This window comes from Pinus tabuliformis, chromosome 7, assembly GCF_031772625.1.
Source record: "Pinus tabuliformis cultivar Carrire ecotype Pingquan chromosome 7, CPIR1, whole genome shotgun sequence".
In the NCBI taxonomy this organism is placed as follows: domain Eukaryota; kingdom Viridiplantae; phylum Streptophyta; class Pinopsida; order Pinales; family Pinaceae; genus Pinus; species Pinus tabuliformis.
The window spans coordinates 725,586,481-725,730,659 of record NC_142293.1 but is presented as its reverse complement, the minus strand read 5'-3'; positions in this window follow the sequence as shown (position 1 = coordinate 725,730,659).

Below are 144,179 nucleotides of genomic sequence, written 5' to 3'. Positions count from 1 at the left end.
AAATGGCTCAGCCATGGTTTGTATTGTAAGCTTTTGGGTAGGTTTTTGAAAGGAAGAGAAGAAGGTAAGGAATAAAGGATGGATTGAATCTCTTTTGTAATAATAATTGAATCTTAATTGAATTTTGCTTCATCTCTAAATTCTTTGTAAATATTATGACTCTGTTTTGAATTTAATTTTTATTGAGTTAGATTAGCCTTTCTCTAGGAGTGGCAAGGGCCGACCACAGGTAGAAACAAGTCCTTTAGATTATCTAGATCATATGATTTATATTCAAAGTGTGAATTTCATCGAGAAATTTGTTGTGTGAAATCTAGCATCATTCAGTACTTAAAACTTTGTCTTCTAGATTTGAAATTAAAAATTCTAGAATTCATTCAATTATAGGACTTCTTGTTTTTTTTTGGTACGATTATCTTGTAGTGTCATATCTATATAAGAATACTCGGAAACAACTAAACACAATATTGGTTGTGTTAATTATTATTTGAACTTGTAGTGTTGCTCTGAGCCATTGGCATAATAAAAACATGATTTAATTGGGAATTGAAGTCCTGATCCTTTTTGGATGTGTTGATATCATTGGTATGGAATATTAATTTATGGATCAACTTCTTCTGAACGTTTGAAAAATTGAAATTCCTATCGATTTATTGCATGCATCTTGAGACTAGGCTTGGATCAATTATATAATTTTGCATTCTGTACTTATACAGAGTCATTCTGTACTTAAACAGAGTGATCCCGTACTTAAACAAGTCTTGTAATATCATGTTTATAAATGAACAACAATGACATGATGACATATTGATGATTGTAGTTTAGTTTTGAGATCCCATAGAGTCGAAGTGTGGTTGAATTTAGAGTTGTAGGTTAATGCTTTCCATAAAATATATTTTCCAAGTTTGATTGAATTTCGATTTCTTAAGTTGTAATTTAATTTCCTAAGTTTGATCAAGGTTCGATTTCTTGAGCTTTATTTGAGATTACATTTCTTGAGTCATTCTATACTTAAACAAAGTGATCCCTTACTTAAACAATACTTGTAATATCATGTTTATAAATGAACAATGATGACATGATGACATATTGATGATTGTAGTTCAGTTTTGAGATCCCATAGGGTCGAAGTGTGGTTGAATTTAGAGTTGTAGGTTAATGCTTTCCATAAAATATATTTTCCGAGTTTGATTGAATTTTGATTTATTAAGTTGTAATTTAATTTCCTAAGTTTGATCAAGGTTTGATTTCTTGAGCTTTATTTGAGATTAGATTTCTTGAGTTTGATTATTATATTGTTAGATTTCTTGAGTTTGATTTTGAAAGAGTTCATTTAAGATTCAATTTTCGATAGTGTTATTTTGAGGTTCTTAAACTAAATGTTGTTGATGCATTTGAGGTTAAAAGTAGTAGATCTTTGTGTGATCCCGGGAATTAGATTAGTCGCAGTATTGTTTGAATTGTTTATTTCCTTAGTTTAATTCTTTGGATTATAATTAGTTTTGTTTGAATTGAAATTAGCATAAGCTTGACGCCTTTCGGAGTTAGTCTCGATTGATTTAAGATTCTTGCATTTAGATTAAATAGATCTTAGTGTTTGATTTAAGATTTCCATTACTTGGATTAAGATTGAAATTGTTCGAATGCTAATTTGTATTGCTTGGTTTATGATTAATTAGAGTTAGTTTCGTTTGCAGATTAATTAGAATTTCTTATTCATATTGTTTGAGCATGATTTTCTTAATTGATTAGTTTCAATTAGAAATAGCAATTTTTTACTTAAACAATAAATTGATTTCATTTCTAGTTTAGATTAGATGCTTTGATCCTCCATTACCTATGCTTGTGCCTTGAAGCTTACGAGTCCCGGCTTGATAATTTAATGTTGGAATTATAACACCTAGAATTTTCCCAATAGAAATAGAGGTAGTGGGAGAGATAAAATGGGTGGTAGTTATGGGGGAAGGGAGAGAAGGAGAGAGAGGGATGGAGAAAAATATAGAACTGGTGGTGGGGAGGAGGGATAGATATAGGGGATAATTAAGTTAGAGAGAGGGAGAGATAAGGATGGAGATTTAAAGGAAGAGGGAGGGGGAGAGAGATAGATATAGACAATGATAAAGAGTGGGGAGGGGCGAGAGGATGAGAGAGGGGAGATAGAAATGTTGTTGGAATGGGGAGATAGAGGGAGAGAGATAGAAAAAGAGAGAGGTGGAGAGGGAACATTAGAGAAATAAAGCTAGAGAGAGAGAGAGAGAGAGAGAGAGAGAGAGATATGGATAAGGTACAGGTAAATATGGAGATAGAGGGGGGATGAGATAGAGAGACATATAAGAAGATAAGGAGGGATAAAGAGAGAGAACTAGAAGGGGCATAGAGAGGTGTATCTAATCGCTGACTCACGTAGTTTGAGATGGGGTCCCTCTTTCATTGTAAGTGTGAAAATTAATCCGATAATAAAAGGTTATATAAATTACCTTCCATTTTTTGGAAACATGGAAATCAAGAGAATTATATGTTACAAGTCATGTAGGGAAACTAAATTTGTTACGAGAATCTAGAATAGATAGCCATTACAATATCTTTTTAACAATGTGAATCCTCACAACAAAATTCCATCCTAATTAGATCTTAAAAGGTAGGTTGTATATATATATATTATATATATATATATATATATATATATTATATATATATATTATATATATATATCACATTTGGAAAGAGAAAATATTCACTTTTATTCAAAATTTGTGCAATTGCAAATGACTGGTTGTGAAATCATTATGGTTGATAAAAGAAAATTTTAGTCTCATTAAATCCCTACAATAAAAAAAGGAGGTATAAGGATACTTCATTCAAATCAACCACACTTGAACGATATTATTAATCATTCAATCATGGTGGATATCGACACCATAAATAGTATTATTACAGGGAGAAATTAGTGAGGGGGTAGGCATCATATTGTGTCATGACTAGACCACTTTGTTGGGCAGCAGAGGCCTCACGTAACGGTTTTGGGGCGTAAAGCCCGTAATTTAGGGTAATAATGTGGTAAACATTCTGTGAAGTGCGCGGAGTGCAAAATGTAATGGGTTGAGTCAAAGGGTTGTCCACCTAAAAATCTTGTAAAATAATAGAAAGTGAGTCGGCCTACCCATGGTCTGCGAACCATGGGAATGTATAAATAGAGTGAGGCTCTAAGGGTAGAAGGTAGCTTTTTGGTAGATATGATGCGTTATGGGTTTGGAAAGGCAATAGTAGCTCTGAGCCTGCAAGTCCAAGGTTGGGTTTGTAATAGGAGATAGAGGCTCCGTAGCTGTGTGCGCAGAGGCTTGGTAGAGTCTGCAGCTATGTGCACGGACTACTACAGCTCTGTGCGCAGGGTAGGAAGTGGAATGTACTGAATCGGAGACATTGATAAAGATAAGTGGCTTTGAAAGATTTTAGATCTGTTATTATTTTGGTTTATGCATTATTTATGATCTATTCCTTTATGTTTATGCTTTGGGTTTATGCAAATCTATACCTTGTATGAATGCGTGTATTAGTTATCTCGATTAAAAGTTTGCTTAAAGACCTTAAGAAGTAGATCTGAACTATAATAATTCCACAAATAATACAACGTAAGAACCAGATCTACTCGGAGGTAGAAAGGCACTAGGTCGTAGAATGATTCACGAACAATTTGAATCCTCATCCAGACATCCCTAGGGTGTGGAAACCTAGTTCCAACACCCTCTCCTGCTACCTCGGGTGAGACTTCAGCCTGCACTCTGTGGACTATTGCCGAAAGGGCCAGTAGCGCGGGATTTGTTTGGCTAATAACTCTTCCAAACTTGGGTCAGGCCCTAATAAGCCAACAAATGGTTTCGTTGGCAGGACCGGGATCTACCTAAGGGATGTCTGGTGGTGGAATAGAAGGACCCTACGAGGAAAGGGATTGAAGATTTATTAGATCAGAAGACTGTATGAGTTCGTGGTTGACCTGAGTGCACCTTTGCCAAATCAGAAGATAACATGGCAAGCGCGATCTAGTTACCTGTGTTCAAAGGAGTAGGAAGTGAAAATCCAGAACAGTTTTGGTTCGTAATAAGGGCAGTGTGGGAAGGGCATGGAGTTACAGATGATAACGTCAAAAAGGCTACTCTGGTAAGCGCGTTGTAGGATCGTGCGCTGACACGGTATATAAAGAAAGATCATTCGAATGCGGGGATAGCAGAGATCCATAACACATTGAACAAGGAATTTAGCCGACCGAAATCAGAGACGTAGTCGATCATCGGATTCAAGGAGATCGCGATGCTGCTAGGTGAAACCCCGTGGGACCTGGATCAGAGATTGAAAAGTATGATCTGGGAGGCATAATGACACTAACAGATGCGTAGCAATGTGCATGGTTTGTGGCATCTTTGACACCACATCTCAGGATGGCGCTGTTGTAGCAGAATATTTCGACCCAGGCTGAAGCGTTAGAGACAACGATGAGGTTGCATGAGACTCCAATATAGGATCCTGGGTTGGGATTTCAGCAGATCCACGCACAAATCCAAAACCTATGCCTAGAGATGCAGAGTTTGAAATAGGAAAAGGCGCCCAGGCCAGAAGCACGTGAAGAGGTATGGTGCATAAAGTGTAAAGGCCAGGGCCACGATAAGGATCATTGTCTAATGTTCACGAACTATTTGATAAGGGGGGACCAATGGCATTGCGACCAGAGGCACAGGTAGGGCCAAGCACAATGCCCTCGCTTTGGTGCACGATCTGCTAGGTGGGAGGAAAGCACACCATGGACAACTGTCACCTACTGCCAAAATTTACTTAGACACCCCAACAGCTATTTTGCAAGTTTCGTAGATTGATGGGCCATGATGAACGAGACTGCCATAGTTATGAATTATTGATGGATCAAACACCCACCTATAGGATGCAGACTGAGGCATGAGGATAGGATCCAATCGCAACGATAGAGCGCGGTGGGTTCCCGGGATGCGGATGAGGATGAGGAGGCATGGTCCCAGGAAGGGGCCGTGGGCAGTTGATCTGTTATAACTGTGGAGGACCAGGGCACTACGTGCGTGATTGTACCAACCCTACCAGAGTTTCGTGCCCATATTGTGAACAGTTCGATCATGAAATGATAGATTGCCCCACGCTGATAGCACAAATACGTGAGAAAAGGGCAGCACAACCTACACCGACACAAAATGTCCAAATGATGAGGTCCAAGCCACGCGAGGAAGACACCCACATGAATATGATGCTTAGAAGTGGCATGGCCACAGGAGAGGATAAGGGGAAATTGACCAAGGAAGACATTGGGGTTCGCAAGGAGACATGTCTGGAAGCTAGGAAGAGCTTCACGGAGGTCTCTACTCCAGGTAGTAGGGATCAACCTAAACCAGAAATAGGTCCCTCGATGCTAACTACCTTTTTAGAGACATGCATGAAGTTGTTGCGTGACAATAAGGTAGTTAAAGGATTGCAAGAGCTGATAACTAGATGCGCAGGGTCAGGTGAACCTCACGTAATCAGGAAACTGGGAAAGCAGGCTTTATGCACTGGTAGAGAAATGTGATTAACGGCACAGATTGGCGATTATGAGATGGATCAGATCATTCTAGATTTAGGGTCGGATGCAAATGTACTACCTAAACAGACATGGGAATGCATGGGTAGGCCCACATTATAGTGGTCTTTGATTTAGTTGTGGATGGCGAACCAACAAAAGATCTTGCCTATGGGGAGACTACAAGGAATCATAGTAGATATAGCAGGCGCAAGCACACAAACAAAATTTGAGGTAATAGAAGTCGTGGATGATAGTAGCCCTTATCCTGCATTATTAGGAGTAGGGGCCACGGATATGAATGCAGTCATCAATTTAAAGGATAGGGAGATGATATTTGAAAAGAAGTCCCTATGCGTAGTCATTCCGCTGGACCCGACTGAAGGAGCGCGCTACATGGAACCCATACGCAAAGATTAGAGTGATAAAGACCTAGATCATATCTACAAGATAACCGCGCGAGATCAGGATTGGGTAAATCCAACCGCAGAAGGAAGGATGTTGTGGGAACGTGTACAACCCTGCAATTCGGACACAGATGAAGAAGATGAATGGTGACATAATCGGTTGAATGGAGTACCCTCGCTAAACTACAACATGATGACTAGGTCACTGTATTGTGTAAAAGCCCAGGATCGAGAGCTACCGATGTATGAAGTGCTTATAGAGGTAGACGTATTCCTGACCAAGTTTGAGGACGTGGTACTAGAGCACCAATGGTTCGACGCATTAAGATGGGCATTGCGCGCGACAACTGCATGGTGGTGGGGAACACATTAAGGAACCTATGAAAACTGGTGTGGCTATAGGAGAATGATGCAGATAAGGTTTGTGAAGTCGGAACTAAGAATGACCGAGAAATATGATGGACATGATGACCCACGCATGCACCTCGCAAGATGGACCATAGCCTATGGAGAAGAGCCCCAGCTGGAGTGGGTACACTTATTTTATCATACCCTGGATGTCATCCCAAGGAACTGGTATACTGAGATAGAGCTTTGACATGGTACAGGCGAGTGGGATATCTTGCGCGAAGGGTTTTTATTAACATTCTTGTTTGAAGATTAGTGGATGGATACTGTTGACACTGTGTTGTAAGCTGTGAAGGCCACCATTTTCATAATACCACTAGAACCAGGAGAAATAGCATAGCCAGAATGGTTGCATCAGTTCAGCCAGGCCCTAGAATGTTACAACGTGCAGGTAGAAGATGATGAAGATGACCTCAGAAACATCAATATTCCAAAAATAGAGGGGAGTTGCGAGGTTCGCAGACCAGCGATCGAGGACCCTGACATCACCATGCCACTGAAAACAAAACAAGTGAACATTGGTATGGAGGAGGAGTCGAAGTATGCAATTCTTGGGGACTATTGGGATGATACCATGGTGGAGAAAGTCGTTGAGTTACTCCGGGAATATCAATATTTATTCCAGACAAAAATCATGAAATTAAAAGGGATCCTCAGTGATCTAGGAATGATGAAGATAATTCTAAAGCTAGACATGAAGCCAGTCAAGCAGAGGCCATATCAGTTGAATCCAAAATATAAATAAAAGGTCCGCGAAGAGTTGGACAAAATTCTTGCAGCAGGAATAATTGAACGAGTGGAGGAATCCGATTGGGTAAGTCCTATGGTTGTATAGGAGAAAAAACAGAAGGGAGAAATTCGCATCAGTGTGGACCTCCAAAAGCTCAACAATGCATGTGTTAACGATCCGTTCCCAATGCCCTTTACTGATGAAGTACTGGAAAATGTTGGTGGACAGGAAGCCTACTCTTTCACAGATGGTTTCTCGGGGTACCACCAGATCAAGATTGCACCGAAGGATAGGAGTAAAACAACTTTCGCAACCAAATGGAGCTATTTTCAGTACACGGTGATGCCCTTTTGATTAAAGAATGCGTCAATGATATTCTCACGTGTTGTGGTAGCTGCATTTAAGGAATTTATACATAGGTTTTTGGAGGTATATCTCAATGATTGGACTATCTTTGGGCTAGTCAAGAAACATATCACGAGCTTACAGTTAATGTTGGATACTTGTCGACGGAACCAGATTGCGCTAAATCTAAAGAAGTGTACTTTCCTCATCCCCTTTGGGAACTTGCTTGGCCATGTGGTTTGCAGGCAAGGCCTGATGGTAGACCAAACAAAGATTGCTATCATACTCAATCTACAAGTGCCGTGAAGTGTCAAATAATTGCGAACCATGCTGGGACACACTGGTTGCTATCGGAAGTTCATAAAGAGCTACACGCAGATCACGGCCTGATGGAATAGTTATTGAAAAAGGATGCTACTTATTGTTGGAATGAGGAATGTAACAAAAGTTTGGAAACTCTCAAGGAAAGGATGGCATCAACTCCTATACTGGTCTTTCCAAAATGGGACGTTGAATTTCACGTGCATGTTGATGCATCATGTATCACGTTGGGCGTGGTTACTCACATAGGAAGGAACGAAAGGAATTGATCACCCGATCGTGTTCGCAAGTAGAAAATTGTCCAAAGCTGAAAAGAAACTGAGCATGAGGGGTTTGAAATGGTATACGTGCTCCAGAAATACCACCACTATTTACTCGAGGCACACTTTAAGATGTACATTTATCATTCCGTGCTAAAATACCTAGTGAATAAACTTGTGTTGGGGGGGCGCATTTGTAGATGGTTGTTATTATTCCAGGAATATGATTTTGAAGTCATCGTAAATCCAGGACGTCTAAACGTAGGCCTAGATCACTTGTCCTAAATTAAGAATGGTGAAGAGCCCACGAACCTAGAGGAATGATTGCCGAATGCACAGCTCTATGCAGTACGCATCACAGATGGCCACTTTGAGGATATAATCCACTTCTTGGTCATAGGAACTGCGCCACCGGGTTATTCTGTTCAGCAGAAGAAAGAACTGGTGATACGTGCAACAGACTTTACTGTTATTACAGGGCACCTCTACAAAATGGGCAACGATGAAATATTACATAGATATGTACTAGAATTTGAGCGAGGATAGATCCTTACTGAGGCACATGGGGGAGTAGCAAGAGGACATTATGCAGGATGCGCCATAGCACAAAAGATTCTTTGTGCTAGATTATAGTGGCCAACTCTAAATCAAGACTCAAAAGTGTACTATCGAGCCTTCGATGTATGTCAACAGACTGGAAACCATCACGAAGGGATGAAATGATTCTCAAGCCACAGATGACTCTGCAACCGTTTGAAAAATGGGCAATCGACTTTGTGGGACCTATTGCACGTCAAGGAAAGACGGGTGCATGCTATATCATCACCACGACAGAATACTTGACCTGATGGGTAGAAGCACAACCGTTAAGGACTGCATGACTGCTATAGATGCACAATTTTTATTCGAGAATGTGTTAACATAGTTTGGATGTCCAAAAATTCTAATGAGCGACTGCGGAACGCACTTCTTGAATGAAACTATCAGCGCGCTCACGATATATCATCAACAAAGTACGTTGTACCATCCACAAGAAAATGGGACTATTGAAGCTTTTAACAAGATCTTGGAGACGACGTTGACAAAGGTATGTAATGTGCAGTGAGATGATTGAGATTTGCGCATACCTGCTGTGTTATGGGCATACCGAACAACGTACAAGAAGTTGATGGGACAAACACCTTTCCGGTTAGTCTATGGCAAGGAAGCTATGATGCCAATGAAATACATTGTACCTATTTTGCGAATTGCAACAAAGACAGGCATGGTAGACTGCAGAGCATTAGAGGAGAGGATCGCGCAACTAGAAGAACTTGAGGAGGAACGGTTTCTGGCAGGGTTCCATCAGCAGGTATAGAAGCAGCGGGAGAAAGCTTGGCATGACCGCCATATCAATATGCACACGTTCAAAGAGAATTATTTAGTGTTACTATACGATAGCAAGTTTGAAAAATTCCTTGGAAAGCTCCGAATGCATTGGTTGGAACCCTATGTAGTCAAAGAAGTCACAGATGGAGGCGCGGTCTAGCTTTCCAAGATGAATGGAGAACCCTCCTCGGGCAGATTAAATGGCAGTCGCCTAAAGCTCTACATGGGTGGGCTGACCACCTGACTAACCACCTAACGTATAGTCTCACTACTCCAAACAGTTGAAAGAGAGTGCGGGACGATAAAGCAGTCTATGAGGAAGTTGCGTGCTAACAAGGGTGTGCGTAGAATCAGTATGGCACAAGGGTGACGGTTGCACAGAAGGGTATATGATGTTGCGTGGATACACTGGGAAGTGACAGCTGCTATCATTGTTCATGACAAGATGTCTAAGCTAAGGCGAAAAGGAGAGGGCGACGGGCAATTAAGATACAAAGTACGAGCTAGATCTGGAACGATCCACCACCGACGAAACATTCTAACACTAGAAAAGGAGGCAACAACTGAATTTGAATTTCGAATTGCTTATAAATTACAAGGGGGCACCCACCGAACGATCTATAGTTTTGAGCAGAGTAAGCTATTTTGCCTATCCACCGGTATGGAACTATTGATCATTGACGCTAAGGGAGTAAGCCCGGGGGTCGTCAGATGGCCACTGAAGATGTAGGACCTTCTGGGTAGTATGGTTTTGACGGTAGGGGATGTACCAACAATTCGTAGACATGAAGCAAAAATGGTTCGAATGTCGTTGCGTAGCCCATGGGCTAGCCAACAACCCATAAAAGATAAGGGGAAGACTGTAAATATGGAGACAAAGGATGGAATTGTAATTAATAGTTCCTCTCTAATGTACCTTGAAGATTGGGATTTCGTGAACAACAACATCTTTCTTACAAAAATGCAACACAAGAAGTAGCATACAATGCATATGATAGACCAGAAATTGGAGATTTGCTTCTATCGCACGAAGCGTTCCCGTATGTGGCACCCCAGCTTGAGCTAAAATCCTATGAGGGGGTGCTCTCTATTAACCGATTAGAGCAGAATGAGAATCATCGGTTGCACAAAGTATTAGAGGCAATGGAGCAGGAACTTGAAGAAGAGTTGCAGGAGATAAAGAAGGAACAATAGAACATAATGCGTCACTCACAGGGATGGTGGACCGTGAAGCCATGGTAGTGCGTATTGCTGCACCGACGAGTGACTCAGGACGAGTCATGATGATTGTGTTGGGGGCCTGTTGGGTAGTAGAGGCCCTGCGTAACGATTTTGGGGTGTAAAGTCCGTAATTTAGGGTAATGATGTGGTAAAAGTTCCACGAAGTGCACGGAGTGTGAAATGTAATGGGTCGAGTCAAAGGGTTGTTTGCCTGAAAATATTGTAAAATAATAGAAAGTGAGTTGCCCTACCCATGGTTTGCGGAACATGGGAATGTATAAATAGAGCGAGGCTCTAAGGGTAGAAGGTAGACTTTTGGTAGATCTGATGTGTTATGGGTTTGGAAAGGCAATAGTAGCTCTGAGTCTGCAAGTTCGAGGTTGGGGTTGTAATAGGAGATAGAGGCTCCGCAGTTGTGTGCGCGGAGGCCTGGTAGAGTCTGCAGCTGTGTGCGTGGACCCCTACAGCTGTGTGCGCAGGGTAGGAAGTGGAATGTACTGAATTGGAGATATTAATAAAGATAAGTGGTTCTGAAAGATTGCAAATCTGTTATTATTCTGGTTTATGCATCATTTATGATCTATTCGTTTATGTTTATGTTATGGGTTTATGTAAATCTATACCTTGTATGAATGCACACACTAGTTATCTCAGTTAAATGTTTGCTTAAAGACCATAAGAAGTAGATCTGAACTATAATAATTCCACAAATAATACAACTAAGAACCGGATCTACGCAGAGGCAGAAAGGCGCGAGGCCACAAAACAATTTACGAATAGTTTGAATCCTCATCCAGACATCCCTAGGGTGTGGAAACCTGGTTCCAGCACCCTCCCCTACTACCTAAGGTGAGACTTCAATATGCGCTCCATGGACTACTGCTGAAAGGGCTAGTAGCACAAGATTTTTTTGGCTAATAACTCTTTCGAACCTGGGTCGGGCCCCAATAAGCCAACACACTTCTTGGTTTCATAGGAATTGCCAATAAAGGATAATTTATGGAATCATTTATTCTTACAAGAGGAGGATTCTTTCATTGGGCTATATTTCTATATCTTCACATCAAATCTAGCCCTAAGAATAAACCATTCAAATTTAAGAGCTTCTAGTTCTTTGAACTAACATTTCTGAGAAAAAAATAAAAGAATGGTGGAAAGAAGTAGACAACACAAAGGGACCAGCTATGTATATATTCTAGAAAAATATCAAGTATATCAAAGCTAGGATAAAGAAGTGGAATAAAGAAGAGTTTGGTAATATATTTCAAGCCAAGCATGATTTAGAGGAGAACATCAGCCAACTACAAAAATGAATTGTTTTTGAAGGGAAATTAGAAGAATTGGTAGTAGAGGAAGTAGATATTTTGATGTTCCTTAAGGAATGTAAAAAATAGGAGATTTTTTTTTGGAGAGAAAATATCCAAAATTTGGTGGCTCAAAGAACTAGAAAGAAACACAAAGTTGTTCCAAAATTAAATTATCCTTCATAGAAATAGAAACCAAATTTACTCTATAGAAAGTGAGGAAGGCCTCAAGCTCTTATACCGCCAATAAATGGAATTCAAATTAGTCATACATTATTACATACTAATCACTAATACATTCCCACAAAAATCAAAGACCATTATGATAATCACCATATCGATAGATATAAATATTTTCATTCTCCGTCAACACTCCAAATCCTGTACATGGGACTAATGCATCGTTGTGTGATAGTGGGCAATGAATGATGAAGCAATGATAATCACCTTTTTTCTTCAACTAAGGGGTTATGCTACATTAAGCATATAAAATTCATAGGTTTTGCGAAGTTCAATTTGATAGCGGATAAGATGACTTAGCATTTTTCCAGTTATTGATGTTTGAAGATAATTTCTTTCAACCCTAGTTGTGTATATTCATCCTCCAAAATCTATGAGAAGCCTAATAACGATATCCTTATAGGGGAGAGAGAGACATATAAAAAGAGTATAGTATCCTTTTGTGGGTGAAATATCTTAGTAATACCCATTTCCATTTATATGGTGAGTATGATCTATTGAAAATGGTTGTTATTGATGTCAGAGGCTGTCCAAATGAAAGAGAAATTTACATAGTCAAATAACATATTTTGATACCTTTCTAATAATATATGACATGACTTCTGGAAACAATTTTTTTGGATTTTTGATGCCCCATTTGTAAAACCTATACTTTTGTAACACCATCCTCCCACATCTACCCAAGGAATTGGCCATCTAGGGTAAACATGCGATGAGAGGCCACTATGATATGATTTGGCCACCTAAGCTACATTAAGGAAGCGGAACTAATAGAAACACAACATAAAAACATACAGCATCAACTTCAGGACCTTCAAGAACCAATCCAACACTTCATAGAACTTGCCCTTGGGTCCCGCTGAAATTTTGGACAACTTAAGCCTCAGTCACTCTCATGTTATAGGCATGATAGCATCTAGAAACCCAGAGTCATTCTCACAGGCTTGCTTGCCAATGTCCAGAGACCTAATTTTCTAGTGTTATGCTAATGTCCCCAGGATTTGAGCCACTTTTTAGGCCCAAATCCCAGGTCACTACCCATAACATCATGATACCTTCATAACAGTAAACGAAATAGGAAATGACAATACCAAAGAAATTACTTGAATGAGACCTTGAGTGGACCCTTACTAGCCATGACAGGCATTTCGTCAAACATATCACGAATATATAAACTCTAGGTGTAAATCATAGATCTGCACATAGGGGTCTCATACTTATTTGAGATTCACCATGAAACATTGATGCATCAACACATTAAATACCATTCCATCCATTCGGCCATAGATACATTGTTCATCCATTTACAATTAAAAATATGGTGAAATCCATACATATCTTATGTCATAAAACACATACGTAACTAGAATAATAGAAACATAAATACTCATGAAAGTACAACCATATCGATCACATATAATTCGTCAAAATACTCATAGAAATACAAGGAGAAATAACCTTTCATTAATGATGAAAAATCTAAACTCGAGATGGTATTTCCACATTCCACGTGACCATAGAATGCCTGAGCCAAATCTCTCTTCATCCATTCACCTCTATGCCATATTCCAAGCATGAATGTGGGATCTCACAAAACACATCAATCAAAACTCATCGAGGGCTCCAGAGGCCATCAACCTCAACACATCAAAGATTGATTCCACCTCACGGCCGGGCATCACAAAAGCATTATCAGATCGGTCTTTGTCCAACCAAGGCTCCAAGACTAATAACTCAAACCACCAAGGGATCTAGAGCATTTGTCCAACCAAGATTATGAGATTAGTAACTCAAAACAATCTATTCCAGGGCTCAAGAGAATTTGTCCAACCAAGGCTATAGGACTAGTAACTCAACCCAAGCTAAGGAAACATGAGAACCATCCAAAAACACAACAATGAAAATAAACCCATAATCACCATGGCTATCCAGGAAATAGAAAGGCTAGGAAATCCACTATCAATCCCGACCATATGCCATGCCAATGAAATATCATGACCAAGAATCCACATGCATATGTCATGCATACGAAAACTAGTGGAGGAAATCATATATGCAATGCAGTACCTAAAAGAAAATCTGATGTAGTTGTTGATCACGATGCCTTCTTACACTTTCTTGCTCTTCCTTTTCCTTCTTGCTCTAAGAATTTAACTATGCCATACCCTCCAAGAGTGCTCCAACAAAAATTTAAGTCTCCAAGAGTATGAGAGAGAGAATAATGAGAGAACTCCAAAACTGAACTAACCAAGTCCTGCCCACTGATCCTTAGAAGACTTTTTATGAATGAGGCCTCTATTTTCTTCATTTTCCATTATTTTCCTTCACTTTCCTTCTCACATGCAACCTGTGACCTTTCACCTTCCTTTTCTCCTAATTTCCATTTTTTCATAAATAAAGTTCCAATTAATGTATCATGCCTTTTGAAAGCCTTGGCCATAATAAACAAAATCAACACCCATTAGGATGTTTCACCCACCATTCAGCTTGGAATACGTGTCCCATCATCGTGGCCATATATATATATATATTTACTTGAAATTTTCACCAGGGATGTTACAGAACCCTCCCCCTCAGGGGAACACTGTCCTCGGTGTTCAATGGCACTTATAACCAACAAGACTGCTAAAAATAAAACATGCTACTCATGGAGATTTATAATGCATCTCATTGCAGTATTTACATCGACCACTGCTGAAACATGACAATCGTACTATTTACTAGAGCTTTATAACATAGCTCATTATGATATTTACAATAATAACCATATATACACATACACATTTGCTTCAACCAACAAATAACCATACTGTCTATGGAGCTTATATATATATATATATATATATATATATATATATATCTATATATATATATATCTATATATATATATATATTATATATATATATATATATATATATATATATATATATATATATATATATATAGATATATATATATATAGATATATATATATTATATTATATATATATATATATATATATATATATATTATATATATCTATATATATGTATGTATATATGTATATATATGTATGTATGTATGGATATATATATATATATATATATATATATATATATATATATATATATTTACTTGAAATTTTCACCAGGGATGTTACAGAACCCTCCCCCTGGGGGAACATCATCCTTGGTGTTCAATGACACTTATAACGAACAAGACTACTGAAAATAAAACATACTACTCATGGAGCTTTATAATGCATCTCGTTGTAGTATTTACAACGGCCACTACTGAAACATGACAATCGTATTGTACTAGAGCTTTATAACATAGCTCATTATGATATTTACAATAATAACCACATATACACATACACATTTGCTTCAACCAACAAATAACCATATTGTCTATGGAGCTTCATGAATCCAACTCGATACAGTATTTACACATATGCACCCTTCCTCAATTAGCAAATAAAAGGATATGATTCTCGTATCGATCAACAAGGGAATCCAGAGGCTCACACCTCCACCCTCAAAGTAATACCAGGATTCACCTCCTTTCGAGGAAGTCTAGAATCCATTGCAAAGTCAAATCTGCATCCAATGTCCAACACTACAATCGAATGCTAGTTTTCCTCTCAGTGAACAGTTACCAACTCATTGTTCTAGGGCACACTCCAAATGTGCATCAGATTCCATATGGTAATGCAAATGGCCAAGACAAATCTATCCCCAACCTTCCCCTCTCTACTATGCAATCCCTCGGTCAATCGGTCACCTCTTCCATGTAGTCACTCACCTTCCAAGTTTCGTTGGCACCCCCATCTTAGGCAGTCCATCCCTTGGCAAGGATTCCTCACATCGGAAGATACAGAAACCAAGGCATATCCCTGCCTCAAACCATCATATCGGCCATATCATGCTCATGGAAATCAATGGACGCTATTTGGTACCAGTGTCCCACAATGGCCTTGCTCCTAAATTTCTTTACCAACATACTGCTGAATTTTCCAATTCCTTTTGTTGATGATGCTAATTATTGCTGTCGATTTCAACCATTCAACTGAGAATGTTCATGCATTCCTGTTCCAAGCACATAATTCCCATTAGATTCAAAATAAATTAAAATAATTTCAAATCATACGTCATCAGTAGCTCATCAATAAGGTACACTTGCAATCCTGTTTACTTCCTGTCACAACAAGTCAAACTAGCATCTTTGATCAAATCATAATGTATAAACATATCACATTAGGTTAGCTCAAAACACAACCATCACAGATCAAAATCACAAATCACATGTACCCATCATAAACCATAATCATAGATCACATGTAATCATCATATACTAGAATCATAAATCACATGCATAATAAAACTGAAATACAATACTGATATTTGTCCTTCATCGATCCTTATTTCTACCTTTGTTCTTTCTGTACACACACCAGATTGATTTCCATACATAACAACACTTAGTGCCTTCTTGTCAACTATATGCACCTACATATAGTGTCCATCACAACCATACCACCCCACATGAAATACAACATGCAATACATGCATTTACACCCAATGTACAACACGACACAATGCATATGCCTGCACCCAGTGTACAACACAACACAACACGTATACATACAAAGTGTACATCAAAATACTTGCATAAGCACAAAACATTTGAAACCACAAACACACACACATACACCTGATTTAAAATACAGCTCATACATCTATACTTGATGTGTAATGCCACAAATACATGTACCTACACCTGGCGTACAACACAAAAAAATACATGTACTACATAGAGCACAATGAATACACATGTCACAACACCATAACTACACAATGTACATACATAGTATCACATGCCATGAACACATCATGTACGACACACACATAATACCACAAGTACACCTATACCATATATACAACATGTACACAGTATGACCTATACATCGCACCACCTACACAACATGTGCATAACATCACGTGTACATGGCACCACCTACACAACATGTACACAATGCCACATTTACACTACGCCACCTATACAATGTGTACACAATACCACATGTACATAGTACCACATGCACGACATGTACACGACACTACATGTACACAATGCCACATGCACGACATGTACACAAAACTACATGCACACAACACCACTTCTACAATATGTACACAACACTACATGCACACAACACCACTTCTACAATCATGCACACAACATTGCATATCCAACATGCACAGAGCACCATATGCACACACGCTGCATATACATCATGCACACAATACAATATGTATACAACACCACATATGCAATATTCACACAACACTATTTGTACCATCATGTACATAACATTGCATAAACAACATGTTCACACACTATATATACACAACATTGCATGCACACAAAATCATAGATGTAACATGTACAACATATACAACATATGCACAACAATAGTACCACACATCCAAACCACACTGTCTCTACCAGGTAACCTTGCTTCTAGTGTCTCTCTGCCATCCATGCTTATCCTAGCATGTCACAGACTAAATAATTTTGATTCTGCTGATGCATTCCTTCGTATAGCCTATCCATAACATAGACATAATATAATCACATAATATCAAATCATAACCACATGATATTGATCTTTTAGATGTATCAGGCTACTTTTCCCACTTGATTCCTCATGAACTAGGAATCTCTTCATGCCATTCACCTACATAAGAAATCATTCCTCCAAACAAAAGATCCTTGACAACCCTATCAGACAATGACATAGATACATAGATACATACATATATAATCATTAGCATAAAACAATTGTCATCCTGTCAGATAATGACATACATACATATATAAACATCAGCGTAATCATGATCATAACATAATTACTAGATAACATAAGGTCTAGGTTAAGATAACTTCCTTATTTGTGCACAACATGCACAACATTGAGAACCACCATTCCCAACTTGGTCAAACCATCCAACACCTCAAGTCCATTTACTTTACCTTTTCTGGTTACCCTTCTCATGTTTGTACTACCACCATCCATTTACCATAATGGACCTAACCAGTCCTACTGACTGTCATAGTCTTACCTTTATTTGTGCTTACTCGTGCACTGAGCTTCATATAAATCTTACATTACCTTTTGGGTACCACACAGCTCTCCCCGAGCTCCATTAACTTTCCTCTTTCTCAACTAATTCCTAAGACTCAAAACTTAAAATTCAAGCACAAGAAACAAATAATAAGAAAACCATGAAAACTAATAACAACATGACTCCATAAACAAAGTGGTATGGCCATACACTATACATAAACAAGGCTGACAATCAACCACAACAAATCATGAAAGACCAATGAACAAGACTGAAAAAAAACACCATGACTCATCCGCCATGTTTCCCAGTGCTTCCAAGGAAAGCTCAACCCAAGCCTTCTTAAATATTTCATGGCAGTCTCTTTGCCATGCAATCTCCTGCATCATACTACCATAAACACATAACTGCCAATGCATAAATAAATATAAAAATACACCAGTTACCTTACCTTGTTGTGCCAAGAATTTTTCTTGCAACTGAACATATCCATGCCATCTCTCAAGGGACTCCAATTCCCTTGACAAATCCACCTATAACTAGAGACAGGCTAATATACATGTCAAGTACATGTTCATGACTATAGCACATATCCAAATAATGATAGACAAAATCAAGGTTGAGAATAATTCTTCTATGCAAGGCACTCATTTGTTTGGAATTAGGGTTCCAAACATAGCCAAAGTAATTCTTGTCTGATTCCTTTTTTTTACCTTATTGCAATCGAGGCTTATTATCTAAAGTAATATCACCCAACTATCAGTTATATAAACACATCAACTATTACCTTGTCACTCTAATACCAAGCATGTTTCCTGCAACTTCTCACACATGTCAACCACATGTTTCAAATATTGAGACAATAATGTCTATCAATTCGAAATAAACCTTTACCAAGACTAGCAATCATGTCATAACCCATAGTCAACTCATAGTCATTAGTCATAATGCTACAACTGTCACCTACTACACTCAAGTACATATCAAATGTCTCAACACATATTTATAAGTACAACCATTCTAATACAAGATGATTTGAACACATACTCATATTATGAAATTCATCAAGCATTCTACCAACTTGCCAACATACCATGTTAAATAAATCAACTAGATGACATAATAGACACCAATCACTCAAACACAAAATAAACGACATAATCAAACAATCAAGAATAAAGTAGATGACATAAGAAAGCTCATACCTTAATGTATCTCAGGGGTGGCAATCTTGTTTGCACAATTACTCTAGTTATCAAGATATTAATTCTCAACATATCAACTCAACCACAAGAATAAGAAATAATTAACTAACATGTTCACACCATAAGCCCGTAAACAAGTATCATTCATACATTATAATCACATCTACACAGTGAGTCTAGATTAGTATGACATACTATCATAACGTATTAACTCATACTTGAATGTCAGAACTCTAACCATTTGCATAGACCAAACCAACTTAGTATGATACATATAACATCAAGGTATAAATTCCATAACCCTAATCATGAAGCTAACTACCATTTAACAACAACAAGTTAACCTATAAGATACTTCATCAATAACATATAATATAATCATCAGGTTATCTAATATAAAACAACAATAGAAGTGCATACAACTACACGGTACTATCATTCTTGACTATCCGACACATGTGCTTATGACTATACTAATCAATTAACATCCATCATGAATGTAACCATAACATCAAAAGACATGTACATAAACCTAATGGATATAACAGTCCTTGACTTACATACCTGCATGCCAAAGATACAATACATGTATCACGAGATTCTACTCTTCCCCAAAGTCTAATGTTGCAACCTCATTATGATGATCTACATCTTTTGCTCTATCTTAGCCAATACATTAGCATCATAACAACATATAGCATCATGATGACCTCAATTTCATACCATGACTTCGCGAGGCATGTTTGACCTACCATTCATGGATAAATATAACCAAGACCATACATGCATAACAATTTTATATAGACATATAACACATGAGTACGAAGCCATATACACATCATTCTAGTTAGGGTCCAGTCATCAATGCATGACCATATCAACTACACAAACCATGACCTCATGCATGAAAATAACAACCACATCATGTGCACTTCAAAACATGTGAACACTGGCATGAATGACAATGAACTATCAACCATACACATGTGAATATATACTCCATGACAACACCTTCAACCTTCACATGGAAACATCACTACAACCATGATCAACACCATGCAAATGAAAAAATCACATGGACTACAAACATAAGGAACACACATATAAATGACACGAATGCATGACCAAAACACAATCCATCAGTATGAGGGGTGAACCATGCTCTTATACCACTTTGATAAACCCTCCTCCTAGGGGTAAACATACGATGAGAGGCCACTATGATAAGATTCGACCTCCCAAGTTACATTAAGGAATTGGATCGACGGAAATACACCATACAAACATTTGAAATCAGCTTCAGGACCCTCAGGAACCAATCCAACTCTTAAGGCAACTTCCCCTTGGGTCCCACTGAGATTTTCAACAACTTAAGACTTAGTCAGTCTCATGTTATAGGCATGACGATGTCTAGAAACACAGGGTCTCTCTCACACGCTTTCCTGCCAGCATCAAGAGAACCAATTTTCCGGTGTTATGCCAACGTCCCTGAGATTTGAGTAACTTTTCAGGCCCAAAGCCTAGGTCACTCCCCATAATTTCATGATACCTTCAGAACAATAAATGAACCAGGAAATGACAGTACTAAAGAAATTACTTGAATGAAACCTTGAATAGACCCCTACTAGCAATGACACACATTTCTTCAAACATATCATGAATATGTGAACTACAGATGTAAATCACATATCTAAGCATAGGGGTATCATACTTATTTGAGATTCACCATGAAGCATTGATGCCTCAACACATTAACTACCATTCCATTGATTAGACCATAGATACATTTTTCATCCATTTACAATTAAAAACATAGTGAAAGGCATACATAGATGTTGTTATAAGAAACATACATGACTAGCATAATAGGAGAATAAATACTCATTAAAGTATAGCCATATAGACCACATATAATCCATCAAAACACTTATTTAAATACAAGGAGAAATAGCCTTTCATTAATGATGCAAAATCCAAACCGGGGATGGGACTTCCTCATTCCGCCCAATCATATAATGACTGAGCCAAATATCTCTTCAACCATTCACTCCCATGCCATATTACAAGAATGAATGTGGGATTTCATAGAAAACATCAATCAAAACTAATCTAGGGCTTCCAGTGTCCATCCACCTCAACCCATCAAACAGTGATTCCACCTCATGGTCAGACATCAAAAAACCATTATCAGATCAATATCTATCCAAGATTTTACTAGGCTCCAGAGCGTTTATCCAACCAAGGCTCTAGGACAAGTAACTCAAACCACAACTTTTACCAAGCTCCAAAGCGTTTTTCCAACCAATGCTATGGGACTAGTAACTCAACCTACGTTGTTCTAGGGCTCCATAGCATTTGTCCAACCAAGGTTACGAGACTAGGAACTCAACCTAAGTTGAGGAAACATGAGAACCATCCAAAAAGACAACAACGAAAATAAATCCACAATCACCATGGATATCCAGGAAATGGAAAGGCTAGGCAATCCACTTTCAATCCCAACCATCCTCCATGCCAATGACAAATCATGACCAAGAATCCACATGCGTATGCCATGCATGTCAAAACTATCGAAGGAAATCATACATGAAATGCGGTACCTGCAAGAAAATTTGATGTAGATATTGATCCTAATGCCTTCTTATGCCTCCTTGTTCTTCCTTTGCCTTCTTGCTCCAAGAATCCAACTATGCCACACCCTCCAAGAGTGCTCCAAGAAAACTCTAAGTCTCCAAGTGTATGGGAGAGCTCTAAAACTAAAATGACCAAGTCATGCCCACTGATCCTTAGAAGCATCTTTATGAATGAGGCTTGTATTTTCTTCATTTTCCATTATTTTCCTTCATTTTAGTCCTCACATGCAACCTGTGACCTTTCACCTTCCTTTTCTCGTAATTTTCATTATTTTCATAAATAAAGTGTTAATTAATGCCTCATGCATTTCCAAAGCCTTATCCATTTCTTTTGCCAATTTTGTTAGCCATAATAAACCAAATCAACACCGATTAGGATGTTCCCCCAACATTCAGCGTTGAATACATGTCCATCACCGTGGCCATATATATACTTTTACATGGAATTTTCACTAGGGTTGTTACAATTTTAATGCATTTTTACTCCAATTACCTAGTTCAAATGGGAGAAAAATATATATGGTTGGAAACATTATTCTAAGATATTTCCAATGGGATGTGGAACTCCCTCTAACTACTCACAATTGAGGAGAAATGTTTAAAAAAAAATAATTATGCATTATTCCACTTGCACAACTCTACCCAACGAGTGAACAAGTTGACCCTACTATATGGGTCAAACAAACTATAAATAGGCATGAGAAGGAGAATTTCTCATTAGAGAAATTGTGAGGTAATAAATGGGCCTCAAAACAAAAATGTACAAATAAAATCAACTTTACAAGAACCAATAGAATTGAAGATGATGATGTCAACCATGGGTCTAGGGATGATTCACCATTTTTGGAGTAAAAAGGTAAAATGATAAAAATATGAAAATAATATGAAAAAAACACTTTTTCAACTTGTATTTTCAACTTGCCTCCCTATGATTTTACTTAAATTTTGAGTGTGAGAACCTGTTGGATGTGGAATTTGATTTTGCATCCAATGAGTACCCATGTTGAATACTTTTGATAGATCCCGCCACACAAAAAATGAGAAATACATGGAAAACATGATTGCAATCACATTTTTTCATGTATTTCTCATTTTTTTTTTAGAAGCATCCATCAGAAGTATTCGACATGGGTACTCCTTGGATGTGAGATTAAATTCCACATCCAATGAGTGCTCCAACTCAAAATTTGAATAAAATCGTAGGGAGATAAGTTGAAAATACAAGTTTAAAAAGTATTCTTTTCTTTTTTTCACTCCAAAATTTGATGAGGTCATCTAATGATATTTTAACATTTCCACTATTATTTTATAATTTTCCTTAGGAGGCCCATTTGAGACGTCATAGGAAGATTGCTTGAGTGTCATATTTCCACTATTATTTGATAATTTTCCTTAGGAGGCCCATTTTAGGCAACAAAATCCAAAGGAAGACCATTCAAGCAATTTTCCGTCTATTTAGTGAGGAAGAGGAGCATATTTAACATTCATACCTCATGAACCATTAAGTTGAAGTGAGGTTGAGTTGGACTTTAGTTTTTAGCATAAGCCTTGGGAAGATTTTATGTTTTGTTTCTATCATGGTTTGAGGTTGGGTTACAATTGTGGTTATATGCCAAGTTGATCAAAGGATGGATTATAGACCTATTTTGGTTGGACGTCAAACTTTTAATGAGACCAAGTTTAAATCCTTGTGGTGGTCGAATTCTAGTCTCAGTTTGGAGCTAGATGCTAGAATGGAAATTCTTCTTTTGAACAAGTTCAAATCTTAAATATTATCTCTTGAACAAAAACAAAGTTCTAAGTTGGTGCTTACTGAGGAATGTTATCCTCATATTCTTGGTAGTTTGGATCCTACAATTTTTGTAAGTTGATTCTTAAAAGGAATTATTGTCCTCACAAGTGATTGTGATAAATTTAAGATTGTTTGGAAAACACTCAAGTATTTCTTCTTCAAATTTGGATCTACACTTTAATCTCTGTGAGCATGCTTAGTGTTGATGATTGATTATGTGACAAGATTTCAATTTTAAGACTAATAAATAGAAAATTTATTTAAAGTAATGAAATATTTATTCATGCTCCCCCCCCCCCCCCCCCAAAAAAAAATAAAATAAGGCAAAGCTTTAAAATTTCCAAATATCACTTGAAATTATAGAAATGAATCTCAAAGAAGATGACGCTACTTATTTTATCAAGTAGATGAAGTGGTTAATTCTCTCAAAGGACTTGGTGAAAATGTTTGAGAAATAAAAATTGTTCAAAAAAATTTGAGGTCTCTACCTTTGTGTTTTGATGCCAAAGTCTCTATCATAGAAAAATTAAAGGATTTGGATAATCTAAAAATGGACAAGCTTCAATGTGGAATTCTCACAGCATATGAAATTAGGATGTGAAACTCATTACATAAGGAAGTAGCATTTAAAACATCTAACAATTCAAGAGAATGCAAGCATGGTCATTGCTCTAGTGATTAATCTGATAAAGAAATAACTTAGCTAGTCAAAAGACAAAAGAAAAGATCCAAATTCAAAGGTAAGTTACCTATCATCCATTTTAATTATGGTAAGATAGTATATTTTGCTACCAAGTGTCCTTTTAGGGAAGATAGTAATGTTTAGGAAGAAAAAAAATGGTTTTCAAAGGAAAATATTTAAAGATGAAAAACCTCTATTTTAAAGATGATAAAGATTTTTTCTTAAGAGGAATGAAATGATTTTAATGATTATATAAGAGAGATATTATTTTTAGCCACAAATAAAGAATAAAAAATTGACAAATCAATGGATTGAAAAGAAAAATTTAAAGAGGAAGGTATTGAAGGAATAGTGGATCTTGAATAAGAACTTATCAATGCATTAGATGAGATTGATAACCTCAAGAAGAAGCATAAAATAATATTGAAGGAAATTATCTTCATCAATACCAAAAAAGATGAATGAAATAGAATGGAATAATTGTTAAATATTCAACTGAAAAAAGGGAAGAAAAATGTGAAAAGTATGACGCAGAAAATGTCTCATTAAGGAATTAGCTAGATAAGCTCAACAAAAACATGAGAAGCTCTCAAACCTTGCATGTTATTCTTAAGAATGAAGGATAACCATATGAAAATACTAGTCTTGGTTATGTGTGTGAGACTTCATATAAAGAATATGCAAACACCAAGTCACCATGTAAATAAGTTGAACAAAAACCCAAAATATCCAATCTTATCAATAAAAAGGACATAAGTCGGGAGGATTCTGGAAACGCTACTACATCAAAAAGCTATGCTAATTCTCTCAAGAAGACCATTCACAATGTAGGTAGTAATTTACAATAAGGGACAAGGACTATAAATATTCTCCAAAGAAGATCAACTCGAGCAGAACTATTCCATTGAGGAAATCATACATAGCCAAGTATCAAAATATTTTTCATGTTTGCTATTTCTTATGCAATAATTTTGGACATCAAGAAAGAGAGTGTATAGTTTATAATCATTATGACATAAGTTCTCACCATACCCACAGGAATAAGCTTTTTGATGATAGAATCAGAGATATTGATGGCTTCAATAATAGAAATCATAATTCATTGCTCCATTATCCAAGTATGGTATAGAGTATTATAGATGCAACAATTTTGGACATATGGCATGAGATTGTCCTACAAAATCAAGAGAATGGTCTTGGATGAGGAAATAGGCATAACTAACAATAGAAAAATACAGACTAGTATTTATGTTTGAGATAATCAATGTCAATGGTATGTTGATAATGGGTCGTTTAGACACATGATCAAATATCAAAATAAATGTATTACTCTATATGAAGAAAAAGGAGGAAGCATATCTTTTGGAGACAATGGATCTTAAATATTATTAGAAGAGGTACCATAAGCCCTAGCAATGGTAAAACTAAATCACAAAATGTTTTGTACATTGAAGTACTAAAAAATAATCTTTTAAGTGTCATCCAGATGTGCAACCAAGGTTATGATCTCATTTTTCATTCTAAAGACTCTGAAATAAGGAATACTAATTCAAGAATATTAGTTGGAACAATGATAAGTAATCTAAGAAATGTTTATATTCTTGATTAAATTTAATGAGAAAAATTCTACAATGGATAGACATACGAGAGTTGGTTATGGAAAAAAAAGCTAGGGCACTTAAGTTTTGATAGTTTGATAAAAATCAACAGAGCACAGGCACTGAGAGATATTCCCAAAATATCAAAACCAATGAGTTCCATCTATGAATCTTGTGAACATGGGAAATGGACAAGAGTGAATTTTAAGTCAAAGGAGTGTTCATCATCAACACAACTAGAGATTGTTCACACAAATCTATGTATGCCAACGAGAACACTAGCCTTGCAAGTTGAAAGTTACATTATCATGTTTATTGATGATTATACTATAATGGTTTAGGTTGCATTTCTTAAAGAAACATCAAAAGCACTAGATACTTTCAAATCAATTAAATCCATAGTCGAAAATGAAAGTGATCTAAGAATCAAATGTTTAAAATTGCCCTTTGAGGAGGTGAATTAACCTAAGATAATGTTAATGAATTCTATAAGAAATATGGAATAAAGAGACAAATTTCAATTACATTAACTCCACAATAGAATGGATTCGTAAAAATAATCATCAGATCAGTGCAATAAACAATAGGATTAATGCTGTTAGAGGCCACATTAACAGATAATTTTTGGAGAGAAGCAATTGGTGAAATAGTTTACATCGTGAAGTGGATACAACTCTAGGTTAACAATAAAAAGATTCCATATGAGCTATGGAAAGGCAAGCCAACTTCAGTTAAGTATTTTAGAATTTTTAGGAGCAAATGTTACATGAAGATAAATGATAATAAATTAGGAAAATTTCATTCTAGAGTAGATGAGGGAATCTCACTTGGATACTCAACAAGAAAAAAATATTACAAATGCTACAATAAAAGAATATGCAAATTCGTTGAATGTATTGTTGTAAAAATAGATGAAGCTTGGCAAGAGAAAGGAGTAGAACAAACAAATGAAAATTTGTAAGATACTATCTACATGGACCAAGAAGAGATTACAATAAACAAAGAAAAATCTCCATTGATGGAAACTTTTAAATTTGTGCATAAACATCACCCAAAGAACCACCTTATTAGAGATGTTGATGTAGGAATACATACCTAGAGAAGAATGACCAATTCACCAACAAAAGACAATTTTTCCTTATTATCCAAAAAAGAGGCAAAAGAATTTTCACATGTTAGTAACGACCAGTATTGGATGAATACTATGGAAGAAGAATTTAATCATATTGAGAAAAATAGAACCTAGGAATTTGTGCCATGACTAAAAGAAAAAAATGTGATTGGGACTAAGTGGGTATTCAAAAACAAAATGAGTGAATATGAACAAATTATTAGTAATAAGGAAATATATGTATGTAGCGGCTATGCACAAATCAAAGGAATTGATTTATAAGGAACATTTTCTCTAGCCACTATATTAAAAGCAATAAGAATGATTTTTTCATTTGCATGTTTGAAAGTCTTCAAATTTTATCAGATGGATGTTAAACCATCCTTTATAAATGGAAGTTCAAAGGAAGAAGTATATATAAAAAAACCATAAGGATTTGACTTGTATAAAAGTAAAGGTTATGTTTTCGAATTGAAGAAAACTTTTAATGGGTTAAAACAAGCTCCAAGAACTCCATATACTAGGTTGGATCACTATCTTCGATAATAAGGTTCGAAAACAGAGATTGTTGACATAATATATACATCAAGATGGAAAAGGATAGCATAATGATTACACTTGTTTATTTGGATGATATTATCTTCAGAAGCAATAATAATGATGTGATTCATGGATTTGCTCAAAAAATGTCAAAGGATTTGAAATGTCAATGAATTTATAATTTTCCTCCTTCCTTAGATTATAAGTTTCTCAAACCAATGAACAAATATTCATTATCCAAACCAAATACCTCAAGGAGATGATCAAGCGATTTGGAATGGAAGAATGGGCACTAGTAAGTACCCATATGATTACTAGATGAAGTTAAGTAACAATGATGAATCTCTTCAATTCAATTAAACTCTTTACAGGTCTATGATTGGGATTCAACTATACTTGACAACATCAAGAGAAGATATTATGTAGGTAGTAGGAATGGTTGCAAAATTTTATTCAACACCAAAGGAAACACATATGCAAGAAATAGAGAGGTGTTGAGGGCCCCGAGGTTGGGTCAACAACAAGGGGGATACCCACCCGGTCCGGAACCTGGTTGGCGGCTCCTTGCCCGTTTGGAGTAGCGGGTCCGACTGGGGGTAACGGGACCAGTTTCCCAATGTGATGGGTGTGTGTGTGTGCGTAGAGTCTGATGATATTAATCTAAGGAAGGGGGGAAGGATTCTTCTAATCTGGTCTTAATTCTAACTGCTAAATTAACTCTATGCTAATGTAATCTAATGAAGAAAGATACATCTAATCTACGCTAACCCAGGGCGTTTTTCTTTTGTTATGCGCTCTAGAAAGATTTCTAACAGTAGCCGGTAATAAAGATCATTCAACTGATATCAGAATATAAATCAATAAAGATAAACTATTCTGCATAAGAAGTTAGGCAGAGTAGTTGTGAACAGTATATCGCATAATCAGTTTTCTATATGTTAAACATAAATAAATGACCCCACCGTACAGAAGTGCCAAATGGTAATACAGACATTCATGCAATAACATACAAAGAACTCAGCCACATATCACTTTAGGAATACTAGCAGAATCTAGCCAAGAGATAAAAGTACCATTTATGACTAAGTTCACTAATAAACTTCAAGTAACAATGATTTATTTCTACTTGTTCTAACATCTGCTAAGAGTACAGAAGTGCAACATCAGTAACAGATATTAAAATGCAAACATACATAAATCTTGATCCATCCATTCATCAAAAACCTCCTCTGAGGGTGCAGAAGTGCATGTTCTGAGGATAAGTTTTTTGACAGATTTCCGGACCCTTCTCCAAAAACCATGAGAATGGTTAAATACTACTAACTAATCAATATTAATTACATGAAATTAGGGAATCGGCCTCAAATGACCGCCCTTTTACTAAAAGCAACTTTATTTCTAAACTTAAAATCTAATTTCTGACCATTTCTGTATATTCTCTTTAGTGCTGTCAACAGTGTAATGCTTTCCTGGGAAGAGTCGGCTAGCCGCCCTTTTGTTTCGCTCGGGAGATAAAAGTGGGAAATAGCAGGAGCTGGCACTTCCTTCCGGTAGACTAGAAGATATTTTCGAAAACCTTTCTCTAGCTGGGTGTATTCGCCGCGTGTATACTTAGCGTGTCCCAGTTTCTTCTCGAACTGATTTTGTTGTTGCCGTTTTCGGTTTCTGGTCGTGCGAATGACTGAGTGGGTTAAGAGTCGTGCTGCATGGGCAACTCCCTGTGTCAAGAATTTCTTCCGTTCTTTGTTCCAGGTTTTCCTGAAGCGTTCTCCTTCTCATGCGCTTCTTTCTCTGCTTCACTAAGTCTTAGCTTCAGGATCTTTTCTGAATATGCTGCTTTTGTGCACCTTTGACTCTGAGTCCCGAATAGTCTAATTTCATCAGTGCCGGTTGGCTGATAGCCTGGAATCCGCGGTTCTGCTGCATGCAGCATCCATTTTGCGAAAGCATTCTCTCTTTGCTGATTGGCGCTTTCCTCTTTCCTTCAGATGTTTCCTGCATATAAACTTATATCAGTTGCGTGTCTTGCAGTCTACGCAAAGGAGAAGTGAAATGAAAAGACTTGACGTGAAAGCATTAATCTCTAATGAATACATAATTCTGACATCCATCATCACTTGACTCTTCGATAAATGTAACGTAATCATTCCTAGATACTTAAGCATGCGGTCATTAAATTCTTTCAAGGCGCGCGCTTAATGCATGGGTCTATCGTGTGGTAAGTCTTTTCAGATCGCAGGTCACAGATTGCTGCCATCGCAGATCGCAGATCGCAAATCGCAAATATCGCAAGTTCTCGTTTAATGGTTACGTCGTATAACGTAATGCTTGCGATTTGCGATATCGCAAATCGGCGATCGCATTGCTCGAAGGTTTTTCTTTTAAGGGGCGCGTGCGAGGTGTGCGATGCGATGAACTTCGCATCGCAATTTCGCAGTATTTGTTTTTTGCGCTCGAGTTATGCTTCGGCCTTTCTTTGCGATGCGATTTGAGCCTTAGGGAGAGAAATACAAAAAAAAACTTTAGAAAAATATATTTTTTGGGATTTTCGTTCAGGGTCCCCTCTTCGCTTGACATTATTGCTAATGTCAGATGAAGAAAGGGGGGTTGTTGGTGACCACAACAATGGCGATTCACTATGAAGAACCAGTTATCTCTGCTTGTTCTATTGCATTTTCACTTCCAAAACAGAAAAAGTTTTCTTATGCCTGAATTTTGTTATGGACAGATAGAGTATTACCTTTTATCCTGTCAATAATGCTTCGTCACAACTTCTTATTTGATTCTGATTGTTTGTTTCCCCTGGGTTATTTTTTGTATTCATACCTAGTTATTACTCAGTCTCCTCAAAGACAAAATAAGGTCTTCTCTGCGTACTGGCTTTGTAAAGTATGCTCATTTGTCGCAGGTAGAGCCTCTGCTGCCCGCAGGCGTCCATAGCCTCGACAGGGTTACCATGTTATCCAGCAATGATCCTTTTTCTTGCTTGAGGTCATTTACAACATTCCAGAGAAAAATCCTTTTGATATTTTTTCTTTCTTTTTTGATTTTTTTTATTCTCTAAAGAACAATGTCTTGGTTTGGTGGCCAAATTATGACACAGTCATTCACTTGATTTATACTTTTTGCTGAACAAGCTGGCTCGTGATGAGACCCCTTGTCTTTTGATTGCACAATCTTGAGTCGTTGCCCTGTTTTGGTAGACAGTAGTGGCAAAGTCAGCAAGTTATAATATCTGTGATCATGATAAGCCGGCTCGTGATGAGACCTCTTATTCTTTGAGATATAGTGTTTTCTTGGATTGTCTCTCTAGATGCTGCGATTTTCCTTAGCAGGGAGGAAGTCATTGTTTTTCCTTAAGAAAGCTCTGGACGACAATAATAGAGTTTTAAGAACAACAGTTTTGCAGAGAATACCTATTTTGCTATCGATGATACCTTTCATAGCATTGGCATAAAACAATTTTTTGCCAAAAGTTACTCTCATCCCAGGTTTTTTGTGAAGTTTGAAACTAACATCATATTCAGGTTAAAGCTAACTCTATTTGTCAATAATAAAAGTCAGATTTTTCGAAAAGTTTTGCTATTTATACAAGTGAAATCAAAATTTGATACAGAAATGGTATGTTTCTTCATGAATACTATTTATGATCATTTACAACCAGCCCTATCTATGAAAAAATGAAAACTAACATGAAAATTTAAAACTATCCTACAAAAACAGAAGGATGACCTTCTATGGGAAATACATTTTGAGGATTTGTCCGTTTACAGGCAGAGAATCTCTTCTGCCTGTCAAGTCCTGCAACACAAAAGTCGACGGGCCTATGACTTCTACGATTTGAAAAGGACCAAGCCATAGCTTCTGGAATTTCGTATGTTTGCCCTTTTCTTCGTGAGCCTTATCCCACTTCAAAACTAGATCACCCATCTGGAAGTTTTTTCTGGTCTTTATGTTTGAGTCAAAAGAGGATTTTATCAACGCTTGGTGGTGAGCATGGGTTTTCTTGGCCTGTTCTCGTCGTTCTTCTAACTTGATTATCTCCATTTGCCTTAGTTGTAAGGGAGAAGTAGGTACTTCATCAATGTGTTGTACTAAGGACAAAGAGGGAATGAGTAAGTGGGTAGGAAGAACTGCTTCTCTCCCGTAAACCAAATTAAAGGGAGAAGTCCCGATAGAGGCTTTCTTGGTAATTCTGTCTGCCCATAAGGCGTTTACCAGCGCTTTGTGCCAATTCTTTTGGTTTTGGTCAACTGTCTTTTTGATAATCCTGATTAGGTTCTTGTTTGTTGATTCAGCCAACCCATTACCTTGCGGATAGTAGTTGGCAGAATACTTCAGTTTGAACCCTCTTTTGAGCGCGAAATCAGTCATGGTATTTCCAGAAAAATATGAAGCATTATCAAATATTAAGGCCGTCGGCAATCCATACCTAGTAATGATAAACTGATCTATGAATTCAACAATGTTTTCAGAATTAGCTGTCTTGAGCGGAACTGCTTCTACCCATTTAGTAAAATAGTCGGTTGCAGTGAGGATATACCTATGCTGTTTAGAAGAGTGAGGAACGATCTCACCTATTATGTCCAGGCCCCATTGGCTGAATGGCTGTTCGATATTAACCGGCTGCAGTGGCATGGATGACTTCTTTTGTTTTCCTGCAGCAGTTTGGCAGACTTGGCATTTTCTCACGTGATTGTACGAGTCTTTGAACAGCGTGGGCCAGTAGTATCCTGCACGTAAGATCTTGTGTGCGGTGGTTTCTCCAGCATAGTGTCCACCTGCTGGTCCATCGTGGAGTTCCTGCAAAACCTTTTCGGCTTCAGTTTTCTCAAGACATCTAAGAAGCACAGAATCATAGTTTCTTTTAAATAAGACATCATTTACGAGCTGGTATTGTTTAGCTTTTAACCTCAGGGCTCTTTTTTATATGATCCAGGTGAAATGGAGCATATCCGTTCTTTAGGAAATAAATGATGTCGGCATAAAATGATTCTGCGTCGTTTAGGCTTACCTCATATGCGTGTACCTCTTCAGGTGACTCTTCGGGGATTTGCGATGCTCCAGCTAACATCTTGCAGAAGCCTTGGCCTCTTACGATGTGTGCCGGCTTGATTTCCAGGTCGTATTCTTGTAAGGCGGTGATCCAATTCGCTCTCTTTTCGCCCACGTCTTTCTGAATCAGGAGGTTTCTTACCGCCGGGAATGGTACTATGACCTTGGTATGGGCCTTTAGCAAGAAGGGTCTGAAATATTTGACTGCTTTAAAGACGGCATATGCCTGTTTTTCTACGTCCGAATATTTCAGCTCAGCACCTTGTAAGTTTGAGCTAAAGAATGCGATTGGGGCTTCTGCCTTTTCTTTGTTTGCCTGGGTCAAGATCGCAGCATAAGAATGCTCTGAGGCAAACGTGTATAAGACAAATGGTTCTAAAAAATTTGGGGTTGCTAGGGATGGGCGTCGATGATGGCTTGTTTGATTAAGTTAAACGCTTCGTGCTCGTCTAGACCCCATTTAAAGTTTGAATTCTTTTTTATCATTTTTTGTAAAGGAGAAATAATACGTGAAAAATCTGGGACAAATCTTTTCACAAAATTGATCTGTCCTAGGAAAGATTGCATGGTCTTTTTGTTATGGGGCATGGATATCTCGGAAATTTCTTTGATTCTGGCAGATTCGATGTGAATGCCCGATTTGGACACTATGAATCCTAGCAATTTTCCTTCACTCAACGCGAAAAAAGACTTCTTCGGGTTAAGCGAGATTCCATACCTTAAACATCTTTGAAAGATTTGCTTCAAATCTCTGAGATGGTCGCTTCGTTTTTTGGAGTACACAGTTATATCATCCAGGTAAATCACCACTGATTTATTGATTAACCCTTTGAACGCAATATCCATAGCTCTTTGAAAAGTAGCACTGGCGTTGATCAGACCGAACGGCATCTTTCGATACGCGTAGGTACCCCATTTAGTTCGGAAGGTGGTTTTTAGCTGATCGTCTGGGTGTACCAGCACTTGATTATATCTGAAAATCCGTCCAGGAAAGACATCAATTCTGAGCCTGCTACGGCCTGTAATATTTGCTCCATAGGTGGAAGGGGAAAATTGTCCTTCTGACAGGCTTTGTTGAGATTCCGGAAGTCAATGCAGATTCTAATATCTCCGTTTTTCTTCCTAACAGGTACCATATTGGACACCCATTTGGAATGTCTGACCGGGAAAATTATTCTGGCTCTCAACAACTTATTCAGCTCAGTTTTTATCTGATTTTCCAGGTTGGGGTGGATTTTTCTGAGCTTTTGTTGGACGGGTTTCTCGTTATCGATCATAGGGATAGTGTGCTGAATGATAGAAGTGTTATAAGTTTTCAGCTCATCGTAGTTCCAGGCAAAGACGTTTTTGTACTGTCGTAGAAGACGGATGTATGCTGATTTTTCTTCAGGAGCTAGGCCTTGGCCTAGATTGACGTTTTGGGGTTTCTCGTCGGTTCCTAAGTTCACTGATTCGTAGTTCAGAGTTGAACTGTAAAGTTTGGCATTAGCTGACCTTTTGAACCGACTTTTTAAGTCATACAAATCTTCTAATTTGACCACTGATTTGGGTATAGCGTTATCAGTGCTACTTTGTTGTATTTGGTGGTCATGACAGTCCTCGTCGATTATCTGGCTTGAGTAGGATCCTTCGGAGGTAAGGAAACTTACGATGTCTGGGTCGTCGTTGAATACTCTCCAGTTGGTGATGTTGTCAGGAATAGACGGTTTAAAAATTAATTCTATCGAAAACCTATCTGGACTAAAGTCTTCGGAGGGAATGAGTCTGGAGGCTACGTTTGCTAGCAGGTCTGCGCTTGCATTGTGAAGTCTTGGGATTGATGAAATATTAAATGCTGTAAAATGCGCAGTGAGATCTTGCACTAAAGATTGGTAGTGCTTTAAATGACTAGACAGGCAATGTATGGTGTTACGTACCTGTTTGACGACGATCTCGGAATCTCCAAAGACTTGAAGATATTTGACGTTGGAGCCGATTGCTTTGTATAGGCCTTGCACCAAGGCTTCGTATTCCGCTGTGTTGTTTGTGCAATCGAACTCCAGTCTGCATGTGAGCATGGTCTTATTTCCGTCTGGGCTAATCAAGACGCATCCTGCTCCCGCTCCCTCGTTGGACTTAGAGCCATCAAAATATAATTTCCAAAATAAAGAAGTATTTACAGGGTTATCTAAGAAACTAACACATTTTGAATCATCAGTCTGGGAAAATTTTTCTACTTGGGACACGACTGAATTTTCTAAATATGGTGATATGTGAGCATTGAAATTTCCAAGGAAAGAGTCTACCGAATAGTTGCCTATGATGCTGCTGTTGTATGCTATGGCTTCGTTCTCTCCCTCTAGGTCCGTCACTATGTACTTTTGGTGCAGTTCTCGTTCAACCTTTATTTGATTTGGCTTCCCGTTGAAGGGTAACCACATGTGCGACCAGTCAGTCGAAAAATATCCGTGGAGCTTCTCGGACCAATCCCTGCTAAGAATTAGACCATAAAATTCAGGGATGTCAGCAACTAGAATATCGATGACCTGGCACACCTTGGGGTTGGACGATAGTCTTATGTTCACTTGATTTAGTTCGCCTATCACTTCGACTTGTGATCGATCAAGTTGAACTATGCGTACTGCGGATTTTTTCGGTTGAACATTAAGTTTGGCACATATTGACTTGGGTAGAATATTGGTTGAAGCACCAGAATCAACCAAGCAGTTATGCACGTTTCTGTTAAAGATCTCATAAGTGAGGAGGAAAGGGGGAGTGTGAGATCTAGACCTCCTCCAATCAAGGCGATGTCATTTGGATCGATTTTATTGATCGCGTTGATTGGGGGTCTTCCTATATTATGAGAAGCTATAGCTGTAGGTAGAGGCGCAGTAGGTACGGCGTGTGTAACTCTTTCATCATGATCTTCTGTTGGTGTTTCAATTTGCTCAGCTCGTACAGGGTGATATTAGCCCTAGTCTTCTTCATGTCGTCTATGATGTTTATACTCCATTTCATCCGACACTATTAGTGTCTTTGATGGAGGCGATTGCTCTGATTGGACTGGGCTAAATGAGGTCGCTTTAGGGGTTGTCTTCTTTGTTGAGGCCTTTTCTTTTGCTGGAGGGCTTGCGCCCTTCTGTTTTGGGGTAGTCTGGGGAGGATCAAGTTGATTTCTGCTTCTTGTACTAACCGGAAGTGCTTCTTGATCTTCCTCTTGTGGGAGGATGAAATCCCACATTCCTTGCAGTTCCACCACTTCTTCATCGTCGGTATGCGTTTCAGCGGTGTTCTCTTCTTCTTCTTCTTCAGATTCGACGTTAGAGACCACGCTAGGTGGCTTCGTCTCCATAGGAGGATTTCTCTTAAAACTCCTAAAAGGCTTTCTTGGGGACGATTCTGCTACTTGTTTCCTGATATCAATCATCTCATTTGACATGGCCTTTAATACCTTTTGTAATCCTTCCATGTCGAAAGGATCCTTCGTTTGCTTCTTCTTTGAAAGATATTTTCTTAGATTTACGCTCTTCGATTGTAGATCTCTTTTCTAGGGCTACTACGCGTCTTTCGACTGCTAATGCCTCAGCCAAATTTTCGACTAAGGTTGTCTTGCTTGCCCTATCCACGAAGATGGCCAAGTTTGAAGGTAAGGCGGTGATGTACCATTCGCATCTTACTTCCTCGCTGGGTTGGGAAGCAGCGGGGATTTTATTGAGGATCTTTTTGAACCGTAAGTTAAAATCTTTAATGGGTTCCCGAGCCTCAGCTTTAAGATTGGACAGATCATTGATCAATGTCGCTGTCGATCTATCATCGCCGAATTTAGTGAGAAATTGATTTTGAAAAATATCCCAGCTGGTGATAGATCCGGAGGGTAACGAGAAGTACCATGACCCGGCCGTACCTTGCATTGTATAGGGGAAGAGTCAGACCACGGCGTCTTCGTTGGTAACTCCGTTGAGATTAACTGAAAGCATGAAATTATTGATATGTTCTTCAGCTAGCATTCCAGTTTCTGGATTGAACTTTGGTAACCATTTCTCAGGATGGGCAGGTATTGGACTCAGGGGTGGAGGCATTAGAACCGCCCCAGGGTTGTTCCATGGAGATTGTGCCATCGCTGAGTTGCTGGTTAGTAAAAGTGTAGAAGATGATCTTTGAGGTTGAGAAGATAGAGATGTTATGATTTTTGACGATTGTGGAGGAAGAATTGCGGAAGATGGATGAGTGATTTGAGGTGGAGATGTGGGTGGTCGACTTCGCGGAGAGGGAGTTGAAATGGATGAGGTGGATGAAAGAGTCTCTCTGTCAGACTCTTGAAATGTTTTCCTTGCTCTTTTCCTAGTGGGGAGGGGGATTTCAGTTGGCTGAATGCCAAACTTTTCACTCTTCAATAGGGTCAGGGGATGAGCAGGGTTGTATTGCGAAGTCAAGCTGCTTTTAGATTTATCAGATTTCTGGTTAAAAATAGAGAATCCCTAGAGTTTACGGATCAAGGTTTGAACTTCAGGGGGATCGACCTTAAATTGTTCTGATGTATCAGGATGTATAGCAGCGGTGGATGTCCGAGCGACTTCCAGTTCCGAGAGTTTAGTCGTATTGGGGAAGTCGGGGAAGTTGGTGAGGGTGATTTGCTCTTAGAATGGTATTTGGATTTTGAGTTATGTGCCATTCATAGCTGTGGCCCTCCTTCTAGCGCCAGAAATGTTGAGGGCCCCGAGGTCAGGTCAACAACAAGGGGGATACCCACCCGGTCCGGAACCTGGTTGGCGGCTCCTTGCCCGTTTGGAGTAGCGGGTCCGATTGTGGGTAACGGGACCAGTTTCCCAATGTGATGGGTGTGTGTGTGTGCGTAGAGTCTGATGATATTAATCTAAGGAAGGGGGGAAGGATTCTTCTAATCTGGTCTTAATTCTAACTGCTAAATTAACTCTATGCTAATGTAATCTAATGAAGAAAGATACATCTAATCTACGCTAACCCGGGGTGTTTTTCTTTTGTTATGCGATCTAGAAAGATTTCTAACAGCAGCCGGTAATAAAGATCATTCAACTGATATCAGAATATAAATCAATAAAGATAAACTATTCTGCATAAGAAGTTAGGCAGAGTGGTTGTGAACAGTATATCGCATAATCAGTTTTCTATATGTTAAACATAAATAAATGACCCCACCGTACAGAAGTGCCAAATGGTAATACAGACATTCATGCAATAACATACAAAGAACTCAGCACATATCACTTTAGGAATACTAGCAGAATCTAGCCAAGAGATAAAAGTACCATTTATGACTAAGTTCACTAATAAACTTCAAGTAACAATGATTTATTTCTACTTGTTCTAACATCTGCTAAGAGTACAGAAGTGCAACATCAGTAACAGATATTAAAATGCAAACATAAATAAATCTCGATCTATCCATTCATCAAAAACCTCCTCTGAGGGTGCAGAAGTGCATGTTCTGAGGATAAGTTTTTTGACAGATTTCCGGACCCTTCTCCAAAAACCATGAGAAGGGTTAAATACTACTAACTAATCAATATTAATTACATGAAATTAGGGAATCGGCCTCAAATGACCGCCCTTTTACTAAAAGCAACTTTATTTCTAAACTTAAAATCTAATTTCTGACCGTTTCTGTATATTCTCTTTAGTGCTGTCAACAGTGTAATGCTTTCCTGGGAAGAGTCGGCTAGCCGCCTTCTTGTTTCGCTTGGGAGATAAAAGTGGAAATAGCAGGAGCTGGCACTTCCTTCCGGCAGACCAGAAGATATTTTCGAAAACCTTTCTCTAGTTGGGTGTATTCGCCGCGTGTATACTTAGCGTGTCCCAGTTTCTTCTCGAACTGATTTTGCTGTTGCCGTTTTTGGTTTCTGGTCGTGCGAATGACTGAGTGGGTTAAGAGTCGTGCTGCATGGGAAACTCCCTGTGTCGAGAATTTCTTCCGTTCTTTGTTCCAGGTTTCCCTGAAGCGTTCTCCTTCTCATGCACTTCTTTCTCTGCTTCACTAAGTCTTAGCTTCAGGATCTTTTCTGAATATGCTGCTTTTGTGCGCCTTTGACTCTGAGTCCCGGATAGTCTAATTTCATCAGTGCCGGTTGGCTGATAGCCTGGAATCCGCGGTTCTGCTGCATGCGGCATCCATTTTGCGAAAGCATTCTCTCTTTGCTGATTGGCGCTTTCCTCTTTCCTTCAGATGTTTCCTGCATATAAACTTATATCAGTTGCGTGTCTTGCAGTCTACGCAAAGGAGAAGTGAAATGAAAAGACTTGACGTGAAAGCATTAATCTCTAATGAATACATAATTCTGACATCCATCATCACTTGACTCTTCGATAAATGTAACGTAATCATTCCTAGATACTTAAGCATGCGGTCATTAAATTCTTTCAAGGCGCGCGCTTAATGCATGGGTCTATCGTGTGGTAAGTCTTTTCAGATCGCAGGTCGCAGATCGTAGATTGCTGCCATCGCAGATCGCAGATCGCAAATCGCAAATATCGCAAGTTCTCGTTTAATGGTTACGTCGTATAACGTAATGCTTGCGATTTGCAATATCGCAAATCGGCGATCGCATTGCTCGAAGGTTTTTCTTTTAAGGGGCGCGTGCGAGGTGTGCGATGCGATGAACTTCGCATCGCAATTTCGCAGTATTTGTTTTTTGCGCTCGAGTTATGCTTCGGCCTTTCTTTGCGATGCGATTTGAGCCTTAGGGAGAGAATACAAAAAAAACTTTAGAAAATATATTTTTTTGGGATTTTCGTTCAGGGTCCCCTCTTCGCTTGACATTATTGCTAATGTCAGATGAAGAAAGGGGGGTTGTTGGTGACCACAACAAGAGGATATTTTGATATCTAAAGGGAACACTCGATTTTGGGCTTTGGTATCCTAAGAGTGTAGATTTAACATTAATGGTGTACACAAATGTTGATTGGGAAGGATGCATTGATGAAGAAAAAAGCACGAGTGGGAGTTTTTTCCTAAGATATTGTCTTGTTTCTTGGCCAAGCATAAAGAAATCATTAGTTTCTCTTTCTACAGTTGAATTCGAATACATAGAAACATCAAACTATTAAACCTAAGTTCTCTAAACGAAACAAACTTTGTAGGACACAAAGTGGAATATGATTAACCATTTTCACTTTTTGTGACAAAACTAGTGCAATAAATATGTCAAGAAATCCTATCATTTAATAAAAAAAAGGAACATTCCAATCAAGTATCATTTCCTCAGAGAACATGTCATGAAGCACAATGTCAATATGGAATATATTGGCAATAAATAGTATATCGTTGACATATTTGCTAAACCTCTACCTAGATAAACCTTTCAATATATTAGGCATAAGTTGGGAGTAATTTCTCCTTTAAATAAATAAAGAAAGAACTAAATCATGTGAAGAAACCATTTGCTATTGATTTCAAAGGGGGAGAAAATGTAGATAGGAGGAGTATTTGACAAGAAGTATGTAGAGAATATAGACAGGGGGAGAAGTTATCAGAAGAAGTAGATATCAAAATATTTCCATCAATAATAAAAGGGGAGATTGCTCAAAATGGTGGTTATTGACATTAAAGGATTTCAAAATGAAAGAGAGGTTTGCATATTCAAATAACATATTTTAAGAAATTTCTAATGATATATGGTGTTCCTTCTGGAATTTGTTTTTTGGATTTTTTATGTCAAAATTGTACACCCTATATTTGGATGCATTTTTACTCTAATTAACTAGCACTGATTAGGGCATAATATCTATGGTTGGAAACCTTATTTTGTGACGTTTTCAATGGTATATTGAAATGCCTCTAATTTCTCACAGTTGAGGAGAAATGACATTTTGAATATTCATTGTACGTTCTACCAGTTGCAGAAGTCTACCTAGTGAGTGGACAAGTCAACCCTACTGTAGGGGTCAAATGCACTATAAATAGGCATGAGAAGGAGCATTTCTAGCCATTGTTAAAGAAATTTTGGCTCTATTTAGTGAATAAGAGGAGCATATATGAGGTCCATAGCTCATGAACCATTATGTTGAGGTGAAGCGAAGTTGGAAGTTATTTTTTGGCATAAGCCTTGGGAAGGTTTTATGGTTTGTTTTTATCCTAGTTTGTGTTGGAAATAGTGTTTTCATTGATGAAAGAAATATCTCATAGATGTCAAATGGTCATCTAAGATAAAATCAATATTATTCATGATGCCTAAGGTAGTAGTAGTACCCACTATGAAGTAGTATGATTACTGAGTCTCTTACATGATATCATGAAGTGAAGTTAAAGGAGATTGAAGTTATTTGTATATTTTATGTACTTATGTTATCCTAATTATATTATAAATAGTGTGGTCATGTGGTTCTCATCAATACCTTTCCAATGGTATATCCTTCCCTAAAAAAAACTTCTAGATGAGAAGTTATTGTTGTTTCAAATTTTAGAATTAATTGTGGGTTCAACACTATAGGGAAAAAACCCACCTTTTTAATATGTTAAAGAGTGCACAAATGCACCCACCATTCTTTAATAAAGTCAACAATGGATCTCAAAAAACTATGCATGAGGTTTAATTAATTGAAAAGTGTGCATTTTTCCTCTAATCAGATGACTCTAGGAGTTGAATGAAAATTTGAATGATGGATGATGATAGGAGTTACACAACTTTTAATGTGTCTTTCTCACCCAAAAGAATGATGCCAAACACTTGCGCAGTTAGCCTCACCATCATGGGCTAGTTATACATTAACATGAGGTGCATCATGCCAAGAAGAGATGATGTTGTTAGTATAGTAAACATGAGACATTAGTTGATCAAGTCATCGCAAATATTGTGGCACCATCAGAGGTCATTGTGTGGTAGTCAATTTTGGAATTATTTGGTTCATGAAAAATTCCAAATGTGGGTGACAAGTGGCACCCTTCATAGGATGCCATGTCGTGTGATGATGTCATGTTAATTTCATCATGCAGATGATTAGGGGCCCCTAAGGACCTGGTCATATGGACCTTGTGTAGATTTTAAGGCTCGAGGATATGGTCTTAGGAAATGATCATATTGTGAATGGAAATGGAACCATAGCCAGGTACTAGATAATATGGTGAATGGACGTTGGCTCATGGTCAGCCATATCATATGGTGAATGGATTTCAACCCATGGTCGGCCAAATCATATGGTGAATTGACATTAGCTTATGGTAAGGACATGAGTCCACAGTCACTCAAATTAGCCTTGGGACCACATGAATTACTTATATTTGTGTGTGTGTGTGTGTGTGTGTGTGTGTGGCCGAGTGTTTGACCAAATAACATCACTTGTGACTCAAATCACAAGCTCTATTATTGTTACAGTTCATTGATATTGGTTTCTAATTGAGCTAGTGAGGGATGAATTATTTTTATTGTTTTGGTTTCTCTGGTTTGCGATGATGGAGTAATATGCAGTTGTTGGATTTACACTAAAGTAGCCCATAGTGGAAATGGTGTATACATGAGTATAATTTTTTCATAATGACATCGGATTAGGTGGATAGGGCATAACACTGCATCCCACATACAATGACTCTGCCCCACATGGACCAATCATAACATTGCATCCCATATACGATGACTCATCCCATAGTGGATACGGCATAACATTGCATCCATACAATGACTCATCCCCACGGAGGACAATGTGTATAAAAATATAAGTACAACAAGAGCCATGAAGGATAATGCATATACCAATATCATCACAACAAGAGCCAATGAGGATGGGCCATCTCGATTGGTGGTATTGTATTTTACAAAGTTTGAAAGGTGAATTGAAATGTGGCCTACAACACCCCCATTGTTGAAATAGAGTTTAAATATATTATGATCTGGGGAGATGGTAAAGCGAGGACCATCATGTAAGATATTTGTACTAGAGTTTTTAAAGTGACTGCCAAGACCTAGGTTTGACCTCGTATGACTATGAGGTCAAAGTTGGTTTTTTTTAAATGTGATACCTTTCATTTTCTCGAATAGTTTGTGGGCTGACAATGTACATTCGATAGCATCGGTGCCATAGTTTAGCCATTTTGTAGAAGAGTGCATAGATAAGGGAAATCTATAGAATGATTAATTTATTATATATTTTTATATGGTTTTTATGAGTTTATGGGGTCATTATTGTTCAAAATTGAATTCCATAAGAAGCTCCATGGTCACAACTTTGAGATGGTTTCATTCAAATGAATGAAAAACATAGTTGACATATTTCTTTTATTTCTAGAGTCTCTATTACATGATTTTGACAGTTCATGAGAAGAATACAATGGATTTTGGATATATTCTAGGAATAAGTTCCAAGGAGTTTGAGTGACCAGATTAATTAGTTGATTGGAGCTGAGTATGGGCACCAATATGACATATAGTAATAGTAGTTGATTTAATTGTTTGTGATAGTGATTGCAATGACTGATTGCATATTGTGATGGTGATTGTAGTGGAAGTGGTCATAGGATTGTGGTAGTGATTGTGGTTGTAGATAGTGACTTTGATTGGAGTGACAATGATTTTAGGTTTTTTATTTTGTAGATTTTAATTTTATCTATAATTCATAGGTTAACAATTATATATGATGACAGTGGATCCATTTTGAAAATAATATGAAATAGATGTCCATAAGGACTTGAAGAAGGAGCTATATTCTTGCATTGATTTTGGAGCCTCAATAAGGTTGGAGCCGAGATCAAGTTAGAGCCTACTCATCATTGAGGTTGGTGCGCTAATCCCATTGGATCGTAGAGTAGGTCAGATCTTACTCATAATTGAGGTTAGTGCCTCAATCAAGTTGTGATCTACAATAAGAAGTTTCTTGCATTCATTAGAGGTTGGGGCCTCAATCAGGTTGTAGCCTAAGAGAAGTGGAACCTCACATAACTTAGAGGTGGTTGCCTCTAGCAGGCCCTAACCTACAAATCTATGTAATGAATTGAAAATAAAGAAAAATAATATGTTAGAATTGATGTGTGTTGTAGTATTGCAGATGTGTTGTTGGTTTGAATTGATATCCACCTAGTTTATTGGGTTGTAGGTAAGTTGGTTATGCATGTGTATGTTTGGTTGCAGGTGGCTTATGCATGAATGATGTATAGATGGTCCTTGGAATGTTTACTAGTTAGGAATATGTTGGAGATGTGATGATCTTCTTGGCCATGCTACTGCATACAGGTGTTGGTGGCTGCTACAAGAGTTAGAGTGTTGATTACTTATCCATGTCTCAGATTAGGTCTCTCATGTTGATGATGTTATACATTGTATTGGAGAGGATCTACAAGTGTTACTGCATGCTTGAGATGGTTGTACATGTGTTGGAGGATGTCTAACATGTTTTGGACCTGCATACTTATGGCAGAGTCGTTGTGGAGTAGTTTGATGGCCCAAGTGTTAGTATGGTTGTTGTTCGACATCTAAGTCAACCTAGTTTGACTTATGATGATAATAGTGACGTGATGAAGTGCTGCATAGGTTTCAGTGACTTATATAGGTCCTACAAAGGTTTGTCAAGCTCTAGAAGAAGTTTGGGCAGGTTCTAATCTGAGGAAATATGCCTTTGACCATCCTCTGCCCTAGTCATATGGATCATGGGTCATGAGAGCATCTGAAATTTTCAAGTCTCTAAGAGATAGGCCTATGTGAGTGAATGGAGATCTCTAGTTGATTTTTTCTAGTGATGTGCATGTGCCTGAGTTTCTTATGAAAATTTCTCTGGATTCCTCACACAACTCAGCTAATTTCTGTATTTTTATGAATCTTATGGCCAACATTTTCTAGAAAAATGTCGATACAAGTCTAGGGTCCTCAGAATCTGATCAAATTTGAAGATATCTAAAGGCTAGTGCAGTAACTAGTATGATTTGGTCATGAAGTCTATCTCAACCAAATTTGAATCATGTGAAAATAATTGTTGAAAGTTCCATAACATATAGAATTTACTAAGTTAAACATCACAAACAAATGATAAATAGAGAAATTTTTGTAGTATATTTGGTTGGTTTTCTTGAGAGTGTGAGAGCATTCCATTGTGAGGGCATTGAGACTGAGTAGATATTGCAGCAAATTATCACATAGTTTTTTCATAGTTATATCAAAGAAATGTATTAAAAAATCAGAGATAAATTTGAAAATAAGATTTAGAATTTGTGTGTTGTTTGTGGAATAAAATTGGAATATTATGGTGTGTTTGAGAGTAGATTTTGTTGTGAGAAGAAGAGAATAATTTCCCTCCTCTAGGTCAGAGTCTTTGATTAAGATTTTATGTGCAGAACGATGGTGTTTTTGGGTTGCTCATGTTGAGAAGATTGAGAACCTAGTCTGAAAATGAATGAAACATGGTTCACATGGAGGAAGTGAAGGCATGAGGGATTCAGAGTAGACAATGATTTGGATAATTGAATAGAAGGAAAAAATTTCTCCATCCAATAAGAGTTGGATAGTCCAATGGGAGTTGGGCGAGGATCATTGATTGTGGTGGCCTTCAACGGATGGTAGTTTGTAGATATATGAGAGAAACATACTTCCTGATTAATAGATGTCAACATACTATGAAGGAAGCCAAGTCTTCTAGCTTATGTTTGTAAGCTAATATATGTAAAATATTGTTTATAATATTAATAGAATAATTGAACGGTGCAACAACAACAAGGTTGTTTTCTCCCAGAAGGGATTCCAACAAAAATACTTGTGTCTTCAAGTGTGCTATTTGTGTTGAAGCTTTCCATGATTATGCTTTGATTTTATAGTTGCTTTCATGTTTTAATAAGATAATATTTTGGATGTATGTTGCAAATTGAAAATCAAGAAAAATGATTTAAATTTGATATAAAGACCATCACTACTTATTCACCCTCCCCTCTTAGTAGTGATCTAGTTTCCAACAATTGGTATCGGAGCAGGTGCTCTTCAATGAAGCTTAACCGCTTAGGGAGTAGATCATGGATCATAGCCAAAAGAAAGAAGAAGATATCTCAAAAGACAAAGAGTTTGAAGAAGGAACAAATTCAATCCATTGCAAATGAAGTAGCAAATTCTGAAATCTTAGCCAAAACATTTGTGTCATGAGGTAATATGTTGAAATTCATTTTTAATTATGATTCTGATGATTCTATTAAGTTACATAGTGAATAGGAGAATGATATTTCTCTTGTTAATCCTAAATATGGATCATTAATGGTTGTAATCAAAGAATTAACTACCGAAGTGGATATATTAAAAACTGCATGTAAAGATCAAAAAATACTTTTGCAGATTTCCGATGAGAAGGACAATGGGCTAAGAGAAGAAATCAATGGATTGAAAATTTAGCAAGAGCAGGCAAAGAATATAGAAGATGGTATGAAGAAGAAATGTAGTGAAAAGTATGAGGAATGTGAGATATTGTTGGGTCCCTATAATACTAGTGATTACCCCATTACTATTGTAGTTATACCCCTTATTAATATTGTTGTGCCCCTATTGCCCCCATATTGTTATTACTGTGCCCCATAGAATCCCTCTATTGTTATTTTTGTGGCTTTATATTATTATTGTTAGGTCGGCTAGATTATATTGTGACTCCTTAGATTCCTATATATAGAAATGAGGTTTTGTCATTTGAATCATCCAAGAATTGTTCATTTATGTAATGTAAAGGAGGTTTCCCCCTCGAAGAGGCTGAATTCTAAGGCGTTGATCTATCTTTTCTATCTTTTCTTGAGCTGGTTTCATAACATTTGGTATCAGAGCTTTGGATTCTAGGGTTTCGCTGCTCCAAACAGGTCATCGTGGAATTTCACTATAACTTTTTTTCTGCGATGTTTCAGAAGTTTAAAAAAAAACCCATTTGAGAAGAAATCGTGCTGAACCTCAGATCCGAATTTTAGAGCCTTTCGCGCTATATTTGTGGAGATATGGTCTGAGGAAGTTGGTCTTTTTGCAGACTCCTGAATTACATTCCAAACAGGTGACCTGGGGAAAATCGTCATAACTTTCTTACTGAGCATTGGATTGAAATTTCGTAAGAAGGTACAGAAAGAGGACAAAATTTAGTTTTCTTGTATATATGTTTTAGAGTCAAAGGTCGAAACAGTGACACGTGGCACTTCATACAAGTTCGCTCTACTGAACTAGTCTATAATCAGGTCACCGCAGGAGATTGTGCATAACTCTTTCTTGGAGAATCCAATTTGGATCAGAATAGTGGAATTGGAAAGAGGACACAGAAGGCTACTACAGATCACAATTTTAGAACTAGATGATTCGAAATTACAGAGATACATCAGATTCAATATCAGGCTTCTACAAAGTGAAAAAAGGTGTGTAGTTTTTTTTTTTAATTTTTGCGTAAGCTTGGTTTTCAAAGGGAATAGTAAAGAATTATTATCAGTAATTGATGCCCCGAGGAAATAAAATGAAAACACCTAGTAAGCAACCTGAAAGCTCTAGCATGACTTATGAAGAAGAGGAAGAAATGCAACATGATATAGCAAAATTACGAGACCAAGTGCAACAAGTGTCACTTGCACAAAAAGGAACAGAATCTAAGATGGATGGTTTAAAGAAAGATGTAGAGGATAAGATGGATGGTTTAAAGAAAGGAGTAGAAGCTAAGATGGATGATTTGAAGATAGATTTGAAGACAAACATGGAAGAATTGAAGAAGTTGTTACAAGAAAGCGTCACTAATGGTGAAAGGGTAGTAAAGGAAACTCATGATGAGAACAAAAGAAATGTTAATCATGATTCCATAGACTCTAATGTTGGATCGAAGACCCACCATATTCCAAAAATCGATATGAGGAAGTTTGGTGGCAAGGATCCCGCAACATGGATATTACAGATGGAGCAATTCTTCGATCTCAATAATGTGTAAAACACACAAAAGGTACGTATGGCAACTTTATATTTGGAACCAAATCAGTTTGTATGGTATCAATGGCTTTTTCTCTCATAAAAATTTATATCACTTGGGCAATTTTTATGGAAGAATTGATAGCACATTATGAGGATACAAAAAGCAACACCTTTTTTAGCCAATTGATAAGTCTCAAACAAAAGGGTTCAATAATGGAGCACATTGAGGAGTTCCAAAAATTGAACATAAGGGTAAAAGATATTCCAGAGGAGCATAGGATTGATGTGTTCATAGGATCTTTAAAGGATAATATCCAACATGATGTTCGCCTTTGGGAACCTAATTCATTAGAGAAGGCATTTAGGTTAGCAAGAAAAATGGAAAGCAAAATTATGGCAACCAAGAAGCATACCACTCACAACTATAAAGACGGAAGTGTTGTTGCCCCTAGTCTTCCACAACCTATAAGGTTGACACCACAAAAATTGGAAGAAAAAAGAGAAAAAGGGCTTTGTTACAATTGTGATAGCAAATACACTAAAGGTCATAAGTGTGCTGAGAAGAAATTATTCTACATAGATTGTGAAGAGGAAGAAGAAAAGGAGCAAGAAAGGTCAAATTTAGAAGAGGATATACTCCAGGAGCAAAGCCTAGATGAAGAACAAATAAATCCGACCATATATTGTAATGCATTGGCGGGAATTACCACTCCTCAAACCATCAAGATAGAAGGACAAATCAAGAAGAAAAGGGTAATAGCGTTGATTGATTCAGGAAGCACCCACAATTTTATTCATTGTAAGGTAGAAAAAGAATTGAATTGCTTCCTATATCCAGCACTAGAGTGTCAAGTGATGATTGCAAATGGAGGAAAAATAAATTGCTCTGGAAAGTTCCATAATATCAAGCTATCCATGGGAGAATATGTATTGACTAGCCCAATGCTTTCCATTACAATGGGAGGTGCTGATGTTGTACTAGGAGTCCAATGGCTACAATCCTTGGGTACAATAGCTTTTAATTTTCAAGAACTTTTCATCAAATTTTCTATGGAAGGAAAGGAAGTTGAATTAAGGGGTATTGCAGGGAAACCAGGAAAGATAATTAGCTCTAATGGTATGACAAAGCTTCTAAAAAAGGAGCAAAGAGGTGTAATTTCACAATTATGTTTGCTAGATTTTTCCACATCGGAATCATCTATTTCTCCAGATCTCCAAAAAGTCCTGGACAATCATTCCAAGGTATTTGAGACTCCCAAAGGTCTCCCATCTATGCGTGATCATGATCATGCTATTCATATGATTCCAGGAAGTGTTCCTCCAAACATTAGGCCATACAGATATCCCTATGTCCAAAAGAGTGAAATTGAACGTATGGTTGCAGAAATGCTAGAGGCTAGTATAATTCAACCGAGTCAAAGTTCTTTCTTTGCTCTAGTAGTATTGGTGCACAAGAAGGATGGATCATGGTGCATGTGTCCGGATTATAGGGAGCTCAACAAGCTCACTATTAAAGATAAGTTCTCCATTCCTGTCATTAATGAATTACTGGATGAATTGCATGGATCAATTTACTTCACCAAGTTGGATCTTCGTTCAGGATATCATCAAATCAGAATGAAGACTGAAGACATTCTGAAAATAGCATTTGGAACTCATGAGGGTCATTATGAATTTTTGGTCATGCCTTTTGGCCTTACCAATGCACCTTCAACATTTCAAGGTTTGATGAATTCAATTTTCAAACCATTCCTTAGAACATTTGTGTTAGTATTTTTTGATGATATACTAATCTATAGCAAGTCTTGGAAGGATCATGTTGAACATGTTGACAGGGTGCTACAACTATTGAAGGAGAAACAATTATATGCAAAAAGATCCAAATGTTTCTTTGGAGTCCAGGAGGTGGAATATCTAGGTCATATTGTATCTCATGAAGGAGTTAAGGTAGACCCTAGCAAAATTAAAGCCATTAAGGAATGGAAAATCCCCACATCCATAAAGCATTTGCGAGGATTTCTCGGGTTGACAGGGTATTATCGCAAGTTTTTTAAGGATTATGGGAGAATAACAGCACCTCTAAAAACATTATTGAAGAAAGATGCATTTTCATGGACTCTAGAAGCAACAAAGGCCTTTGAACATCTTAAAGAGGCAATGTGCCAAGCACCGGTCTTAGCTACACCGGACTTCACAAAAACCTTTATTGTGGAATGTGATGCTTCAGGAAATGGAATTGGTGCTATTCTAATGCAAGATGAAAGACCGATTGCTTTTGAAAGTGGTCCAATCAAGGGAAAGTTTTTAGGCAAAGCTATTTATGAGAAGGAAATGTTGGCAATACTCCATGCACTTAAGAAATGGCGACCCTACCTAATGGGAAGACACTTCAAGGTAAAAACGGATCATGATAGCCTTAAATACTTTTTAGAACAAATATTATCCTCTGAAGAGCAACAAAAGTGGGTCACAAAGATGTTGGGTTATGACTTTGAAATCATCTACAAAAAAGGGTAGCAAAATGTGGTGGCAGATGCACTCTCAAGAAAGGATGAGGATGTGGAAGCATTGTTGTGCGCCATTTCTATTATCCAACCAGATTGGATAAATTAAGCAAGGGAGGAATGGAAGAATGACGAAGAAGTGTGGGCACTTATTCGAAAGTTACAACAAGATTCCAGTACGTCTGATACATTTATCTGGAAAAATGATTCATTATGGTACAAAGATTGCTTATACCTCTGTAAGAATTCCCATCTAAAACAAAAGATTCTTATGGAATTGCACACTTCTCCCTTAGGAGGGCACTCCAGATTTTTAAAAACTTACCACAGGGTTAAGAAGGAATTTTTTTGGGATGGCCTTAAATCAGATATTCAAAAGTTTGTGGCGGAATGTTTGGTTTGCCAACAAAATAAAGTTGAAACAATTAAGACACCGGGTCTATTACAAGCTTTATCCATTCCAAGCCAACGTTGGGAGGAGGTTTCAATGGATTTTATCACAGGTTTACCCAAGTCTGAAGGAAAGAGTGTCATCATGGTGGTAGTTGACAGACTTACCAAGTATGCACACTTTTGTGCATTATCACATCCATTTAAAGCCAGTACAGTTTCTACTGCATTTATGGAAACAATTCAAAATCTACATGTAAACCCAAAGATTATTGTAAGTGACAGAGATCACATTTTCACTGGAAATTTTTGGACAGAATTATTTTCTTGTCTTGGTACTCAGTTAGCTCATAGTTCATATTATCATCCTCAATCTGATGGGCAAACTGAGATAGTAAACAAATGTTTGGAAGGATATCTTCGTTGCTTTGTATCTGATAAACAGACATAATGGGTCAAATGGTTGCCTCTGGCTGAATGGTGGTATAACACTTCCTTCCATACAGCAACAAAAATGACCCCATTTATGGCACTTTATGGGTATCAACCACCATCCATCACATCATATTTAAGAGAAAATTCTAAGGTTCAGGCAGTGGAACATCACATTGAACATCAACAACAAGTCCTCCAACTCTTAAAGGATAACCTCATGTTGGCACATAATAGAATGAAACAACAGGCAGATCAACATCGCAGTGAAAGAAGTTTTGATGTAGGTGATTGGGTATTCCTACGGCTACAACCATATAAGCAAATGTCCCTCAAGTAAGCTAAGAAGGATAATAAATCATCACCAAAGTATTATGGTCCGTACAAGGTGTTGCAAAAGATTGGTACTATGGCATACAAATTGGAGCTTCCTGTAGCTTCTCAATGTAGGAATTTACAGGGTAAGTTCCTAAGAAAGAACACCAAAAGGACACCGCTCACAACCAGATCACAAATCAATACACCAGTATTTTTGACGTGGTTAAAACCCTCAAAGAGGGAAACAGTCCATGGCCTGAGCCAACGCGGCCACTTCAGGCAATTTATTAATCAAAGAATGAAAATTTACATAAGCTTCTCTCATGCACGGATTACCCTACAAATGACCCTCCATGCGCTTTAAATAGAATTCATGGACCAATCGGGTGTCAAGCCACGGATCAAGTGTCGGTAATACCGAGGAGAGAATGAACCATCGGATCACTACATATCGTGACCGTCGGATTGTAAGTTACAAAATGTACAATGGTAAAGAAACACACTTTACCTAACTCTATACCTAACTCTACACTAGACCAAGTTGAACTTAACTATATCCTATGTGTCAGAATATCCTAACATCCCCCCTTAAGAACAACTTGGGATAGGATTGAAGGATTTACAAATATGACACAATAGGAGAAGGAAGGAGGCACTAGAGCCTATCCCCCCTTAGTGACAACTTCCTGAACTCCAACCATAAATCGAAGTTTAGTGAACTTCGCCTTTGTGAAGATGTCTGCAACTTGATCATCTGTTGAACAATATTGCGCTTCAAGAACATGGTCGTGAATGAGCTTTCTGATGAAGTGCATGTGCAGTTCAATGTGTTTGTTGCGCTGATGTTGGACTGGATCTTTGCATAGCTGAATGGCACTTTGATTATCACACCAAAGTGTAGTCGGATGCTGTTGCTCAAAGCCAAACTCTGACAGGATCTGACGAAGCCACAAGGCTTCCTTACTAGCTTCTACGGCACCACGATACTCTGCTTCTGCTGATGAAAGAGAAATGGCACCCTGTTTCTTGCAAGCCCATGTAATAGGTCCTGAACCAAGAGTGAACACATAACCGGAAATAGACTTCCGATCATCAGGGTCACCAGCCCAATCGGAATCAGTGACACCAACCAATAGAGGAGATGCTTTGGCACTGTAATGAATCCCAAACTGAACTGTACCTCGAACATAACGAAGTATTCTTTTAGCTGCTTTCCAATGACTTTCACGGGGGTTTTGCATGAACCGAGCAACAAGGCCAACAACAAAGGAAAGGTCAGGACGAGTATGGGTTAGATACAAAAGTTTTCCTACAAGTTGACGGTATAAGGTAGCATCAACTTCAGGAGAAGTACAAGTGACTGAGAGTTTGACTCCAGACTGAAAGGGAGAAGGGGCTGGCTTACAGTCTTCCATGTGAAAATGATGTAGAATATCACAAGCATACTTGGACTGGGAAAGGGAAATACCCTCCTTGGATTGCAAGACTTGAAGACCGAGAAAATAGTGTAAGTGTCCTAAGTCTGTCATTTCAAATTTCCTTTTGAGGCTAGACTTCACATGGCTTATAAGGTTGGGATCACTACCAGTAAGGATAAGATCATCAACATAAAGAACAAGGATGATAAGAGAGTTGCCCACTTTCTTGGTGTAGACAGTATTGTCAGAATGACACCTCGAAAAGCCAGATTCTAAAAGAAAGCTATCCATTTTGGCATACCAAGCCCGAGGAGCTTGCTTGAGACCATAAAGGGATTTCTTAAGTTGACAAACAAGGTTGGAGTCTGTTTGTATGAAACCAATGGGTTGTTCCATATATATTTCTTCATGCAAGTCCCCATGCAAGAAGGCAGATTTAACATCCATCTGATGGACTTCCCATTTGAAAGAGGCAGCAAGGGAAAGAACAAGGCGGATAGAGTTCATTTTGGCAACAGGGGAGAAGGTTTCAGTGTATTCAGTGCCTTCAACCTGTGAAAAGCCCTTAGCAACAAGACGAGCTTTATGTTTATCAACTTTCCCATCTGGTCCATACTTGGTTCTGTAAACCCATTTGCATCTAACAAGTTTTCGTCCCTTTGGTAAAGGAACAAGATCCCATGTATCATTTGTCAATAATGACTGATATTCTTCATTCATAGCTGCTTCCCAATCTGGATGGCCTAAAGCTTCTGCAAAGGTGTCAGGATCATAATTTACTGGAGCTTGAGCCAGTAAAGAAGAGGCTTTCTCGAACTGAGAACGTGTGCGTCGCTGATCTGTAGGATCACCGGCAAGATCACCTGCTGCATCTCGAGTAGCACGAACCCATTTTGGAAGCTCAGGAGCTGAAGGAGGATCCTGAGATGGTGGGGGAGGATTGTCATCCTCACTTTCATCATTTGAAGAAGAAATGTTTTCAAAGGTAGAAGAGATAGGGAGAGGTGGCACATCCGCCGGACTAGGCTCGCTGGCCGATATATTTTCATCAAATTTTACATCTCTTCTAATGATAACATTTTTGGACTTAAATGGAATAAGTCTATAGCCTTTGACATCTTCAGAATATCCAACAAAAGTACATTTTTCACTCTTAGGTTCTAAAGCTTTATGCTTTTCATCTGGAATATGGGCCCACGCTTCACTTCCAAAAACACGAAAGTGACTTACATCTGGTTTGATTGAGCTCCATGCTTCTTCTGGAGTGATATTCTTTAAAGCCTTAGTAGGAGTGTGATTTATTATGTAATTTGCACAGTTAATTGCTTCTGCCCAAAAACTAAGACCAAGTCCTTTAGATTGTAGCATACAATTAGCCATTTCCTTTAAGGTGCGATTCTTCCTTTCAGCTACACCATTTTGTTGTGGAGTATATGGAACAGTATGTTGCATTTGAATTCCATTCTCAGTGCAATAGTTGATGAATGTGTTTTTTACATATTCTCCGCCATTATCAGATCTTAACTTAAGAATTTGATGTCCAGATTGTTTTTCAACAAAGGCCTTGAAGGCCAAAAAAGTGTTAAATACTTCACTCTTGAGTTTTAAGAAGTATACCCAAGTGCATCTGGAGAAATCATCAATGAAAGTTAAGAAATACTTGCAACCAGAGAATGACACAACTGGAAGTGGACCACATAAATCACTATGCACAAGCTATAAAGGGGCTGAGGCGTGCCAAGAGGCACGTTTTTCAAAACTGTCCTGATGATGTTTTCTGAGTACACATCCGGAACAAACACCATCTCTGCAAGATACCATAGGAAGACCTGTCACCATATTTTCTTTACATAGATGCTGAAGGGAGCGATAGTTTAAGTGACCAAATCGATCATGCCAAAGTTTGCTCACTTCATCGTTATGAGCAACAAATACTGAGGGAAGATTTGATGACCCAAAGTTGTGAAACTTATACAACCTTGTAGAATCATCAGCAATTCCAGTAGCCAAAATCTGTTTAGGATCTTTTAAGTCCTTGATTACAACATCATGAGGTGAAAATTCAACGATTTTACCTTCACCTGAATGAGTTATCTGATATACAGATAGAAGGTTGCAGGATAAGGTTGGAACACATAATACATCATTAAACTGACCATTGTCTAGATGAACAGTTCCAGTCCCTACAACATTAAGAGATCTATCATCACCAACATATATATTTTTGGTGTTACAATCATTTAAAGAAGAAAACATGGCTTTGTTTTTGGCCATGTGATAAGAAGCTCCAGAATCAATGAGCCACTCATGAGAATGAGAAGAAGAAGATACATTTAATGCATAGCCAGACTGAGATGCTTGACAACCACATGCAGAAAGTGCCATTCCTGAAGATGAAGTTGAAGTTGAAGATTGCCCCAAATGGATGTTATGCTTCTTCATTGTTGCTTCCAAGGCTTCCATCTTCTTAAAGAATTTTGATTCTAAGTGCCCATCTCGATTACAAAAATTGCAATGTCTATCAGTCTTCTTCCCTTTGTTTTTATTTGTCTTATCATTTTGTTGAAATGATTTTTCATTTTGGGGCTGAAATTGCTTAGGACCCTTGTTTGGTTTAGGACCATTCTTTTTAGGATTCTTTGAATTTGGTTGCTGCTGGGCGGCTAACGCTTTCTTGGAAGAGTTTCCAAGATTAAGAAGACCAAGGTGTAAGAGTTTTTCTTGTTCTCTTATTAAATAATCACAAAAAGAGTCAAAGGAAGGGGCTTGTAGTCTTTCCTTGAGAAATGAAGGCTTCTCTTGTAGAATGGAAGGTTGAAACAAATACAGAGTAGACTGGTCCCAACTTAGTAAGGATGGAATAAATAAGGTTACTATCTTCTTTCTTAACCTTAACACCTTCCAAAAGATATCTAAGGGTCTTGAACTTAGACAAGAAATCTTCAATGCAAGAAAAATTATTAGGGTCCAATGTAAGCAACTCATTTTCAAGTTGATGGGCTCTAATTTCATTTTTAATCCCAAAAACTTTATTGATTTGTTCCATTGCTTCATGAGGAGTTTCAAGTTCTGCAATATGGAATCTAAGATCTGGAGAAATAGACATCCCTATCAAACCACGTGCTTGATCTTGTCTATTTTCCCATTTAGCAGCCTTGTCTTCATCTTTCGGTTTCTTTTCTTGGCCTGTGGCTATTCGGTAGAGACCTTTACTTCTAAGTAAATCCTCCATGTAGGACAACCATTGGAAGTACTTGGTGCTGTCAAGGGTAACTTGGTATTGACTTTCCATTTCAATAGAAACTGAAGCTGAAGATGCTGAAAGTAAGTGTTCCAATGGATAGATCTCGAAAAATTAGGCTGGTTTAAAAAAAACGGCTCTGGAAAAGGCTTCTGGATGAAGAAGTTATTGCTTTTTAAAAATAGCTTTGAACCAATTGATCTATACAAAAAATTAGAGAGAGAGAGAGAGAGAGAGAGAGAGAGAGAGAGAGAGCTTTGAACCAATTGATCTATACAAAAAATTTGAGAGAGAGAGAGAGAGAGCGGGGGGGGGGGCTTTGGGTTGCGTGCTTGCTTTGAGAAAGCTCTCTTTCCCTACAAAACAAAAAACACAAAACCCAACACGGACATGCAAAGAAAACGAACCTTATGGCTCGAAGTTAGCATTAGCCAAAAAACTAAATATTTTCAAAAATGAACCTTGCGGCTCAAAGTTAGCTTTAGCCGAAAAACTAAATATTTTTCTCAATGTTTCTAATTTTCCAAGATCACAATAAGGTGCAGGGAAAAGAGCATATGCATGAGAAAAATCCTTCCTTTCTGTTTCTGATTTGCCCAGATCGCACAGAGTCGCAGGGCAAAGAGCATACGCAGAAATTAAAGGTATAGATCCGGTTTAAAAAAAGCTAAATAAACCGAAACCGAAATAAGCAGAGAGAAAATAACAGTAAACTGCAAATAAACACTGTATACCTCTAGATCTTAAAAATGACGTAGCTAGGGCTACGAGAAACCTTTTCGTGTGAAACGAAAGGGGTTCCTCACTGGAACAGATGCTCCGAACACAACAGAGCAGTCCTCTCGGCCTGAAAGTAGTCAGAAACAACAGATCTAGGAAACAACAGTCGGATGCAGTTCTACCGGCTTCAGATTTGGATCACCAACGGACGCGGCCCTCAAATAGCTCTGATACCATGTAGGAATTTACAGGGTAAGTTCCTAAGAAAGAACACCAAAAGGACACCGCTCACAACCAGATCACAGATCAATACACCAGTATTTTTGACGTGGTTAAAACCCTCAAAGAGGGAAACAGTCCACGGCCTGAGCCAACGCGACCACTTCAGGCAATTTATTAATCAAAGAATGAAAATTTACATAAGCTTCTCTCATGCACGGATTACCCTACAAATGACCCTCCATGCGCTTTAAATAGAATTCATGGACCAATCAGGTGTCAAGCCACAGATCAAGTGTCGGTAATACCGAGGAGAGAATGAACCATCGGATCACTACATATCGTGACCGTCGGATTGTAAGTTACAAAATGTACAACGGTAAAGAAACACACTTTACCTAACTCTATACCTAACTCTACACTAGACCAAGTTGAACTTAACTATATCCTATGTGTCGGAATATCCTAACACTCAATTGCACCCAGTTTTCCATGTTTCATGTTTAAAGAAGGTTATAGGTGACAAGCTCCCAATTCAAACAATATTGCCAGAACTTGACGAGGAAGGAAAAATTATATTGGAACCGGAAGCAGTCACAGAAAAAAGAACTCAACAGCTACGAAATCGATCAATTTCAGAGTGTCTTATCAAGTGGAAGAACTTATCCGCTGAAGATTCCACATGGGAGGATGAGAATTTTATGCAAAAGTATCCAGAACTACTCAAGCGTTGAGGACAACACTTTTTTGAAGGAGAGGAGCATGTTGGGTCCCTATAATACTAGTGATTACCCCATTACTATTGTAGTTATACCCCTTATTAATATTGTTGTGCCCCTATTGCCCCCATATTGTTATTACTGCGCCCCATAGAATCCCTCTATTTTTATTTTTGTGGCTTTATATTATTATTGTTAGGTCGGCTGGATTATATTGTGACTCCTTAGACTCCTATATATAGAAAGGAGGTTTTGTCATTTGAATCATCCAAGAATTGTTCATTTATGTAATGTAAAGGAGGTTGCCCCCTCGAAGAGGCTGAATTCTAAGGCATTGATCTATCTTTTCTATCTTTTCTTGAGTTGGTTTCATAATAGAGATTGGAAGCAGAAGTGGTTTCACTAAGAATTGATTTGGAGAAGAAAACCACTCAGTTTAAGAGCAACCAAATTTCCTCATATTGGAAATTATATTGCAACATTCATAAAGGAGAATCTACTTTTTTTGCAACCACAAGTATAATCGATGATGGTAGTAGAAAAAGTAGCAAGAAGAAGATCTGTCAACAAAATAAGAAGCCAAAGAAGGAACTCAAGGAAGAAAATTCAAAGGTGATGCCAAGAAAATCACTTAGAAGATCATTCTCACCTTTGGGTGATGTGAGATGCTATGATTTACATAAACTATGACATATTGCAGTAAATTGTAGATCCATGCAGAAAGAGAAGCAGTGGTGTAGAAGGTCCTATCAAGCAAATAATCAAGAAAGACAACCCACTTCTTAGAGATCATCCAAAATTAGGTATAATGTTCATTTTTATGGTTATTTCTACTCATGAAATTATTTTGGTCACAATGTTAGTGAATGCAAGTTGCATGTAATGAGCAGTAAAATGAAGGTCAAGAGATTCAAATGTTTTCCTCCATTTCTCAGTCATATTATATGCTACATGTGTGGTAATCTTGGTCATATGGCCAAGTATCGCAAGACTCCAACACACTTAAGGCCACCAAATCAAAGAATGAAGAATATGAAATGTAGGCCAAATAAGAGGACAATTCAACATCTGCATGCAAGAGAGAATCTACTCAAATTTTGGAGGAACAAGGGGCAACAAGGACCGACAAGAACAAATTGAGGCTTGCATGTCCTCGGCGGGAGCTATGGTGCATCTTGTTTTGCATATAGAATCATTATTGGTGTTGCAATAGCTAGTGAAGTATATGTGAATATATGTGCTTAATGAGAAGTCGTTTTGATGGTTCTTATCTTTTAATGGTGTATTTTTCCTACCAATGATATATTTGTAGAATTTGTTGTGATGAGTGGAGATGGAACATGTTCAGGGGAGCACTTCATATGCTTCCACTATTTCAGTGGTTTTGATGGCATCATGTTTCCTTGGAGGAGTTGATTATGCATTCCATGTTATGTGTTTAGTTGACATGAGGTTGTTGGAGGAGCTTGAATTTTTGGTTGTGTATGATTATAGTGACTCACATAATTCATGTGTTAGAGATTTGAAGCTTATATGGAGAGAATCTAGAAGCTATTAATTATGGATGTTTTACATGTTGCTGTTGTTGCGACATATGGTGTTGTTGATGACTTTTCATGATGGTAGATAATGTTTCTAAGTATGGTTGTTGATGTGATATTGTTGTTTTCATTAGATCATTACATGCTTGTTGTTGATGCTAGTTCTATTTGCATCATAGATATTCATGCTACATATGATGATTATTTTTGTTTCTATGTTCTTTTATAGGGAGATGATATATTGGTCTCATTTTTGTGCCATATGTTGTTGGTTCATGATACTTTTGATACATGCTATTGTTGGGCCACTATACATTGCTTTGTGTTGGTAATTACTGTTGTTGATACCTAATTCCATGGTTGATGATTTAGAGAGGTTTATACATGCCTCTTATGTGATGTATATTGAGATTATCTTGCTTCCATAAAGAGGACATGTGGTTGATCATATGATCCATGTACTTGCATTATGAAACTGTATTACACATGCATTGGTGAGAGGATTTTTATGATAGCTATGTATAAGAGAGTCTCATTCTTGTATGTTTCATGTATAACATTGAGATCCATGATTGGAATATGTGTATAATGAATTATGAGAGTTGGTGCAACTATGTATGGGTTTCTAGTAGTGTCAGTACAATCATGTATTTCATGCATTATTCATGTATACTCTCACACTTATCATGGAGAGAACATATAGTCATGTATGCATGGAGAGAGAGTTATGTGAGTTATGGTTCAAACATATGCATGGGCTTATGTTGTCATTGCACAATAATATATTATAATTTTCAAAGCCATGTAATAGGCCTATGAAGCCCTGTACTTTGTTGCATATCATTTGGTCATAGTCATTGGTCGATGTGGAGTATCCTCTTGCATATGGCAAGGAGGCATTGGTAGCTATATATATTAGTTTACATTTAGTCATGGAGATGTTTGCATTTAGTGGAGTATGGTTGGCGATAATGTTGTGACTTGTCATCAGGTATTTACTACTATCATGTATAGTTCAGAGAGATGTTGCTTCTAGATAGTCATTATGGTTGCTGATATATGAGTTTTTTGTTGCTAGAGAGTACATTATGGAGAGGATGTATTTGATGTTGTTTTTTTTATAGTTTGTTGGGTATATGCTAATGTTGTTATGGAGTTTATCATAGTTGTTGTTGTTATTTGGTCACGTTATGTTGTTGTTGCTATATGTTGGAGATTTGATATGCTATTACTACTATGGCATGGATTATGTTGTTGTTGCTTCAGGGGAGAGAGCATGTGTTTTAGTTATTGTTGTTGTTAGTTATTTTCATATTTCCTTGGGAGTGAGAGAGTTTATTGTTTGGTATTGATAGGAGATGTATATCTCTACTCTAGTGTGTTGTTGATTGGGCGCAACTTGTGTCCAGGGACAATTTAGTGCACATATTTTTCAGTTATGTGGGGTAGTGTTGTTGTTATTCTTATATTTTAGTCTTGCACTCCATTGTTCATCACCTGCATATGATATTGAGTGGAATATATGTTTTTGTTGATGTATCCCATTGCATGGAGAGGAGCATATAGAATTTTTCCTTAGCATATTTAGCCCTTTTCCATTGATGTCAAATTGGGAGAATGGGAGGATATTGATTAACTTTCAGAGGACAGTTTGAGATGATTTTTTGAGCTAGGGTTGCCATCAATGCAAAAGGGGGATATTGTTTGCATTGATGTGTGTTGCAATATTGAATATGTGTTGTGTTTGGCATTGATGTCAACCTAGTTTCTTGGGTTCCATGTGATTTTCTTATGCATGTGTATGTGTGGCTGCAGGTGACTTGTGTATGGATAATGTGTAGATGGTCCTTGTCATGTCTACTAGCTTAGAATGGTTTGAAGATCTAATGATCTTCTTGATCCATCTACTGCATACACGTGTTGGTGGATGTTGCAGAGGTTAGATTTGAGGATCCTCGTTGATTAGGTTTCCATGTCCCAGATTAAGTCTCTCATGTTGATGATGTTATACATTGGGTTTAGAGACGATCTGTAATATGTGTTAGTGAATTCTTGAGAAGGTTGTAGAGGTTTAGGAGGATGTCTGACATGTTCTAGAGTTTCATACTAATGGTAGAGTTGTTGTGGTGTCGTTTGATGGCCTAGGAGTTAGTATGGTTGTTGGTTGGCATCTAAGTCAGCGTAATTTTAATTATGATGATGATAGTGACATGGAAGTGACTTGGTGAAGTGTTGTAGAGGTGTCAGTGACTTCCATAGGTCCTATAGAGGCTTGCTAAGCTCTAGAAGAAATTTGGGAAGGTTATGAGCTGAGGAAAGATGACTTTGACCATCCTCTTCCTAGACGCATGAATGATGGGTCATCAGAGCAACTGAAAGTTCCAAGTCACTCGGGCTTAGGCCTATGCGAGCAACTGAAGAGCTCTAGTTGGGTTTTTCTAGTGTTGTGATTCTGACTGGGATTTTTCATGAAATTTTTTTCGCTTTCCTTGTGCAACTCAACTAATTTTGGTAGTGTTGTGAGGCCTATGGTTAAAATTTTCCAGAAAGATCTCGAGACAAGTTGTGGGATCTCTAGAAGTTGATCAAGGTTGAATATATCAAAATAGTAATGGATTACGTGGTTTTATTTGGTCAAGAAGCCATTCTCAACCAAATCTAAAGCATGTGAAAATAATTGTTGAGTGGCCCATAACTTGTAGCATTTAATAAATTAGTCATCAGAGAAAAATGATAAGTATAGGAAGGTTTTCATTCTATTCAATTGGTTGTCTTGAGAGTGTGAGAGTATTCCATTGTTAGTTCATTGAGAGTAAGTAGAGATTGCAACAACTAATCATATAGTTTTTGTAGAGTTATATCATAGAATTGCATGGAGAAATCAGAGATAAAGATGAGAAGAAGATTCATAATTTGTGTGTTGTTTATGGCATAGAGTTGGTAGCTTATGGTGTGTTTGAGAGTAGAGTTTGTTATGCGAAAAAGAGAATAGTTTCCCTCCTCGAGGTCTGAGTTTCTGATTCAGATTTTATGTGCAGAATGATGGTATTGTTGGGTTGCTCATGTTGAGAAGATTGAGAGGCTAGTATGAAAATGAATGAAACTTGGTTCACATAGAGGAATTGAAGGTGTGGAGGATTCAAAGTAGATAGTGATTTGGTGGATTTAGTAGAAGGAGCATATTTCTCCATCCAATAGGTGCTAGATAGTCCAATGGGAGTTGGGCGAGGATTGTTGATCATGGTGGCCTTCGGCAGATGGTAGTCTCTAGATCCGTGAGAGAATATATTTCCTAACTGATAGATGCCAACATACTATGAAAGAAGTCAAGTTTTCCATCTTATGGTCATAAGCTAATCCATGTAAAATCTTGTTCAACAAATTAATAGAAGGATTGAGCAGCACATCACCAGTAGGGTGGTTTTCTCCCAAAAAGGTTTTCACCACCAGAAATACTTTTGTCTTCATGTGTGCCTACTTGTGTTGATTATTATGCTTTGATTTTATTGTTGCTTTCATGTTTTAATAAGAAAATATTGTGGATGGTTTTTTCAAAGATAATCTGGGAAAAAAATAAATTTGATATAAAGGGAATCATTATTGATTCACCCCCCCCCCATCAATAGTGAACTAGTTTCCAACAATTGGTGTCAAAGCAAGTTCTCTTCAGTGAAGCTTGACTGCTTGGAGAGTAGATTGTGGATCATGGCTAGAAGAAATAAGAGGATGTCTCAAAAGAAAAAGGGTTTGAAGAAGGAAAATATTTAGTCTATTGCAAATGAATAAGCAAATTCTGAAATCTTAGCCAAAACAGTTGCATCATGAGGTAATATGTTCAAATAATTTTTTAATTATGATTCTGATGATTCTATTGCATCACATAGTGAAGAGGAGAATGATGTTTCCCTTGTTGAGATTGAATATGAATCACCAATGGTTGTAATAAAATAATTAGTTGTTGAAGTGGATAGACTAACCACTACATGTAAAGATTAGAAAAGACTTTTGAAGATTTCGGATGAGAAGGAAAATGGGCTAAGAGAAGAAACCAATGGATTTAAAATTCAGATAGAGGAGGAAAAGAAGATAGAATATGATATGAAGAATAAATATAGATAAATGGAGGAGGAATGTGAGAGATTGGAAGCAGAAGTGGTGTCATTAAGAAGTGATTTGGAGAAGAAAACCACTCAGTCTAAGAGCAGCCAAATCTCCTCATCTTGCAAATCAAATTGAAGCATTAATAAAGGAAAAACTATTATTGTTGCAACCACAAGTATAATCAATGATGATAGTATGAAAAAAAGAAAGATGGAGAGCCATCAATAGAACAAGAAACCAAAGAAAAAACTCAAGGAATAAAAACCAAAGGTGATGCCAAGAAAAGAACCTAGAATATCATTTTCACCTTTGGGTGATGTGAGATGCTATAATTGCGAGAAACTAGGACATATTGCAGCAAATTGTAGATCCATGCAGCAACAGAGGTAGTGGTGTAGAACGTTCTATCAAGAAAACAAGCAAGAGATACAATCCACTTCTTGGAGTTCAACCAAAATCAGGTATAATGGTAATTTTTATGGTTATTCCTACTCATGCAATGATTTTGGCCACAAGGCTATTGAATACAGGTTATATGAAATGAGGAGTAAAAGGAAGATCAAGAGATTCAAATATTTTCCTCCATTTATTGGTCATATCAAATGCTACATATGTGATAATCTTGGTCATATGGCCAAGGATTGCAAAACTCCAAGACACTTAAGGCCACCAAATAAAAGAATGAAGAATATGTAAAGTAGGCCAAACAATAGGACAATTGGACATCCACATGCGAGAGAGAAGCTACTCAAAGTTTAGAGGAAGAATGAGAAACAAGGATCAACAAGAAGAAACTGAGGCTTGCATGGCCTTGGGGGGAGTTATAGTGCATCTTGTTTTTCATATAGAATCATTGTTGGTGTTTCCATAGCTAGTGAACTATATGTGAATGTATTTGCTTGTTGAGAAATTGTTTTAATGTATGCAACTAGGGTTTAGATTATTCTTATCGTTTGATGGTGTATTTTTGCTTCTAATTATATATATGTAAAATTTTTTGTGATGAGAAGAGATGACACGTGTTTAGGGGGAGAACTTCATATAATTCGAGTATTTTAGTGGTTTTGATGGCATAATGTTTACTTGGAGGAATTGGTTATGCATTCCATGCTATGTGCTTAGTTGACACGAGGTTGTTGCAGGATCTTGCATTTTGTTTTGCATGGTTATAGCCACTCGCATAATTCATCTGTTAGAGATTTTCAGCTTATATGGAGAGAATCTAGAAGTTGTCCATGATTGATGTTTTTCACTTTTTTGTTGTTGCTACATATGGTGTTGTTGATGACTTTTTCTAAGGGCAGATGATGGTTCTATGTATGGTTGTTGATGTGAAATTGGTGTTGTCATTACACCATTACATGCTTGTTGTTGCTGCTAGTTCCATACACATTATAGATATTCATGCTATATATGATGATTATTTTTGTTGCTATGTTTCTCTATAGAGAGCTATATAATGGGATGATTGGTGTGCCATATGTTGTTGATTCATGATATTCCTGATACATGATTGTTATTGTTGTGCCACTATACATTACTTTGTATTGGTATTACTATTGCTGATATTTGATTCCATGGGTGGTGATTTGGAGAGGATGATACATGTATCTTATGTGATTTATATTGACATTATATTTCTTCCATAAATATGACATGTGGATGATCATATGCTCCATGTCCTTTCATTATTACATTGTATTAGACATGCATTGGTGAGAGGAGTTTTATGATAACTATGTATACAAGAGTTTCATTCTTGTATGTTTCATTCCCAACATTGAGAGCCATGTTTGGAATATGTGTATAATAAGTTATGAGAGTTGTTGAAACTATGTATGGGTTGTTAGTAGTGTTGGTACAAAAATTTATTTAATCTATTATTCATGTATACTCTCACACTTATCATGGAGAGACTATCTAGAGTCATGTATGCATGGAGAGAGAGTCATGTGAGTCATGGTTCAAAATATGTATGGGATTATGTTTTCATTGTACAATCATGTGTTATCATTTTGGAAGTCATGTAATAGGCCTACAAATCCCTCTAATTTGTTGCATATCATTTGGTAATAGTCATTGATTCATGTGGAGTATCATCTTGCATATGGCAAAGGAGGAATTGGTAGCCATATATATTAGTTTACATTCAGTTGTGGAGATGTTTTCATTTAGTGGAGTATGGTTGGTCATATTTGTTGAGTCACGAAATAGGTATGTAGTTACTATTAATCTCATCATCCTTTTCCTTTATTCTTATCTTTTCCATATCTTTATGCACTAATATATTGAGGAATTATGGTAAGAAGTGAAGGAATTATTTGCAGTTATGATTTAGCTAACTTTTACCCTTCTTATGCAGGAAAGCGAAAAAAGGAATGATTGTTGTTCCCTGACGTTGGAATAGCAAAATCCGACAAGCAAAGGAAGAAATGAGTCAGTTGCGGATAAGGCTGAGAGCGAATCAGAGGGATCAATGTGGAATAGGAAAGATGTCTGAAGTTAGAAATCAGTTGTGAATCCCTCAGGATCGGCCCGAGGGATCACATTTACTATTTATCTTTTACCCTTTATGATTATAAAAGGAGATGATTGTATGAAGAAAAGGGGGGATTCTCTATTATTTTCAAATTGTAATTTGAATTACAAACTCTCGTTGTTGAAAGAACACAACTATATTGTAATGCTCTTTAAGTTCGATAATTAATATATAACTAAAAGTTGTTGTTCCCTCGCGTTATCTGAAGTAGTTTAGCAGTGTTCGTTGGTGGCTAAGGGTCTAGACTCTAGTGGATTTAACTACTTTATTTGTGTCATACATTTCCAATTCTTGCAAGTGTGATTGGTTTGATAATTTTCCTGCTTTCTATGATTTTATCTCCTTCGCTATTTATTTCTAGTATTGAAAGTATATCTCTGCTTTATATGATTTAAAACACTATCGTTTGATTCAGTTTCTCTTCATTACAGATTAAGTTACTTAGATAAGTATTCAGATTGATTTAATCAACTGTAAAGAGTTTGATTATTGCTATTGGACTCTCAGATTGATATCATTGCTATTAGGATTATTTAATGAAGATTGAGTTTGATTTAGATTAAAATCAGTTCAGAAGAGATGAGTTATTGCTACTGTACTCTCAACTGATGTTGTTGTTACTTGAATTGCTGTAAGATTTGATTTCGTTAGAGGATTGAGTTTTCTTTAATAATTGCAATTGGAATTTATTAGATGCATCCGTTTACTCTTGTATTGAAAGATATATACTACAATTTAGGAAACATTACCGTCTGAATTAATAGCAGCCACATACTTTGTACACTCTGAAATAAGAGGACTTGCTCGGTTGATGATTAATGTGGGATAATTAGGAGTTTTAAAAGACACCTTTTATCAACCAACATTTTTCTGCCATTGCCATTTACAAAGAGTGACGTATATCTGATACTTGCTGTTGAGGAAGAATTGGGTATTGAAAACGGAAGGTAAGAACCTACGTAATGAGCAAGTAAAGTGCTTGCTCCTCCACCCGCTTTTTAGCACAATTACAGAAAACTGAAGTAGGTATTTGATGCTTTTCTATTGAGAGAGAACTGGGTATTAAAAATGGAAGGTAAGAACCTGCATAAGGAGCAAGTAAAATGCCTTCTCCCTCGCCCACTTTCCAGTAGAATCATTAGAAACTTAGGGTAGAGATAAACATTTGAATTGTTTGCATGAATGACTAAGAAGAAAAGACCTGAAAGCAATCCAATTCCACTACCGAAACCTGAAAAATCTAAGGGACCGGTGACCCTTAGACGATCAGCTTTCATAGACGACATCTTAAAGAAAGCTGAATATCAGCCATTAGTAGGTCCTCGAACTATTTCTTCCAGAAAACCTACTGTCTCCCTTCGAGCCAGAAGCTCACCATCTATAGCCTACGCTAAGCTCCACAGTAAAATAGAAGGAGCTGTGCAGAGTTTTCAAGAAATTGAAAATTCACACCCAATTCCCTCACGAGAAGGGAATGCTTGTAATATTCATGAAGGAGGAGGAGAAACAGGGGAAACAGAGGAACCAAGATCCCCTTACGTAGTAATTGAACAAAGGACACCAAATATCCGAGATTGAGGGAGTGTTGTTAAGATCATTTCTACCCCTTCTAGACATCCTAGGGATAAATCTCTAGCTCCAGAGATCCAGGAAGGGTACTGACATATATTTGATCAAGTGGCCAACAATCCACAAGCACCCCAGAACTCTACATTATAGTATCCCATCATTGAAATAGCTGTCAACACACCCATGAAAGCTATCCCCTTACAAAATATTCCCACCTTTCATGGACTCACATCAGAGGATCTAGATGCATTTCTGTTTGAATTTGATGCATTATGTCAGGGTTAAGATTACACCACTGACCTCGAGAAACTAAAGTTGTTTCCCTCTATGTTAAAAGGAGTAGCCCTGCGTTGGTGTATGGGACTAGGTGAGGGAACCATAAATGATTGGGATCAAATGAAAATCGCTTTCCTTAAAAAATATCAGGACTATTGCATATCAAGGGAACTAAAAGATGAAATATTCCAAATGGTAGCAAGACCTAGTGAAACGTTGGAAGAGTATGTGGAGCGTTTTCAATATAGCCTCCAAAGGTATCCCTACGCAACTCTGCCTTTGCCTAATAATGTGCTAAAAACTACACTGATTAAAGTGATGAAAGAATAATGGATAGAGACATTAAATATTATGGGTAAAGGTGATATATATCAAGAAGAATACCCTAACACTATTAATTTGTGTATTAGGTTCTCAAGAGGCAGTACGAGATTGAAACTTGCAGAACATGATATGACCACCAATGACAGTAAAATCTCTGGTAGAAGCATTACTCATGTAGAAATGGACAACTTGCTAGAGGATCTCAAAACAGATATCTTAGGAACTTTGACGACACAATTAGACATCATGCAAGCCAAGCAGAAGCAGGCTGAAGCAAAACAGAACTTGGTGATATTTTTCCCTTGATGCAGAAAGAAGCATAGTCATAAAGAATGCTCACTGGATATGGTACAGACCTGTTCCATATGCACTAAAGATCATGCTACAAAAAGTTTCCCATCGCTCCCAAGGTTAAAAGTAATATTTAAGGAGGCAGACAAAGAAACAAAACTAGTCTACCTACTAAATCAGCGTCGCCAACGACAAGCACAACAAACAAGTATGCTTACTGACCCATATTCTTTCTTTCAGTGCCCACAATATAATGCTCAACAATACACAGGAGCTATGTGGCAAAATGAACCACCTTTTCCTAATTGGTCACAACAACCATTCTCTATGCCACCTTGGTCCAATCAATCAAATCAAAATAATAGTTGGCCAAATTCCCCTTCCCACCATTTTGGTAGAACAATACATATCCATCCCAATGGCCACCCTCCACTTCATAGAACCAGAACTGGCAGTGAAGCTGGCAAAGACCTACAAACTAGCCAGCAGGAACGATTCCCCTATCTCAACATACATTACCAGCACCTTACACATTGTAGCAGAACCCTCAACTCAATCTACGACCACAACTCCCAACCCAGCCCAACTCAAATTCCAACAATAGAACCATCCAATATGTACAAATTATTGAAGGTCCGGAGCCAGAAACTGAGTTGAGGGAGTGTAATGAAATCAAATTAAGGTTTGGATGGATAATTGAGTTAGAGGGGGATAAAAACTGCAAATAGAAGATCTGTTACCTGTAGAACAAACACCTCAAATGGAGAATATGGTTAAATAGAAAAGCCACAATCAAACTATTACCTCTTCTCCACCATTTCCAGAGAGATTGATTATACCCGCCCAATAGAATATCCTGATTTCGATATTCTAGGAGAATTAAAAAATCTTTGTGTAAAAATACGCCTCCTCCAGGCTATTCAGGACATTCCAATTTATGCAAAAAGTATTAAGGAATTGTGTAGTAAAAAGCCTAAGAGGAAAATAAAAACAACCCCAACTGTCCATGTAGTCAGAACTTTGTGTGATTTATTATCTGGCAGAGAAACACCAGTGAAATATGAGGACCCAGGAAACCTTATAGTCACAGTACAAATAAATGGATGTTCCTTCCCAAATGCATTAGTTGATTTAGGAGAAGCCATTAATATTCTCACAACAACAACCTATCAAAAACTTGGCATTACGGCCTTGGATCAAACTACGACCTTACTGGAACTTGTTGATCAATCAATTGTCAAACTAGAAGGGACATTATAGGATGTAATGGTGTCTGTAGATTCTTGGTAATACCCAGCAGATTTCTTGATAATTAATCCTAGAAACCGGCTAGATGGAAATCCCTAATTCTAGGAAGACCTTGGCTAGCAACTGCAGATTCTTACATAAGCTGTCGAGCAAGCAGTATGACAATAGTAAGGGGAAGTAATGTGAAGAATCTAGCTTTATATCCCCCAGCTTAGCCAAGCCTAATAATAATAAAAATTAGAAAACAACCTGTATCATATTTAATTGAAAACATTTGATCACCGCTAACTGTAGAAGATGGTCTAGAATTTAAGGATCAAACAAAAGATGAAATCATTAACACTTACATTAACCAACCAGATGTTGCATCCAATCTAAAATGTCATATGATCGAAGCAGCCCTGGACAACGAAATTGAAGAAGATCCCTTAAAAGATATTAATGACCAGACAATACCAACAACTACCGTTTATAATAGCAAACCCATTGAAATTGAGCCACGGAAAGTCCTAAACATCAACAAAAACCTGACTGATGACCAGGAGCAGAGGGTTGTTCCACTCCTTAGAAAATTTTAAGAGGCTTTTGGTTGGGATTACTCAGATATGAAAGGGACTAATCCCTAATTATGCATGCACCACATCCATATAGAGAAAGATGCAAGGCCCATTTGATAACCTTAATGGACGTTAAACGCTCACTTTAAATATGTTGTTAAAGATGAACTACAAAAACTGTTAGATGTAAATTTCATCTATCCAATATCTGATAGCAAATGGGTTTCTCCATTAGTTGTGGTGCCTAAAAAAAATGGGAAGTGGCGTATATGTGTCGATTATAGAGAGCTTAATAAAGAAACCCAAAAAGATAATTTTCCCCTCTCGTTCATCGACCAAGTCTTGGACACACTGGTAGGTAAGAAATTCTTCTCTTTCCTAGATGGCTTCAATGGCTACAATCAAATCCAAATTGCCCCTGAAGACCAGGATAAGACTACCTTCACCTGCCATTTACTTACAAGGTCTTACCTTTTGGACTATGCAATGCACCTGCCACATTCTAGAGGGCCATACTCAACATTTTTTCAGACTTGATAAATGAGGGACTCGAGTTGTACATGGATGAATTTACACCCTATGGAGATGACTTCGAGCCGGAATTACAAATGCTAGAGAAAGTTATGCAAGGATGCATTGCTACCAGGCTCTGCTTAAGCCATGAGAAATGCCACATGATGATGACCAAGGGCATCATCCTGGGTCACTACATTTCAGCAGCTGGAATTCAGGTAGATCCAGCAAAAATTTAGATAATTCTCTTAATATCTACCCCCTCCACACAAACTAAGGTACATAGTTTTTTGGGATTTTCTGGATATTATAGAAGATCTATAAAGAATTTCTCCCAAATTCTTGCACCATTATATGAATTAATAGGAAATATTGATTTCATCTGGACTGACAAATGTGACATTGTTTTTGAAGATTTAAAATGGCTAGTAACAATAGCCCCAGTATTACAAGGCCCAAACTGGGATTTGCCATTTCAGATCTCATCCGATGCATCAGATACAGCCATTGGAGCAGTTCTCGACCAGGAAGAGGATAAGAAACCATATGCGATATACTACATCAGCAAAAATTTATCTCTTGCTGAGTTGAATTACACTATGACCGAAAAATAATTTCTAGCTGTAATCTATGTTATTAACAAATTCAGACATTATATAATATGATACCCTGTGGTTTTGTATACTGATCAATCTGCTATTAAATATTTAGCTAATAAACCTATTACGAATGGAAGAGTGACATGATGGTTGATCCTTTTGCAGGAATTCAACATAACAATCAAGGATTGACCAGGAAAGGAAAATCCAGTGGCAAACTTCCTCTCACGTATACCAAAGACAGATGACTCGGCAGCAGTAGAAGACCAGTTCCCTGATGAGCACTTATTTGTTGTAACCGTGAAAACACCGTGGAACATGAATGTTGCAAACTACCTAGCAGTGGGAAAATTACCCAAGAACTTGACACTCAGTGAAAGAAAACAAATAGTACAACGTAGCACTCGGTTCTCCTGGATCGAAGGATACCTCTTTCACACAGGAGCTGATATGCATATTCGATGGTGTGTCAGGGAAGACGAAATCTTTGACATCCTAAAAGCTTGCCATGATGGACCTTGCGATGGAAATTTTACAGATTGCAGGACTGGTCACAAAGTCTTACAGATGGGCTATTATTGGCCCATGATTTTTAAGGACTCCAAGAAGTTTGTCCAGGCATGCGATAGCTCCCAAAGAATGTGCCACCCTGGATAGTCTGATGAAATGCCCCTGCATCCATAGTTAGTCATCAAACCTTTTGAATGTTGGGCATTAGATTTCATTGGCCCAATAAACCCATCATCTAATCAAAAGACATATATACTAGTTGCAACAGAATATGTGACTAAATGGGTGGAGGCAGAAGCATTACCAAGGGCAACGGAGGACTCAGTAATCCATTTTATTTTCCAAATTTTTGTGCGGTATGGCTTGCCTAGAGAAATAATCTCAGATGGGGGGCCACAATTTGTAGGCCATAAGATGGCTGCAACATTTAAAAATCATCATATCATGCACAGAATCACACCTCCATACCACCCGCAGGCAAACGGCTAGGTAGAAAGTACCAATAAAGTAATCGAGGCTATACTAACAAAGATAGTCGCATCACATAGACATGACTGGGCTACCCGATTGCCAGAAGCCTTGTGGGCATATCACACGACATGGAGAAATACCATAGGATACTCCCCATACCAGTTAGTGTTTGGCAAAGAACCTATCTTCCCAATAGAATTTAAAATTCAAACATTGAGGATAACTGAAGAAGTAGGCTTAGATCTGAATGAAGCAAAGATTAATAGACTACATCAAACTAATGTATTGGATGAAATTCGGCTATCAGCTCTTCAACATACTGCATTGATTCAACAACAAAGAGAAAAATGGCATGATGCCCTCATCAAGAAGAAGATATTCCATGAAGGTGATTGGGCACTTCTGTACGATTCTAGGTTCCAGGATTTCCCAGGCAAACTCCAGACCAAATGGTTAGGTCCCTACAAGATAAAGCAACTGCACGATAATGACACCCTTACATTAACGACAATCGATGGGTCTGGTTACTCTTTTAAAGAAAATGGGCATAGAGTGTGCCTCTACCATAAACCACTTACAAGGGAGTCGTTTTGCCAGCACATACGTGAAGATCCCATAATACAAATTCTTGTTGAGGAGGGAAACCCTTCCACAACACTAGTCCAATGAAGAATTTATTCTTTGGAAACATGTACATAAATTTATGTTTCTGTTTTCTTTCTATTTGATTGGATTTTCTTGGATTATAGATTGTACATTAGTTTTTTCTATTTTTCCTTTGTTGTTCCCTACAGGGAACATCAATTTTTGTGTGAGTTTTTCTTTGTTATTCCCTCTAAGGAACATCAATTTTGGCATGCTTTTTTTTCCTGCTGTTCCCTCTAAGGAACAAAAATTTTGGCATGCATTTTTTTCTTCTTGTTGTTCCCTACAAGGAACAACTGCTCTTCTCTCTAAGGAATAGCTGTTGTTCCCTATAAGGAACAGCAATTTCAGCGTGCATTTTTTTCTTATCGTTGTTCCCTACAAGGAATGGCTATTGTTCCCTCTAAGGAACAACTACTGTTCCCTCTAAGGAATAGCAGCTTTGGCGTGCATTTTTTTCTTGTTGTTCCCTATAAGGAATAGTTGTTGTTCCCCACAGGGAACAACAATTTTTGTGTATAGATTGCTTTGTTTTTCCCTACAGGGAACAAGTGTTGTTCCCTATAAGGAACAACAATTTTTACGTGCATTTTCTTTGCTGTTCCCTACAGGGAACAACAATTTTTTTTACTGTGTATTTTCCTTGTTGTTCTCTACAGGGAACATCAATTTCAGTGTGTATATTGCCTTGTTGTTCCCTATAGGGAACAGTACATTCCGCGAGTATTTTTATTTGTTGTTCCCTATAGGGAATGACTATTGTTCCCTATTGGGAACAATAATTTTCATGTGCATTAGCTTTTTCATTCCTTACAGGGAACAATTGTTGTTCCCTATAAGGAACAACACTTTTGTGTATGTATTTTTTTCGCTATTCCTTACAAGGAACAACATCTTCTGTGTGTATTTTTTCTTTGTTGTTCCTTACAGGGAACAACTGTTGTTCCCTCTAAGGAACAGTTGCTATTCCCTCTAATGAACAACACATTTTTGCGTGTCTTTCCTTGTTGTTCCCTATAAGGAACAACACTTTTGTGTGAAGTTTTCTTTTGTTGTTTCCTTCAGGAAATAGCACTTTGTGAGTATCTTTTTGAGAACACCCTTTCTTTCCTTTGCATGACCATCCCTGCTCACTCTTTATGATCCTCTCTATGGCACAAGTGTACAAATACATATGTAAGAATAACAAATATGGAGTTTACTGAAACTGGCTAATATCTTGAATATTATCATCTTTAACAAGATTTCCTTGTATTGATCGAAAAAAGGACACAACCATCTATATCACTTCACTGTCCTCATTTCCACTATAAATCAAATTGATTGATTATCTGTACCATGCTAGTTCTCCCCTAGCCCATATAACTCTCTCTGTTCATTATCATTAATAAGGTTAAGGGCATACTTTTTTTACTCTATTGATATGTTCAAACTTCCTCCGCCATCCCTACTCTTTAGTGCTGAGCCACCCTCTATATATAAATAGTAAGTGTTGTTCAAATATATATATATATATATATATATATATATATATATATATATATAAACATATACATATATTTACTAACAATTGCATGATTTTTTCCATGGATAGAGGATAGGGGGCCTCATCACAAGCCAACCTACCATGATCATCAAGAAGCAATGAAGTGGCATTCGCACTATGGCCACCACACCAGGGATATGATCCAATGGATGCACTAAGAAATAAAGTCCTTGGAACAGGAGGTTTCATTACAAGCCGGATTGCCCACCTTTCGCTACTTCCCAGTGAATGGCAATGTGTTCATCTAGTTACCATGCCAACACATTGGTCTCTACTTTGGATATCATAATGCACTTCCCCAATTATACATAGAGGACCATGGTTCCAAAGGGCTGGAAAGAAACTCTGTCGAGGCTATAGATGCTTGTAGGCAACATAAGCTCTGTTGATGGTATTGAAGTTGTATTTTCTACATCAATAGTTATTATAATGGCCTCTTCTTATGTTTTATCATTACTACAGAGAGATTATATTCCTAACTTACTTTGAACCTTTATGCATGCGATATATTTTAGAAAGAAATTACAATAGTTTTAAGTGGAATAATGACGGTAAAGTATTATTCCTTGTGTCAGTTTTCCTTTTTCCTTTTTGTATCACCTCACCCCATCTTATCACTTATTGATAATTCTTGTTATATGCATTGATTTCATCACTCCGATATCCTTTATGATCCTTTCATTAATATGCATACCTTGCCACTTTCATCACCCCTGTACTTCGCCGCCAGCGTGTTATCCCTTCACTCATTCAGTCGAAGGTGACCTACTATTTCAAAGGGGGGCGAGGAGCTCTAGTGTACTTATGCATGCATTGTAAGCTCTTTATTTGATTTTGTAGGGCAATACAACATTCGATGATCATAGAGCATGTGGTATTATAATAGCCCTCAATAACTATATTAATGTTTATAAAGTATCACCCGATAAAGCTATCACAGCCATTTGTTGTTCCATCACTCATCTCTGTTTGTCACTGCATCTTTCTTTGCTACACTTATCGTTTGTAGAATTCAAGTAGTATGGGAGGAATAATAGTACGCAGAGAGCAGCTAATACTGGCTATTTCTGATGCAGACAGAGAAATTTTAGCTCGAGCTGGGTGGATAGCATACTTTATACGATTTCAGCCGCCCAATGAGGAAATTTCCATTGAATTCCTACAAAATCTACAGAATGGATGATCCATGGTAAGGGGCAGGCAAATCACAGTATCAGACGCTGTGATAGCAGAAGTATCTGGGTTACCAGTTGAAGGACCCATATGTGCTAACAAAGGATTGAATTTGCATGATGCTATCGAGGCCTTTAAGGATGAAGGACAGGAGCTGATCATCAAAGGCAAAGGCATTCGGCCATCATCTCTTAGAGAACCATGGGGAGAACTAGCAAGAATCATCCAGAACTACATCACATGCAATGGGTGCAAAGACGTGGTAAGGTTGCGTCAACTCAAACACTTAGCAGTTCTAAAATGAAAGTGCTCTGTAAATTTACCTACATTATTGAATTTTTTACTGCATGACACGCCCGAGAGGATAAGACGATCCCAACATATAGAAACCGTAGTAAGCCACCAATGTTTGATTAGGCTGATATTTGGCTATAACCTCGCCCAAAAACAATCAATCTGGGAGGAACTAATATTTGCTCTCAAAGGAGGTTTAGCTCTGCCTGCACCTAACCCTGTTCCGAAAAGGAAGAGGACTACCCTTGCAAAGAACATACCTCAAAATCCCAGAAGATCCATAAGGCTGAGGTCAAAATTAGGAGCAGCCGAGAATCCTCAAGGTAGTATCAGTCAACCTATAGAATTATCCATCCTAGGAAGTGAACGACACTTGCAGCTAGAAGGACAAGATAACCTTGAATCGGACCATGAGGAAGAAACAAGGCATTCTAGAGATGAGCCACGAAATGAATCAGTACTTCACTCAACACCAAGCATGAGTCCCCAAGGTGACTTACTGCACGATTTTGAATTGGCCCAGATCCTGGCCAACATGAATGATTACATATAGCCTGAAAGCCCGCTCAATCTTAATTTTGGAGCAATCCAATCTCTTGAGAATTTTGGCGATGACAGAATTCTATCTCCCTCAAAAGATGCAAGCAATGAATCAGAAGCAGATGCAGAGGGCATTCGAGAAGAGGAAAACCAATTTGGTGACACACCTCCAGTAGAAACTAGCTAGGTAGGCCTAAGCATAGAAAACATAGGCCAAGAAGAAGAAGCTGAAATAATTCGGGAAACTAATATCCAATATGGAGACACGGTCCTTTTAGAATAGAGCTAGGATGAGCAACCAAGCTCTTTAGAAGCAGAAACTAATAATGAGACTATCAGCAGAACAATTTCTCTGCCGAAAAAGTACAGAGCCAAATTGAAAAAGCTTAGGAAGGAACAAAAGAGGCTTTGCAAAATGATAAAAATGTTCATAAGAAAGATAAAAGAAATATTAGTGGAAAAGGTTCTAGACAAAACCCTAGAGACAGTAAACGTGGTAGTTCAGACTGAATTGTATGAAGGTAAGGTTACAACGACTTAAACTAAACCCATACCCACTCAACCTGTTATCACTTAGAAGGAACAACATGCAATTCTAGTAGACATTGCTACTCAAACAGATGGTGTACCCGCTTATAACATAGCTACTCAGACGGAGGTGGTACTCTCCTACAACATGGCTACCCAGGCGAAGGTTTGGACCTCCCATAATAAATAAACACATACAATAGGAATCCCTTATCACAGCATAAGTATTCAGAAAAGCATTCAAGCCAAAGATGTCATGACACACAATGACCCCATCATATTAAATCTTCAGGAAGAATTAGCACAGGCTCGGCTCGCATTAGAACGGCTGGAACAAGACACTGTTTCCCAGCAGAGATATCACAAACCCTCAAAGATAACTTCGGGAAATGAATGCAACAGAGAGTGAGACTTTTGACAGATGTCGAAAGGTAGAAGAAAAAATGGAGAAAATCAAGCTCAGCTTAGATAGGGTCATAAGTCAAACAAACACTATCTGCTCACTATATACATATGTCTTCGCATGCAGATCCCTTGCCAATAATTATGCCTTATTCTTGTTATAATGATACTTGCTATTGAAAATTGAAGCAGTGAGCGCTGGAAAACCAGTTGAATTAAAAACACTAGAAGATTTTATAAACTGCTGCAAATAGCATGGTATAAAGGTTCAAAGACTTCTGTGCAAATTTTACTTGCACAATTTTGTATTGGAAAGTGAGGTGGAAAACCACGCTAACCCTTTTGTGGGAGATATTAAATTCCAATCCCTTATCTCGTTTGTAGTCAATCAACTTAAATGGTTCGAAGCTCATAACAAATTCCAATGACAAGAGCATGGATTGGATCTTTGGGTAATAGCTGAACCCAAGCACCCTTTGCAAAAGCTTGCCAACCATAAGAGTCTAATGACAAGGGAAGGGGTGATTAAAATTTTAGGGCCTATTCAGAAAGAGATTGTACAGAAGGGGGTAGAATACTTCCTCTCCATTCAAGAAACTTCTTTGGCTGCATCTAAGCTCAAGTGGACAGTCTCCACTAATAGTGTCCAGGATAGAGAGCCATTTAATTATGGAAATTTTAAAATAGTTGCAGAACCTTTTGTCACTTATAGAAATATCATTTTGAGAGAAGGACCTTATTGATTAGGATGTCGGTTCCGTAGCCCCATCATTTGGTATCCTACTGAAGGTTATCGAGCTATATACGAATTGCCTAAAGGACAAATAGGGCCCATCTTTGAGCTCTTGGCCCAGAATCATGATTGTAGACCACTTTAGAACATTCCTTCTCTAACCTACTCTTTAACTTCTCTGCATACGAATTACTTGCTTTTCATGAGGCCATCAAACAGGGTAAGCAGGGGAGTATGTTGAGTCATGAAATGGGTATGTAGTTACTATTAATTTCGTCATCATTTTCCTTTATTCTTATATTTTCCATATCTTAATGCACTAATATATTAAGGAATTATGTTAAGAAATGAAGGAATTATTTTCAGTTACGATTTAGCTAAGTTTTACCCTTCTTATGTAGGAAAGAGACAAAAGGAACGATTGATGTTCCCTGACATTGGAACAACAAAATCTGATAAGCAAAGGAAGGAACAAGTTGGTTATGGACAAGGCTGAGAGCAAATCAGAGGGATCAACGCGGAATAGGAAAGATGTCTGAAGTTAGAAATCGGTTGCGAATCCCTTAGGATCGGGAGATCCTGAGGGATCACATTTAGTATTTATCTTTTACCCTTTCTGATTATAAAAGTAGATGATTGTAAGAAGAAAAGGGGGGAACCTCTATTATTTTTGAATTGTAATTTGAATTACAGACTCTTGCTATTGAGAGAACACGACTATATTGTAATTCTCTTTAAGTTCGATGATTAATATATAATTAAAAGTTTTTGTTCCCTCGCGTTATCTGAAGTAGTTTAGTAGTGTTCGCTTGCAGCTAAGGGCCCCCACTCTGGTGGATTTAACTGCTTTCTTTATGTCATACATTTCCAATTCTTGTAAGTGTGATTGGTTTGATAATTTTCCTACTTTCTATGATTTTATCTCCTTCGCTATTTATTTCTAGTATTAACAGTATATCTCTGCTTTATATGATTTACAATATCGTCGTTTGATTCAGTTTCTCTTCATTACAGATTAAGTTACTTAGATAAGTATTCAAATTGATTTAATCAACTGTAAAGAGTTTGATTATCACTATTGGAATCTAAGATTGATATCATTGCTATTAGGATTATTTAATAAAGATTGAGTTTGACTTGGATTAAAATCGTTTAAGAAGAGATGAGTTATTGCTACTGTACTCTCAACTGATGTTGTTGTTACTTGAATTGCTGTAAGAATTGATTTTGTTAGATGATTGAGTTTTCTTTAATAATTGCAATTGGAATTTATTAGATGTTTCCGTTTACTCTTGTATTGAAAGACCTATACTACAATTTAGGAAAAATTACTCTCTGAATTAATAGCAGCCACATACTATGTACACTCTTGAAATAAGAGGACTTGCCTGGGTTGATGATTAATGTGGGATAATTAGGAGTTTTAAAAGGCACCTTTTATCAACCAAAAATATTATTGTGACCTATCATCATGTATATGCTGCTACCATGTCCACTTCAGAGAGATGCTACTTCTAGATAGTCATTGTCGTTGTTGATGTCTAATTTTTCTATTTCTAGAGAGTACATTGTGGAGAGGATGCATTTCGTTATGTTATTTTAAAGTTGGTTGGATATATGATGTTGTTACTATGGAATTTATCAGATTTACTACTGCTAGTTGGTCACATTATGCTATTGCTGCTATATGTTAGTGTTTTGATCTGCTATTACTATTATGACATGGATTATGTTCTTATTTCTTCAGGGGAGAGAGGATGTGTTTCAGTTATTGTTGTTGCTAGTTATTTTCATGTAGCCATGTGTGTGAGAGAGTTTATTATTGTTGCTAATACAAGATGTATATTGTTGCACTAGTATGTTGTTGATTGGGAATAGCTTATGTCTAGGGAGAGTTTAGTGCACATATTTTTCAATTATGTGGGGCAGTGTTGTTGTTATTCTTATATTATAGTCTTGCACTAAATTTTTCGTCACCTGCATATGATATGGAGTGGAATATATGTTTTTTTTTTATGGAGCCCATCGCATGGAGTGGAGCATATATCATTTTTCCTTGATACATTTAGCCCTTTGCCATTTTTGTCAAAGGGGGAGAATGTGAGGATGTTAATCAGTTTTTAGAGGACAGTTTTAGATGACTTTTTTAGCTGGGGTTGTCATCAATGCCAAAGGGGGAGATTCTTCATATTGATGTGTGTTGCAATATTACAGATGTGTTGTTGGCTGGCATTGATGTCAACCTGATGCTTGGTGTTAGTGTCAGTGTCTTCACACTGCCATTAGTGACCAAAATCTGCTCTTTTGCATTTCATAGTAGGAGTCCCATACTGATGAGTTTTCATTCCATTAGGTCATGGATTCACTGATGGTAGGGTTTAATTTGATTTTCCCTCAAGATCTATACTTGCTAATCCTCTTTCATATATTTCAGTCATGCCTCATGTTCACTTTGCAATTCATTTCATTAGGTCTTATGGTTTGGTCTCATTAGGATTTAGGATTCCACCATGGTCAAATCCAATAATTACATGCCAATAATGATCAAAAAGGACATGAGGAGGCCAATAATGATTGGCAAAGCCATAATTTATCATTTTAAAATCCTAATGTAGTTCTCACCTCAAAACTTGTTTTGAGGTGAAAACAGAGTATTTTGTTTTTATCTTCATTCCTTATGTAATTTTATATTTCCATATGTAATATTGGCTCCCAGCTGCTCCTAAGAATCTAATGATGTTGCCAAAGCACCTTCCACTGCAAAAATCAAGTCATCATGAGCACCAATTCACCTGCAAAAGAAAAAGAAAAACAAACACTAAAACCCTAAAGTCCTCTCCCATTGAGCTAGGGTTGGCTATGGGAGTAGAGATATCAAAGTAGAGGAGTCATGAGAGATATTAGAAGATATGAGGCCATTTCATATCATAAAACATCAGGTCTCCATCATTTGTCGAGAAGTCATTCCAAGGAACAAGCCATTCACTACACATAAGGGACAGTTTTTCTTCAAACTGTGTTTCTGAGCAAGAAAAGATGAATTTGACAAAAGTGAGAGAAGTTTTTGTCCACAATTGACCCAAGAAGAAAAAAATCTTTCATTTTTCATATAAGCTTCATGGTTTTGGAGAAATTTCGAAAAAATCATTTGCCTCAGGAGGGTTGATGCATCTTTGGAGTGACCTTGCTAAAATCAAGTTTTATCCTAGATGGGATGACCAAATGACTTGCCTCATGAGTCAAATGATAACTAGACACAAAGATATTTCCAATGAGCTATCATGATCTCAATTTGGTGTGCAGGAAGACCTTCAAACATTGATTGAAACATCACTATGCATTTTGGCAGCCTCATTCTGTACATTTTGACCACTCTTGGGAGATTGGACTTTGGACAGGGAAAATGAAGTCCAAATTGAAAAATTAAAGATGTTCTAGAAAGTAAGCTCGACAGTATTTCCAATGAGCTATCCTGCAACCAATTTGACACCGAGAAGGCCTCCAAAAGCTACCTGTCAAAGGTGTTGCGCTCCTGGAACTGGGACTGTGCTTCTAGCTAGGCACTGCGCTTATGGAGAATTTTTGTAGTGTAAAAATACACAGGCGCTATGCTTCTATAGGCAGCACTGTGTTTTGCCTAGTAGAGCCCTGAATCACCTCAAAACGCCAAATTCACCTCACATTGCCAAGTTTACCTCTTTTGCAAGTAAGTACACTAATATCTCTTGTGATATATGGGTTTTATATCAAGTTTTTGTGGTTTTTCATCTCCAAGATCAAAACCTTAGTTTCTAGGGAAAACCCTAGTTTTCCTACAATTTACCTCATTAACTAAAAACCTCATCTCTTCTATTGTTTTCCTATCCTATCCACTTTTTATTTCACCCCAAATCCCTATCACACATACATTTCTCGAAGCTCCCTCATCCATACATTATGCCCACTACTTTCCTCCACACCATTATCCATAACACTATCCATATATAGCCATATTGTTCAAGCCAAAGGAAAACATAGATAGAGACAGTGATTATGAGTATGAAGAAAAGACACTTAGTGACAACTCCATGGAGAGACATAGACAACAGAGGAAGCCTCGTAAAGGAGGAAAAATCATCACAGAGGAGCCCATCAGTTTGAGAGAATTATAGGCTTGCCCACTTGCAGTTTCTTGTTTCAAACATCAAGCATGTTTTGAATTTTGTGAAATGGTGGAAAGAGTTTAGTTTCACCATGAGTTGGCCAGACATTTTGTGGCTCATTTACATAACAATGAGGTGACACTTGCCACAGTAACTTTCACAATATCATCAGTTGTCATTTCATAGGCCACTAGAATTCCTAATGTGGGTGAAAAATGGTACAAGGGTCAGGACCTTGATGTGGATTATTATGAGCCTTACATCAAGCCTCAATACAGAAACCAAGTGAAGAAGATTTTCCCTTTTAAATTTTTGGAGAACAGGTATGCTCCCTTGATGAAGATTATGATCAAGTATTTCGCTTGTGAAGGCAAATTCTCCTGGTTGTATGCTTACCATATTTGACTCCTCATGCACTTCACCAGGGTAAGGATCATGAATCTCCCATATTTCTTGTTTAGAAATATTGACAAAATAGCTCAAATTGTGCAAAGGAAGCCATACCCTCAACAATTGAACAACATCTACCATTACTCTTTGATCAAAATCATTGTTCTTCACCATCTCAGTCTTGTTAACATTCCTTGGGAGACTTTCATTTCTCATGAGAAGTTCAAAGGTCCATAAATCCCTTCACCAGTGCATCAAGAAGAAGGTGGGCCTTCTAGCCATGGAGAAACAAGGGAAGAGGTCAAGGAAACCAGAAATGCTCAGGTGCCAGTGTATTTGACATATCAGAGAGGCACAAGGAGACTTTTTGCAGCTGCTAGGCAAGTGATTGCTCCACAAGGTGTGGAGGGGGCCTTGCCTTCATCATCAAGCCATAGGAAAATGTTATCTCCATAAGGGGTGGAAGGGGCTTTGCCTTCGACATCAACAAAACAACTACAGGTTGAGCAGCTAAGCAAAGGCAAGGGAAAATTGCAGGAGGAAGATCTTGGTGATGAGGAGGAAAGATATTTTTGACCTGATTGAGCATGAGGAACCACAATAGCACTATACTAATCATGGAGATGATATCATTGATTTGGAGGCCCAGGATGAAGAAACTATCAAAGACATCATCATAAAGGAAAGAGAGACTCAAATAGAAGCTTTGTCAAGTAACCTAGAGAGAGCCAAGTTTTTCATTAAAGACTTGGAATAGGAAAACAAATAGCTAAGTGACAAACAATTTCTCATGGAACTTGAAATACTGAAAGCAAGGATGCAAAGAGGCCAGGTGACAAAGAAGCAAAGAGGTAAAGCAAAAGGGCAGAAGGCTAAAGAGACTCATGTCACATTTACCCCTATTGAGAAAGAGATTGAAAATGGTAGGGAAATTTGGCTTGAGAGGGTCAACATACACCTTGAGAGACTAACTGAGAAGGCCAATAGGGACATGAAGATGCTCCGACACATGGCATATCATTACATGACCCGCAACAAAATATGTAACATAAGGATCAAGAAGTTAAAGGCTGGGCTAAGGAGAGCTTTGGAAAGCAAAAAAGAGAAAGATAGGTTGAAGTTATTGGCTAAAGCCTCCTTGGCCCATCAAATTAGTTGAGGTTAGTGTCCCATGCCAAATTTGGGCAAATTTTGGAAAGTTTTGGCATTTTTGCAATTTTGTAATTTTAAACACAGAAATTTTGCCCAGAAGCGCAGTGCCACTGGCGCTGCGCTTTTGCATGAGGCCTCAGATGGAGGAATGCTTGACATTTTTGGATTCAGGAGGATGAAAGCATGCTACATGGAAATTTTCAGCAATTTTAGAGCAAATCTGGGTCACCAAAAGGTCCAAAAACTACCAAAAAATGACCTCTTTGCCTCTTTTTGGACACACAAAAGCAATCTTGGGAGATGCAAGATTTTAGGGGGCAAATGATCTCAAAATTCAAATATTCTAGGTGTTCCATAAAATATACTTGAAGACCTTTCCAATGCGCTATCTTGGGATTAGATTTGCAAAGGGAAAGGCCTCCAAAACTAGGTGGAAAGTAGCACTACGCTTTTGACCATTTTTCCTAGAAAATCAAAATTTCTCTTGTTTTGACCGGAAACTTGTCTCTCTCTCCTCATGATTTTCTTTAATGATGTAATTGATGACATGTCATGTAAATGTAATGGTAAAATAGTGTTAGAGGGTATATTCATTAGTTAGAGGTGGTTTTGAGGCAAATGAATCAGTTTCCCTACATATAGAGGCAAGTTGTTTGACTACCTATATCCTTGGTCCTTGTTGGGAAATGGTTGAAACAACCCCTCTTCTCATGGATTAGACCCTTGAAGGTTAGGATGAGTAGTTTATATCTCTATATTATGTGTTTTCTTGTTCATTTGGATAGGTTAGATTCAACTGGATGCTCATTGTTAGGACTCAGAATTGACCAATTTTGACCTTATATTTTTGCCATAATATTATCCTTTTTCAGTCATAGGTTGAAAGCTTTTGATTGTATAATGACTTAATCACCCCAAGGTACGAAGTAACTCTCCGCATATCTATATGTTTAATTGTTCATTGCATATTCATGAATATCTTTATATTTATCTTTGGAAAAGTTAATTAAGTTGCCAAGTAATCGTTGGACTGTTTAAAGTCTGCAGGAATTATAATTTACAGTTTCTATAACACCAGAAACAACAACTACGCAGTTGCTGCAACACTGGAAACAGCAACTACGCAGTTACTACAGCCAGCAATGGCAACCATCTAAAAGCAGGAGAATGCTATTTTTGCAACAACTGGAAATAACAAATGGCAACTATCTGGAGATTGCCAGAATTCCACGATGACGCGGCATAATCAGCAACTGTCCAAAAAGGGAAAAACACAGTTACGATTGCTAAAGTATCAGGAACAACACGGGTTTACTAAATCAGCAACCATGGGGAAACGGCGAAGGATAATACGAGGATACTAAGAGAACGGTCGAATTTCGGTTACCAGCTGCGTAACAAAAGTAAACTCAAGAAAGAATACACTGTTGCATTGTTATAATAGCATTCTGTAACTCTTATTTTTGGCTAACTGAATGAACTGTGATAATCTATTGTAATAGATGTCTCCTCTATAAAGAGGAGACATCTACATTAGAGAAGGGGGGGAGAAATAGTTTTGTAAGGGGAATTTTGAAAGACAACAGCAAAGTCTGAACTTTTATTGTACTGAATCTTTTGGCAGATGAATAGAAGATTGTTCTGAGTACTTAATCCAACAGTTGTGTTCTGGGGAATCTTGTGAGAGGGACTGGGCCCACCTTCTTCACAAGATTCACCCATTTACTTTTCTGTCAAGTGTGTAAGTGTGTTTGGTGATTTCTTTATGCTGATACTCTGTTTGGATTCTATAGCATTACCTCTGATAGTTTCCTTTTTGCTGGCACTCTGTTTTGTTAATCGTTTGAAGCTGTACTTCACTGGTGAATTAGAATTTCAGTGTGTATTAGCAATTTGGTTATAGGGGCAGGTGCTGAACGTCCTTGCTTGGAGGATAGGGTCCTGATCCTCTGATAACAGAGCATCCATCACTCTTCTTTTCGGATTTGTTATCTTAAATTAATTGCTTTCATTTTATCTTTACAGTACACTGTTATGACATAACGTGAGAATTACGCATACTACAGCTTTTTAATGCTTTTAGAGTTAAGTACATACAGTACACAGTAGCCTTTGAAATAAAAATACTTTCCCAGGTTGACAATTTAATGTGGTACTTGATTGTTAATTAATAAACAATTCAACTAGCCAACACTCATGTACTGAACTCTTATCATTTTGTAGTAGTTTTGGCAGGAAGCTAATAAAGTTGCAGCTATTTTTATGGGATTTCTATGGTATGGCCTTTAGAATGTGTTTCTTCTTCTGTTAATTTGTTCTCATGTTATTTATGTATGCCTCTTTTATGTAATCTCTTCTGATTGATTGTTTTCAAGTCAAATAGGTGGAATACATTAGGTTTTGATGCTCTGCCTTGGGAAAACACTAGTAGTTTATGCTTTCATCTGTTTAGGAGGGATTCTTGACTTGCGCAAGCCATTCTTAGCTCCTCACCAGTCTAGACTTTCACCCCATCAAGCTTAAGGTGTTGAAGATCATACCTATCTTTCCCCATAGAATCCCTTGCAATTTTACCTTAGTTTCCTAGACCCAAAATTGCCTAGCTGCTCCTGATCTAGAAAAAAGACCAACAAATTCAATCAAAAACCCTTGAGCTACTATACCTAGCCTAAAATCTTAGTGAAATCTAGTCATCTTGACTGAGATTTGCAAGGAGAGAGCCCTCTCCCAACCTGGTAGGGCTAGCTACCACGTTAAGCTTGGTTTATGGTTAGCCTAGGATTGCCTTCCTTCAGCCTGAGGTCAATCTAGGCTCTAACATAGTGGAGAACATACTGGGGAACATAGTTTTGTGTTCCTCAGCAAAATGTATCAAGTTAATATTTAGATCTGATTGTTGATGGTTAACAATGATCAAACACCGGAAGGCTGAAATGATTCACCTGGCGACTCCAGTGTCGAAAACACCCAAGGTCCAGAATTTTTATGGCAACTCTACTCTTCAAGAACCAGTAGACTGAAGAATTTCTTGGTGAATTCATTGTTATTAAAAATGGATTCGTTTGCTCGAAGATATGCTCCAATGAGCTGAGATCACATTCCAGGTTTCCCAAATAAAATTCCTAAGGTAGATTGGCAAGGGAATTTGCCTGTGTTTAAAGATGATGATAGGAATGATGCTGCTTTACATCTTGTTAGATTTCACATGCATATTTGCAAGTTGAAGTTTGATTTTCCTGAAGACTGCTTGATGAAGATATTCATGGCCACTCTGGAAGGTGAAGCCTGATCTTGGTATGAAAGTTTGCCGCCTGCTTGTATTTATTGTTTAAAAGATTTTCATACCAAGTTCTTTGAAAGGTATAAGGAATCTTATCCATCCTTAAATTTAGTTCAGAACTGTTGCAAACATGTTTATAGTTTTATTGAAAATCTTGAGAAAATTTATGAAGATGATGACTTCATGGACGATGACATCATGGAAATCCTCTATGAAAATCCATAAAGAGAGTTTAGAGGATACTTGTCAAGATGCGCAATAAAATTTGCAGCAGGTTCAAGATCTTAGTACAATTGAAAATGATGGAAGATAAGATATTATTTCAGATCTGATCATAGCAGAAGATGGTATATAAGAAAATCAAGTTCCAATTTCAGATTGTGATAAAGTCAAGTTGGCTATTCCAGATCTATATTTAGATCGTGATGATGGCTTTCCCTTCAACAATAGTCTCAAAAAGCCAGTCACTTCGTTACACAAGACCATAGTCAACATATAGTAGCTTCTTCTTTGCTTGAAGATGAAGGAATTTTGCATCTTGATAGTCAACATGAATCACATGAAATGAATCAGCAGTTTGAGGAAAATTTATATACTCCTTTGCTTGAAATTAATGAAGATATTCAACATCCTTGTGAATCTTTAGGAGGGAAAGAAGACAATTACTGTTTTAGCAAAAGAAAACAAAAAGTACTCTCTCCTCTATTTGAAGATGAGATATATCAACTCCTGAAAGGTCATGTTATAGCCCAAGCTAATGTAGGTTTGCATTGTTGACATAGTCAAGAAAGTGTTAGTGAAGTTTCTTCCACTTTTTAAAATGATGACAGTGTTAAAATTTGGTTTATAGATCAGCGAACAGATATTGTTTTCTTCCATGAAGATGATAGGGCTGTCATGTTTGATAATCTTGAAGAATTTTTTCTGTTTAAGAATGACCTAGACTATGAAATTGAGGAATATGAGCCTGAGAGAGACGATATGCTAGAAATCGAGTCAGAATTTCTCATGCTCGAGGAATTTACAGCCAACACTAAGATAGCAGAAGCTTATACTTCTCTATGCATTCCTATCAATCAACAACCAATTGTTCTTTCAGATCAGAATGAAGGGAGTACTTGTATTTTTGCTGTTGGATGTCAAGACAAGCTAGTGCTTTAGTATTTTCAAGATCCCTTCGGCATTCTTTTGCAAGCATTAGATAAGATGAATGTTGTCTGGTTCGTTAGCATAAGCCTTGGTTTCAATTGTTATTGTGAGTTGCCTACATGTACATCATTCTACCTGCTCGAGGAGGGTGAGAGCAGAATTTAAGTAAGTAGCCATCTATTAGATTGGTTACATTGTAAGGCCCACTTCACATGATTGTACATATTTCATCAGTAGGTAGGTGGTTGTCATCATGATTTGAAGCCCTCAAATCTTGATGGTCTGTCGCCATTAAAAAGCTTTGTTTCAGTTAAGTAAGTCTTGAGTCATTTTTTTAATTCATTTTCAAGTCAGTTTCAGAGTCAGTTTGAGTCATGAGTCAATCTTAGTTTGCATTGTGTCAATTTTCAGTCTTTGAAGTGTTTTGACTCCATTGCCCAATGGGTAAGGCTGCTAGGTCTACGGTGTTCTTGGCACCTCCAAGGAGCTACCATCCCCATTGGATCCAATGTTAGTGTCAATGTCTTCACACTGCCATCAATGTTCAAAATCTTCTTTTTCGCATTTCATAGTAGGAGTCCCATACTGATGAGTTTGCATTCCATTAGGTCATGGATTCACTGATGGTAGGGTTTACTTCAATTTTCCCTCATGATCTATACTTGTTGATCCTCTTTCATATATTTCAGTCATGGCTCATGTTCACTTTGAAATTCATTTCATTAGGTCTTCGGGTTTGGTCTCATTAGGTTTTAGGATCCCACCATGGTAAAATCCAACAATTACATGCCAATAATGATTAGCAAGGACATGAGGAGGCCAATAATGATTGGTAAAGCCATAATTTATCATTTTAAAAGCCTAATGTAGTTCTGACCTCAAAACTTGTTTTGAGGTGAAAATAGAGTATTTTGTTTTTATCTTCATTTCTTACGTAATTTTATGTTTCAATATGTAATATTGGTTCTCAGCTACTCCTAAGCATCTAATGATGTTTCCAAAGCACTTGCCACTGCAAAAATCAAGTCATCATGAACACCAATTCACCTGCAAAAGCAAAAGTGAAACAAGCACTAAAACCCTAAATTCCTCTCCCACTAAGCTAGGGTTGGCTATGGGAGTAGAGATATCTGAGTAGATGAGGAATGAGAGATAACATAAGGTATGAGGCCATTTCATATCATCAAACATCATGTCTCTATCATTTGTCGAGAAGTCATTCCAAGGAACAAACCATTCACTACACATAAGGGACGGTTTTTCTTCAAACTATGTTTCTGAGAAAGAAAAGATAAATTTGAAAAAAGTGAGAGACAATTTTTTCCATAATTGACCCAAGAAGAAAAAAACTCTTTCAGTTTTTACACAAGTTTCATGTTTTGGGAGAAATGTAGAAAACATCATTTGCCTTAGGAGGGTTGATGCATCTCTGGAGTGACCTTGGTAAAATTAATTTTTCTCCTAGATGGAATGACCAAATGACTTGCTTGATGAGTCAAATCATAACTAGACACAAGGAGCTTTCCAATGAGCTATCATGAGCTCAATTTAGAGTTCAAGAAGACCTTCAAACATTGACTGAAACAAAAATCCACATTTTGGCAGCCTCATTCTGCACATTGTGACTAGTCTTGGGAGATTGGACTTTGGATAGGGAAAATGAACTCCAAATTGAAAAATTCAAGATGTTCTGGAAAGTAGACTCGACAACATTTCCAACAAGCTATCCCTTACCTAGTTTGGACAATAGGAAGGCCTCAAAATTCTGCCTTCAAAAGGCACTATGCTCCTGGAACTGGTGCTGCGCTTCTGGAGAATTTTTGCAGTGTAAAAATACAGAGGTGCTTGCGCTTTGAGACAGGCACTGAGCTCCTGTAGGTGGCACTGCACTTTGTCTAGAAGAGCCCCAAACCACCTAAAAATGCCAATTTCACCTCAAATTGCCAATGTTACCTCTTTTTCAAATAAGTACACTAATATCTCTTGTGGTCTAGGGTTTTTATATCAAGTTTTTGTGGTTTTTCATCTCCAAGATCAAAACCCTAGTTTCTAGGGCAAACCCTAGTTTTCCTACAATTTACCTCATGAACTAAAACCCTCATCTCTACTATTGTTTTCCTACCCTATCCACTTCTTATTTCTCCCCAAATCCCCCTCACACATACATTTTTCCAAACTCCCTCATCCATACATTCTGCCCACTACATTCCTCCACACCATTATCCATAACACTATCCATATATAACCATATTGTTCAAGCCAAAGGAAAACATGGACAGAGACAATGATTATGAGTATGAAGAAGAGACACTTAGTGACAACTCCATGGAGAGACATAGACAACAAAGGAAACCTCATAAAGGAGGAAGAATCATCAGAGAGGAGCCCACTAGTTTGAGGGAATTACAGGCTTGCCCACTTGCAGTTTCTTGTTTTAGACATAAAAAATGTTATGAATTTTGTGAAATAGTGGATAGAGTTCAGTTTCACCATGAGTTGGCCAGACTTTTTATGGCTCATTTACATAATAATGAGGTGACACTTGCTGGAGTAACTTTCACAATATCATCTGCTGTCATTTCAGAGGCCACTAGAATTCCTAATGTGGGTGAAAAATGGTACAAGGGTTAGGACATTGATGAGGATTATTATGAGCCTTACATCAAGCCTCAATACAGAAACTAGGTGAAGAGGATTCTCCCTTTTAAATTTTTGGAGAACAGGTATGCTCCCTTGATGAAGATTATCATCAAGTATTTCACTTGTGAAGGCAGATTCTCCCGGTTGTATGCTTACCATATCCAACTCCTCATGCACTTCAGCAGGGTAAGGATCATAAATCTCCCATATTTCTTGTTTAGAAATATTGAGAAAATAGCTCACATTGTACAAATGAAGCCATACCCTCAGCAGTTGAAAAACATATACCATTACTCTTTGATCAAAATCATTGTTCTTCACCATCTCAGTCTTGTTAACATTCCTTGGGAGACTTTCATTGCTAATGAGATGTTCAAAGGTCCACAGATCCCTTCACCAGTGCATCAAGAAAAAGGTGGGCCTTGTAGCCATGGAGAAACAAGGGAAGAGTAAGGAAACCAAAACTGCTGAGGTGCTAGTGTATTTGACATATCAGAAATGCACAAGGAGACTTTTTGCAGCTGCTAGGCAAGTGCTTGCTCCACAAGGTGTGGGAGGGGCCTTGCCTACATCATCAGGCCATAGGTAAATGTTATCTCCGTAAGGGGTGGAAGGGGCTTTGCCTTCGACATCAACAAAACAGGTATAGGTTGAGCAGCTGAGCAAAGGCAAGGGAAAGCTGCAGGAGGAAGATCTTGGTGATGAGGAGGAAATATATTTTGACCTGATTAAGCATGAGGAGCCACATCAGCACTATACTCATCATGGGGATGATATAATTGATTTGGAGGCCAAGGATGAAGAAACTATGAAAGACATCATCATAAAGGAAATAGAGGCTCAAATACAAGCTTTGTCAGATAACCTAGAGAGAGCCAAGTTTGTCATTAAATACTTGGAATAGGAAAAAAAACCGCTGAGTGACAAACAAGTTCTCATGGAGCTTGAGATACTAAAAGCAAGGATGCAAAGAGTCCAAGTGACAAAGAAGTAAAGAGGTAAAGCAAAAGGGCAAAAGGCTAAAGAGACTCATGTCACATTTACCCCTATTGAACAAGAGATTGAAAATGATAGGGAAATTTGGCTTGAGAGGGTCAACATACACCTTGAGAGACTAATTGAGAAGGCCAACAGGGACAAGAAGATGCTCTGACACATGGCATATCATTACATGACCTGCAACAGAATATGTAACATAAGGATCAAGAAGTTAAAGGCTAGGCTAAGGAGAGCTTTGGAAAGAAAAAAAGAGAAAGATAGGTTGAAGTTATTGGCTAAAGCCTCCTTGGCCCATCAAAGTAGTTGATGGTGGTGTCCCATGCCAAATTTGGGCAAATTTTGGAAATTTTTGGCATTTTTGCAATTTTGTAATTTTAAACATAGAAATTTTTCCCAGAAGCACAGTGCCACTGGTGCTGCGCTTTTGCCTGAGGCCTCAAATGGAGGAATGGTTTACATTTTTGGATTCAGGAGGATGAGAGCATGCTACATGGGAATTTTCAGCAATTTTGGAGCGAACTTGGGTCACTAAAAGGTCCAAAAACTACCAAAAAATGACCTCTCTGCCTCTTTTTGGACACACAGAAGCAATCTTGGGAGATTCAAGTTTTGAGGGGGAAAATGACCTCCAAATTCAAAAATTCTAGTTGTTCCAAAAACTAGACTTGAATACCATTTCAATGAGCTATCGTGGGCTCAATTTTCAAAGAACATGTCCTTCAAAACTAAGTGGAAAGTGGCACTGCGCTTTTGACTAGTGGCACCGTGCTTTTGAACATTTTGCCTAGAAAATCAAAATTTCACCTGTTTTGACTGGAAACTCATCTCTCTCTCCTCATGGTTTTTTTTAATGATGTAATTGATGACATGGAATGTAAATGTAATGGAAAAATAGTGTTAGAGGGTAGATTCATTAGTTAGAGGTGGTTTTGAGGCAAATGAATCAGTTTCCCTACTTATAGAGGCAAGTTGTTTGATTGTCTATATTCCTATTCCTTGTTGGGAAATGGTTGAAACAACCCCTCTTCTCATGGTTCGACCCCTTAAGGTTAGGATGAGTAGTTTATATGTCTATATTATGTGTTTTCTTGGTCATTTGGAGAGGTTGGATTCAGCTGGATGCTCATGTACTGAACTCTTATCATTTTGTAGCAGTTTTGGCAAGAAGCTAATAAAGTTGCAACTATTTTTATGGGATTCCTCTGGTATGGACTTTAGCATGTGTTTCTTCTTCTGTTAATTTGTTCTCATGTTATTTATATATGCCTCTTTTATGTAATATCTTATGATTGGTTGTTTTCAAGTCAGATAGGTGGAATACATTAGGTTTTGATGCTTTGCCTTGGGAAAACACCAGTAGTTTATGTTTTCATCTATTTAGGAAGGATTCTTGACTTTCTCAAGCCCTTGTTAGCTCCTAACTAGTCTATCCTTTCACCCCATCAAGCTTAAGGTGTTGAAGATCATACCTATCTTGCCCCATAGAATCCCCTGCAATTTTACCTTAGTTTCCCAGACCTAAATTGCCTAGCTCCTCTTGATCTGGAAAAAAATACCAACAAATTCAATCAAAAACCCTTGAGCTACTATACCTTGCCTAAAATATTCACCAAATATAGTCATCTTAATTGATATTTGCAAGGAGAGAGCCCTCTCCCGATCTGGTAGGGCTAGCTACCAGGGTAAGCTTGGTTTGCGGTTATCCTAGGATTGCCTTCCTTTAGCCTGAGGTCAATCTAGGCTCTAACATAGTGGCAAACATATTGGGGAATGTAGTTTTATGTTCCTCAGCAAAATGTCTCAAGTTCATATCTAGATCTGATTGTTGATGGTGGACAATGATCAAACACCAGAAGGCTGAAATGATTCACTTGGCGACTCCAGTGTCGAAAACTCCCAATGTTTAGAATTTTTATGGCAACTCTACTCTTCAAGAACCAGTATCTTGAAGAATTTATTGGTGAATTCATTGTTATTAAAAATGGATTTGTTTGCTCGAAGGTATGCTCCCATGAGCCGAGATCACATTCCAGGTTTCCCAAATAAAATTCCTAAGGTAGATTGGCAAAGGAATTTTCCTATGTTTAAAGATGATGATAGGAATGATGTTGCTTTACATCTTGTTAGATTTCACATGCATATTCGCAAGTTGAAGGTTGATTTTCCTTAAGACAGCTTGATGAAGATATTCATGGTCACTCTGGAAGGTGAAGCCCGATCATGGTATGAATGTTTGCCGCCTGCTTGTATTTACTATTTAAAATATTTTCATACCAAGTTCTTTGAAAGGTATAAAGAATCTTATCCATCCTTAAATTTAGTTTAGAACTATTGCAAACATGTTTATAGTTTTATTGAAAATTCTTGAGAAAAATTATGAAGATGATAACTTCATGGATGATGAGATCATGGAAATCCTCTATGAAAATCCATTTTAGCAGCATAAAGAGAGCTTAGAGGATACTTGTTAAGATGCTCAAGAAAATTTGCAGCAGGTTCAAGTAACTGAAAATGATGGAAGACAAGGTCTTATTTCAGATTTGATCATAGCAGAAGATGGTACACAAGAAAATCAAGTTCCAATTTCATATTGTGATAAAGTCAAGTTGGTTATTCCAATCTAGATTTAGATCGTGATGATTATTTTTCCCTTCAACAACAGTATCAAAAAGCCAGTCACTTCTTTACACAAGATCATAATTGTTGAGGTATAAAGAGGTGTCTTTTTAACTCTTACTTATCCTACATTAATTATCAATCCAGGTACAATTTTTTATTTCAAGAGTGTACTCAGTCTGAGGTGGGAAATTTGTGTCAAGAGTAATGTTTACTAATTTGCAGTACAATGCTAAATACAAGAGTAAACAGATGCTTGAAATGAAATCTAATTGCAATCAAAATAAACTTAATGCTTTAGAACTTAAATCATTCACTCAGAAAAATACAACAATTTATTAGTCAAGGATGCAATAGTGATAACTCTTTCCTCTGTCAACTGATATAAATGAAATCAAATATAAACAAGATCCCCAATCTAAGAACTTAGGCAGTGATAGCCAATGTCCTTTACAGTTGTTGATCTTACACTCCACACTAAAGCAATTAATCTGGAAATGGAAACTCAATTAATTCAAATGATGCTACTAAAGAAAACAGAAAATAGGCTTACTGAAATAACACTCAAGAAACATAACCAAATACTCGCAGGAAAGAAATGAATAGCAAAGCTATTTTAATGGGAATGAACAACAAAGCTATTTTAATGGAAATGAACGACAATTTGTAATGAATAGCAAGGTTTTATGAATAACAACATAGATTGTCAAGAATAATAATCTCTTTATGATGGAAAGGAACATCAATGAGATTCAATCACAGCTTATGCAATAAAGCGATTCCATAAAATGTTAGAACAGTAAACTGTAAAGCAATGTGATTCAAGGAATCAGAAAGTAAATAAAACCATCACATGATTGGAATTGTAAAGTAATGATACAAATAGCAAGTGGATCCACTAGGGTCGGGCCCTTAGCCGCTAGTGAAGCACCGCCAGACTACTTCAATACAAAGGAATGGAACAACAACTAACTTATATATTGATCATGTGAAAATGTTTAGAGGCAATCGTACTCTGTTTTGATGAACGAGAGTCGATGATCAAAGTAGTAACACAACAATAAGTTCTACAATATGATAATCCACACCTTGGGCGACAAGCACTGTCCCTTTTTATAACAACTAGGTGGATATATCAAGAGTAAAGATAAGTTTTAAAGCAGTGATCCCACAGGATCAAAGGATCCTGAGGGATTTGCTCTATCTTTGATCTCCAGTTTATCGTTTTGTCTTCTTGTGCTGATGCCACGCTTTCCCTTTCTTCTCCTGGACTATGCGCTCCGATCTTGATCTCCTTGTTTGGATACGTCATCCTAGGGAAGGGACAATAGTTGCTTCTACTTTGTCTTTTCCTCCTGAATAGTGGTTTTCCATTTCATTCATTTTTTGTATAGAAAAAGACAATAATCAGTTATTTTGCATTAATCACAAATCTCCTCATTCTACCATAATTATTTAAAATATTACCATTTTAGAATGTAAAGGAGTTATGAGTCAAAGGAAAAGATAAAGAAATAAAGGGTGAATACACACCTTTTCCATAGCTCAACACACCCCACTACTTAACCTTTTTCATGCCCTCATGAAAACCATGTAATTTACATGCAAGGAAGTTAGGGAATGGGCTGGAGAGTGATTTTCATGAAGTGGTCTAAAACCATGATGTGTAGCTAAAACTTCAAAAATGTGTCTTGTCTATCCTTCAAGTAATTCATAGATGACCTTATATTTTGCTGCAGGATAAGATAATAGGGCTTCGAAGTCTACAACCTAGCCAATATGGTCCTTCCCTCAAGATGGGTTGCTATATGTGACCAGGCGGTCGGCAGCTAACTTAAAATTTTTGTAATTAAATGGCTCTCTCTCCTGAATATTTTGATTAGAGGTCTTCCATCGGAGTTTAGCTGTTGCTACAGCATGGTCTTTGATAGACAAGAAATATTCTACCCCTTACTGGACAATGTTCTTGTGGATGGGCCCCAATGTTTGGATCACACCCTCCTTTTTCATTAGGTTTTTATGCTTAGTCCACAATTGTAATGGGTTTTTTCAGTTCACCCCTAACCCAAAGGTCTAACCCATTTTTTTTCTCTGAAAGGTGTTATGGGCCTTGAGCCACTTTAACTGGTTGGCATCAAATGAAATGAATGGTTGAAACTAAATATCTCTCACAAAAGGACTGGGATTTTTCTCCATTTCCTCTTCCAAGATAGAATTATGCAAATAAAATTCACAGAATAAACGCTGAACTTTGACTCCATAATGTTTACAACAATTTATAAAATCATCCACAATTTTTAATTCTATAGGCTGTCTTGCCTTAACAGCTTTAATTTTTAATTACAAATATCTTTCTAATAAAAAAAAAACATAATTCTTGGCAGGGGCCCTATATGCTAGGACATTTGTATATAGAGAACAAAGAATATCCATTTGACTCCTGACTATGTTTAGTATATTTGTTACCTTTTAGACTTTTTCCTTTGCCCTCCGACATTTATCGAACGCCTCACTCTCCGATGCATTGATGTTCTTTAATTGCTGCTATAGCTCTTGGTATTTCTTCTTAGGAACAGTTTCTTCTTCGAGGTTTTATATAGTCTACTGAGCCTGTGCCAACTTCTCTTGGAGTTTTACCACCCTAGGGTCATTGTCCGTTGAAACAATTTTGGGTTGAACATCTACTTGGATCTTCTTATTGCGACATCTGGTTCCTACAATCTGTGTCTCTTTATCATAAACTGTCTGGTCGGTCGTGACGCTAGAGGATAGTGCCTTTGTCTGGACATCCTTATCACAGGCTGGTGTATCTTCTGTTTGGGTCATTGCGTTTGTAAAAGCCGCATGTTGTTCCTTGCTGTCCTAAAGGGATATGGGCTTGGCTTGAGTCCTCGTGGCCTTTATGTTATGGGGTTTCGTTTGGGTGGCTACATCTCTTGTTCTTGGGGTTCTTTTGAGATATTCCCCATTTTTAGGGTCCTTATCTACTGTTGAGTTGTTTTATTACATTTAGTATCCTTTACTGTTCCTTTCGCAGCCTCTTGATTTCATTCATCTTCTTCTTCTTTTTCCTAGGAGGAATAGTTATTTCCTTGACTGGACTTGGTTGCTCAGCTAGGTTTTATTCTTTAGGGATTTTGCCCTCGCCCTGGCTTGTTTCCATATTTTCTGTTTGGAACACTTCTTCAGTGTTCTCATCATCTCGATTAGGTCCTTCATGGGAGGTAACCCTGGTTTGATTTACCACTTCCCGAGTGACTTCTGGTACTTCTTCTTCCTCATCATTCATTTCCTCAGATACACTCTTACTGTGAGCAGAGTGTTCCTGTGATTGTGCTTCTTCTTCTTCCTCATTGTTCATCTCCTCGGATGCACTCTTATTGTGAGCAGAGTGTTCCTGTGATTGTCTTGCCTCAACATTAATGTTGAGCGGGCTCTGGGAATGAATATACTCACCCATATTGGCCAAAATTTGGGCCAATTCATCTTCCTGCAATGGAACTTGTAGTGGAGTTGCACCAGAGAGCTTCGTTTCTTCCTCCAATTCCTCTTCCAATTCTTCTTCCACGTTTTCCATTCCTTTGAGTTGTGGTGGATGCTCATCCTCGGAGCCCTATCTTTCTAAGGGTTGGCTACTGTTACCTTGGATATTTCCAACATTCCCCTACTTCTCCTCAATCTGGTGGTTCTTTTTCTTTTCGGCACTACTAAGGCCAATCCCCCGTCTATTGGAAATACCAATTCTTCCCAACTAGTCTACTGCTGAGCAAGACTATAACTGAATATTAATCGAATTAAACCATGATGACTTACTACCATTTCTGTATGACATGATTTCCTTATGCTCCGAGCAGTGTCATGCAATAAAAATTTTAAATATGTAGGCAAATTTACAACACATTTTTGTCTTAATACTACTAATAATTTGAGATGATGTGGTCTTACCACATCCTTTCTCCCATCGCATTTGATGTAGATTTGCACTATTCTGGCGAATTCTGCCCAGGGTTTCAGGCAAGACTCCTTTTCCTTTGACAATAAGGTGTTGTCCTTCATCTCGAAAGATAGCTATGGCTTCTTGAAGTCTCACTTTTTTCTGGGTCCATATTGGTCCAACAACTTGCAGTCCAGATACTTCAGCAATTACCACATCTGTTACTATTATTTGCTTTCCCCTTACCGTGGAACAATCTTCCTACAAATTTTGCAGAAATTCGTTGGCCACCATTTCATGGGACTGTTGTAATCAGGTAAGGTAGGCAATCCATCTTGCTTTCTCTAGAATTTCTTGTGCAGCGTCGGAAACTATTAGAACTTGTTGTTCACTGCATACTGATCGAACTCCCATTTCCTCTAAGCTCTGCACACTGTTAGTTCTACACAGCGATACACAAAAATGACAATGGAATAGCAAAGTTATGCATATTGGAAAATATTAATACTGTTAAAGTTGTTATTTCCAAGATCTGATGAGGTCGTAGTACCTCAAAATAGGGATTTGACACATATGCCAGTGTATTTTGGAAATCACCCATGTCCCCTTGAAATATAATAGGTCGTCCTCGACCAGGAAATGGAGGAGCGGTGTACTTGGACAACAGTCGTACAGTAGAAAAAGGAAAGTTGTACGTATCCACGATATGATCGCAAAAGGTAGAAAATTGCTAATATCAAAGCTTATGATGAAAATCGTGAGTAGATATGGAGATGCTATGAAATGATGCGAAAAATTGGGAAAAGGGACAGATGAGGTAAGTAAAAGAGCTTATGCGGTCATTACTCACTTGAACCATTATGATTGATTTTTAAACAATATTTCATGTGTAAGAGGTTCGGAAGGGTTTGGAAGCATAATCTCATTTGAAATTAAGATGGCAATATAAGAAAAGGGTTTATATTTGCTATTGATGTGTAAAAAATATGACTCCAATACCATTAACAGAGCTCTATTGCCCACAGGTGTTTATAACCTTAAAAAAGTTGCTTTTTACCCTTGGAACCATAATCCTTTATGTATGCCTAAGAAAGTGCTTTGTGCTATCAGGATGGAGGTGATTGTGCTGGTTTGGTAACTAGATGAATCACAATGCCATTCAACAGGAAGGAGTGAAAGGTGGGCAGGCCAACTCGTGATGAGACCTCTTGTTCCAAGGACTTTTTATTTTTCTGATGTGCCTCTTGAATCATATCCCTAGTGTGGTGGCCATAGTGGGCATGCCACTTCACTGCTTCCTTATGATCATGGTAGGCTAGCTCTTGATGAGACCCCCTATCCTTCATCTGACAGATCATAGAATTGTTAGTAAGCATATAGAGATATTTTTTCTTTTCTTTTTTCTTTTTTATAGCACTTCCTATTTATACATAGAGGACGACTCAACACTCCTTAAGAGTAGGGATGGTGGAAGAAGTCTGAAAATCTCAATAGAGGAAAATATGCCCTTATTCTTATTCAGAAATAATAATCAAAGAGAATTATGAAGATTTGGGGGAGAACCAACATGATAAAAATAACCAATCAAATTAGTCTTAGTGAAAATAAAGACAGCAAAGTAATATAGATAGTTGTGTCCTTTCCTTTTTTTCTCTTATCAATACAAAGCAATTTCTTTAAAGATTACAATTTTTCTTTGATTTGCTGATTTCAGTAATCTCTAATTTTTGTATCCTTGCATGAATTTGTATCTTTGCCTTGAAAGGATCATGAAGAGTGAAACAATATTCCCAAAAAAAATCGTAAAAAAAAAATGTTGTTCCTTAAGAGAAATAGTGACAAATGCACTAAAAAAATGTTGTTCCTTAGATGGAATAGCTGTTGTTCCTTAAGAGGAACAACAAAAACATCTTCTCGCAAAACTGCGGTTCCTTTAAGAGGAACAAAAAACAAAAGAAAAAGATACATGCGAAACTATTGTTCTGTTGGGTGTGGAGCTTGATTATCTTCTATATTCAAAGGTATCACTGCATTGGACCCTAATTTGAAATTGGGTAGCAATGCCGCCCGTAAAATATTTGCTGGAAGGGGGTCCAGGGGGGGGTGGTTGTGACCTTTGGGGAGACCCCCCTGGTGGGGGGTTTCAGGGGAAGCACCCCTGAAGCTAATAATAGATGTAAAATTGCGTTGTAAAAGTATAGTAATTTCTAGTCAATCTAGGTCATTCATTAAGTGAATATCTGACGGTAGAAGTTATGTTTAATTTATGGTTTTTTGCCCTAAAAGGTAATCCCCTCACTATATATGAGGGAATTGTATTGCATCTATGCAGATCTGCATTCTGAGTGAGAAAGAGAGAGGAGATTGAGAGTGAAGAGGGTGTTACAGCGGATCTGCTGTAGGTTGTATCTCTTCAGTTTGTTGGATAATATAAAAGGAAGGACCGGTTGCTTCTCTGTGGACTAGCCCAAACTGGGTGAACCATGTATATCTGTGTCTCTCTTGTTTTATGCATTTTCTGTGTTTATATTTCTGGAATATTTTATGTGTTCCATTGCTCTATAATATATAATTTTCTAACAACTGGTATCAGAGTCGAAGGTCTATTTGGTTGACAAAACCACAGGAGATAAGGGTTCTTGGTTTGAGTGAGAGCAATGGCAGAAGATGGTAAGTTCAGGGTCAAGAAATTTAATGGCCAAAACTTCTCACTGTGGAAGATGCATATGGAAGATTATCTGTATCAGAAAGATCTGTACCTACCATTGGGCGGAAAAACAAAGATACCAACGGGTATGACAGATGAAGAATGGAACCTTCTCTATAGAAAGGCACTCGGAATAGGACGGTTGTGCCTCGCAGCATCAGTTTCCTTCAACATTTCAAAGGAAACAATGACAGAGGGTTTGATTAAGGCGTTGGCAAAACTATATGAAAAACGCTCAGCCTCAAACAAGGTATTTCTTATGAAACGGTTATTTAATATGAAGATGTCGGAAGGTGGATTTGTTGCAAACCATTTAAATGATTTTAATACTATTACAAGTCAGTTAAGTTCTGCAGGGGTAAGCTTTGATGATGAAGTTAGAGCTCTGTTATTCTTGTGCTCATTGCCAGAAAGTTGGAATGGTTTAGTAATGGCCATTAGTAACTCTGTTTCTAGATCTAGTACTTTAAAGTTTGATGATGTTGTCAGTGCTATCCTTGGTGAGGAAATGCGATGGAAAAGCTCTGGTGAGACATCAGGTAATGCTTTGAGTGCAGAGTTTAGGGGAAGAAAAATGGAAATAGGAAAGAGCTCAGGATATCACAGTAAATCAAGGAAAGGCAGATCCAAGTCTAGATTAGGGATAGTCTACTGGAAATGTAGAAAAAAAGGACACCTATAGAAAGACTGTAGATCTCGGAAGGGAAACGAAGGAGATGCACAGAAAGAAAACAATCATGAAGCAAATGTGACAGGTGAGGTGTTACAAGATGCTTTGATTGTTTCTTTCGAAAATATTACTGATTCCTGGGTGGTAGATTCAGGGGCCTCATTCCATGCCATGCATGATAAGAAATACTTTCATGACTATGTTCAAGGAGATTTTGGACAAGTCCATTTGTGTGATGATAAACCTTGTAAAATTGTTAGAATGGGAAAGGTTCTTGTAAAATAGTAGAATGGAAACCAATGGGTACTAAAGGAGGTAAGGCATGTTCCAGATCTGAAGAAAAATCTGATTTCAATAGGGCAGTTAGGCAGTAAAGGTTGTATGACAACTTTCACAAATAAAGCTTGGAAGGTCACCAAAGGAGCCCTTGTAATAGCAAAAGGCAAAAAGGTTGGTACATTGTATTTATGCAATGGTATTTCTAACTCTGTTAATGCTTTAACTTCCAAAGGAGCAGATGCAGCATTATGGCATCATAGGCTCGAACACACGAGTGAGAAGGAGATGAAGATCCTTCACTCAAGAAATTTGTTGCCAAGTTTGAAGAATGTTGATTTGGACTTCTGTAAGAATTGCATTTATGGAAAACAAAAGAGAGGCAAATTTCTTAGAGTTGGGAAAGAAAAGAAGAGCGAAAAATTAGAGCTTGTGCATACAGATATATGGGGACCTGCTCAGGTATCATCTCTCAGTGGCTCTCGTTATTATGTTACTTTTATTGATGATGCAACTAGAAAAACTTGGATTTATTGTATTAAGAATAAATCTGATGTATTTGATACTTTCAAGAAATGGAAAGCTTTGGTTGAGATTGAGACAGGAAAGAAATTGAAGTGTCTCAGATTAGACAATGGAGGTGAATATTGCAACAACAAGTTTGATAGGTACTGTTCAGAGCATGGAATTCTCAGAGAGAAGATAGTTCCAAGAACACCACAAGAAAATGGTGTGTCAGAAAGGATGAACAAAACAATCATGAAGTGTGCAAGGTGCATGATATTGCATGCACGATTGCCTTTACAATTTTGGGCAGATGCTGTGGATACTATTGTTTATCTAATAAACAGAGGGCCTTCAAGTTCTTTGGATGGTGGTGTTCCAGAGGAAGCATGGATAGGTAAAAAGGTAAACTACTCTTTTTTAAAGCCTTTTGGTTGTGAGACCTTCGTCCATATTAATAAAGAAAATAGAACAAAGCTTGAGGCAAAATCAAAGAAATGTACCTTTATTGGATATGGTGTTAATGATTTTGGTTATCGCTTTTATGATTATGAAAATCACAAAATCATTAGGAGCAGAGATGTAATATTCAATGAAAAGGTCTTGTATAAGAATCAATTGAAGGAAAAGAAACAGGAAAAATAAAACAAGGAATACACAGTTCTTGATGAGATCACTGAAAAAGTAAAGGTGCCTGAAAATAATAATAATCAACAACCACAACAAAAACAACCACCACAACAGCAACAGGCACCCCAAACACCTGAAAGTGGTGTTAGAAGATCTACCAGGATAAGTAGACCCCCTAAACAATACTCTCCTTCATTATATTATTTATTGTTGACTGATTCTGGTGAACCCGAATGTTATGAAGAAGTAATGCAGGTTGAAAGCAGGAAGAAGTGGGAACTAGCCATGGAATAAGAGATGGACTCCTTAATGCATAACCAAACTTGGGACTTAGTCAGGTTACCTGCAGGTAAAACTAAATTGCAGAATAAATGGGTTTCTAGGCTAAAGGAAGAAGATGGAGGAAAACAGAGGTACAAAGCTAGACTTGTGGTGAAGGGGTTTGCACAGAAGAAAGGTATTGATTTTGATGAAATATTTTCTTTTGTTGTTAAAATGACTTCAATCAGAACTATTCTAAGTCTAGTAGCAGCTGAAGATTTGCATCTTGAGCAGTTAGATGTAAAGACAACCTTTCTCCATGGGGATTTCGAGGAAGAGATATATATGCAGCAACCACAATGATATGAGGTAAAAGGGAAGGAGAAAATAGTGTGTAGGTTGAAGAAGAGCTTGTATGGCTTAAAACAGGCTCCAAGACAGTGATATCTAAAATTTGACAAGTTTATGTTTGAACAAGGTTATACTAGATGTCACTCTGATCATTGTGTTTATCTGAAAAAGCAAAATGATGGCAGCTGTATTATATTGTTATTGTATGTAGATGACATGCTTATTGTAGGGTCTAACATGCAGGAAATAAATGTGCTCAAAAGAAAATTGGAAAATTCATTTGCAATGAAGGATTTGGGAGCTGCAAAACAAATCCTTGGTATGAGAATAACTAGAGACAGGAAAAATCACAAACTAACATTGTCTCAGAATGAGTACATACAAAAGTTGTTGAAAAGATTTAATATGCACAATGCAAAACCAGTTAGTACACCTTTTGCTAGCCATTTTAAACTTAGTAAGGAAATGTGCCTAAAGACCAAAGAAGACATGGATTATATGTCTAAAGTTCCATATGCATCAATAGTTGGAAGCTTAATGTATGCAATGGTCTGCACAAGGCTTGATATTGCACATGCAGTGGGAGTTGTAAGTAGGTACATGAACAATCTAGGAAAGGAACATTGGATGTTAGTGAAATGGATTCTCAGATATTTGAAAGGTACCACAAATCAAGCATTATGCTTTGGTGGTTCAAACATTTCTCTACAGGGATATGTTGATGCAGATATGGCAGGTGACAGAGACAATAGGAGGAGCACTACAGGCTATGTATATTGTAGGTGGAACAGCTGTCAGTTGGGTTTCAAAAATCCAAAGTATTGTTGCACTTTCAACAATAGAAGCAGAGTATGTTGCTGTTACATAGGCTAGTAAAGAAATGATTTGTTTACAAATGTTTATGGGTGAATTGGGTAAGGAGCATGATATGGGCACGTTATACAGTGATAGCCAAAGTGCCATTCATCTTGCAAAGAACTCAACATTTCATTCCAGGACTAAACACATACATCTCAAGTACCATTTCATACGATCAGTGTTGGAAGATGGAGAGTTGAAGCTGGAAAAGATACACACTAGCCAGAATCCTATAGATATGCTAACAAAAGTTGTAACCAGGGAGAAACTGAGAATATGCTCAGTTTCAATTGGTCTTCAAGTATGATGAACAAGATGACAAACAGCCAGGTCCAAAGAGGAGTCATTGTCCAGCAAATGAAGCAACAGTGGAGTTGCTATAATTAGTCTCCAAGTGGGAGATTGTTGGGTGTGGAGCCTGATTATCTTCTGTATTCAAAGGTATAGCCGCATTAGACCCCAGTTCGAAATGGGGCGGCAATTCTACCCGTAAAATATTCGCTGTAGAGGGGGTCCGAGGGGGGCGGCTGTGACCTTTGGGGAGCCCCCCTGGTGTGGGGTTTTAGGGGCAGCGCCCCTGAAGATAATAATAGATGTAAAATTGCCTTTTAAAAGTATAGTAATTTCTAGTTAATCTAGGTCGTCATGAAGCGAAGATTTGACAGTAGAAGTTATGTTTAATTTAGGGATTTTTTTCCCTAGAAAGCAACCCGCTCACTATATATGAGGGAATTGTATTTCATCTATGCAGATCTGCGTTCTGTGTGAGAAAGAGAGAGGAGATTGAGAGTGAAGAGCGTGTTACAGTGGATCTACTGTAGGTTGTATCTCTTCAGTTTGTTGGATAATATGGTTGTTTCTTCGTGGACGTAACCCAAACTGGGTGAACCACATATATTTATGTCTCTGTTGCTTTATGTGTTTTCTGTGTTTATATTTCTACAATATTTAATGTGTTTCATTGCTCTATAATATATAATTTTCTATCATGTTCCTTTAAAAGGAACATCAACCGTTCCTTAAGCGGAACAACAAATAAAGCAAGTGCAAAATAAAATGTTGATCCTTTGGTAGAACAGCCTAAAAAAGCAATCCAAGTGGAAATTGTTGTTCCTTAGAAGGAATGGCAGAAGGTTAAAAAAATGGCAGAAAATTTGTTCCTTTTGAAAGGAACAACAAAAAGGAATCGGGTGGAAGTGTTGTTCCTTAAGAGGAACAACAAAAACAAAAACAAAAACACAGAGATGATGTTCCTTTAGAGGAACATCTGTTGTTCCTTAAGAGGAATAGCAACTGTTCTAAACGTAGAGATGTTGTTGCTTTAGAGGAACGGCTGTTGTTCCTTAAGAGGAACAACAAAAATAAAATGCAGAGATGCTGTTCTTTAGAGGAACAAGAAAAATAAAAACGTAGAGATGTTGTTCCTTTAGAGGAACGACTATTGTTCCTTAAGAGAAACAGCAGCTGTTCCTTAAGGGGAACAACAAAAATAAAAACACAGAGATCTTGTTTCTTTAGAGGAATAGCAAAAATAAAAACGGAGAGATGATGTTCCTTTAGAGGAATGGCCACTGTTCCTTAAAAGGAACAACAACTATTCCTTAAGAGAAACAACACGGAAAATAAAGACACGCAAAAATTGCTATTCCTTAAGAGGAATAGCTACTGTTACTTAAGAGGAACAACAACTGTTCCTTAAGAGGAACAACACAAAAAATAAAAACACACAAAATTGTTGTTCCTTAAGAGGAACGACTGCTATTCCTTAAGATCAACAAAAGTTATTCCTTTAAGAAGGACAACAGTAAAAAAAATATGTACAAAAACAATTTATACAAGCTAAATCAAAAAAACTTATGTACAAAATTCAAAAACAAAGGAATTGTTTAATGAATTAATGCTGAGGAGGAGTGATCTTCCTCAGCGAGAATCTGTATAATGGAATTTTCCCATAATTACTGGTAAAAGGATTCCTGATAAGCAATTTATGGTAAAGTCGCACTCGATGACCATTTTCTTTAAAGGAATGTCCAGATCCATCAATGGTAGTCAATGTAATGGTGCCATTGCCATGCACTTTCTATATTTCATAAGGTCCAAGCCATCATGTCTAGAGTTTTCCTGGGAATTCTTGAAACCTGGAATTGTATAGGAGCACCCAATCTCCTTCGTGGAAGATTTTCTTTTTGATAAGGGCGTCATGCCATTTTTCTCTCTGCTGTTGAATTAATGCAGTGTGTTGAAGAGCTGAGAGCCTAATTTCATCTAACTCATTGATTTGTTGTAATCTGTTAATTTGGGCCTCATTTAAATCCAAACCCACCTCCTACGCTGTTCTTAATGTTTGAATTTTAAACTCTATTGGGAAGATGGGTTCTTTTCCAAATACTAATTGATATGGTGAATAGCCGGTGGTATTTCTCCACGTTGTTCGGTATGCCCACAAGGCCTTCGGTAATCTTGGAGCCCAATCACGCCTATGTGATGCAACTATTTTTGTCAGTATTGCTTCTATCAGTTTATTCGTGCTCTCTACTTGGCTATTTTCCTATGGGTGATACGGGGTGGTAATTTTGTGCTGAATGTGGTAATTTTTTAATGCTGCAGCGATTTTATTACATACAAATTGCGGTCCTCCATCTGTGATTATGTCCCTTGGGAGGCCATATCACATAAATATTTGGAAAAGGAAATGTATTACAAAATCCTTTTTAGCTCTTGGAAGTGTCTGTGCTTCCACCCATTTGGTAACATACTCTGTTGCTACTAGAATGTATGTTTTCTGATTTGATGATGGGTTAATCGGACCAATAAAATCAAGTGCCTAGCGCTCAAATGGCTTGATTACTAACTATGGATTTAAAGGCATTTCATTGGACTGTCCGGGGCGTCCTGCTCTTTGGAAACTATCACAAGCTTGCACAAATTCTTAGCATCTTTAAAGATTGTAAGCCAATAATAGCCTGTTTGTAAAACCTTGTGACCAGTCCTGCGGTCTGCAAAATTTTTCCACAGGGCCCATTGTGGCATGCTTTTAGAATGTCAAATATTTCATCTTCTCGGACACATCGTCTGATGTGCATATCTTCCCCTGTATGAAATAGGTAGCCCCCAATCCAAGAGAATCGGGTACTACGCTGCACTATCTGTTTCCGTTCATTGGGCATTAAATACTTGGGTAATTTACCTATTGCTAAATAATTTTCAACATCAGCATACCATGGTGTCCTGATGGTAACAAAAAATAGATGTTCATTTCGGAATTGATCTTCGACTTCTGTTGTGTCTGCTGGCTTTGGCATTCGTGAAAGAAAATCAGCTACAGGATTCTCTTTTCCAGGTCGATCCTTTATTGTTATGTCAAATTCCTGCAATAAAATCAACCATCTTGTTACTCTACCATTTTTAATAGGTTTATTTGCTAAATATTTTATGGCAAAGTGATCTGTATATAAAGCTACGGATACCTAGTTATATAATGTCTAAACTTATTTACAGCATGTATTACAGCTAAAACTTCTTTTTCAGTCACAGTATATTTTAATTCAGTAGGTGATAGATTTTTGCTAATATAATAAATTGCATATGGTTTTTTATCTTCTTCCTGCCCAAGGACTACTCCAATAGCTGTGTATGAAGCATCAGATGAAATTTTGAATGGAAAATCCCAATTTGGGCCCCTTAGCACTGGAGCTGTCGATACAAGTTTTTTTAGATCCTCGAAAGCACGGTCACAATTATCTGTCCAAATAAAATCAACGTTCCTATTTAGTGCATATATAGGTGCGGCGCAATTTGAGAAAAATGCTCTATGAATCTCCTATAATAACCAGAAAAACCCAGAAAACTGCGTACCTCTGTTTGTGTGGTAGGAGGAGGTATTAACAAAATTATCTGAATTTTAGCCGGATCTACTTGTATTCCAGCTACTAAGATATAATGACCTAACATGAGTCCCTCGGTCATCATCATATGACACTTTTCATGGCTCAAGCAAAGCTCGGTGGCAATACATCTTTGCAGCACCTTTTCCAATGTGTCGAGTGCTGGCTCAAAATCATCTCCATATGGTGCGAAATCAACCATATATAATTTGAGCCCTTCATTTATTAAATATGCAAAGATGCTGAGGATGGCCCTTCAAAATGTGGTAGGGGCATTGCATAGGCCAAAGGGTAGGACTTTGTAAGTAAATGTTCCCAAAGGATAGGTAAAAGTAGTTTTATCTCGGTCTTCAGGGGCAATCTGAATCTGATTGTATCCACTAAAGCTATCTAGGAAAGAAAAGGAATTTCTTTCCTGCTAATGTGTCTAATACCTGATCAATGAATGGAAGGGGAAAGTGGTCTTTTTGGGTTTCTTTGTTCAATTCTCTGTAATCTACACATATTTTCCACTTTCCATTCTTCTTTGGCACCACCACTAGTGGAGAGACCCACTTGCTGTCAGATATTGAGTAAATAAAGTTTACATCCAAAAGTTTTTGTAATTGAGCTTTCACAATATCCTTAAGATGAGGGTTTAGCCTCTGTTGTGGTTGGCGAATGGGTCTAGCATCCTTTTATGTATAAATGTGGTGCGTACATAGCTAGGGATCAATTCCTTCCATGTCTGGATAATCCCATGCAAAAGCTTCCTTATATTTCTTGAATAGTTGGACCAACTTTTCTTCTTGTTCAGCAGTCAGATTTTTGTTAATGTTCAAAGTTTTTCCTGGCTCAATCTCTATAGTTTTTCTATTGTAGACAGAGGTAGTAGGTATTGATTGCTCATGAGTATCTTTTAGGGGATCTTCTTCTACATCATTATCAAATGCTGCCTCAATCATGTGACATTGCAAATGGGATCTGGTCTCAGGTTGGTTAATAAAACTGTTAATGATGTCATCCTCTATTTGGTCTTTAAAATTGAGGGCATCTTCTATAGTTAATGGTGATCTAATGTTTTCTGTGAGATATGATACAGGTTGTTTGTTAGTTTTCATTATTGTTATGCTTGGCTGTGCTGGAGGCTATAAAGCTAAATTCTTGACATTACTCCCTCTAGCTATAGTCATAATGCCTTGTCGGCAGTCAATGTAAGCATCAGCAGTTGCTAGCCAAGGTCTACCTAAGATTAAAGGGTGTCCATCTAGGTGGTTTTTGGGATTAATTATCAGAAAGTCTGCAGGGTATTCCCAGGAATCTACAGAGACCATTACATCATGTAATGTGCCTTCTGGTCTGACTATCGATCGGTCAGCTAGCTCCAATAAGGTTGTGGTTGGATCTAATGATGTAATACCAATTTTGACAAGTGGTGGTTGTTAGGATATTGATTGCAGCTCCTAAATCAACTAAGGCATTTGGAAAGGAGTGCCCATTGATTTGCACTGTAGCTATAGGGTTCCCTGGCTCTTCATATTTTATGGGTGCCTCTCTTCCTGATAGTAGGTCAGATAGGGTGCCGACTACTTGGACGTTTGGATTAGTTGTTATTCTCCTCTTTGGCTTTTTGATACATAATTCTTTGATGGTTTTTGCATAAAGTGGGATATCTTGAATGGCCTGGAGGAGTGGTATATTTATACACAAATTTTTCAGTTCTCCCTGAATGTCAAAATCAGGGTGTTCTATTGGTCGTGGTATGATTAGTTGTTCTGGGAATGGTGGAGAAGAGGTGGTTTCTTTTTCATGGGTTTGTTGTCTAACCACATTCTCTTCTTGTAGTGTGTGTTCTAAAGGTAACGAATTTTCAATTTGAACATTTTTATCCCCCTGAGATTCTATTATACGCCCAGATCTTAATTGTAAGTCATTGCATTCCCTTAACTCAGTTTCTAGTTCTGGTTCTTCAATAAGTTTCACAGATTGAACTGGCCTGTTGTTGGGGTTCGGGTTGGGTTGGGCTGGGAGCTGCGGTCTTAAATTGGTCTGGGGGTTTTGTTGCAATGCATATGGTGCTGGCAGTGTGGGTTGAGATAGGGGGATCATTCCCACTAGCTAATTTGTGGGTCTTTGCCAAGTCGACTGCCAGTTTTGACTCTGAGAGGTGGAGGGTGACCACTGCGATGAGTATGTGCTATTTTGCCAAAATGGTGGATAGTAAGGGAAATTTGTCCAATTGGGTTGGTTTGTTTGATTTCTCCAAGATGGCATAGAAGATAGCTATTGTGGCCAACTGGGAAAGGGTGGCTGATTCTACCACATTCCATTATATTGTTGAGCATTATATTGAGGAGACTGAAAAGAAGAGTATGGATCAATATGCATACCTATTTGTCATGGCTGCCATTGACGACACTGATTGAGTAGGTACACTGGTTCTATTTCTTCTTCTGCTTCCTTATAGACTACTTTTAGACGTGGGAGTGAGGGACAATTTTTTGTGGAGTGGTATTTTGTGCAAATGGCACAAACTTGGACTGTATCTAATGGCACTCTTTATGGTTGTGTTTCTTTCTGCATCGAGGGCAGAATATTGCCAAATTTTGCTCCGCTTTTGCTTGCTTTTGTTTCGCCTGCATAATGTCGAGCTACGTTGTTAGAGTCCCTAGAATATCAATTTTGAAGTCTTCCAGTAGATTCCCAATTTTTGTGCAAGTTACACCTCCACCGTAGATCTTGTTGTCCCTTGTGATTGTGTCACGTTCTGTCGATTTTAGCATTGTATTTCTTCTTGAACTCCTGATACATAAATCAATGATGTCAGCAAAATTTTCTTGATATATGTCACCTTTTCCCATAATGTTTAATGTTTCAACCCATTGTTCTTTCATACCTTTAATTAACGTAGTTTTCAACACATTGTCAGGCAAGGGTAAAGATGGATAAGGAGATCTCTGGAGATTTTACTAAAAACATTCTACATATTCCTCCACTGTCTCACTAGGTTTGGCTGTCATTTGAAATATTTCATCCTTTAATTCTCTAGACCTACAATAATCCTGATATTTCTTTAGAAAAACACATTTCATCTGATCCCAGTCATTTATAACACATCCACCTAACCCCATAAACCATCGTAAAGCTGCTCCTTTTAATGTGGAGGGAAATAGTTTTATTTTTTGGGGATCGGTGGTATAGTCATACCCCTGGCATAATACATCGAATTCAAATAGAAATTCATCTGGATCTTCCGAATATGCTGGAGAGGAATGGCCTTCATAGGTGCATTGACTGCGGTGTCCACAATGGGATATTGTAGTGTGGAAGTTTGAGGTGTTTGCTGGTTCTGGGCGATTTGATCAAATATGTGCCAATATCCTTCTGGGATTTCTAGGGAGTTATTCCTAGGTTGACTAGTAGGAATAGGAATGACCTTGACAACACTTCCTTGGTCTGGAATAATGAGTGTTCCTTGTTGAACTATTATCTGGGGGGATTTTGGTTCTTCAACTTCGTTTTGGATAATCTTGACAACACTTCACTTATTTGGGCTGCTTAGTGTTTGAACTACTCCAAGAGGGGATCTTACTTCTTCTATTTCCCTTGTTCCTCCTCCTCCTTCATAGAGATTGCTAAAGTTCCCTTGTTGAAACTCTTGCTCAGTTTCTTTTGTTTTGTTGTGTACCTTAGCAAAGGCTACAGAGGTGAACCTGTGGCCCGAAAGGAACTAGTAGGTTGTCTAGAGGCAATTTTCCTAGAACCTACTGATGGCTGATATTTAAATTTCTTAATGATATCGTCTATAAAAGTAGATCGACCAAGCGTCACCGGCCCCTTAGATTTGTTAGGTTTGGGTAGCTGGATTGGATTTTTTCAGGGTTTGTCTTCTTAGTCATGTAAACAACTCAAATGTTTATATCTACCCAAAAGAATGAATAGATCTAGTGGAAAGTGGGCGGGGGAGCAGGGTTGTTACATGCTCCGTACACAGGTTCTTACCTTCCGTTTTTAATACCCAATTCTTTCCTAGCAGGCACTCTCCAAATGCACACTACTCACTGGAAGGAAACAAATGCTACACTCTCCTCGGCAACGACACCAAAATGTTGAGGTATAAAGAGGTGCCTTTTTAACTCCTATTTATCCTACATTAATTATCAATCCAGGTACAATTTTTTATTTCAAGAGTGTACTCAGTCTGAGGTGGGTAATTTGTGTCAAGAGTAATGTTTTCTAATTTGCAGTTTAGTGCTAAATACAAGAGTAAATAGATTCTTGAAATGAAATCTAATTGCAATCAAAAGAAACTTAATGCTCTGGAAATTAAATCATTCACTCAAAAAACTACAACGATTTATTAGTTAAGGATGTAGTAGTGATAACTCTTTCCTCTGTCAACTGATATAAATGAAATCAAATATAAACAAGATCCCCAATCTGAGAACTTAGGCAGTGATAACCAATCTCCTTTATAGTTGTTGATCTTACACTCCACACTAAAGCAATTAATCTGGAAATGGAAACTAAATTAACTCAAATGATGCTACTAAAGAAAATGGAAAATACGCTTACTGCAATAACACTCAAGAAACATAACTAAATACTCACAGGAAAGAAATGAACAACAAAGCTATTTTAATGGGAATGAACAACAAAATTATTTTAATGGAAATGAATGGAAATCTGTAATGAACAGTGAGGTTTTATGAATAAAAATGTAAATTGTCAAGAATAATAATCTCATTATGATGGAAAGGAACAACAACGTGATTCAATCACAACTTATGCAATAAAGCGATTCCATAAAATGTTAGAATAGTAAATTGTAAAGACAGGAAACTGTAAAGCAATGCGATTCAAGGAAACAGAAAGTAAATCAAACCATCACACGACTGGAATTGTAAAGTAATGATACAAATAGCAGGTGGATCTACTAGGGCCAGGCCCTTAGCTGCTAGTGAAGCACCGCTAGGCTACTTCAGTACAAAGGAATGGAATAGCAACTGACTTATATATTGATCATGTGAAAATGTTTACAGGCAATCGTACTCTGTTTTGATGAACGAGAGTCGATGATCAAAGTAGTAACACAACAATAAGTTCTGCAATATGATAATCCACACCCTAGGTGACAAGTGCTGTCCCTTTTTATAACGGCCAGGCAGATATATCAAGAGTACAGATAAGTTTTGAAGTAGCAATCCCTCAGGATCAAAGGAGCCTGATGTATTCGCTCTATCTTTGATCTCTAGTTTATCGTTTTGTCTTCTTACGCTGATGCCACACTTTCCCTCTTCTCCTGGACTATGCGCTCCAATCTTGATCTCCTTTTCTGGATACGGCTTCCTGGGGAAGGGACAACAGTTGCTTCTACTTTATCTTTTCCTCTCGGATAGTTGTTTTCCATTTCCTTCATTTTCTGTATAGAAAAAGACAATAATCAATTATTTTGTATTAATCACAAATCTCCTCAATTCTACCATAATCCTTTAACATATTACCATTTTAGAGTGTAAAGGAGTTATGATTCAAAGGAAAAGATAAAGAAATAAAGGGTGAATACATACCTTTTCCATCACTCAACAATAATCAACATATAGTAGCTTCTTCTTTGCTTGAAGATGAAGGAGTTTTGCATCTTGATAGTCAACATGAATCACATGAAATGAATCATCAGTTTGAGGAAAATTTATATACTCCTTTGCTTGAAATTAATGAAGATATTCAACATCCTTGTGAATCTTTCAGAGGGAAAGAAGACAATTACTGTTTTAACAAAAGAAAACAAAAAGTACTCTCTCCTCTATCTGAAGATGAGATAGATCAACTCTTGAAAGGTCATATTACAGCCCAAGCTAATGTAGGTTTGCAATTTCACATAGTCAAGAAAGTGTTAGTGAAGCTTCTTCCACTTTTGAAAATGATGACAGTCTTAAAATTAGGTTTATAGATCAGCGAACAGATATTGTTTTCTTTCATGAAGATGATAGGTCTGTCATGTTTGATAATCTTGAAGAATGTTTTCTGTTTAAGAATGACTTAGACTATGAAATTGAGGAATATGAGCCTAAGAGAGACGATATGCCAGAAATCGAGTCAGAATTTCTCATGCTTGAGGAATTTACAACCAACACTGAGATAGCAGAAGCTTATACTTCTCTATGACTTCCTATCAATCAACAACCAATTATTCTTTCAGATCAGAATGAAGGGAGTACTTGTATTTTTGTTGTTGGATCTCAAGACAAACTAGTGCTTCAGGATTTTCAAGATCCCTTTGGCATTCTTTTGCAAGCATTAGAGAATATGAATGTTGCCTGGTTTGTTAGCATAAGCCTTGGTTTCAGTTGTTATTGTGAGTTGCCTACATGTACATCGTTCTATGCTCGGGGAAGGTGAGAGCAGAATTTCAATAAGTAGCCATCTAGTGGATTAGTTACATTGGAAGGCCCACTTCACATGATTGTACATATTTCATCATAGGTAGGTGGTTTTCATCATGATTTGAAGCCCTCAAATCGCGATGGTCTGCCACAATTAAAAAGCTTTGTTTCAGTTAAGTAAGTCTTGAGTCATTTTTTTTATTCATTTTCAAGCTAGTTTCAGAGTTAGTTCAAGTCATGAGTCAATCTTAGCTTGCGTTGTATCAGTTTTTGGTCTTTGAGGTGTTTTGACTCCATTGTCCAATGGATAAGGCTACTAGGTCTATGATGTTCTTGGCACCTCCAAGGAGCTACCATCCCTATTGGAGCCAATGTTAGTGTCAATGTCTTCACACTGCCATCAGTGATCAAAATATGGTCTTTTGCATTTCATAGTAGGAGTCCCATACTGATGAGCTTGCATTCCATTAGGTCATGGATTCACTAATGGTAGGGTTTACTTCAATTTTCCCTCATGATCTATACTTGCTAATCATCTTTCATATATTTCAGTCATGGCTCATGTTCACTTTGCAATTCATTTCATTAGGTCTTAGGGTTTGGTCTCATTAGGTTTTAGGATACCACCATGGTAAAATCCAATAATTACATGCCAATAATGATCAGCAAGGACATGAGGAGGCCAATAATGATTGGTAAATCCATAATTTATCATTTTGAAAGCCTAATGTAGTTCTCACCTCAAAACTTGTTTTGAGGTGAAAACAGAGTATTTTGTTTTTATCTTCATTTCTTATGTAATTTTATGTTTCCATATGTAATATTGGTTCCCAACTACTCCTAAGCATCTAATGATGTTGCCAAAGCACCTGCCACTACAAAAATCAAGTCATCATGAGCACCAATTCACCTGTAAAAGCAAAAGAGAAACAAGCACTAAAACCCTAAATTCCTCTCCCACTGAGCTAGGGTTGGCTATGGGAGAAACGATATCTGAGTAGAGGAGGCATGAGAGATATCAAAAGGTATGAGGCCATTTCATATCATCAAACATCAGGTCTCCATCATTTATCGAGAAGTAATTCGAAGGAACAAGCCGTTCACTACACATAAAGGATAGTTTTTCTTCAAACTGTGTTTCTGAGCAAGAAAAGATGAATTTGACAAAAGTGGGAGAGAGAGGTTTTTGTCCATAATTGAACCAAGAATAAAACCCTCTTTTAGGTTTTACACAAGTTTCATGGTTTGGGAGAAATGTTGAAAACATGATTTGCCTCAGGAAGGTTGATGCATCTCTGAAGTGACCTTGGTAAAATCAACTTTTCTCCTAGATGGAATGACCAAATGACTTTCTTGATGAGTCAAATCATAACTAGACACAAAGATATTTCCAATGAGCTATCATGAGCTTAATTTTGAGTTTAGGAAGACCTTCAAACATTGACTGAAATAACACTCTGCATTTTGGCAGCCTCATTCTGCACATTTTGACCAGTCTTGGAGATTAGACTTTGGATAGGGAAGCTAAACTCCAAATTGAAAAATTCAAGATGTTCTGGAAAGTAGACTCGAAAATATTTCCAACGAGCTATTTCTCGCTCAATTTGGACATCAGGAAGGCCTCCAAAGGTTACCTGCAAAAGGCATTGTGCTCCTGGAACTGGCGCTGTGCTTCTACCTAGGCACTGCGTTTTTGGAGAATTTTCGCAGTGTAAAAATACACAAGCGTTGCGCTTTGAGATAGGTGTTTTGATCCTATAGGTGGCACTGCGATTTGCCGAGCAGAACCCCAAATCACCTCAAAACACCAATTTCACCTCAAATTTCCAAGTTTACCTCTTTTGCAAGTAAGTACACTAATATCTCTTGTGATCTAGTGTTTTATATCAAGTTTCTTTGGTTTTTCATCTCCAAGATCAAAACCATAGTTTTCCTACAATTTACCTCATGAACTAAAACCCTCATCTCTACTATTGTTTTCCTACCCTATCCACTTCTTATTTCTCCCCAAATCCCCACCACACATACATTTTTCCAGGCTCCCTCATCCATACATTTTGCCCACTACATTCCTCCACACCATTATCGATAACGCTATCCATATATAACCATATTTTTCAAGCCATAGGAAAACATGGACAGAGACAATGATTATGAGTATGAAGAAGAGACACTTAGTGACAACTCCATGGAGAGACATAGACAATAGAGGAAGCGTCATAAAGGAGGAAAAATCATCAAAGAGGAGCCCATCAGTTTGAGAGAATTACAGGATTGCCCACTTGTAGTTTCTTCTTTTAGACATCAAGCATGCTTTGAATTTTGTGAAATGGTGGAAAGGTTTCAGTTTCACCATGAGTTGGCCAAACTTTTTGTGGCTCATTTACATAACAATGAGGTGACACTTGCCGGAGTAACTTTCACAATATCATCAGCTACAATTTTAGAGGCCACTAGAATTCCTAATGTGGGTGAAAAATGGTACAAGGGTCAAGACGTTGATGAGGATTATTATGAGCCTTACATTAGGCCTCAATACAGAAACCAGGTGAAGAGGATTTTCCCTTTTAAATTTTTGGAGAACAGGTATGCTCCCTTGATGAAGATTATCATCAAGTATTTCACTTGTGAAGGTAGATTCTCCTGGTTGTATGCTTACCATATTCGACTCCTCATGCACTTCACTAGGGTAAGGATCATGAATCTCCCATATTTCTTGTTTAGAAATATTGAACAAAATAGCTCACATTGTGCAAAGGAAGCCATACCCTTAGTAGTTTAACAACATCTAACATTACTCTTTGATCAAAATCATTGTTCTTCACCATCTCATTCTTGTTATCATTCGTTGGAAGACTTTCATTGCTCATGAGATGTTCAAAGGTCGATAGATCCCTTCACCAGTGCATCAAGAAGAAGGTGGGCCTTGTAGCCAAGGAGAAACAAGGGAAGAGGTAAAGGAAACAAAAACTACTAAGGTGCCAGTGTATTTGACAATCAGAGAGACACAAGGAGACTTTTTGCAGCTACTAGGCAAGTGCTTGCTCCACAAGGTGTGGAAGGGGCTTGCCTTCGTCATTAGGCCATAGGAAAATGTTATCTCCACAAGGGTGGAAGGGGCTTTACCTTTGACATCAACAAAACAGGTACAGGTTGAGTAGCTGAGCAAAAGCAAGGGAAAACTACAGGAGGAAGATCTTGGTGATGAGGAGGAAAGAGACTTTGACCTAATTGAGCATGAGGAGCCACAACAACACTATACTCATCATGGAGATGATATCATTGATTTGGAGGCCCAGGATGAAGAAACTATCAAAGACATCATCATAAAGGAAAGAGAGGCTCAAATACAAGCTTTGTCAGATAACCTAGAGAGAGCCAAGTTTGTCATTAAATACTTGAAACAAGAAAACAAACAACTGAGTGACAAAAAAGTTCTCATGGAGCTTGAAATACTGAAATCAAGGATGCAAAGAGGCTAAGTGACAAAGAAGCAAAGAGGTAAAGCAAAAGGGCAAAAGGCTAAAGAGACTCATGTCACATTTACCCCTATTGAGCAAGAGATTGAAAATTATAGGGGAATTTGGCTTGAGAGGGTCAAAATACACCTTGAGAGACTAATTGAAAAGGCCAACAGGGACAAGAATATGCTTCGGCACATGGCATATCATTACATGACCCCAACTGAATATGTAACATAAGGATCAAGAAGTTAAAGACTAGGCTAAGGAGAGCTCTCGAAAGCAAAAAAGAGCAATATAGGTTGAAGTTATTGGCTGAAGCCTCCCTAGCCCATCAAAGAAGCTAATGGTGGTGTCCCATGCCAAAATTTGGGCATATTTTGGAAAATTTTGGCATTTTTGCAATTTTGAAATTTTAAACACAGAAATTTTTCCAAAAAGCACAGCGCCACGGGCACTGTGCTTTTGCTTGAGGCCTCAGATGGAGGAATGGTTGAAATTTTTGGATTCAAGAGGATGAGATCATGCTACATGGAAATTTTCAGCAATTTTGGAGCAAATCTGGGTCACCAAAAGGTCAAAAAACTACCAAAAAATGACCTCTCTGCCTCTTTTTGGACACACAGAAGCAGTCTTGGGAGATTCATGTTTTGAGGGGGGAAATTACCTCCAAATTCAAAAATTCTAGGTGTTATAGAAACTAGACTTGAAGATATTTCCAATGCGCTATCTTGGGCTCAATTTGGTAAAGGGGAATGCCCCAAAACTATGTGGAAAGTGGCACTATGCATTTGACCAGTGGCACTGCGCTTTTGACCATTTTGCCTAGAAAATCAAAATTTCGCCTGTTTTGACTGGAAACTCATCTCTCTCTCCTCATGGTTGTTTTTACTTATTTAATTGATGACATGGCATGTAAATGTAATGGTAAAACAATGTTAGAGGGTAGATTCATTAGTTAGAGGTAGTTTTGAGGCAAATGAATCAGTTTCCCTACTTATAGAGGCAAGTTGTTTGACTGCCTATATTCCTGGTCCTTGTTGGGAAATGGTTGAAACAACCTCTCTTCTCATGGATTCGACCCCTGAAGGTTAGGATGAGTAGTTTAGATGTTTATATTATGTGTTTTCTTGGTCATTTGGAGAGGTTGGATTCAGCTGGATGCTCATGTACTGAACTCTTATCATTTTGTAGCATTTTTGGCAGGAAGCTAATAAAGTTGCAGCTATTTTTGTGGGATTCCTATGGTATGGCCTTTAGCATGTGTTTCCTATTCTATTAATTTGTTCTCATGCTATTTATGTATGCCTCTTTTATGTAATCTTTTCTGATTGGTTGTTTTCAAGTCAGATAGGTGGAATACATTAGGTTTTGATGCTCTACCTTGGGAAAACACCAGTAGTTTATGTTTTCATCTGTTTAGGAAGGATTCTTGACTTGCTCAAGCTCTTCTTAGCTACTCACCGGTATATCCTTTCACCCCATCGAGCTTAAGGTGTTGAATATCATACCTACCTTGCCCCATAGAATCCCCTGCAATTTTACCTTAGTTTCCCAAACCCAAAATTGCCTAGCTACTCCTGATCTAAAAAAAACATGAACAAATTCAATCAAAAACCCTTGAGCTACTATACCTAGCCTAAAATCTTCACCAAATTTAGTCATCTTGACTAAGATTTGTAAGGAGAGAGCCCTCTCCCTACCTGGTAGGGCTAGCTACCAGGTTAAGCTCGGTTTGTGGTTATCGTAGGATTGCCTTCCTTCAGCTTGAGGTCAATCTAGGCTCTAACACTTGGGTTGCAGGTGAGTTGGTTGTGCATGTGTATTTGTTGTTGTTGGTGGATTGTGTATGGATGATGTGTAGATGGTAATTTTCATGTGTACTAGATTGGAATATATTGGGTATCCTATGATATTCCTAATCATGATGCTACATACAGGTGTTGGCGACTGCTATAGGAGTTAGAGTTGAGGAGCCTTGTTCATTAGGTCTCCATGTCCTATATTACATATTTCATGTTGATGATGTTATATAATAGGTTTGGAGAGGTTATACAATATGTGCTAGTGAATTCTTGATATGGTTGTATAGGTGTTGGAGGATGTCTGAAATGTTCTAGAGCTGCATACTATTGGTAGAGTTGTTGTGGAGCAATTTGATGGCCCAGGTGTTAGTATGGTTGTTAGTTGGCATCTAAGTCAATCTAGTTTGACTTATGATGATGAAAATGATATGAAAGTTACTTGGTGAGGTGCTGCGTAGGTGTCAGTGACTTCTAAAGGTCCTACATAGGATTTTCAAGCTCTGGAAGAAGTTTGGGCCGGTTCGTCATGCGAGTGATTGAAAGTTTCCAGTCACTACGAGACAAGCCTGTGCGAGTGACTAAAGAGCTCTAGTTGATTTTTGCTAGTGTTGTGCATGCAACTGACCTTTTTCATGAAAATTTCTCTGCATTCCTCATGCAACTCGGCTTGATTTTGGTATTGTGGTAAAGCTTATGGTCATAATTTTCCAGAATGAGGTTGAGACAAGTCATTGGGTCTCTATAAGTTTATCAAAGTTTAACATATTAAAATTCTAGTGGTGTAATTGGTTTGATTTGGTCAATAAGCCTATCTCAACCAAACATGAACTGTGCGAAAAGAATTGTTGAGTCATCCGTAACCTGTAGCATTTACTAAGTTAATCATTAAAGAAAAAAAAAATAGATGAATGCTTTGAGTCTATTTGGTTGGTTTTATTGAGAGTGTAAGAGCATGCCATTTTGATGACATTGAGAGTGAGTAGAGATTGCAATAGATGTTCACATAGTTTTCGCATAGTTATATCAGAGCATTTTATGCAAAGATCAAAGATAGAGTTGAGAAGAAGATTAAAAATTTGTGTTGTTTGTGGCAGATAATTGACATCTCATTGTGTGTTTGAGAGAATATTTTGTTGTGAGAAGAAGAGAATATTTCCCTCCTCTGGGTTAGATTTTTTATTTAATTTTATGTGCAGAATGATGGTGCTTTTAGGTTGCTCATGTTGAGAATATTGATGAGCCTCATCATTGGGTAATTATATGGGCCTTAATTCACCTCCTAGATTAGTCAAACCAACTATTCTCACTACTTATTGCATACTTTTGATTATATTTTGTTTATGGGAGGAGTTAGAGTTGGATATTTTCCTTTGTGGCCTAATGTGCATTTAATGCAGGATTAAAGGATAAAAGAAAGGAATTTTGGCAAAGACCTTGGTCCAAACTGGAATGGGACAAGGGAGAGGAATTATAGGAGGTAAATACTCCTCATTTACTACCCCCCATTTGAATATTCCTCCATCAGCTTGGAGTGAAAACAACCAAATCATGAGGACTAGAAGGCAACCGAGCAAGTGATATACAAAGCACCAATTAATATTGAATTTGGGAGCCGAGCCTCCGTAATTTTAAGGAATTCGTTGGAGACTTCAGATGTATAAGTAGAGAGGCCTAGGACCTCAGTAGGATTTAGATTTTTTATTGTAAAACTTTACTCTATTTTCAAGCTGCAAGACTTGTGACAGTTTTTTGATGTAATCCATGGGTTTGATAATAAAAATGAGTTTTGTTTCAATCGAACACTAAGCTAAGTCAGGGGGCTGAAGCTCTTGGGTTAGGGCCCAACCCTAGTAGCCAAGGATCCTCTTTATTGTACATGTATGCTATAATAGGTTCATGGTTTAATCGTTCATTTTATTAAGTAGCTGCATTTCCATTACAACAGTGTAGAGTAGATTGGTTGTATTTTAGTTTGCTTCCATTTGTACCTTCTTTCAATTATCAGGTTAGCAAGGAGAAAAAGATCACCGTAAGGAGTCAGCAGGTGTCTTAGCCTCACCTCCTCCCTCTGGGACCATGACTTGAGGAAGATACCCTTCAATAACCCCCAAAACACAGATTTCTAGTTCTTGCATGAGCTTTGGAGATTGTTATCTAGATTTAGTACTTGGTTCATTATATTGTCATCTTTTTCCATCACTCTCTTTTGGCAATAAGAACTCACTCATGTTCTCATTCCCTTCAACACTTTCTTCATTCATAATATGGGCAATTGATTCATGCTTTTCTAGTTGATGAGCATGTATCTTGTTGCATAATTCTTGGAAGACACACATGTTTTAAGAATTGTAGGTACTTCAGGAGGAGGTATAGAATTCATCACCAGCATCCATCTTCCGCCTCATCCACCTCAACCATCTCTTGTTCCATCATCACCCTCACTAGTTTTTTTCGTCCTTTTTTAATTGAAATTCCCCTAGACACAATGAGTGAATCTAGCCATCTCTTCTCTTGGATATTGACTCATGAGTGTTCCTAGACCTTCTAACACCCTATCCCACTCATCACACACCTTTTTCAAGCCTCCCAACACCTCCAACACCTCATAATTAGCTCTGGGTTGTATCCTGTAGGTTTCTTGTGATTCCTATAGGATCATCCTGTAGGTTTTTCTAAAACGGCCTGTGTTGAGGCTGAATTGATGGGGGAATTCTAGGAAGTCACAAAAAGCATCCTAGGACCCTTCCACACCATACAACCACTCCCTAAACGTTCTAGCCATCCTCAACCACCTTCCATCCACCTATCACATCCACAAGAACAATTAAATTACATGCTTAATTTTACCAAAGAAAACCAAAAAAGTGAAAACAAATTTAGTTTAGTTTTATTACTCGCACATTAGTATGGTTTGATGCTCTTTATTTCTGTAACTTAGATAGCAACATTAGGTTAGTGTTGATTTAACAATTCTACTTAGCATAGCTATTTAAATGGTTAATTAGGATATGGTGTGATTTAGCATTACATGTTGTTGTTTTCCTCATTACTGCAGTAGAGTAGCTCTCTTAGAATAAATTTTCTCTTCTTCCATCAGAGAATCAAGCTTCTTCTGACTCTATAGAAGTTTGGCTTGGAACCCTAGGGTTTCTCGCCATATGAATAGTGACAATAGGCAGGACCTTCACTTTTACTTGTGCATATAGCACTTTCATCTCCAAGTTTGTACGAACCCCAGGTTGATAAGTAAAGTTGGTAGCCCAGGAGTTGAAGCATCCTTGTTGCAATACTAGCGCTCATCACTTTTTGGCGTTGTTTCCAGGGAGGTGTCTGAGTAGAATGTGATTACTTCTTTCTTTTATTCTATTTCTAGTCTCAAATTTTCTTCCATTAGTTTATTTATGCAAAAGTAATCTAGTATCTTCCTTTATTTCAGTTGTCATTATCTACTTTCCTTTCCATTCCGCAAGTAGAATTTCAATTCAGGAAGTAGTTTTTTTCTGTTAGTAGTTTTCATTCAATCAACAATTTCATTTTTTCAAAGTACTTTCCAGCTTAGAAAAATCTTATAAAAGCCAACCCAAAAACATTTCCTTTCATACCTCATAGGAAAGTTCTTGCCAAATACCCCCACTACATCCAACAACCAACCCTTCTCTCTTCTTCAGTGGCTGTGAACTGGAGGAACATTTAGGTGAGCAACTTGACATATTTGAAGACCCTACAGGGGAATAAGAAGAAGAGGAACCCATTCCTACTGAACCAATGGTTGAAAACTTAATTGACAGAGGGAATAGAGAAAGAGTTGAGGGTGCCTTCCCCATCAGGGAAACCAATAGGGACACCAAGATGAAGAATATAAGCCCCTCTGCCCTACCTCATTTCCATGGCTTGAACACAGAGGACCTCGACACTTTCCTATTTGAATTTGCTATTATATACTGAACCTATGACTATATAGATGATGATAAAATTTAAAATTGTTTCCATCTACCCTCAAGGATGCAGTATTGCGCTAGTTCATGGGTTTACCAGGAGATAGCATCACCACTTGGGCTCAGATGCAACATGCTTTTAAAAACAAATATCGGGACTACTGTAGGTCAAAGGATACTAAAGAAGAAGTGTTCAGGATGACCATTGGCTAGGGTGAATCCTTAGAAGACTATGAAGAAAGATTCCATCTCAGTTACAAAAGTGCCAGGTGCAAACTTGACCCTGAGTGACTAAGTTGGTCCTGCTCAGAGGAGTAAGGGAATATCTTTTGGATACCTTACATTTTTTAGCAGGAGGGGATATCTACCAATTACCCTATGAGGATATCAAGAATGTCTTTAGAAACCATTTTAGGGAAGCTAGGAAAAAGGGTAGGAGTAGTCAACCTATGGCCAGCACATCATCTTCCAACCCATCCATCAAGGGTGAAATTGGAAATGTGCTGGAAGATTTCAAAAGTGAGATGCTGCAAACCCTTGCATTGTAATTGGACACCATGAATAGCAAAAGGAAGCAAGAGGAAGCAGAGAGAGCCTTGGCCATCTTTTTTCCTAGATGCACTGGGAGGCATCCTAAGAATGAATGTCCATTGAATTGTATTGAAATTTGCTCGGTCTGTGAAGAAAACCACTCCATAGACAAGTGCCCTTGTTTACCCAGACTTAAAGTTGTATATCAAGGAGCTGAAGGGGTCCCTGAGCAGCTTTGCTACATCAACCAAAGGAGAACTCCTAGGCCTAGACCATACCAGCAGGGTATGCAAGGGTCATGCCATGTATATTACAACCCCAACCAAACCACAACTATACCTCCGTGGGGACCCATGCTAATCCTTCCTGATCTACACCCCCTCCTTGGTCCTGTGCATATCAATATCATTCTCAGCCAGCCAGCCAGTCATTTCAACCTTATGCTCCGCCACAACCTTAGTGGAGTCCACCACTCTAGGGGTGGAGGCCCCAATACAACAATGCTCCAGCTCTATTGCCTCCACCACATACCCAACCTCAACTCCTACACTCTTCTCTACCCAAGCAACCCTAGATGCCTGGCTTGCCAAATCCGAACTCGAACAATAGGCAAGCTCAACAAGTATACGGTGGAGAGACATCATACCTAGCTTATGCTATAGAAATCTAGGAGATCAACCTAAGATCTGGGAGAATTCTCCCCGATAACCAACCTCCCTCTCCACATAGGGAGGTTGAGGAAGAAAGAGAGGAAAGAAACCTTAAAGTAAATCCACCCTTTATTGAGAGATTAGTCCAACCACTCCAGCCTACCTGAGAAGAAACTAAACTTCTGGGAGAATTGAAAAATCTATGTGTAAAGACTCCCATTCTCCAGGAAATAAAAGATGTCTCCATTTACAATTAGTTTATTAAGGAGAAGTGATTCAAGCATCTAAGGAAGAAGAAAAAGGGATGCCCCTACAATCAATGTCATTGGGAAGCTGTCAGAATTAATGTTGGGGTAGGTAATATGTTTGAAATATTTGGACCCTGCAAGCGTAGTAGATGTGCACATCAATGGCACCATCATCCCACACACTCTCATTGATCTTGGGGCTGTGATTAATGTGATGACCAAGGACAACATGCTCAATCTCAACCTCCAAGGGTCATTGAGGAAGACCACAATAGTTCTACAACTTGCAGATCGTTCCACACTCACCCCTGACGGAATTGTGGAGGATGTAATGGTCTCGATTGACTCCTAGGAGTACCTTGTAGATTTTCTAGTTCTCTAGCCTAAGGCTAAGCTTACTCGTTACACTCTCATCCTTGGGAGGCCATGGTTGGCCATATTCGATGCTTACATTATCTACAGAGCTGGGAATGTGACCATCAAGAATGGGCATATGTCCAAACAGTTAGTCCTATACCCTCCTGCTCAACCTTCTCTAGAGCATGATTTACCTTTATGGTTATAGGAGGAGGAAGAATATGAGGTTTATTCTACCAAACTTTATGCTTTGGAAGCAACCATAGCAGTAGGACAACAAGATGAGGATGACTTAATTGAACACTTGCTCCAAAGTCCAACTCCTAGTTCGTTACCATTAGAAGAAGAAGTTAGGGAAACCCATAAAAATCATCCAATTGACTTATGCTTGGCCAATTCCAACCCACTCTGTGTCAAAACCATAGAATTCGGCCTAGAGAAAACCTTGAAAATTAATCCATCTCTTTCTGCTCTCAAAGAGGAAAAGCTATGCAACATGTTGAGAGAAAACCTAGAAGCCTTCACTTGGAGATACAAGGAAATGAAGGGAGTACACCCCTTATTGTGTACTCACCACATATAAATCAAAGAAGGTTGTAAGATGCTCTGGCAACCACAAAGGAGGATGAATCCAGCTCTTAAAGATATATTCAAAGAATAACTGCAAAAATTGCTAGATGAAGGATTCATTTACCCTATCTTTGATAGTCAGTGGGTCTCTCCTTTAGTGCTAGTTCCAAAGAAAAATGGTAAGTGGATAATTTGTGTCGACTACAAGGAATTGAAAAAAGCCACAAAGAAGGATCATTTTCCCTTACCCTTCATTTACAAAGTGCTGGATGGCCTGGCAGGGAAGAAGTTTTTTTCTTTCTTAGATAGATTCAGTGGGTACAACCAAATCCAAATCTATCCAGAAGACTAGGATAAGACTACATTCACTTGTCCTTGGGGTACTTTTGCCTATAAGTTCCTTCCTTTTGGTCTATGAAATGCTCCTGCCACTTTCCAGAGAGCAGTCATGAGTATTTTCGTTGAATTAGTACATGATGCGGTGGAAATTTATATGGACGATTTTACACCTTATGGCTATGATTTCCAAGAAGCCCTGACTAACCTAGGCAAAGTATTGCACAAATGCATTGAAATGAACTTGTCTCTTAGTCTGAAAAAATGTGAATTATTAATGACTGAAGGGACCATGCTAGGTCATTCAATATCTCAGCAAGGGCTGTAGGTGGACCTGAACAAAACAACAATCATTCAAAGGGTCCCATGTCCGCAAAAGCAGAAAGATGTCAGGAGTTTCTTGGGGTTAGATGGATACTACCGAAGGTTCATAAAGGACTTCAACAAGTTGGCCTCTCCTTTATTTGGGTTGTTGTCCAAAGATTTTTAGTTTATATGGTCAAAAAGTTGTCAAGAGGCCTTAGACATTCTAAAGGGTAAGTTAACCATTGCACCAATTCTCTAAGGCAAAAACTAGGCCCTCCCTTTTCATATTCATGTTGATGCCTCACACAAAGCCATATGAGGAGGCTTAGGTCAAGTAGAGGTGAAACTACCCTATGGCATCTATTTTATCAGTAAGAACTTGTCAAAGGCTGAGCTAAATTATATAGTGACCGAAAAGGAACTCCTGGCTATTGTGCATTCATTAAACAAATTTAGGAATTACTTTACAAGTTATCAAACATTGGTGCATATTGACCATGATGCAATCAAATATTTAATGAACAAACTAGATGTAAATGCTCGAATTATAAGGTGGTTGCTTTTATTACAGCAGTTTGATCTAACCATTGTTGATAAGCCTGGCAAAGAAAATGTTGTTGCAGATTTTTTGTCTAGGGTGAATCTTCTTGCAGGTGAAAAAGGGATGGTGGCTAACCTATTACCAGACGAGCACCTATTTTCTATTTCAGTTCTCTCTCCATGGTTTGTTGATATAGCAAACTATTTGGTATCAACATAATTCCGACCAAACTTTCCCTCCAAAGAAAAGAGAAAGATAGTCAACAAGAGCACCCCCTTCAGTTGGATTGGGGGCAATGTTTTCGAACATGGCCCATATCAAATCTTGAGATGGTGTGTAAGGGAAGAGGAAGTTTTTTACATCCTTTTGACCTATCATGATGGGCCTTGTTGAGGTCACTTTGTAGCAAAGAGGAAAACATTCAAAGTGTTACAAGCAGACTATTATTGACCCACTCTTCATCAAGATGTGAAAAAGTACATTAGTCAGTGTGATCGGTGCTAGAGGATGGGAAATCATACTCCAAGAGATGAAATTCCGCTATAGCCTCAAGTGAATTTCAAGCCATTTGAAAAGTGGGGAATGGAATTCATTGGGGCTATAAACCCCCCTTCAAAGAAAAAATAGTACATTATTGTGTGCACTAATTATTTGACTAAGTGGGCTAAAACCAAGGCAATTAAGGCATCAATAGAAGAGAAGGTGGCTAAGTTCCTAAGGGAGAATGTATTCTACAAATTTGGGTACCCTAGAGATCTGGTCATAGACCAAGGCAGCCAATTTACCTCCAACATGATTGAAGAACTACTTAGCCATCACAAAATCAAGCATAGGACCTCCACTCCATATCATCCATAAGCTAATGGGCAAGTGGAGGTGACCAACAAGGCACTGAAAAGAATCTTAAACAAGTTAGTGAGCAATAGCAGAAAGGATTGGGTAGAGAGACTAGTTGAGGCCACCTGGGCCTATAATACAACATGGAAGACCACCACTAGATTTACACCCTATGAGCTGGTCTATGAGAAAAATGCTTTGCTATCCATTGAGTGTGAATATAACACATTAAGGATGGCAACCCAACTAGATTTGGATCTCAGTCATGCACAGAAAGAAAGATTGTTCCAATTGAATGGCTTGAATGAATTCAGAATGCAGACCCTCCTACATACAGAGATAATTCAGCTTCAGAGGAAGATCTAGCATGATAAACATATTAAGGAGAAGCAATTTCAAGAGGGCGATTGGGCATTGTTATATGATTCTAGGTATAAAGACTTCAAGGGCAAGCTAAGGACAAGATGGCTCAGACCTTATGTGGTGGAGAGATGCCATGATAATGGTTCAGTGCAAATCAAAACTATAGATGAAGAGGCCAATCCATTGCTTGTTAATGGACACCGATTGAAAATGTAAAAGAGGCTTTTATCAAAGCAACAATTCATTAACAATATCAATAAAATAGTGATGATGGTGGAGCAAGTTCCAACTCCTCCCTCATCAAGTCACTAAAAAAAAAGAATAAAGGCTCAGGTGAAAACCTCCATGAGGCGTCTGAGTCCCATCTTTGGGTTGAAAACCTCGTGAGGCGGCCCAAGGATGAGAAGAAATAGAAATAATAATAAGAAGATCCTTGGGTGAAAACCTTCCTTGAGGAGGCAAGGGCAAACATCTATGGTGAAAACCTCTCTGATATAGGCTAGGTGTTTTTCGAAAAAAAAAAGAGAGAGAAAAATATATAATTGTTATTTGCAGGTGGGCAAGAAAGACAATCATGAAGCAAAAAGAGGATCCAAAGGGAACCCTACCTCACACATATCCATCTCCTTCACTTATTACCATGCATCACTCCATAATTTCTATCGTTTTCCACTCGACTTCTTCAATTTATACATAGACTGTGTTTTCTACAAGATCCCCTAAAAACCTACATGATGATCCTCTAGGAATTATAGTTGCCCAGAAAACCTACAGGAAGAAATCCAAGGGTGAATGGTAGGGTTGGTAGGTCCCTAAAATTCATCCTAGACATGATCTAACACCTCATCTTGTCCATTATCATTATCCTTGCAATCACCATCCAAAACAAAAAGAGATCAATTTCTGCCAGTTATGAAAAAAAAAAAAAAGGAAAAACAAAGGAGAGTAAGAACATTACCTGAATGTCCCTTGCTCCACACACACTCCTACTCCCTCTGTCCATTCATTGCACCATACTCACAGCCCCAGCGAGCAACATGATTAAGAAATTCTAAGGGAGAATCAGTTACAGGACATCCTGTAGCAGCATATCCCACAGAATGTCAATCGTCAACTACAGGTCTTCAGTAGGATGATCCAGGAGCTCCACAGTAGTAGCAGCATCAGATCTTCAGTCACAGACACCTGCAAAAGCCAAGAAACCATCAACAGATAGCAAGAGGAGAAAGACAAATGAAAATGCAACAAATAAACAACGCAACACCTTTGATCTTCAACAATTACAGCATGGCATCGAGACTACAGCTAAGTATCCTGCTCACTCTCTCATATGAATCATTTGATCAAAAGTTGTAAGCATTATGAGATAGTTAGTTTATAAGTGAAAAGGTGGCCAGTTAACTTGGCCACCTTCACTCAGTCATCACATGCAAAACCGGGTGTCCTCTCACACGTGGCTGCAGTCAACTCAAAGGAAGAGGAGGAGTAGGAAAAGAGGTGGTTAACTACGGATCTATGAGATGGGAGATGATTACGAGGAGAGGAAATCATGAGGTGGTAGTGGGTACCAATGGTCCAAAAATGGCAACATACCTCTGCCGCCAACACACCACCTCACCCCGAAACACCATAAAGGAAAATAAAACATTGATTGCAAGCATTCATGCATTCCACCTCCTCGAAACTCCCTCACTCAAGTTGCTCTCATAACTCTGGCCACCCACTAGAGGCAAGGATCCATCATTCTACAAGAGAATTTATACATGAGCATGCACAAGAGTTCCTATAGGAGCAGTTTATAGGATAGACAGAGGCAATCTATAGGATAAGCAGAGAAGAGTTGAAGAGGGGATATCAGAGGAATTGTCCACTGCCACTATTCTGAGGTATGATCTAAAACTGCATCCCCATTTACAAGAAAATGAACTAGAAATTCTCTAAAATCTAGTGGAGTTAGCAATTGTAGGAGGTAAATTACATACACAATAAACATTGTTTTCCTCCTGAATTTAAAAATTTTGTGTCAAACCTCTCATTTTCTCCTCAAGTCTCATAAGCAAGATGACAGGAGGGTTTAATAGGACAAAACCCACAAAACACTGTGAGGATACAACAACACCCCCAAGTGCTCGAAATCTTTACAAGGCACAACTAGATGGGGTTTTTCGAAAAATTCACAGGGTATGATGATGAGGTGGCTCAAGAATTTTCTCATTCCCTCAACCCACACAATAGAATCCATGTCACTATTATAGTTAGAGGGCTCACTATAGATCTCACCCTAGAGCTCATCAGTAGGGTCACAACACTTCCCCTAGGAATTCCATGGAGAAAAGAAGACAAAGTAGACAGTCAGGTGGCAAAAAAGGGAATTCTTTTTAGACGGTGAAGAACCCATAATGGATAAAAATGGAGTAAGGGGGGACAGTCTGCCATACCTATGGAGTGAGGTAGGCTACCAACTCATCAAATATATCTCATGTGAGGGTAGTTATAGTGTTTTTTATGGTTACCACTTTAGGATCCTTGAAGAATTAAGATTTGGGGTAGAGACACTAGTTCACCAAAGACTGAGGATACCCTATTTCTTGATGAAATCACTCATAGAATCTAGCAACAAAGTAAAGAAAGCGAATTCCCAACAATTGGCTCACCATGGGTTGATCAAGATCCGCATTGAGGATGCCCTCCAAAACCGTAGGATCCCTATAACATGGTCAGTCTTCAGAGACTTTCCAGCAGAGGATGACATCAAAACCCTTACCTATGATGTTAGTCCTTCTCTCAATGAGGACGAGGAAAAACAAGAAGAAGAAGATACAGAGCTAGATGGGGATGAGATGGTTGAAGAAGAAACTAATACAGAGGAACATGATGAAGCAGAAGAAGAAGAGGGAGAAGAGAAGGAGGATGATCCTGAAACAGAGGAGGAAACTAAGGAAGAAACTGATGGAGATGAGGAAGAACAACAAGAGGAAGAAGATAAGAAAAATAGAGAGGAAGAAGGAATTGAAACAGAATGGGAAGAACACCAGGAGGAGTCACCTAGGGTGTCTCCAAAGGTCCCTGAGAGGGAGACAACAGATACACTCACTGCTCTTAGCACCCCAGTCAAGCAAAAAGGGAAAAGAAGGAGGCAAACCCCTCTATATTTCAGAACATGAAAGAGAACAAGAATCAAACAAGGGAAGCCACAAATATCAACAAAAATACCTATTGAGATTGAATATTCCCCTACACCAAGAGACAAAATGCATTCCCCTAAGTCACCAATCACTTATGTAAGGAGGCCTAGTACCAGATCAACTTCTTTAAAGGGTAAGGCCATCCTACAGGATCCACAGCGAAACCTACAGGAAGCAAAAACAGTCTTACAAGATACTCTACAAAAACTACAGGAAGCACAGAAATTGGAAAGCAAGGTATGGGAGCAGCAAGAAACAAAAGAGGAAGACCCTGAAACAAAGGAACCAAGTCCCCAACCTAACCTAGACTCCTACTACTGGTTTATTGAAGGAGGCAGGGTGATACCTCAAAAATTTTCCATCCCATTGTTTTTCGAACTTGAGAAGGAGAGGGCCAGAACCCACCGATGGATGCAAATCGCCAAGTCAAAAGGGGTGGAAGACATTGGGCACATGGAAGAGAAGCTCAAAGAAATGGGAAAAGAGCTAAGTGGCTTAAGGGATAGAGAAGTAATAATGAGAGATCAACTTGAGAGGGAAAATGCATGGCTGAGGGGACAACTGCAGGAAAGGGAGAACCAACTAGCATGTATGGCCAACCTCTCCTTGGAGGCCATCTAGTGTAGGATGCCAGCTAAATCCTATGCTCTTTACCTCAAAGAACAATGGCTGCAGTTTTAGATTAAAACACTAGCACAAAGGGGCACCATGCCATTTCAGGACTACAGGTAGTTTATTGATCTTTGTGATCAAAGTACACTAGAGGATAGGGCCAAAATGGCTGAGTTCTACTTGCACAACATGGCCCTCACAGACATGAATGTTTGGGATCCTAATGCTAAGATAGGAGACCTATAATTAATGGCTTTGGTAGCGTGGAAGAGCAATGAGGAGTCAAGGGCTGCAGAGATGAGAAGAATATTAGCTAGAGAGAAAAATGAACCTCTTTTCATCAAAGCTGAACAATAAAATCCCATGGCCCTTGTTATTACTTAGAACCATAGTTCATGTATGTAATGTTGTCCACAAGTTTCATATGAAAATCTTTGGTTTAGTGAATAGGTTTATATATGTGTGTGTCACTTTGAAATTAGAATTTCAAAAGGTATTGATGTAAGTCCATGTAAAAAATCGTTAGATACCCTCCATCATTGTCAGTTAAGGCATGTCTTGTCTTGATTGCATCATTAGTACTTTGCGCAGTTTCGCAGCGCTGTCTGTTTGGTCAATTTAGCTGCGCAATGATGTTTCCGCCTTTTCGCAGCGTACTGTTTACCAGCCATTTCGTAGCGCGTTTTGTCAAATCTTAACTGTCTGCGCTACGAAATCGGGGTTTCGGGGTTTTTGTAGCGCCTTTTCTTGAAATGTCAAGTCTGGGAGGGGTGAGTCATAGGTCCATCCACGTTTGTCAGTTGATGTCCTCTCCAGGTCATGATAGATCATCATTCCGCCATAAGGTCCAGGATCACGCATATGAATATCATCTTAAGGGATTTTATGAGGTATGGTTGTGTCATAATGTGTTTTCATGATGTGTAAACATGTCTGCTGTATGCAAAGAAGCCCGAGTTCTCATTTAAAGGGATCATCGCAAGCGAGCCTGCACTCCAAAGTCGAGATTGTTTTCGAGCTGTAGCTGCTATTAGTTTCCTGTGTGAAGATATTCGAAGCAAGATGGAAAAGAGGGAACATCGATCCGGTAGGTGCCTGAGAACAGAGCCAGAGGGGCTTGATGTTACACTCAAAGATGAAGGTGTAGCAAGAGCCTTTCGAAATGCCGGTTGCTGGAGGTTCTGCGAAAAGTTGAAGGGAGGACATGCAGAGGTAACGAAGGCTTTTGCATTGAATTTTACTGGATTGAATTCAAAGGTGTCAATGTTAGAATTTCCTGTGTCTCCTGAAGCCATTTCTATTGCCACTGAAATCCCGAGGGGAGGACAAGAATGGTTCAAAAATTTTAAATTTGACATGAGTCCCTGTAGAGAATTTTTGAAGGAACCGTATGTAAATGAGGACCTCACCAAAGCGGTGCCAAGGAGTTACGTAAAAGAACATTATGCTATGCTCCTTACATGTATCCAGAAATACCTAACATGTGAGGGAAGGTACAACAAAGTTTATGCCTATCACTTCAAACTTTTGTTGCATTTCACAGGTAAAGCTTCAATAGATATCCCTTTCTATTTGTTCAGAAGCATTAGTAAAATGTGTGATAAAATCCAGTTAAAGAAAGATGGTTGTGAAACATCCTTGTTTCACCATGGTTTAGTAAAGTTGCTGGTGTTGGATGGTTTGCAAAAGATTGGCAGAGATTGGGATTCTTTTGTTTTTATGGCCGGCTTTCAAAGTAAAACAGGCCTCACTCCATTGCCTGTGAGGGAAAGGGAAGAAAGAATTGAAGAACCTACTCTGGCTGAACTCAGAAAGGAGGTGACAGACCAAAAGAAGCCTAAAACCAAGTTAAGGAAATCAGAGAAGTCTGTGGTGGCAAAGGAGACACCTAAATCATCAGCAAAGGAAACACCTGAGTCATCATCTAAGGAGACACCTCAGTCATCAAAGCAGAAGATACAGAAAAAGAAGGATGAAGCTGGACCAAGTGAAGTTGAAAAGATTTCAAGGGTAAAAACCAGAGGTCAACTAAACAAGGAGAAAGGTAAGTCAATCACTGTGGAAGAAAGCCCGATGTCAAAAGGCAGTTTAAGTGACTTACTTGTAGCTATTGAACTTGAACAAGATCAGCCAATACAGATTGAACCAATAGAGTTTGAGCAAGATCACCCAGTGCAGCCAATGCATATTGACCTCACTCAATCTTCACCCGAAAGTACTAAGAAACCAAGAGCTTCAAAAAGGTTGAGATTTGAGGAGCCTAGTAAAGAATATGCTTTCAAGCCACGTAGGCCAGTCACAAGAAGACAAATGAAAGAGGTGGAGAAAGCGCAGAAAGAGGAGGCGCCTGTAGAAGTGCCTAGTACAGATGTACTTGAGGTTTTGACCAGAACAGTTCATGCAGCCAGGAGTAAAGACAAGAGAAATAGGGTCATCATCAGCCAAGGTGGAAATGTCATTGCTATCAAGCAACAGGCAGGAATAACACAAGAAGAAGTGCCTCAGATTAAAAATGTTTCTAAAGAAAGGGCAGTGAGATATGCAAATTATAAAAAGGCTGTACTAAAAGGCAGAACAAGTCTAATGGGCCAAACTGACTCAGTGTCTGATGCATATTTGTGGACAGTGCCAGCTCTGAAGCAGGCAAAAACCATGAAACAGCTGAACACAAGCCTAAGAGCAGAAAACAAGGCTTTGAAGAAAGAAGTTAGCAGTTTGAAGAAGAAGCTAGGTAAACTAGCTGATTAATCCAAGGGGAAATTTGCTTTTCAAGTTTTGATAAATTTTGGTTTCCATCATTTTGAAACTTTTTGGATCCCTAACACCTGTACAAAGTAGCTGAAGGAATCATGAAGTTAAGTCAACAATGCTTTAAGATTCATATGTTCTGTTTTGATTATCTACAGCAGTTTCGTAGCGCGCTACGAAACTGCTGTAGATGACTGTTTTATGAGAAAAAAATGAAATTGATACTGAGGTCAGCAAATCTTGAAAAGGATGAACTCGAGGCCAGTAAAGAGATCATACAAGGTTATCTAAGCATTCAAAGAGTGACAGGTGTAAGTGTTGGAGAAAAAGGTGAAATATTTTGTTTTTTGCTAAAGTCTTCCTAAAGCTACTTTATGACCGAATTATTAGAGTTCTGGTAGGGTTACCGAATTTTGGGTTGGACACCTGTTCAGTTCACAAAGCATCCAGATCATAAGGCATATGGTGTTATGCGTAGTTATTAAAGGTATTAAATAGTTTGAAGCATGTTCTTTTGGAAATGAAGACTGATGGAAGGCAGGGACCGTGATAACAGGGCACACATCTTCACCAACTAATGAGTCATCTGCACAGCTAGAATCCAAGGCAGCTCGTTCAGTGAATGCCTCTCCAATATATTTCGGCCACTACAGAAATGGTACAGGTGTCAAAGTTCAAGAAAGCATCAATGCACACGAGGAGATAGAATTAGAGTTTCAATAGGAATGGGACTCTATGTATTCACAGCGCAATACCTTTGTATTTAATAAGTTTGTTTAGATATAGATAAGGCAATTAATGATAGGATTTCGAGCTCCCCTCATGCTTGTTGAGGAGACTCAAGATAGTTTGAGTTTTGTTTTCCTATATATAGGAAAAACTCTGATGTAAAAAAGGTTTGAGATTTATGAAAAAACAGAGTTTTTATATCAGCTTATGTAAAAAAGACTTTTGACAGTAATATGAAGATTACTTTTTCTTCCCAAGATTCATCATGTGTTCAATGCTCAGAATATATGTGGCTTTGTCTTTATCCTTTTATGTTTTACAGCTCACTAAATATGCAATCACTCTGAATTCACCTAGTGCTCAGACTTCCTGTGTATATTTATGAGTTGAGGTTCCTTTTGAGAAATGTTCTGAGTGTTAAACATTATATGCCTTGGCTTCCATGATTAAGTAGTTAATAGTTTACTGCAGAGGTGTTTGACTCCATGAGCCCAATGGAAGAGATGTTATTTTGTTGTTCCAACCAGCTTTATTTTCATGAAATGTGTGAAGAGTTAGCCATCTGTTTTTGTAATTGATTCTTATCAAAAGTCTGTGAGAGAGCCCTCTCTGACTAAGGAGGCTAATCCTTAGTCTAAAGTCTGGTTGAAATAGTTACATGAGATCTTGCTAGGTAGCATCCCTTAGTACTGATTTTGTGATAACAGCCCTAATGAGCACCCAAAATCTGATTAAAAATGATCCTTAGCTAGCACCTAGATATCTTGCTGCCCAGGAGCAATCAATTTCACATTTTGAGGATATGTTTAGGCTGCTAGGAGATGAAAGTATACATGCCTGCCTAAGGAGATGGAACACCCTACCACACAGCTTGAGGATCAGAGAATACCACTACCCTCAAAGGTTGAGAGAGGCACTCAATAGGACACCTGTGTATAAAAAATCAATGCAAAGGTTGAAGGACAATTGGATAGGCCTAAAACTTAGTCCACCACTACTCCTAGGGATAATAGAAGGGAGAAAATAAGAAGAGGAAAAGAGGTAGTGGGATGAAGTAGAAAAGAAAGAAAGCTTCTATGAACAAGAAGAAGAGACCACAACAGAGGCATGGGATGTCAGAGAGGATACCAGAGCCTTGAAGGACATGGACATTGACTAAGTTGCTCAGAGGATGAGCAACACTTTCAGTAGGGGGTGATGATGAGCCTCATCTTTGGGTAATTATATGGGCCTTAATTCACCTCCTAGCTTAGTCAAACCAACTATTCTCACAACTTATTGCATACTTTTTATTATATTTTGTTTATGAGATGAGTTAGAGTTGGATATTTTGGTTTGTGGTATGATGTGCATTTAATGTAGGATGAAAGGGTAAAAGCAAGGAATTTTGGCAAAGACCTTGGTCAAAACTCAAATGGGACAAGGGAGAGGAATTATAGGAGGTAAATCCTCCTCATTTACTACCCCTCCATTTGAATATTCCTCCCTCAGCTCGGAGTGAAAACAACGAAATCATGATGACTTAAGGCAACCGATCAAGTGAAAGACAAAGCACCAGTTTATCTCAAGTTTGGGAGCTGAGCCTCCCTAATTTTAAGGAAGTCATCAGAGACTTCAGATGTATAAGTAGAGAGGCCTAGGAGCTCATTAGGATTCATATTTTTTATTGTAAAACTCTACTCTATTTTCAAGCTGCAAGACTTGTGACAGTGTTTGATGTAATCAATGGTTTTGATAATAAAACTAAGTTTTGTTTTGAGCCAACACTGAACTAACTCAGAGGGCTGAAGCTCTTGGGTTAGGGCCCAACTCTAGCACCCAAGGCTCCTCTTTGTTGTACATGTATGCTAGCATAGTTTCATGGTTTATTGTTCATTTTCTTAAGTAGTTGCATTTCCATTACAATAATGTATAGTAGATTGGTTGTATTTTAGTTTGGTTCCATTTGTGCCTTCTTTCAATTAGAAGGTTAGCAAGGAGAAAAATATCACTGTAAGGTTGTCAGTAGCTGTCTCAGCCTCACCTCCTCCCTCTGCGACCATGACTTAAGGAAGAGACCCTTTAGCAACCCCAAAAACACATATTTCTAGTTCTTGCATGACCTTTAGAGTTTGTTATCTTGATTCAATACTTGGTTCATTGCATTGCCATTTTTTTCCATCACTCTCTTTAGGCAATAAGATCTCACTCATGTTCTCATTCCCTTTAGCACTTTCTTCATGCATAATATGGGCAATTGATTCATGCTTTTCAAGTTTATGAGAATGTATCTTGTTACATAATTCTTGGAAGACACACATGTTTTAAGCATTGTAGGTACTTCAAGAGGAGGTCTAGACTTCATCAACGATATCCATCTTCCACCTTATCCACCTCAACCATCTCTTGTTCTACCATCACCCTCACTATTTTTTTTGTCCATTTTTATTGAAATTCCCCTAGACACATTAAGTGAATCTAGCTATCTCTTATCTTGGATATTGACTCATGAGTGTTCCTAGACCTTCTAACACCCTATCCCACTCACCACATGCCCTTTCCAAGCTTCTCAATACCTCCAACACCTCACAATTAGCTCTCGGGTGTATCCTGTAGGTTTCCTGTGATTCCTACAGGATCATCTTGTAGGTTTCTAGTACATCCTGTAGGTTTTCCTGAAACGACCTGTTTTGAGGCTAAATTGATGGGGAATCTCTAGGAAGTCACAAAAAGCCTCCTAGGACCCTTCCACACCATCCAACCACTCCCTAAACCTTCTATCCATCCTCAACCACCTTCCATCCACCTATCACATCCACAAGAACAATTAAATCATATGCTTGATTTTACCAAAGAAAACCAAAAAAGTGAAAACATATTTAGTTTAGTTTTCTTACTCACACATTAGTATGGTTTGATGCTCTTTACTTCTATAACTTAGATAGAAACATTAGGTTAGTGTTGATTTAGCAATTCTGCTTAGCATAGCTGTTTAAATGGTTAATTAGGATATGGTGTGATTTAGCATTACATGTTGTTGTTTTCCTCATTACTGTAGTAGAGTAGCTCTCTTAGAATAAATTTTCTATTCTTCCATCAAAGAATCAAGCTTCTTCTGACTCTACAAAAATTTGGATTGGAACCCCTGGGTCTCTTGCCAGATGAACAGTGACAATAGGCGGGACCTTCACTTTTACTTGTGCATGTAGCATTGTCACCTCCAAGTTTGTACAAACCCCAGGTTGATAAGTAAAGCTGGTAGCCCAGGAGTTGCAACATCCTTGCTGCAATACTGGCACTCATCACAGATTGGGACACTAATATGAAAATGAATGAAATGTGGTTCGTATGGAGGAAGTGAAGGTGTGGAAGGTTCATAGTAGATAGTGATTTGGAAGATTCAATATAAGGAACATATTTCTCCATATAGTAGGAGTTGGATAGTCCAATGTGATTTGGGGAAGGGTTGTTGATCGTGGTGGCCTTTAGCGGATGGTAGTCCATATATTTGTGAGAGAAACATGTTTCCTAAATGATAGATGCCAACATACTATGAAGAAATCCAAGTCTTCCAGCTTATTATTGTAAGATAATCCATGTAAAATCTTGTTTAGTAGATTAATAGAAGAATTGAGCAGCACAATAGCAACATGGTGGTTTTCTCCCAAAAGAGTTTCCATTAGAAATACATGTTTCTTCATGTGTGCTTATTTTTTTGATGCTTTCCATGATTATTATGCTTTGAGGTTATTGTTGCTTTCATATTCTAATAATACAATATTTTTGATGTGTGTTTCAAATTGCTAATCTAGAAAAAAGATTTAAATTTGATATAAACGCCATCACTACTGGTTCATCCCCCCCCCACTTAGTAGTGATCTAGTTTCTAACAAAATATTTGTGGTTTTCTCCCATGTGGGTTTCCACGTAAAAGCCTGTGTCTCCTTGTGATGTTATGGCTTCTTGATGTGTTATTGGTATGATGGTACCTTTATGAGGCATTTTTATATCTGATGATTTGATGCTTATGGATATGGTTCACTGCTATATGATTCTTTTATTATGAAAAGTTATGAGATGATAAGATTACTCTCACATTGATTCACCCCTAGCTCTTAGTGTGACCTTTGGGCTAACAAGTGGTATTAGTGCTAGGTTTCCTTTTGAACAATTAACTACTAGAGTATGGATCCAAGGAATAATAACAACATAAATTTAGATGCAAACTATCTTATAATCTTAGAAATTGAGTTGGAATAGGTTAAACGAAAATGTGAACTATTGAAAAAGAAATTTGATGAAGTTAAGAAGTAGTTTTATAAAATATAAATTAGTTAAAACAGATGAATTACACAATCACCCATCTCAAAGGAAAAAGTTGTTGCAAAAAAGTAGTCACATAAGGAAATTCATGAAGGTGTCCGAGCCATGTTCAACAACAGGAAGAAATACATCAGGTACCATACATTCTTTTATGGTTATTACTTTCTATGTCATACATTTGGCCACAAAGAAATTACTTGTAAAAACTCTCTATGCCATTGTTGTAAACAAAAGGCTATGGATCTTAAAGTCACTAAAGAAGGAGAAAAGTGCCTACCTAAGGTATGGAAAGATAAAAAAGGAAACTATGGCGTCATATTATATGCTTGAAAACAAAAGCATAAGTGGTATGTCGATAGTGGCTACTCAAGACACATGTTAGGGGATCAAAGCAAGTTTATCAACATGGAGATAGATGGAGGTAAAGTGATACATTTTCTTCCATTGGTTATTTGATAATTTGCATGTTAATTGAAGAAGTAAAAATGAATTTAGAAATGTAAGGTAGTTAATATTTAAACTTCACTTATAACCATAAAATAAATATTTGAATTGAAAATAAGATTAATTTACTAGCAATCAATAAATATACTTGTATATAATATTATGGTTGGTTAGTTATTACTATTTAAATCAAATCAAATAACTTTTAAATTATTGTATTTTATTATTTACAAACATAAACATAGAATGGGTTGAGAATTTTCAAATATTCATGAAAACTTTAGAATATTATGAAATCAAAGTAAAATCAAACATGTAAGGCTCATGCAGTGGGAGTGAGCTATAACATTATAAGTGTTACGATAGTTCATGTAAACATGAATTGGTCAATCTACTCGGATATTTTGCGCTCCAGTTTTATGAGAAACCACGGTATTGACCCATGATATTCATGTGGAATATAGCTTATTTAAAGGAAGAAATTCTCAAGGTAATTTTTTCCTCATGGAAATTGTGATCTCAAGAAATAATGTCTTTAGACACCACAACTTTTCTTAGTTTCATGATCCTAACAACATGTATTAGAGATATAGGCCAATGATTAACAAGTAAGTTCTAGGTTTTGTGATAATTCCTTAGGGTGCCTAGAAAGTGAGGCCAAAAAAGCATGCAGCAAATCCAAACTCAGGTGATGAAATACTCTTTATTGAATAAAGTGTTGTCCAGATAATGGAAGAGATAGTGACATATGCAATAATTACATTGAGGGATAAGGCTATGGAATCTTGAGAAAAAGACAATGAAATAACAACCATGATTCAAACTCAAATTCTTGTGAGGAAAAAGGTAAGAAAGAGTGATGGAGATGTATTTTTTTAGTGTTTGTAAACTATGATGGTTGTTGGATGGATCAATGCATATAAAAATGTCTTGAGGCATTGGTTGTGGGTGAACAGTCCATGGTTACAAGAGCTTGTTTCAAAAGTTCATTATAGAAAATTACTAGAGCCTCTGAGAGATGACATCATATAAGAAGTGTTAATATGTGTATTGTGGAAGCTACATCAAATGTTGATCGTTGACTTGGTTCTTCGAATGAAGGTGATAAATGACCTTGTCTATACACATGGATTTAGTATTTACTAACCAATTAGTTTCATCATTTTCTCACCAATGATGTTGTGAAGTTAAAACTATAATATCTTGATAGATTGCTTGAGTATCAAAGAGAATGAGGCCTTTAGTGTGTTGAACAAATATGGAGAAGAGAATGGCATTGATTGGATTTTTGGTCAAATTGTTGGTTGGGGTCACCATGTGTGCTATATTAATTATGACCATTTTTCTAAGGATGGATTGGGTTTAGTAGATACAACCCTTGCTACTAAGGGATGCTCACTCCACATCTACATACACAATTCATTATGTACGAGATCCATTGGTTTTCATATGTCAATGGCGATTTTGGTTATGGATATTTTTAGTATTTTTAAGATTTGGATTAGGAGAGGTGAGAATCAAGTGTACCCTTGTGCATTCATTAGGTAGAGAACTGAGTGATCTAAAATAAAATGCCATAGGTTTGCAAAATGCATGAGATAGCTAGGTGAGTGATGTTCTCATTGTGTGTGAGTCCATATGGAGAATTACATCATGTGGAAGGTAATATAAAGTTTAGGATAGCACAATAGATGATCATTGAGTGGAGGTATAATACAGATGTGCTCAAAATATGGGTATATAGTGAGTGATAGGTTAGCATAGAAAAAATAAGGGATATGGAGTCAATGGTTTGAGTTTTTTGTAGAAACCAACATGTGATGAGAGTAACATTGTTGTGATAACACCAGTGGTGTATTAAAAACATAAGGGTGTTTGGTGTAGGTTGTGAAATGGTCAATAGGCAGGTGTATTACTTAAGGAAGTTGTAGGACATGTTATTCAAGCATACATGTTGTGTAGGAGAACATGATGACTCAATTTATGAAAAGAACCACTTGGATAGGTATGAGGGTGTAGGTGTACTCATACACTAGTAGGATGTCAGTTGTTATAAGGCCTTAAGACTTTAATACTACATACATGTAGCGTAGTGGCACATGGATTTATCAAGTTGCTGGATTCATCACTTGGATAAGTAATAGGGTGACAAGTAGACTTATATCCTAGATGTTAGAAATATGTTGGCATTTATTTCAAAGGTAGTGTCATGAAGTGGCAAATGAAATTAGTGGTCATAGGTAGGTTGGTGACCAAGTGAAATTGGTGTCTAAAGGAGGATTATCTTTAGATCAACTTTTTTCCTTATATATTCATCTTATATGCTCTTAGAAATGGCTCATATGGACAGATCTTGAAAAATCCTTTCCAATGATATAAGGAAGTATGAAAAATACCCCCATGATCAAAAGTTATGAGATAATCAAATTTCACAGGCCAATGGTGGAATAAATTAGTCTAGACTGGAAGTCTAATTCACCAGTCTAAGTCTAATTTTCTAGTATAAGTCTAATCTTCCCAACTATACTAGGAGTATAATTCATTAGACTACGTATAATCTTCTTGAATAGACTAGAAGTATAATTTTCCAATCTAAGTCTAATTCAACATTCTAAGTCTAATTCATCTAGCCTAGACTAGAAGTGAATTTGACTAGTCTAGACTAGAAGTCTAATTCGACCAGTCTAGAATAGAAGTCTAGGTCTACTAGTCTAGACTAGAAGTCTAATCTGTCCAGTCTAGACTAGAAGTCTAATTCAACTAGTCTAGACTAGAAGTCTAATTCGAGCAGTCTAGAGTAGAAGTCTAAGTCGATCAGTCTAGACCAAAAGTCTAATTTGTCCAGTCTGGACCAAAAATCTGAAACTTGCCAGCCTTGACTAGAAGTCTAAAATTCGCCAGCCTTGACCAGAAGTCTAAAATTCGCTAGCCTTGACCAGAAGTCTAAAATTCATTAGGCTATACTAGAAGTCTAAAATAGTTATTCTAGATCGTTTGGCGGTATATTGAATATTTTTTTTCCAAATCTGGTAGTTTGCTAAAGTTCGAAATGTAGATAAATTCATTCTTAAAACTTAAAACTTAATAGAATTGTGAAAACTGGAGTTTAACTCAAAGTTTCTCCTCAGAGCAACAGATCAGAGATTCAGGACTACATGAACACAACAAGATGACTTGAAAAAAGTGAAATTTAAGTGAAAATTAACAAATCATTCATGTTAAGAGTTGAACTTAACTAAAAATAAAGAACAAAAATGATCATCTCAACAATATTTACAATCATAATTGTATCAGCAAGATGAAGTGACTGAATATTAG